Source organism: Panulirus ornatus, chromosome 1, assembly GCF_036320965.1.
Source record: "Panulirus ornatus isolate Po-2019 chromosome 1, ASM3632096v1, whole genome shotgun sequence".
NCBI lineage: Eukaryota > Metazoa > Arthropoda > Malacostraca > Decapoda > Palinuridae > Panulirus > Panulirus ornatus.
Genome location: NC_092224.1, coordinates 86,072,759 through 86,216,937, shown reverse-complemented (window position 1 = coordinate 86,216,937; position 144,179 = coordinate 86,072,759). Strand labels below are relative to the sequence as shown.

General features: G+C 38.9%; 1 protein-coding gene and 1 long non-coding RNA gene across 3 annotated transcripts; both read left to right on the top strand.

Annotated features, from left to right (window-relative positions):
* Nucleotides 1-3,481: 3,481 nt before the first annotated feature.
* On the top strand, nucleotides 3,482-5,803 carry LOC139750466 (uncharacterized). Its single transcript, XR_011713161.1, has 2 exons — nucleotides 3,482-3,645; nucleotides 3,849-5,803. It is a non-coding gene; the product is annotated as an uncharacterized lncRNA (long non-coding RNA).
* A 32,948-nt stretch (nucleotides 5,804-38,751) lies between these two features.
* LOC139750434 (PX domain-containing protein kinase-like protein) lies at nucleotides 38,752-126,375 on the top strand. 2 transcript variants are annotated; one of them, XM_071665247.1, is made up of 13 exons: nucleotides 38,752-38,997; nucleotides 41,647-41,838; nucleotides 48,447-48,543; nucleotides 52,565-52,791; nucleotides 58,007-58,084; nucleotides 71,618-71,780; nucleotides 77,300-77,542; nucleotides 83,514-83,605; nucleotides 88,734-88,847; nucleotides 89,010-89,084; nucleotides 89,722-89,797; nucleotides 108,161-108,188; nucleotides 122,717-126,375. In XM_071665247.1, exons 1-13 carry the CDS (start codon nucleotides 38,896-38,898, stop codon nucleotides 122,718-122,720), a joined length of 1,491 nt encoding a protein of 496 aa, XP_071521348.1. In that variant the 5' UTR covers nucleotides 38,752-38,895; the 3' UTR covers nucleotides 122,721-126,375. The 2 variants fall into 2 exon arrangements, with proteins under 2 accessions (XP_071521348.1, XP_071521339.1); XM_071665238.1 differs by lacking the exon at nucleotides 108,161-108,188 and having other exon boundaries at nucleotides 122,717-124,740.
* The last annotated feature ends 17,804 nt before the right edge of the window (nucleotides 126,376-144,179 follow it).

Below are 144,179 nucleotides of genomic sequence, written 5' to 3'. Positions count from 1 at the left end.
TCAGTGTATACATACATATACAGACACGTATATATACATGTACATATTCATACTTGCTGCCTTCATCCATTCCCTTCACCACCCCACCACACATGAAATGGCAGCCCCCCCTCTGCGTGCGTGCAAGGTAGCTCCAGGAAAAAACAACAAAAGCCACATTCGTTCACACTCAGCCTCCAGCTGTCATGTGTAATGCACCGAAACCACAGCTCCCTTTCCACATCCAGGCCCCACAAAACTTTCCATGGTTTACCCCATACTTTTCACATGCCCCGGTTCAATCCATTGACAGTATGTTGACCCCGGTATACCACATCGTTCCAATTCACTCTATTCCTTGCACACCTTTCCCCCTCCTGTATGTTCAGGCCCCGATCGCTCAAAATCTTTTTCACTCCGTCCTTCCACCTCCAATTTGGTCTCCCACTTCTCATTCCCTCCAACTTTGACACACATATCCTCTTTGTCAATCTTTCCTCGCTCATTCTCTCCATGTGACCAAACCATTTTAATACACCCTCTCCCGCTCTCTCAACCACTCTCCCTGTCACCACACACCTCTCTCCCCCTTTCATTATTAACTCAATCAAACCACCCCACACCACATAATGTCCTCAAACATCTCATTTCCAACACATCCACCCTCCTCCACTCAACCCTATCCATAGTCCATGCCTCGTAACCATATAACATTATTGGAACCACTATTCCTTCAAACATACCCATTTATGCTTTCCGAGATAACGTTCTCGCCTTCCACACATTCTTCAATGCACCCAGAACCTTTGCTCCCTTCCCCATCCTATGACTCACTTCCGCTTCCATGGTTCCATCTGCCACTAAATCCCTTCCCAGTTATCTAAAACACTTCACTTCGTCCAGTTTTTCTTCATTCAAACTTACCTCCCAGTTAACTTGTCCCTTAACCCTACTGAACCTAATAACCTTGCTCTTATTCACATTTACTCACAGCTTTCTTCTTTCACTTACTTTACCAAACTCAGTCACCAACTTCTGCAGTTTGTCACCCAAATCAGCTACCAGCACTGTATCATCAGCAAACAACAACTGACTCACTTCCCAAGCCCTTTCATCTGCAACAGACTGCATACTTGTCCCTCTCTCCAACCTCTTGCATTCACCTCCCTAACAACCCTGTCCATAAACAAATTAAACAACCATGGAGACATTACGCACCCCTGCCGCAAACCGACATTCACTGGAAACCAATCACTTCCCTCTTTTCCTACTCTTACACAATCCTTACATTCTTGTTAATATCTTTTCACTGCTTCTAGCAACTTACCTCCCACACCATATACTCTTAATACCTTCCACGAAGCATCTGTATCAACTCTTACCATAAGCCTTCTCCAGATCCATAAATGCTACATACATTTCCATTTCTTTTTCTAAGTATTTCTCACATACATTCGTCAAAGCAAACACCTGATCCACACATCCTCCACCACTTCTGAAACCACACTGTTCCTCCCCAATCTGATGCTTTGTACATGCCTTTGCCCTCTCAATCGATACCCTCCCAATAATTTCCCAGGAATACTCAACAAACTTATACCCCTATAATTTGAACACCCAACTTTATCCACTTTGCCTTTGTACAATGGCACTATGCATGCATTCCTTCAATCCTCGGGCACTTCACCACAAACCACACACACATTGAATATCCTCACCAATCAGTCAACAACACAGTCACCCGTTTTTTGATAAATTCCACGTCATTACGATCCAAACCCACCGTCTTGCCGTATTTCATCTTCCGCAAAGCTTTCGCTACCTCTCCTCTGTTTACCAAACCATTCTCTCTGATTCTCTCACTTTGCACAGCACCTCTACCAAAACACCCTACATCTGCCATTCTATCATCAAACACATTCAACAGATCTTCAAAATACTCACTCCATCTCCTTCTCACTTCACCACTTCTTGTTATTACCTCCCCATTAGCCCCCTTCACTGATGTTCCCGTTTGTTCTGTTGTCTGATGCACTTTATTTACCTCCTTCCAAAACATCTTTATATTCTCCCTAAAATTTAATGATACTCTCTCACCCCAACTCTCATTTGCCCTCTTTTTCACCTCTTGCACCCCTCTCATGACCTCGTGCCTCTTTCCTTTATACATCTCCCACTCATTCGCCCTACTTCTCTGCAAAAATCGTCCAAATGCCTCTCTCTTCATTTTCACTAACAATCCTACTTCTTCATCCCACCACTCGCTACCCTTTCTAATCTGCCGACCTCCCACCTTTCTCATGCCTCAAGCATCTTTTGTGCAAGCCATCACTGCTTCCCTAAATGCATCCCATTCCTCCCTCACCCCCCTGCATCATTCACTCCCACCTCCTTCCACTCCGCACTCAATCTTTCCTGGTAGTTCCTCACACATGTCTCCTTTCGAAGCTCACTCACTCTCACCGCTCTCTTCACCCCAACATTGTCTCTTCTATTGAGAACCTCTACAAATCTTCACCTTTGCCTCCACAAGATGATTATTATTCTTATTATTATATATTTATTTATTTATACATGATTACCGTTTCTTGTGTCAGCGAGGTAATGCCTGGAAACAGTCGAAGAAAGAATTGCCCATCCACTCATACACACATATACATACAGAAATGCCTATACATGCACATAGACATATACATATCAGCATATACGTACATATACATCCACATACATAGACATATACATATATACACATGTACATATTCATACTTGCTTGTCTTCATCCACTATTATTATTATTAGTATTATCATTATTATTATTATTATTATTATTATTATTATTATTATTATTATTATTATTGTATTATTTGTATAACTCCAAGGACCCCTCTTCCAGGGGACTCCTGCAGCTTCAAGGCTTTGCTACAGTCTGTAGCAGGGAAAGGATGGACTCCTTTAGAGTGAGAAGTTTTTCAAAAATATTGTACTCTGATGATATAATCTGATTAAAGGTGACTTCTTGTGCATGGCACAACAACAAACAGGCATAGTCTGGCAGTGCCATATGATATTATTTGCCAGCATATATGATGCCTGTTCCTCAATGCAGAGATAAGTTTGATGCACTTGCTTAGGAAATATTACCATACTTTATGAAAACTGGATGTTTCTCAAGGAATTTTAGTTGTGCACACACATATGCTGTTTTGTTTTATGAATTGAATGGAGTCACAACAGCTTCATTGTATAAAGTTTGCTAGTTAGGAACATAGAATCATTAGTTTCTTAACTGAGGTCTTAAGGGTGACTGGCAAATCTTTTATTTAAGGCAAAAACATCTGGCATGATTATGCCTGTATCAGGATATAAACCTTGTCCTAGGATCATGAACTGCACAGGTTACTATGCTATCTAAAAAAGTCTTTTGAGGTGTTATATGAAACACATTTTAGATAACCTGTTTTAAAAAATACCTTAATATTGCATTGTATTTCTTTTCTTGCAGAAATGGGTGCGTACAGATGGTGATCGGTTAATAATGGCAGAAGGGCTCAGCTTATGCATAGATAGTGCAAGGGAGAGATTAGTTGGTTTAACAGTAGAAAACTGTGATAAGACAATACTTACTCAGCGATGGTCTTTCATTGTAAATAAAACTTAATGATAGAGGTGAGTAGTTTGTGTAGGTCTGGTCTGACTTCTGATTTTATATGAAATGTATTAAGATATTTCTTTTAAAGACACAATTTAAGGTTTAGTTTTCTTTTATGCTTATATATAGTTTTTTTTTTAAAGGCAATTTAGATTACAAATATTTTCAAATAATCATTTGATACTAGAACATACCATTATAAAATTCTTATGTTTTTCAGCTTGTAATTTATAAGGAAAGACTACACAGAGCAATCTAAAGATGAAGAGAAACTCTTGAAGAACTGTTCATTACCATACTGTACAATAATTATTTACCTCGTATGGACATGCACATCAGTCTCCAAGTAACTCCCCACTTTTTTCATCATTATATTTTTTCAGTCCCCCTATTTTTTTAGAGAGAGAAACATGATTATATTTGAAAATAAGACCAATTGTGGCAAGACTTGTCAGCACAATTGTGCCTGAAGCCTCTTAAACAATGGTTAAGCATCTATAAGTGATAATATGGTTTGAAAAGAAAAGTCCAGTGATATTCAGTTGTACTGCATAAAGTGAAGTGAATACTGTGCTTTTCATTTTGGGGAGTTGCTGTGTACTTATGGAAAATGACAACTTGTAAATAGCATTTCTGTGTGTTTCTTGGAAAGTCTAAAATTAGCAATGTGCTGTATTTGGGGTACCCTATGTATACCCTGATCAAGTGTGGAGATACGTTTATTTTTTACTATTGTGTGTTGTAGGCAGTGAGAAATCAGTGTATCTGTATAGACTTTTTTTTTTTTTTTTTTTGCTTCTTAAAGGAAGTGCTCTGCAGGTTTGATTCCACTTTATGTTCACAATGTATTATTTTTTCATATTTGGTCATCAACAGAAGTACAATCAATGATACACATTCAGCTCAGGTGCGTACCCAGGATTTGGTCAAGGGAAAGAAAATCATGGATTCACCAAGATAATGATGGAAAGCTCAGAACTAGAGTGTTATGTAAGAATGTATTACTTCAAAATATTTAGAAATTCCCATATACTGTGGTTGTTTCTTATTGTGGTCTCTCCAGCATCATTGTATTCCAAAGGATTTAACCAATTTTTGAGTTACTGTATTTGGATATTTAAGTAATTCACTGATATTGGTCAAATTCTCATAAAACTGAATACAGCTGTTGTACAGAAGTGTTTATTATGAGACCAGTGACCATTCTTGAATAAATATAGATTTATGATATTTAATGACAAACCAGCTGATAGCAGTGATAAGAGTTTTGTTCACTGAAACATATTATTATTCTTTTTCAGATTGATAAGATTTGATTGATATATGTTTCACACTGTTTCAGAGAGGTGGTGAAATGAACATGGTTTTCTTTGGTCACTGGTGTGAATATCCAAAACAATACTTTTATTTTTCCTTTCAAGGAACTAAGATGGTTAGAATGATTGTATAAATGTATAAATAATTTTTGTTGAATAGATTTATTGTATATTCTGTAGCTATAGCTCAAGGGAGGGGAGGCAATCACCCCATCAACCTCCACTCCCCCCTATGGTACGCTCCTGATTTAGTTAAGACTAAACTTGTTATTACAGCTACTTACAGTCTTTACAGTATTTCACTATTTCCTTCATTGTTTTCCTGAGGCAGTTCTCCTGATAGACAACAGACATGTAGATGTTTAAAGATTTGAACTTACATTATTTTCTTTTGGCATTTATTATTGGTACAACAGATCTTTATACAGTATATCCTTAGAATCACTTGATATATTCTGAATAAGAAAGTATTCTCATTCTTTTTGTATTTTACATCAGCTGCTAGTGCAAATTCTTTCATTGCAAATAATTACAGATGCTTAAACAATCAAGGAAGAAAAGGAACTTTATGATTTTAGATGAGGTATACCTTAGATATATCACAGTTCTTTCTCGTATGATTATAGACCATGCAGTTTGTTCTTGAAGTATTATAATTTTTTTCTCATTTAGGATGGAGAAACAAAGAATTGAGAAGAACTTGTTAAAATGATTTATATTTTTGTCTGAATTATGATGTATAATTTATTTCCATTTTATGCTTTAATATCTAATTATTAAAATTTTAGTTTGTTATGATCTCTTAGATATCATTTTAATGTCTCTGTTAGTTGTGAATGATGAAATTTAAATTATATCATTTTAGCTTTTCACTCCAACATTCCTTTGAAATATTTAGAAAATAAGAAATATAAACATTTATTATTTTTATTTATATATTTCTGTCACTGATGATATATTGATTAATACGGTAAGTGTCAGGTCTTGAAAATACGTGCACTCGAGTATCACAGATGCAAAAGTACACTTCCTGAAATGTTCAACTTTCCAGAACATTTTGCACATTCAAAACTCCCTCAAAATTCTTTGGTTAAGTGCATCACTCTCTGACCCCTAAAAGATAGTAAGCCTTGCATGAGATGTTTTTTTTTACTGACGTTCATTTCTTTAGTAGCATATGTGGTATGGGCAATTGATTGCCCTGATTATGATAATCTCATATACAGTACGCACACAGATCCAGCTCACACACTCCACTCACCTTGAATGGACATTCTCTCCCACTTTCACCATTTTAAGTGACACATACAACAAACAGATGACATTCACTCTCCATACCAATGATATCAACATAAAAGAGGGAATTTTCACTCTGCCATTTCCCGCGTTAGCGAGGTAGCGTTAAGCACAGAGGACTGAGCCTTTGAGGGAATATCCTTTTTTTGGCCCCTTCTCTGTTCCTCTTTTGGAAAATTTAAAAAAACGAGAGGGAAGGATTTCCAGCCCCCCGTTCCCTCCCATTTTAGTCGCCTTCTACGACACGCTGGGAAAACGTGGGAAGCTTTCTTTCTCCCCTATCCCCAGGGATAAAAGAGGGAATAGAAGCATTTATCCTGTCTTCCTCCAAGATGACCTTTTCATCAAGTCCATGGTTCAGTTGTTCCTTCCTCCCATTCCTATTCATGATTCATCACTGCCCATAATCATGGCAAAGCGTTCCTTTATTCAAAAGAAGTTGATAATCTCTCTTCATCATCCACTGATGCGTCTTTCTGGTCATTAGCTAAGGGCATTGCTAACTACTTTTGTTACTTGGGACAAGACCTGCATAGGTTCAAATCCTGGTTGCAGCAGCTGGTCCACGCTACCCAGCTGTTCATCCCCCTCCTGGTGCTGCTCGGTAGAATGGGTGTTTGGGATGAGCTAATTGTGTGTGTGTGTGTTTATGCATGTTTGTGAATACATACATTGGAGTAAATACGTGGTATACATATGCTTGGTTAAGAAGACGGGAACATGAGTGAAAACTCTCTCCCTATGAAATGCAGATTGTAATCACACTCTCATACACAATCCTGGCAAAGGCTAGGGGGTGTGTGTGTTAAGACAAGGTACATATACACGAGGTCAAGAAACAAGGCAACACAATTGTAAAATCTTCTCCCCATAACACAAGAATTCTAATCACTCGGGGTGTGTGACTACAGGTTTTGGACACAGTGAAAGAAGGCATCAGTGAGTGTATTACATAATAGAAAGTAACTCACAGGAATCTATATGTAAAAGGGACTGGGGAAATCTGGCAAATGTTTGAGTAACTGGCAATGCATGATGGGGTGGGTATCTGTCTGCTTTTCAGGAGGCAGTATTAATTGCAGCACATGGCAAACATATGAGAATGAAATGTACTGAAAACTGATTTGTGAACAAAACATTGTGAGTGTAAAAGAATGGTAAAATCAAATTTATTTGCAGACTTAATGTGTACTTCAATATGTAGTATATTAAAAACATCTGATGCAATTTATTATATGGATTTCTTGAATAGATTTATTGATTTTTGAAATTATTGACATTCTGAAGTCATCTTGATCCCAAGCATTTAGGATCTGTGATATTCGAGTGTGTTACTATGCTATATCTTTAGTTACTTAAACATGAAGGCTATGATATTCAAGTGGGAACTTTTTTTTTTTTTTTTTTTTTTTTTTTTATACTTTGTCGCTGTCTCCCGCGTTTGCGAGGTAGCGCAAGGAAACAGACGAAAGAAATGGCCCAACCCCCCCCCCCCCATACACATGTACATACACACGTCCACACACGCAAATATACATACCTACACAGCTTTCCATGGTTTACCCCAGACGCTTCACATGCCTTCTTGCTTCAATCCACTGACAGCACGTCAACCCCTGTATACCACATGACTCCAATTCACTCTATTTCTTGCCCTCCTTTCACCCTCCTGCATGTTCAGGCCCCGATCACACAAAATCTTTTTCACTCCATCTTTCCACCTCCAATTTGGTCTCCCTCTTCTCCTCGTTCCCTCCACCTCCGACACATATATCCTCTTGGTCAATCTCTCCTCACTCATTCTCTCCATGTGTCCAAACCATTTCAAAACACCCTCTTCTGCTCTCTCAACCACGCTCTTTTTATTTCCACACATCTCTCTTACCCTTACGTTACTTACTCGATCAAACCACCTCACACCACACATTGTCCTCAAACATCTCATTTCCAGCACATCCATCCTCCTGCGCACATCTCTATCCATAGCCCACGCCTCGCAACCATACAGCATTGTTGGAACCACTATTCCCTCAAACATACCCATTTTTGCTTTCCGAGATAATGTTCTCGACTTCCACACATTTTTCAAGGCTCCCAAAATTTTCGCCCCCTCCCCCACCCTATGATCCACTTCCGCTTCCATGGTTCCATCCGCTGACAGATCCACTCCCAGATATCTAAAACACTTCACTTCCTCCAGTTTTTCTCCATTCAAACTCACCTCCCAATTGACTTGACCCTCACCCCTACTGTACCTAATAACCTTGCTCTTATTCACATTTACTCTCAACTTTCTTCTTCCACACACTTTACCAAACTCAGTCACCAGCTTCTGCAGTTTCTCACATGAATCAGCCACCAGCGCTGTATCATCAGCGAACAACAATTGACTCACTTCCCAAGCTCTCTCATCCCCAACAGACCAGGAACTATACCATTGTAAAACATCTGATTATAGATGTTTATCCATCCAGGTTCAAGTCATAAAATTGAGTAAACTCATGTCTTCTTGTACACTTTAGATCTTCACAGTTCTTTATGATGTTTCATAACAAAATAAAGAGAAATTTGATTTAATGTTAGCTTTAGTTTAAAAGTATGTTTGTAATGTGTGTCAGGCATATGTAAAGCACAACAGTGTCTCAGAAACACAAAGTGAGAAAAATGTATATTATTCTTATGACTTTGGTTGTTAAGTATTATTGTTAATGTGACAAGGAAATGTGATGATGCTTGGGATACAGTCCTTTTGATAATGCTGTCATTGTGATTGTTGAAAAAAAAATTGTAAAATCAAGTAACTCAGATTTGTTATGATAATTTATAGCTTTTTGACAATTTAACAAAAATTTAGTTTGTTTGTCTGTATCCTATATATAGGAATCTAAGTAAATATGAAGAATAGTTTTAATTTGCATATGTGGTACATGCATAAGGTGCTTTCTAGGTAAACCCAGTACTAGTAAGTCTCATAACTGGTCTACTAATGCTAAAAGGCTAACTTAGATAGATAACTTGAACTCATATAAAATGGTTTGTATTATATTTAGAGGCAACTTTATTTTCTGGATAGTGAATACTGGTACATAACCTTTTAAGAGTTGGTATGTTTTATCTGTCTGTGTCAGCCACATAGATGGAGAAGTTAGGGAAAGCCCAGAACAAAGTGCTCAGTAGAAATATACAGTATATTTGAGATATAACTTTTCAGTGATAAGTTGAAATAATGAAAGAGAGGTATCCATAATTAGGAGCATAAAGGGATTGTTGATAAGGCATTTGTTTTGGAGAGATTATGATTTTCTATTTTTGCTTGTATTGACCAAATGATTGATTTCTTTTAAAAATCAACCCTGAAGTAAGAGTTCCATACAGAACTAATGGATACATTGTTTCAGGCAGTGAAACTTTGCCAAATTAGTATTTTAATCTCTGTTTTGTGATACCAAAATTATGTAGCCCTAAACCACTTGTCATTAAGGAATTATCAACATCCAGTTAATTGTGATTTTAAGTATGCATTGTTTTTTATGAACACTGTTTTATATGTTTGCACTTGTTACAAGTATTGTATTGATTATTTATAAAATATTTATTTTAAAATAAGTAAAAAACTATTTGTATCACTGATTGCAATGAGAAGGTTGTACGTAATTCTTAATATTATTTGTTCATTGATATTATCATCAATTGCTATGTTGATAACTAGACTAAGAGCTTGTGTGTACTCTGTATACTTCTGCTGTTGCAGATTCTTTCTCTTGCAAAGTTAGAATATAAAAAGTTCCATGAAGAAAATGAGGCCATGGCAGAGAGCACATGGGGCATATGCTATTCAGAAGCAAGAGCACTGTATTTGTATTTTGGTCAGATCCAAATAGTGTTATATTAAACCCTTTCACTGTAGTACACTCTTTGTGTGTGGAATATTTTCAGATATTCTGAAAAGACATCACCTAAGTTTGTTATGCTTAATGAGGAGGGGGGCATTGCTGCCCTGGGGCTTGAGGTCCATTGAGGAGCCTGGGCCCGAACTCCTCTTTTTCTTAATCCCAGTTAATCCTATTTTCAGCAGTAAAGCAAAATCCCTCATCATCACTTCCTTCTCAATATATGATACATTACATGCATTTCACCTGGGAAAAAAATTGCTATTGAAATTATCCAAGATATGAATCCGACAGCAGAGACTTTTTTGTACCTAAATGGCATTCAGACGTACATGAATTTGTGAGTGTATCCTCATTGCTTTCACTTGGCTTAAAGTCTTCATAGGAATCAAATGCAGAAATGGGCAAGATGTTTTACTTTGGATTTAGGCATTGTGAGTATAAAAAGCCTACTTGAGGACCTCAAACATTTAAGAGAGTTGGGGTGCTGTTTGGCTGAGATTAAGCTTGTTGCTGAGAGCTTTGGTGTGGTAGCTTCATTGATGTTGCCAGAGGAAAGGTGCAGAGGGAAGGATAGGTCAGGAGAAGAGGTAATAGATTCCAATCCAGATGATTGTTTCAGGGGTCAATATTTCTTTGCTCTCACACCTACATTGCCATTGCTTCCTTCCTCCATCCAAACCACCACAGCTCCCTTCCTCCATCCACACTACCACCACTCCCATCCTTCAGTCACACTCCCAGAGCTCCCTTCCTCTCCCACCCACACCACTGCTGTTCCCTCCCTCTCTCACCCTACAACCCCCTCCTTATCCCTACCGCACCACCACTGCTCCCTTTCCTCCCCTGTCCTTGCCACTGTTGCTCCTTTCCTTATCCACACATAATACAGCTTCCATCCTTCCCAACCCACACTATGTCAGGTCTCTTCCTTGCCAACATCACCATTTCTTCCCCTTCAACCACACCACTACTGTTCTCTTCCTTGCCCATATCATTGTAGCTCCTGTGCTCTTTCATAATGTTCATTCTGTGACATTTACAATACAGTATTTTGTTATAAGATTTTCATTAGTGTATGCATGAAACTTAATTCATACCTCTTTCATACATGTTTGCCATTTCCTGCATTAGAGAGGTAGCACCAGGAACAGGTAAAGAAATAGTCTCACATACTGACATCCACTTTCTAGATGGAAACCTTCTCCTCCTTGTATTTCAATTTCTGTTACTGGCTGGGAATAGAGCCTCCCTTTTACTATAGAAACATGTGTTTGCTTGTACTGATCTTTTCTTGGAATGCAACCCTTGATATAAGGGAGAGAAACCAGTAGCTGTGTGAATTAGTTTAGAAAGTGCAGGAAACAGGGTAGAATATAAAAGATCCATCTCCCTAAAGTCTAAAATTTCCAAAATCTGTAGTTCAGCATATTGAAGATTACCACCAGCACCCTCCTCATACATTTTCATAGTTGACTACTCTGTTTATAGTGCACTGATGTAGCCAACAGCACTTTTTGCATTTTTTGAACATGTGGCCATAAAGCACTATCCTTTTCATAGCTACATGTATGATATTTCATAAATTTTAACTATATAATGGTGTTCAAAAAGTGCACATGTGATAGTGCTGGGTGAAAAGGAAGAATTTTGTGCTGATAATAATGCAAAGAATGGAAGTCCTACAAAAATAGGTATGGGTACATCAGTGCACCACTTGGGTAAGTTTCATGTTGTTGGTAATATGACCATATATGATATAAGATAGGTTGATTGTATGTCTTAATAGAATATATTTATTTATATTGCTAACAAAAACCTACATTAGGTATGCTCTACAAAATACTCTGTTAAAGATGTAATACATTCAGATTATAATTTACTGCCCATATTTCTAAAATTTGTAAATATCCAAAGTCTTGAGGTATTTGATATTCTACCTGTAGCTTCACATTTTTATAGTTCTGAGGTTGATGATGTGCATAGATTCTGCCCAAATATTGAGGACTAATTTTTCATTCCCTGAGTTTAGAATCATAAAACTAAATCTTTCTATTATATGAAAAAGACAGTATGTTCCATTTAGGGTTCTTTAGGGATTTTTATGTGTTACAGATGCCACAAGATTACTTCTCATATCACAATCAGAGCAATTTTCAAACCCGTACAGAGCTCTTAAGAGTTGCAAGCTTAACACATTGCACAAACTTCTCAAGCAATTGTTTCCACTTTAAAGCAACAGTGAAGTTTTTATTTCAGTTTAGAGCATGAAACCTATATCACAGAAGATCTAAGATATAGCTCACCCTTGCACAGGAGATTGATTATGCATGATCTCTGTTCCTTGAAACTATTTTACCTCTTAGTCAAAGAGTTCCTCCTTTGCAAGTAGTCATCCACTTGCTTTCCAATTATCTTTCCCTGCATTTTACAAATCATGATTATTAGTGAGAATAGCCTTTAGTTCAGTACAATTTTCTGATTACCATATATAAAAAATGGCACAGCATTTGCCATTTTACACATCTTTGGAAATACTGGTTTTGCTAGTGAGTTACTGAAGAGTACTTCAAGCGAAGAGGAGGTAATGCTGGCACCAGCATGTATGTCAAGGTGAGCTAGATACCAGGCCAATTCAGCTGAACCATATGGGAGTTACCTCAGCTAACCCACATGGAAGTCTCCTTCCACAGAGCTTTCTTAGTTATCTCTTGCAGTCTCCCACCCTGGGGACTGCTTTATGATGAAATTGAATTAGTTTGTTGGTATCTCCCAGCTGTTTAGAATATGTCTTTTCAGTTGCAGAGGCCCAAGTCATACCAGTTTAGATCCACTTGTATTAGGCACTTGCTAATCTTTCACAAGGACCCCTGTTCAGTTGGAGTAAGGTAAGGTAAATTACCACTTTGCCAAGTGTGCACCGGTAAGTATATATATGCTTTATGAGATCCTTCATTGGAACCATCATCATAATGGGACATTAGAGCGCAGTGATGTGCATCATGTTCCGTTAATTTCTACCATAAAACCAACATTATGCAAGTAGGATACAAGTACTGTGGATGAGGACTTTGGCTTATTCTAAGAATAGTTGAGATTATGATTAGGAATTACATTCCAGGTATGGGGATGGATAGATCTGCTTACTCCAAAGCAAGTGTCTCTCCCATTGACATTCCAAAGTAAAAGAAAAAAAAAATATAGTCAACTGACTCCGCTGCATCCAGCAAAGGTTAAGCACAAAGCATTCAGTTTGTGTTGGTAGGGGATAGCTGAGTGTATCAAAGATAGATTTGTGTGCTGGTCATTGGTACCTCTGTGAGTTATACTTCATTTTGCTTAGCTAGATTATATTTCTAAATAGTACAGAAAAAAATTGTACTTCTTGGCTGTCATATGGGGACTTTCATGTGAAACTTTCACATATCTTTATCCATGTTCATGTCATGTATATCCTTTACTGTTGTGGGGCAGCAATGATTATTTTTTTACATTAAATAGATCTTATAAATCTTGCTAATGCATATTTTATTTGCTTTAGAATTTGGTGTTAGGAGACAATTTCTTTTCAGTATATTTTTACCCTGTATTAGAGCAGCACTGAATGTTGTGATTAGCATGTTTTTGATTTCATGTTAAACACAGGTGTAAATGAAGGTTTATTTCCTGGAGAATAATTTTGATTTCTTGTTATGTGGTTAAACAATCCTTTTAACATATTTATAGTATCTCTTGATAATTGCTTGATAGCTCATCAAGTTATCATGAATGTCTAATTTTCAGTTGAATATTTTGTTTCCTCAGTATTCCCCATATTGTTTCCTGTGAAATTGATGATACAACAGCTGCTCCTAAAAGCTAGCTATTTCTGCAGCCAAAGCTTGTTAATGATAAGCTGTATATTCATATACAGTATTTTACAGCAGAGTATTTTTCATAATTTTTTCAACTTCCCCTTTCATACAAATTTTAGGTATGAATGGGAAGATCCCCTTTGCTGGGTTATATTAACAAGTGTTGAATTGTAATTACTTAGACACTCTCCTTGACTGAAAATGTTTCAGTCTTGTTTTATTTAATCCCTCTTTCTTGAAAGAGAGAGATATTATTGTGGTGATCTGCTAAAGAGTTTTGTGTCTCCTTAAAACACACTCAGTTGCATTTGTTAAGTAATGAGGTCAATGGAGAATAGCACTTTTAATGAAATAATACTTCTCATGTGTTGTGACAGTTTATCAGTAACCAGAAAGAGAAATGCCCCCTTTCATTCCCTCAGTTATTATTATCCGATTAGAATGACAAATGTGGTCTACCTCAGAGATTGTGCATATGCAGTGGGCTTGCTGTGATGGTGTGCATTTAATGTTATAACCTTATATTTGAAAATTTCTACTGCAGTTATACTGTATTGTGCAAGTCACATTGGACACAAAAAAGCTCATGGTTTTGTTATAAAAAAATGGCTTGATGAAAAATGAAGCCTTTGTTCATCGAAACATTTTTTTGTATATGAAATGTTTACTTTAACCATGGTACACAGTTAACAGGCATGCTTATTGATAAAAATTAAGTGATTCTAAACTTTTTAGAGGCTTAGAATTATAATCTCTGTTGTTCATTGCGAAATTTTATATTTAGCAAATATAAGAGTATTATTCAAATAATTGAAATCAGCGATCAACGTTTTTAAGGCTGATAAGGAACTCCCCATATTTGTTGATTTTGTTGCATGAATGTGCATATTTTGATGTGTATGTGTGTTTGTTTGTGTATGTATTTTGTTTCTATTTTCTGATGTCAGTTGCATTTTTTATGTTGCAAGGTACTGTATGCAGTATTTACTAAAGGGTTTGCAATAAGACTGGCCCTAGAAAGTGGATTTTTTAAGAAATGAACTTCAGAGGAGTTATCAGTGTATCATTAGTTGATCATTACAAGTTCATTGTGACTTCATGTCCTCCACTGCCACTGAGGAACTTAATTATTTTCTTCAGTTTATATGCAATACATATGGCAGAAATTTACAACTGAAACTTTGATGTGCAGTGGTTGGACAAAAGGTTATTTGTAAGCCAAATAATCTTATTTAATGATGGGTTTAGTTGAAGTTTGGTATGATTCAGCACTGAAAACAAGGTTAGATGAAGGTAACTACTGTACAGGTTAGTTCTATAGCTTTGCAAGGTCTCATTCACTTTATGGAGAACATTTCTTACTAATGATGAATAATTGCAGATGAAAAAAATTGTCTGACATGTGTCATGTTTGTTAGAATGTTACACAATACTGTTATATCTTATTAATTTGATTCTTAAAGGTGCAGTTTTAATGTGTTTGGATTTATAGTTAATTGCTTTATCCCTGTGTCCTGATTATGATAAAAAAAATTTAAACTTGGTGACATTTAAGTCGGTTCTGGTGCATATGTTGTTAACTTGTTACTGCATGCATGTTCCAGTTGTTTAAGAATTGTAGCATAATGCAGCTTTGGCTGTTGCTGTGAAAGGTGCAGGCATGTTTGGAGATCAAGCTTCTCAAAGAAGACTCTTCATGCCATTCTTCTGAAAATTTAGAAAATGCTCTAATGAGAAAGGAGTTGATATTGGATGAAAGTGATTTACTTGTGATATGCATGTTTTTCATATTTACATTTATCCATAATAAAGCATGCAAAGATTTAATGCTCAAATAATGTATAAAAACAGAGAAATAATTTTTTTTTCTTTGTCAAAGTTTGTCAAAGGCTAGGTGTTTGTATGAAATGAACTGAATCAGCCATATTTATATTATTTTACCAATGCATACTTTATTTTAAATGATTCATCATCTGATGTAAGTAGTATTATGGCTTCTATCATGTGCTTCTTCAAAACCTACTGAATTTATGCTAGTATTATTGCATATTTAGACATAAAAGCTAGGAAGAGTTGCTGTGACATCAACACAAATGTAGGAATGTAAACTGGCTTTGTTATGTGTCATTTATTTTATTAAGTAATTGAATTTTTGATATTTTGATGATACTATAGAACAGGCACAATTGCTAGCATATCGTTAGTTAATCTCATTCCACAGGGTAGTGAAAAAGATATGTTGATGGTTTTTATATATGAGTGTTAGATTAGGTACTGTTGTCACTCTTGTGATGCTTAAAGCACCAACAAGGTTATAACTAATGGTATACTACCAACCATTCCTCATAACGCAGGCAAGATTGCTTTAACGGCAAGAATAAATCATAGGCAGCCCATCATTCCAATTGCTAATTAAGTCATGTATTATTAATTGTAAATTGTATGTTGATGTAAGTGATGAATCAACAAAATTTCAGTTTTATATAAACTGTCAGACAGTCATGCATATTTTATGTATTCAACAGCTCAAGAAAGACACCATCTTGACACACCTGTCCAATGAAGGTTACTTGACCATTAAAAAGATCTACAAACTATCCCAACAAAGTCTTCATTCATCCACCAGGGAATTACTTTATGTATGCTGGTCATTCACTATCCAAAAATTTTTTAACAAATACAGCCCTGGAATGCTCTCTACCAAGGATTTGTACAGCATGTGTCCTGTGCACCTGTGACTTTCAGATAATTCTTGTTTATAGGCACAGCAAACTGAGTAAAGAGAGGCATTTTAGCAAAATTCAAATTGGTTATAATGATTCTTTTGAATTTAAAAGTGTTTTGGAATAAGGTGATGCAATTTTTGTAGGGAGCATTGTGTATGCTCATTTCACTGCATAGACTATTTGCTTTCTAAAGGAAGCTTTGTGAAAGTAAATTGAGTAAAGTCACATTTTGTAGAGATGGCTAAAGACATTAGTGTGGATGATTTGAAACAGTTTAAAAACATAATGTCTAACTTTGATGTGACTCATGATTTGGGTCATGCATCATGACAGCATCAATAAGGTAGTATAGATATTCTGATCCAGATGAAACAAAATTATCATGTGTTCAGTTTCTCGATAACTAGGTGTCCTCAACAAGTTAACATAAAAGAATAAACTAATCAGTCTGAGCAACCACTTAGAATACAGCCTATCAAGTGTTTTATCTGCCTGAATGAAGAATACTATAAACTTCCTAAGAGCTTGCAGGATCCAAGAATTGGTGGTTTAAAGCAAATTTAGAGAGAGGTTTGTTGGCATTTATCAAATCAAACGTGATGAGGATCTTCAAGGTGATTTCTGCAGCATTTTTTTTTAGGTGTTGTGTCATGGTCAGAGACATTCATTTGTCAAAGAATTTTCCTGGCTAAATACAGAAAATCCAATTTTCTGTTGTGGCTAACATTGGCTAGTTAGGTCTAAGTAGTAGATTTGGTATCATTATGTACTCAAAATAAGGATGATTTTATTCATATGTATGTATTATCATTGTAGAATATACGTAGAGTATCTGCTAGCAAATTAGGCAGGTCGAGATGAGACAGAAACTTGAGCAAACTACATTAAGGCTTTTCTTATATGATTTTTGGGATTGTTTTAGTGATGTGACATTTTTTCTCATATCAGCACATGACATTTTACTAATTATCTTGAAATTTGCATTCTTCTTGACAGAGAAGAGTTTGTTGTGGTCCTACATAGGGCCCATGACCCTAATGCAAAAACCAGAATTTCTACATGAGTACTGATGATTTAAAGAAAAAAGAAATCTTTGTTGAGACTAACCTTTTTCACTGTTTGCTTACACTTTATTCACCCTCAGCCTCAACTGAGCCAGGTGCCAACCAAAGCACTTCAGATTTTATGAGTATGAAATCACTTATCACTACCTCAGTCTACATTTGACATTTTGGGGTCAGAAATGAGGTTAAATTTTTGATGAGTACCTTGTGTCACTACTGTTATACTGTTCAGAATTTATATATAAGTACATATTTCGAGATACAAAACTCTGCCAGTGAAGTTATGATTAATTCTATCTGCTGTTAGATCCTCCTTGGTAGTATTAGTGGTTATGATTTATTCCATCTGTAACCAGATTCTCCTTGGCAGTATTAGTTCACTTTATCCAGCAAATTTTGAAATCCAACTACTGCTCAGCCCCAAGGTTGCCAGATTTGAGACAGTGTATCAGTTATGAATTATAATTATTTTTGTCCCAGATAATTCTAGAGAGAAAGTTAAAAATGATGTACGAACGAGTGCTCAGGTGAGTGCTAATTAAACTGCTTTTAGTTGCAAAGTTCCATATCATATGAAGAGAATTATCAAGATGGAACAGGGTGAAAGGAGGCCCAAATATGACTATAACCTTGCACAAAACTAACTGAATATAGACATATGAAAAGGATTCTGGGATGACATATTATGTACTTTATTACGAAGACACCACAGTGGAAGTAAGCAAGTTATATATTTCATCTATTTTGTTATTACCTTCATTGTTATTTTTGTTTATATGGGATAGATCAAGTGCATACTACCATGGATATCTGTGAAAGTTGATATTACAGAAGTAGGTTCTCAACCTTAATGCTGCGGGCTGGCAGAGGGTAGGTATTCCCAATGCCTTTTGGGTAAACCTACAACTTTGCCAGATTATGTGTTGCCTTTTATTGAAATTACATATAAGTGCATTCATCAGGAAATCCTTAGTAAGATGATTATAGCATGCCTCAGCTATAGATTAAACTGTACATATCATCTTTGGTCACCTGCATGAAAAAGATGAGAATGTAATGGAACTCCAGAGAAGAGTAGCAAAGATACTGCCTCATATAAGAGAGTTGAATTGCAAGGAGAGGTTAGCAGCTATGAAATTTGCCCATTTTGGAAAGAACAGAATCAGTCTTTATGAAAAAGTAAAATAAAAAGATTGTAGCATGAATCATAGCAAGAAACAAATCTGAAAAGGTGAGATTATGTAGATCTGCTATAATAGAATGATGGATGAATGGAAGAAGCTGAGTGTTGAAACCATGACCATATGATACAAAGAAATTTTAAAGGTTGAATGATAACAAAGAAAGTTCAAGAGATGATGTTTATTGGATACCATCCTGACTATCTACAAATAGGTATTCAAATATTGATAAAAATATAACTGTCTTCATTTCAATAAAAAAAAATCTCAGTGGTCAAAGGTAGGAGACAGTGTGGTGTACTTTGTCTAAAGCTACTTACTTAGTTATTCTCCCTTTGCAGATTATTTTGATCTGTCATCTGAGAGCTGCTTCTTGATCTTCTTAACCACAGTTTCTTTGTACAGGATATCTGTTTGTTCCATATTAAGTCCTTTGTATACAGTGGCCTTAATGTTATCTTTGCATGAAATTATTGGTCTTCCAAGTAGTCTTCTCTTTAGGGATCAGTCAAAAAAAGATTTTCAAAATGCTTGGTTGATGCCATCCTCTTATATGTCTATCACCAAAACTTGTTTTTTCTTCATAGAGTAAACCCTCGATTGGATGGAATTATAGGGGGTAAGGAGTGTCCATTAATGAAGAAAGTCTGTTAAATCAAATGTAACCTAGTTGAAGAAAAGTTTTTGGTAAATGAGAAAAGAGAGGCATTTGGGTGGTACTTATAAGGAAGGAGTGTAAATGATTGGGAAATGTATAAGAGAAAGTGGCAGGAGTTCAAGAGGAAGGTGCAGGGGTTGAAAAAGAGGGCTGAGAAAGTGTCACTTAACGTTAGGGAGGATATAAAGATGTTTTAGGAGGTCAAATGAGAGTTGGGCTGAGAAAGTATCACTTAACTTTAGGGAGGATATAAAGATGTTTTAGGAGGTAAATGATTTTTTGAAATTATCATTTATTAATGTATTGTATTATTAATTGTCCAGTCACTTAAATCCAAAATCTGTTATGTCGGGGTGCATTACTTCGAGGGTTTACTGTATGTAGTTATAAAGACATGACATATAATTGTATCCCCATCTTTTTATCACAATTCCCATTTCATATTGCTATTATCAAACTGAGGCAAAGAACTCATCTCTCATACCTCAAACTCTGCATTAATACCCACGTCTCTCTATCATAAAACTAAGTCACGAGGTGGTTTTATATACACTTGTATTCATTCAAAATATTTTAAGAGTGGACTGACTTTTCATCAGTACTTTAAATGCTCCAGTGTTTTTACTGTATTTAGAGATTATACAATACACTTTCATTTCTATTCTCTTTTACAATTATCAAGAATTAGTTAAGGAAAGAGAGAGATAGTGTTAGCATTGGTAGAGAATTAGATATCACAAAACTCTGTTTTCAATGAGATTTTTCTCTCACCCATCACAGATTGATGAATTCAAAACAGGTACTTATGGCTTTAAAACTTCAATCTGACAATCTATTTATTAGGATATCAAAACTCTCTAACAGCTTTTATGAATGATTTTCATATTGGTGTTACAGTACTTGTTTCCTTATTCCTCTTAACCAAGGATTGATTTTCCTCTTGAAATATTTGTGTTTTTATTTGGTCTGTCTCTTTGACTTTAATTTTGTCATGAAGCCAAAGAAAGTTTCATATCACAAAGATTTCTTCTTTAGCAATGTTTTAACCATGAACAGTAAGAGAGGTGGGACCTTGTAGGATTTTTAATCATTTTGGATGTATGGAAGCTTTTGATTTGTCATTGAAGAAGTCTCAACTGCAACTAGATTTAGGAACCAAAATTTTTAGAGGCAGTAGTCATCTCTGCTTAGTAAACTTGTATTCATCCTTTCAGGCAAAATAGAATTAAGGACGAACCATTTTTACTTGATGAAAATACATTACCAGAAAGACAGTTAGTCTCAAATTAGAAATGCCAGGTTTGGTACCTTCTTTTCGTGTAGGCACTTATAGCTGACATATCTAGCAAAGTCTATGAATGATCACATAATTCAGTTTCTATTGGACTCACTGGTTTTGATAGATCAGGAATTGTGACTTTTTCTTTGGCTGGAGATAACATTCTTGAGCCATTTGTGTCAATAAAGCCCAAGTTCCAAAAGTTCTCTGATGGTGTATTCTATAAGATAAGGCTTGTGGTTGTCTTCTGCTCTACTTAGTGAGACATATTTAAGATCACTTTAGGAAAATGATATTTTGATTCTGAAACTGAGGTACTGAAATGGCTTTTTAGCAGTTTGCCTCATTGTTAGATCAGTCACTGCAAGTGCTTCTTGACACTAATCACCTTGGCATTCCTGAAATAATGGAGGTCACTAAAGAATCCCAAACTCATTGATCTTTTTCAACAGATTTTATTCTAGGACCAAAGTCATGTCAACCAACCATAATTTTTGAAACTTTAAAAGCTTACAAGAACAGATACTTCAAGCAGGACCAACTTCTACAGAAATGAGACTCAGGCATCAGAAGCTCCTGATGATTAAAAAATGCTGGAAATCTTTCAAGTTAATCTGTTCGCAAGCAAGGACAGATGTCAAGTGTCTTGATTTTCACATCTGGTAGCATTTGCAATGATATACTGTTGCTGGCATGAAATCAGTGAAATTTTGCCTATCTTTCATTTCCTCTTTCTCTCTTATCAATATTCATTTCCAGACTTCTTTAGTACAAAGAAACAGAATGTTGATAGCTCTACTTGCCAATCATATGTGGTTTATACTATTCCTTTAGGATGAAAAGATTACTGTCTTGATATGCTTAGTAAGGTAGGAGGTCAAGCTGAATTTATAGGTTCATGTTTGCATTCTTTCAGTTATTTTCTGAGGAAATGGCATTTTCCTATTATCTTACCCTTAAAAGAGTTTGATTCAACCTTTTGTGTAGAAGTGTTATTTTTTCATGTCATCAATAGTAAAATATCTGTTTTGCCATTCATATATTTAAGTTGTTGCAGTTATTAACAGCTTATACTAACAAAATGCAAAGCAGTCTTTGTAGTTGTAATGAAATTGTATTTTTTATATTTATTTAACCTCTTTCTCAAAAGAGGGATAGATTTAGTTTCAGTTGTTTTATGAATGTTTGGCATTTTCTTAGTTCCTTACCGGAAGAATTCATATTGAAACTCGAAATTCATTCCAGAGTTTCTGATATTTGCAAGAGCAGTACTTTTTCCCCGTGTGCATATGACATAAACACAATGTGTCATAGATGTATATTCAAATTACCAGCGATCTGTCAGATGAAGTGCATCATGCATGACATAATTTCACAGCCACTTTTTCAGTGTTCTGTGTTATGACAATAGAGATGAACTGTCCTTTTAGATGATGTATTGCATTCTTTGGTAATTTATTCAGGACCAGTTTCTCTAGCTATGAGCACCATATGCAGTACAGCAGGACAACTTTTGACAGTAATCCCTTTGAATGTGATTCTGGTTATCTGATGTATTAGAAAATTACTTTTTGTCAGTTCGTCAGTTATAAGTTCCATGTTTTCTGCAAGGAGGGCAGTGCCTTCCTATTCAGAGATATTCAGTTTTTTTTTTTTAGTCTGTGGTGGGTAAGGATCAACCATCCTTTTGCTGTAGCATATGGATGAAGTTGCAAGTTTTACTTGTTAAAAAATGTACAAAAGCATTCTTATGATACAATAGCTAAGAGTCTTTGTCCTCTTATGTGCAGTTTCACCATTTCATTATGCATGTGTCATTGAGCCTTTCTTGAATGCAAAAAGTGACTAATTTCCATACCTAAACTGGGTATAAAAGACTTAAACCTTCCTCTTGGCTCTACATTGGCAATTTCTTCTCTGGCCATTAAGTGATTGTGTAGGACACAAGCTGCAATGACCCTTTCAATTCCTTCACTGGCTATGATTACCTAACCCCCAGTAAACTTTCTTTTGAATAAAGTGGATTCTTTGTAAGGATGGTGCACCTTTCTGTCATGTCCAGCTGCCTTAACTGGAACTGACCTTCATGTATGTATCTTCCAAGCTACTCTTGTCAGAATGCAGAAATTGGTCTCTACACAAAACTTATTTTCATATAAGATGATTTCCTATGTCTTTCAAGTTTCACTGATCATATTAGAAAGAAACAATTTAGTTTTCATTTACTGTTACATCATTTTATACTGAAATACACATTTTTTTTTTTTTTAGTAGTGTTTATCTAGCATTGAAATACATTGAAGAATAAAAAATATGATAGATTTATATCATACTTAGCACAATTCAGAAATCTCATTAATCATCAGACTGTATTAGAAATTTTTGCTTGAAAGGATACTTCTACTTTTTGGCATTGTCAAACAGAATTGTAGTGCATTAAAGACCAGAGCATGTTGTATTAGAAAACAAATGTGCATGATTTCATTTAAGATGCACTGTTGCATCACACTGCATTTCTCTACAAAAAAAAATTATATGTGATAAGGATGTAATATGCTGCATGAAGTGAACTTATGAAATTAATTTTAAATCTTTGTTTTGAACTACCTGAGCCATGTTAGAATGGAAGAACATTATAAAAATGCTTTATTGTAGTTTTGTAACCTTTTCAAAGACTACTATCTAATGTAAAATGTACCCTTTGGTAATCTGAGTCAAAGTTCTCAAAATGGCAGAGAAATTGAAAGTGTATTACATTATAGTGAATCAATTATCCTGGCATTATCACAGGTCTTGTAGGTTTTGAAAAACTGTTAAAAGATTAGGTTCATGATAATGAATTGATAGTGTATGTAAGTAATGTTACATATAATGCTCTTAATCATTTAATGTACCCATTATAAGCGAATGAAAATTGCATATTTCATCTCAGATGACCACAATGATGGCCCCCTCCAAAGTAGGGCATTAAGTCTTTTGAACCACACTGCCGTCCTCTTGTATTATTAGTCTTCAAAATTATTGCTACTTTTATAGTTAGAGGGTATAGTTTGGTGTTTTTATTAGATATAGAAAATATATGTTTATACTGATTAATCCAAGCCTTGCAGAACCAAAACATCACAGAAAACACCCAGTATGTTGCTGCAAATTGCATATTTCATTTTTTGAACTTTATAGGCTTAAATCACAGTAAACATGACATTATGAATAATCATATTGAAAGACAATCTACATTACACCCAATGGATTTTGAAAGGACTTCTATTGTATATTTTAATTAATGCCTGGAGTTATTTTGTAAATTTGATAATTTACTATGCTTTAAACTTTACAAACTGAAGTTCTTCTCACAAAGTTTAGATATCAAAAAATGTAACTAGATTTCATATTTGTAGGCTAATAGTATCACTATTTCCATGTTAAAGTGGACTTAATGAATCTTGGGTTTTGCATTGGAGACCAAAAATTAGAAAAGAAATTCTGATATGTTTTTAGTGATTCTTTGAAATCTTTCACATTTGCCTAGTAATATAGGATATGCATTACTCATCATTCTTGAATTTGGAGGCACAGTCCATAAAACAAGTCATAATTATTTGCATATGAAGAATGGATTGCGAGAAGGTAGATGTGTTTATTCTTGCATATGGTACAGTCTGAAACATACTATTCATTGTTTTTAAACCTAACCTAGTCATTACATGCTAATATTGTGGTAGAAGATAAAAAAATAAGATTTTGCATTGTATATTCAGATGTTTATATATTTTGCCTGGAGTAATTCATGTTTACATGTCTTAATCTACTATTATGTAATGTTTCCTGTATAATCTGTGGATGATTAACAAAATATGGTACATCTCACCACTTTGGTTGATGTACTATCTGTGTTTGTACAACTGTCTCATGAACAGTTCAAATAACTTCTCTAACTCACTATCCTACCAGCCATCTGTATTTTTATCTGCATCAAATTCCGTGTTTTACAGTATACAGATTGAAATTTGACTTTGTAGCTCTTGATGTTTGAAGATTCAAAAGATTCAGTCCAGGCCAGGCTTTTAGAAACATGTCTGAAATATAATGTAGTGTTGCAAGAGTAGTAACTATGAAATCTGGGGGGTTCCATTTGAAGATAATTTAAAAAATGTCATTGTGACCCCATGCAAAAGTTGTATTTACTGCTCTTCTTTATGTAAGTAAAGGCTTGAAAGTCAGCTTGTATGATTTCTGCCATGTGCTAAAAATAAAAGTGTCTTCCATAGTAAATGTAGTATTTACTGACAATCCTTAAAAGAAAATATATAACATTGAGGACAACTGTATTAGTGATATGGGCTAAAACAGTAAATGAAGTTTAGTCATATGATTTGGACCACTGTGAAAAGAGGTGAGTTAAAAAATTCAATTGATAAACTCTGCAGTGTGAATCATAAAGAATGTGAAATAAGGAATCTGTATGAAACCAATTGAAGAATACCCTACTTTTGTGATTTTAAGTAAATCATGAGAAAAAATAATCTTTTTATAGCATGCAGTTTTTAATTTCTGTGAATGTTAATGAGTGTGCAGTGAGGTTGTACTTAACACAACTTGTAATCCAACCACAGGCCAGAGCACATTAGGAGATATTCTATTTCAGGTTACAGTTCCATGTAAGTAGTTTAGGGTAGTGTCATGTGCAATGCTTCTACCTCTCTGCCCCCCTCCCCCCCAACCACCCCCACCACTTTATGTGGTTTTCATGTCTTCATGTACACTGATCTGAACCTGTCACCTGGTGATAATACTATTCAGCAATTTTCCAGCTTAGTAATGGGACTTTTGAGCTTAAGAAAATTACTGGAATTTGATTAAACCCTTATTCACAACATGTCCATGTGACTTAAAACAGACATGGATTGCCTTGTCTTTTGAGGGACACAACTCCAACATTCATGAGGAGTTATACAACCTGCATGTTTCAAACATATATCCTATATATCACTGGTATGACTGATTGTTGTAAAATGTTCCCTAACTCATCCATAATAAGGAAATTATCTTACAGAACCTATAGCCTACTTTCAGTGTTTAACTAAGAGTAGTTTGAGATGTGTGATAATTAAATTAATATTTCTAATTCAGTCTTTATATTTACTTCCAACTAAATCCTTTCAAACACTCTTCCAAAATTAGTCACCAGCTTCTGCAGTTCTCACTTGAATATGTCACTAGTGCTGTATGTATCTTCAGCAAACAACTGACTCATTTCTCAGGTCCCCATCATCCCTTACAGACTACATACTCACTCCTCTCTCCAAGACTTGCATTCTCCTTCCTCATCATCCCATCCATAAACAAATTGATCAGCCATAGTGACATCAGACACCCCTGCTGCAGACCTGACTTCACTTGGAGCCACTCACCCTCCTCTCTTCCTACTCGTACGCATGCCTTACACCTTTGATAAAATGTTCTCATTTTTTTTATAGCAGCTTTCCTTTCACACTATAAATCCTTAAGACCTTCCACAAGGCATCTGTATCAACCATATCATATGCTATCTCCAATATATAAACGTCACATAAAATTACATGTTTCTCTAAATATTTCTCCACACATCCTCTACCGCTTCTGAAACCACACCATTCCTCTCTAATCTGATGCTGTGTACGTACCTTCATCTGCTCATTTACTACTCTTTCAAACAAAATTACCAGATACACTCAACAAACTCATACATCTGTAGTTTGAACATTTACCTTTATCCCTCTTGTCTTTATTTAATGGCATTATACATGCATTCCAGCAATCCTCAGGCCCCATACATTGAAAGTCCTAATTAACCAATCAACAACCCAGTCACTCCCTACCTAAAGAAATTCAGCTGCCTTGTCACATTTCTTGTATGTAAGGCTTTCACACCTCTTCACAAAACCAATCTCCGTGATTCTCTTTCTTCGCATATAATCCCAACCTAAACACCCTACATCTGCCTTCCAATCAATTATGATTATCAACCACATTCAACAGTCCTGCAAAATACTCACTCTATCTCCTTTCCACTCTATTCCTTCTTCCCATTTCACCCCCTTCATCGATGTTCCTATTTGTTCTCGTTTTTCACACATTATTAACCTCCTTCTGAGACATCTTATTATCCTCATATTTAACTAATACCAACCCCAACTCTCATTCACCCTCCTTTTCAACCCTTGCAGCTACCTCTTGACTTCCTGCCACTTTAACTTATACATCTTTCAGTCATATGCTCTCCTTCCCTGTAAGTATCATAAATACACCATTTTTTCTTTTCACTGGTAACTTCACTTCTTTATCCCACCACTCAATAAACTTTCTGCCTACCTAACACTTTTCACATGCCACATGCATCTCTCACACATGCAAGCACCGATTCCCTAAATACCTTCCATTCCTCACTCACACACCTCGCTTCATTTATTCTGACCTTTTGCCATTCTGCACTCAGTCTCTCATTGTATTTCTTCCCACAAATATCTTTTCCAAGCTCACTTACTCTCACCACTCTTGTCTCATCCATAATGTTTCCACTTTTCCATAAACCTCTAATGTTCACCCTAGCCCCCCACATAGTAGTAAACAAACATCCCACTAGTTGCCCCTCTCAGCATATTCACATCCAAAAGTCTCTCCTTTACAAACCTATCAATCATTTGTAATTCAGTAACGCAGGCTGACCATCTCTCCTTCTCATGTACGTGTACTTGTGTTTGCCCCCCTTTTTAAACCAGGTACTCCCAATCACCAGTCCTTTTTCAGCACAGAACTCCACAAGCTGTTCACCATTTTCATTTACTGTACTGAATACCCCATGTACACCAATTATACCCTCAAATGTCACATGAATTCAAATCACTCATCATTGATACCCAGTCTCTTGCATCAAAACTGCTGACACACTTACTCATCTGCTCACAGAATACTTACTTCTCATGCTCTTTCTTCTAATGGCCAGTACATATGCAATGATAATCACCTATCTCCCACTATCTGCTGGCATTTTTAGACCTGTCAGTTTGGAATGCAATTATGATAACACACTCCCACTAAAGGTAGACAATGGATGTGAGGGGATGCGGTTTTCTTCGTCTGTTCCTGGTGTTAGCTAGCTAACACAGAATGATGAAACTGCAGAAGCTAGTGAATGAGGAAAAGTGTGTGAGGGGGAGAAAATTGAGAGCAAATGTGAATAAGAGCAAGGTTATTCGGTTCAGCAGGGTTGCTGGACGAGTTAGTTGGGATGTAAGTTTGATTGGAGAAAAGTTGGAGGAAGTGAAGTGTTTTAGATATCTGGGAGTGGACTTAGCAGTGAATGGAACCATGGATGTGGAAGTGAGTCACAGGGTGTGGGAGGGGGTGAAGGTTCTGGGAGCGGTGAAGAATGTGTCGAAGGAGAGAACGTTATCTCAGAGAGGAAAAAATGGATATGTATGAAGGAATAGTAGTTCCAACAATGTTGTATGGTTGCAAGGCATGGGCTGTAGATAGGGTTGTACAGAGGAGGGTGGATGTGTTAGAGAAGAAATGTTTGAGGTTAATGCATGGGGTGAGGTGGTTTGATTTACTAAGTAATGAAAGGGTAAGAGAGATGTGTGGAAATAAAAAGAGTGTGGTTGAGAGAGCAGAAAAGAGTGTTGAAATGATCTGGATATATGGAGAGAATGAGTGAGGAAAGATTGACAAAGAGGATATATGTGTCACAGGTGGAGGGAACAAGGAGAAGCGGAAGACCAAATAGGAGGTGGAAGGGTGGAGCAAAAAAGATTTTGAGCAATCAAGGCCTGAACATACAGGAGAGTGAGAGGTGTGCAAGGAATAGAGTGAATTGGAACGATGTGGTATACCGGGGTTGAAGGTTGATGTGCTGTCAATGACTCTACCAGGGCATATGAAGCATCTGGGGTAAACCATGGAAAGGTTTGTGGGGCCTGGATGTGGACAGGGAGCTATGGTTTCAGTGCATTGCACATGACAGCTAGAGACTGAGTTTGAACGAATGTGGCCTTTTTGTCTGTTTTCCTGGCCTGGCAGTACCTTGCTGAAGCGGGGAGTAACGATGCTGCTTCCTGTGAGGTGGGGTAGCGACAGAAATGGATGAAGGCAACCAAGTATGAATATATACTTGAGTATTTATGTATATGTCTGTGTATATGTATGCATAAGTTGATATGTATATTTATGTATATGTGAGTGTGTGGGTTTATGTATACATGTGTGTATGAGTGGATGGGCCATTCTTTTTCTGTTTCCTGGCACTACCTTGCTGATGCAGGAAACAGCGATAAAGTATAATGTTAATGTGCTGAGAGGTGCAACTGGGGGATGTCTGATCATTATCTTGTGGAGGTGAAGGTGAAGATTTGTAGAGGTTTTCAGAAAAGAAGAGAGAATGTTGGGGTGAAGAGAGTGGTGAGAGTAAGTGAGCTTGGGAAGGAGACATGTGAGGAAGTACCAGGGGAGACTGAGTGCAGAATGGAAAAAGGTTAGAGCTCTACAAAGGATGTAATGAGAGTGGGGGAGGAATGGGATGTATTTAGGGAAGCAGTGATGGCTTGTGCAAAAGATGCTTGTGGCATGAGAAGTGTGGAAGGTGGGCAGATTAGAAAGAGTAGTGAGTGGTGGGATGAAGAAGAAGATTATCAGTGAAAGAGGAGAGAGGCATTTGATAATTTTTGCAGGGAAATAGTGCAAATGAGTGGGAGATGTATAAAAGAAGGAGGTAGGAGGTCAAGAGAAAGGTGCAAGAGGTGAAAAAGAGGTCAAATGAGAGTTGGGGTGAGAGAGTATCATTAAATTTTAGGGGGAATAAAAAGATGTTTTGGAAGGAGGTAAATAAAGTGCATAAGACAAGAGAACAGATGGGAACATTGGTGAAGGGGGCTAATGGGGAGGTAATAACAAGTAGTGGTGATGTGAGAAGGAGATGGAGTGAGTATTTTGAAGGTTTGTTGAATGTGTTAGATGATAGAGTGGCAGATATAGGGTATTTTGGTCGAGGTGATGTGCGAAGTGAGAGGGTAAGGGAGAATGATTTGGTAAACAGAGAAGAGGTAGTAAAAGCTTTGTGGAAGATGAAAGCCAGCAAGGCAGCAGGTTTGGATGGTACTGCAGTGGAATTTATTAAAAAAGGGGGCGACTGTGTTGTTGACTGGTTGGTAAGGACATTTAATGTATGTATGACTCATGGTGAGGTGCCTGAGGATTGGCAGAGTGCATGCATAGTGCCATTGTACAAAGGCAAAGGGGATAAAGGTGAGTGCTCAAATTATGGAGGTATAAGTTTATTGAGTATTCCTGAGAAATTATATGGGAGGGTATTGATTGAGAGGGTGAGAGCATGTACAGAGCATCAGACTGGGGAAGAGCAGTGTGGTTTCAGAAGTGGGAGGATGTGTGGATCAGGTTTTTGCTTTGAAGAATGTATGTGAGAAATACTTAGAAAAGCAAATGGATTTGTATGTAGCATTTATGGATCTGGAGAAGGCACATGATAGAGTTGATAGAGATGCTCTTTGGAAGGTATTAAGAACATATGGTGTGGGAGGCTAGTTGTTAGAAGCAGTGAAAAGTTTTTATCGAGGAAGTAAGGCATGTGTATGTGGAGGAAGAGAGGAAAGTGATTGGTCCTCAGTGAATGTCGGATTGCGGCAGGAGTGCATGATATCTCCATCGTTTTTTAATTTGTTTATGGATGGAGTTGTTAGGGAGGTGAATGCAAGAGTTTTGGAGAGAGGGGCAAGTATGCAGTCTGTTGTGGATGAGAGGGCTTGGGAAGTGAGTCAGTTGTTGTTCGCTGATGATACAGAGCTGGTGGCTGATTCATGTGAGAAACTGCAGAAGCTGGTGACTGAGTTTGGTAAAGTGTGTGAAAGTGTGTGGGAGGTAAGTTTGAATGGAGAAAAACTGGAGGAAGTGGTGTTTTAGATATCTGGGAGTGGATTTGGCAGCAGATGGAACCAAGGAAATGGAAGTAAGTCATAGGGTGGGGTAGGGGGCGAAAGTTCTGGGAGCGTTGAAAAATGTGTGGAAGGTGAGAAGATTATCTCGGAAAACAAAAATGGGTATGTTTGAAGGAATAGTGATTCCAAAAATGCTATATGGCTGCGAGGCATGGGCTATAGATAGAGTTGTGTAGAGGAGGGTGGATGTGTTGGAAATGAGATGTTTGAGGACAATATGTGGTGTGAGGTGGTTTGATAGAGTAAGTAATGAAAGAGGAAGAGAGATGTGTGATAATAAAAAAAAGTGTGGTTGAGAGAGCAGAAGAGGGTGTTTTGAAATGGTTTGGTCACATGGAGAGAATGAGTAAGGAAAGATTGACAAAGAGGACATATGTGTCAGAGGTGGAGGGAACAAGAAGTGGGAGACCAAATTGGAGGGGGAAGGATGGAGTGAAAAAGATTTTGAGCGATTGGGGACTGAACATGCAGGAGGGCTAAAGGCATGCAAGGAATAGAGTGAATTGGAACGACGTGGTATACCGGGGTCGACGTGCTGTCAATTGATTGAACCAGGGCATGTAAAGCATCTGGGGGTAAACCATGGAAAGTTTTGTGGGGCCTGGATGTGGAAAGGGAGCTGTGGTTTTGGTGCATTATACATGACGGCTAGAGACTGAGTGTTAACGAATGTGGCCTTTGTTGTCTTTTCCTATCGCTACCTCGCGCACATGCGGGGGAAGGGGGTTTTAATTTCATGTGTGGCGGGGTGGCGACGAGAATGAATAAGGGTTGTATGTACAATATTCCCTGTAAAGAGAGTGATCAGTTTCTAATCTACAAAGGTCAAACTTGGAATGTTCATAGGGTTAAACAGCATAAAGATAGTGTTAGGTATGGTGAAGAATTTAATGCAATATTTGTTCACCTTAGAGATTTTGATAAGTATTGTTAGAGATTTGGCAAAGGTTTCTTTTTTTTTTTCAAACTATACGCCATTTCCCGCGTTAGCGAGGTAGCGTTAAGAACAGAGGACTGGGCCTTTGAGGGAATATCCTCACCTGGCCCCCTTCTCTGTTCCTTCTTTTGGAAAATAAAAAAAAAAAAAAAACGAGAGGGGAGGATTTCCAGCCCCCCGCTCCCTCCCCTTTTAGTCGCCTTCTATGACACGCAGGGAATACGTGGGAAGTATTCTTCCTCCCCTATCCCCAAGGAAAGGAATTGTATTTAATTTTTTTCTAGCTCGATCTTTTATTTAGGATATTCCACTGTCTTCTTTTCGACCACTCTGTATTTACTTGACATAATGAATAACTATAAAAAAATCGAAGATTCGTGAAATTACCATTTAAAAATGTCTGAGAACCTAAGGTCGAAAAAAATACAAGATCTAGAGCAACAAACGCCAAAATAAGGTAACAAGTAAATTATGGTCTTCTACCAAAACCACATACAATATAATCCAGCATATCCATGATGCAAATAATATTTCTTATAATGAATTTATTGATCATAACGCTGTTGTGGAAAGGCCATGTTATTCCTAAGAACCGTGAGGACTGACTGATCGAGCCGGTGTCTGTTATCGAAGAGTGATAGTTTTTATACATGGTGTTTTGACAAGAAAATAGTGAAATTGGAGAAAAAATGTAGCTTAGACATTGAAGCTTATTGATACAGTGGTTAAATTGATGAGAACTGCTATTGACGTTTGTGTAAATAAATTATACATTTCCTTTTTCCATAGCCAGAGGTTGAACCATTATGTGACATTCATTTTTTCATTCATTTCAAGCTAGAAGTTTCAGTTTTCTAAATTGTTTCTTACATTTTTCATATATATATATATATATATATATATATATATATATATATATATATATATATATATATATATATATATATATACATACATACATATATATTCCTATTAATCCTCGGGGAAAATGAAACTCGATAAGTTGGTTCGATGGTCAAACTGCCGGCTATGACCTATAACAGCCATTTGAACCCCCACCCTCAGCTCAGGTATGACTACGGGTAAACACCAGCAGCAGTTGTAACCTGACTTACGTAAGGGTAAGACGTGGGTTGTCGTACACCCTGACGTGTGATGTATTCGTTAAAGTGATGTGATGGTAGTTAAACCAGAAGCCAATATTTATACGAATGTGATCATATGATTCACTCAAGACTTCTTTAAATTGCCTTGGGTTAGTGTTCTAACGAGAGGGTGTACACAGCAAGCTCTTGAGGAAATTATAATGCGAGTGATTTGAACAGAATCGACTAACGTTATCAGAAGGATTCAGACGCGTTCCAGAGGATACGAAAAAAATGTTTCTGAACAAAAACTTGTGACTGATTTGGGTTTATGAATTCATATTACCGGTGTAGGAAATGGCGAAGTTAAAGATGGAGTGCAAACTCCTCAAGCCAGAATGGTCATTTGTGCCGTGGTATAATGGACAACTACGGGAAAGCTGGTTGCCGTCACTCCTCTCCCAAGCAGTTAGTAGTGTCCCGTCACTCCTCTCCCAAGCAGTGAGTAGTGTCCCGTCACTCCTCTCCCAAGCAGTGAGAAGTGTACCATCACTCCTCTCCCAAGCAGTGAGTAGTGTCCCGTCACTCCTCTCCCAAGCAGTGAGTAGTGTACCATCACTCCTCTCCCAAGCAGTGAGTAGTGTCCCGTCACTCCTCTCCCAAGCAGTGAGTAGTGTACCATCACTCCTATCCCAAGCAGTGAGTAGTGTCCCGTCACTCCTATCCCAAGCAGTGAGTAGTGTCCCGTCACTCCTCTCCCAAGCAGTGAGTAGTGTACCATCACTCCTCTCCCAAGCAGTGAGTAGCGTCTCGAATGGAAACGAAAGAATCGCATGCTTGAACGGAAAGAATAGAAATCAGAACATTACATAAATAAGCGATATGGCAAAATAATTACGTCATGCAATGATTTGTGAACAGTATGGTCGATCCATTTATGTATTTATTCATATGAGAAATGTTTGGTAATAAAATGAGTGTGGTAGAGAGAGCTGAAGAGGGTTTTCTGGAGATGTTTGGCAATATGGAGAGAATGAGTGAGGAAAGGTTGACAAAGAGGATATATGTATCAGAGGTGGAGGGGACAAGGAGAACGGGGAGACTAGATTGGAGATGGAAGGACGGAGTGGAAAAAGATTTGGAGCGATTGGTCCCAGAACATCCAGGAGGATGAAAGGCATGGAAGGGATATAGTGAAATGGAACGATGTGGTATACCGGGGTTGACGTGCTGTCAGTGCCAGAGCCAGGGCATGTAAGGCGTCCTGTATAAATCAGGGAAAGGTATGTAGGGCTTGATTGTGGATAGGGAGCTGAGATTCAATACATTGCACATGACAGCGAGAGTATTCATGTGAACGGATGTGGCCTTTCTTTGCCTTTTCCTGAAAAAAACCTTTGCTAACGCGAGAAACGGCCATCAAGTATGAAAAAATAACGAAATCTTAATGAGTATATTTCCTTTTTAATGAAACTTATTGGTGCTTTTCATCATTAATGTACTTATCTAGCTGTTGATTAAAGTTATTTATAGTATTCATATCTACAACTTTGCTCCTAAAGATTCTCTTATTAGGTCAGTATTGTACCTACTTCCTTTTGATTTTATACCATTTTATGATTTGAATCTACAGCGAATGTGAAATGTTTTTCTTGTATTGTGCTGTCGGAGTATTCCGAAAATTTGATACATCTTTCAAAATGAAAATAGTTTATAGATCTCTCAGACCTTTTTGGCAAGGCTTATTCCAGAGGCCTAGTGCATTTAGTTTATTATCTTTGTATCCATTTGAGTTTTTCTTCATCTTTCATGAAGTCGGATGAACAGCGTATTATGAGGTCTGAGTAAAGATTATGTTATCCTCTTTGTGGTTTATGTAACTGTGACACTCAACATTTTTTTTGTGTGTGTGTGCGTTATCATGTGTACCTTGATATTAACATGTTTACGGTCATTACTGATTATCACTTAATATAATTTTCCCCTTACATTTCTAGTAATGGCTTACCAAGCATCATATATTTGTAAATGATATTTTTCAGACCGACCTGCATCACATTGCATTTCTCTACTCTGAAGACCATTGACCATGTCACTGACCATTTTATTAATTTGCCTGAAATACGATAGAATCCCATGCAGTCGTCTTTTGACTGAGCTTTATTCCTTGTATCCGTGTTGTTGGTAAATTTTGAAATTCTAGTTATGAACCATTTTTCAAATCACCTCTGTAGGTAATGAGGTGTACGAATCCTAGTATTATATAGGTAATGAGATGTACGGATCCTAGGATTATATAGGTAATGAGATTTACGGATCCGAGGATTATATAGGTAATGAGATGTACGGATCCGAGGATTATATAGGTAATTACTTTATAGAGGTAATTAATAGGTAATTACTTTATAGAGCCTCCCGCTATCCATGCTGGGATTTCATTTCTATGCGTGAGCTTAAATCTTATTTAAGATCTTTCCAATGTCGAAATCTTTTTGTAAGTCTGAGTTTTGATGCATTTATAGAGGTTTTGATAGCATTTATAGAGGCCCAGTTTGTATATGGATGATTAAAGAATTTTCTTCGATTCTTTAAGCACTGTTTTTTATCAGGAAAACCAAGATGATTATCGGTTATTAGTTTATCATTTGAAAATAAGTAGATTTTTTCCGTTAATTATTTTTCCTGACATTCTATCGAGAGCAAAGATAAGACTGGTAGGACGGTACTTTGAAGTGCATTTCCCGCTTCCCTCTTTCCAAAATTAATTTAGAATGTAGTAAAAGTATTGCAAGATAACATCTAAAGTGATTGTTTAACAATATAACATATGAAAACTCACGGCCAATGAGAAGAGGGTGCAGGGGTCCAAAAGGGGATCCGCGAATTTCCCGGAATTTCAGAAAATTCATATATTGAAGACTAACCTTCACATTTTGTGTGAGCCAACGTAGTCAAAATATTCTTAAAGCACATGACATAAAGCCGTAGTAGATTAAAACAGGATGATAAATGGAGAAGGGAAGCGAACCCGAAAGAAACTTTGTACCCCCTGATGAAATTCGTCTCGGAGGCCGTGTGAAACTAGGAGTCTAATTTAGATGTCGATTTTTTTTTTTTTTTTTTGAACAATCACTCCGTTTAAACGAAGGATTGATTCGTCCTTGTAGGGAGAGCTGCTTTTAACATCTGGGGTGGTGCTAGCTCTGCATCCTAACTTGACCAAGTTGAAAGCGATCCAACTTATAAACTCTTCTAGGCTAAGTTCAAAACTTAATACGCTCTTCATTAAGTAGTACTGTGGTTGTTTGCTTATACTCGACCACCACAAGTTCCACCACGGAATACTCGGCAAGCTGCCGCATCACATAACTACTGTGTGACCATTGACAACTCAAGGGTGGGCCGTTTTGAGAACTGTTTCTTTCCCTACACTTCAAAGCTTTGGAACTCTCTTCCAAATCGTGTATTTCCCAATAACTATGACCTTGCACATACAGAATTTTTTTTTCTATTTCCTCCAAAATTTGTAATTACTGTTTAACTAGACTGATACCCATCGAATAGAGACTGCAACATTGGTGGAAAGTCTGGATTAATCGACATATCGATGAGACTGGATTTCATACCATGTTCGAACTCTTGTAAAGATATTCAAGTATAGCGGTAGGGGGAAAAAAATCAAGAAAATAATTATGTGCTGCGTATGGAAGACTCCAGGTTTTACCATTTTGATCTAAAAAAAAAAAAATGTAAATGCTGATATCACTGGGAGATTCAGAATGCAGTATAATCTCTAAGCATCAAGGTAGGACATGATTCCCCAGGAGAGTAAAGCTTCATCCTCACATCCAAAAATAGGATAACAAATTAGTAGACATAAACGCACATCATACTTGGTCCCGTGGTATCAAACACCCGTGGACGTGTGCACACGGTCAGGATACGGGTGCACAGAAACAGACATGCGTGGACCCATACACGCATGAAAAGACGCACGCGGAGTCATACATGAAAAGACGCACGTGGAGTCACACACGTGCAGGTACACACACGAACACAAAATTGCACAACGGTACACACATGCGCAAGCGGGACTGAGAGTTCCTTTTTTTTGTCTTACTGTTTTCTTATTGATAATGCATTTACTGTTTTGCTACCGACTATTCTCATTGGATCACTGCAAAAATAGAAAATTTCAGGCTTTTGTGTAGTTTCTCGTTGCTTCCGATTTATCATATATGAAACCATTCACTCTCCCTTTTTACACAAGCCTTACACCCTTGATAAAAACTTCTCACAGCTTCTAGCAGCTTTTCTCCCACACCGTATAATCTTAAGACCTTCCACAAAGCATCTCTAACAAACCTATCGTATACTCTCTCCAAATCCACAAATGAAACATACAAATTCAGCTATTTTCTAAATGGTGGGGGCACACATGCCACCAGCTTCTGGAGCAAACACCACAGTAATTGCGCATATGAGGGAAAGTGAACCTGCATTACAGCGTCGGGCAAATTGATCAAGTTTCGACGTTATCCTTGGAGAATTTATAATTCGGACCACTTTTGACCCAAATCTGTCAAGTAAGGATGTAGAGCTAGAACTTCCCGAGATGTGAGAGCAGTTCTTCATACAAGGTCGAATCAATCCTTGGTTAAAACGGAACAACTGTTGTTTGAAAGAAAAGAAATTTGACATCAAAACAGGACTCTCAGGTTCATAGGGGTAGACTTAGCTATTTCCGTAATGTGGAGTTTGCAAGATGGCGTAAGTGTTACAGTAATATAAAGTATGTACATCGAGTCAAAAAGTGGATTTACTGGAGAGTCGGAGAGTCAAAGTCGAAAGGAAAGTTGAGGAATATTCCATAGAGAAATGTTTAGAGACTAGGTCCTGAGGGTATTAAACTTGTAAAGAATTCGTCTAACCCACTGAGATATCCTGTCAGAGTTTATGATTAATTTGTGTCGAGAGGAGATGCAGATCGAGTAAGAGTATAAGGAGCAGAATTAAGGATGTGGAGGAATGCATTGTTCATTCATCAGCGTATGAGTGCATTTGATCATTTTTAAAAAATACAAATTGTTGATAAAAAGAAGGAAAATTGTAAGAGACAAGTCAGAAACTCGAGGGACATCGTTGTTGATAGAGAAAGGGGGAAAGGCCGATCCATCAACAGTCACAGAGATAGATCACTCAGGAAGAAAGCTCAGATATAAAGGAGCAAATCGAGGAAGGGAGGCCAAAAGAGAGGAGCTTATAGAGGAAACTCCGATGCAACGCCTTGTCATAAGCTTTGGATATGTCAAGGGCAACTACATAAGATTAGGACAATGACGAGACATTATTAAGATAGGAAAAAATACCAGTAGATCTCGTTTTACGGAAGCCCAATCGATTATCAGAGAGGAAACTGAAATTCAAGATGTCTAAGATGGGATTTACATCAGCGAATGCTTCAAAGAGGTAGTTATGTGATTCGTAGATTAGGGATCGTGTGGTAACCCCAGGACCTTTACTAAAAACGTATATATATATATATATATATATATATATATATATATATATATATATATATATATATATATATATTGCCGGTAGATTAGTTCGCTCCTTTTGTGGTAATCTGTGAGACTAGCAAATACAATGATGACACCTGTTTGTTTACCTTTAACATTCGCTTTAGGTGAAAGCTTCATAACGTGATATTGTTAATCTGAATAAATTGATATTGTCATTCTGATATGAAATAAAGAAAAAAAATATTTCTATTTTTTTTTTTTTTGTATTGTATAGAGATTAAGCCTTTCAACGATGGTGAACAATAGTCTCTCGTTTGACACTTGGTGGGTGTTTACCATAATCAGCTGATGCGAAGTGATTACCAAGATACACGACATAGTCCTGTGGAGATTTGCGTCATGAGCTAGAATCTGGTGTAAATATTTTTCCGATAATCTTCAGTCTACCCAAGAACAAGCTAGATTCCAGAATGTCCGTATTTGAGAAGAAAAAAGACGATAGATTATGGACAGATGACTCGAAACCATTAGTATGTAATATTACAGACGCCCAAAATAGCGACGGACACATAGTAAGTTATTTTTCCAAACATATTGTGTACAGACTTGCAGAAAACTGTCCCCATTAATGTGCCAGCTAACCATATTGATACATCAGAAATTTTCACGATATACTCGTAACGTAGATACTCAGTTCCACTAATGTGAAATTACCAGAGATATTACAGAATTTGTGATATTAGTAGCTCAAAGAACTACTAAACTTAGAAGGACTCAGAGGGAAGTAGGGGTTAAAGCACGTAGAATATATATATGCTTACAAGATATATCGAGACTCAAAGAACTCCGCTTACTATTGGTCAATAATTTATCTACAAAAGGAAAATCTGATAATTTTGGGGTGTTAAAGCATGTAAAGGTAAAATTAGCTTAATAGATGCATGGAAACACAAGGTCCTCCACAAACAAAAGATCCATTGTTTATTCAAAATAAGGAAAATCTGATAATTTTGCAATTTTTGAATACTTGTGATTTAGTTTGGGACCTGGTCCTACCCTTAGGAAATGATTACTGGGTATGGAAATAAGGATTTAAGCGTTTTATTTAGATTATTGTTGTGTATCATCTGATGGCATGTACCAGTTCTGAGGCACCACAGAAATAAATAAAAAACAGATCAATAGACACCATATGTGTAGTTAAAATGATGTATCCCAGAGGAGCGTGATTTGATAAATTATTTTATTCCTCAGTGAAAAGTGGTTTAAGGGCTTTAATGATTCGGTAAAATGTGAGGCACATGTAAGTGAAACAGTATTATAGACCAACAAAACTGATCAAACTCTTGCCAGATCTCATGTTGGGCTGAAATTTACCTTAATGCTTATTAACATGCTCAAAATATACCAAACTTGCTGTCATTCTCCTTCTTCAGTGTTAATAACCTATTTGTACTGAATGGGGAGGGAGTTTTACATTCATAGGGCCCCACCTTTGGGACATTATCTACTGTCGTTTAACCTTTTAAACTTATATATGCTGTCCTTGATTACCATGTCTTTTCCAATTTATTCCTTTCATTCATGATCCTTATAATGTAAAACTACTCTACATCTCTTATTAACAAGATTCATGCTTAATTTTGTGTTAAGTTCTTTGGTTTTTCTGTCCTTATATCTTTTGAAGAATTGTTTTTAAAAACTTAAAAGTGGTGTTGAGATCACCCATCACTCTTCTCTCTTACATGTTGGCAAATTTTAAGGCGTATAGCCCAAAAACTGTGAATGAAGATAAAAAACTTAATTTATGGCTGTGGAATAGATTGGAAAACTCACCTTATGGCTATGTTAATAGATGGAACCTTATTTAAACTAATGCACAAATGAAGACACAAAACTGCTCCCTGTAGAGATAGCACCAGATGTCATTTTCTTTATGCCATGAGTTTCAAAATGCTCACAGTAGTGCATGATTCTCAACCTTGGCAGCAGTGACTAACAATTCACATTCATACATTATTTGTAGGAAAAGAAAGGAGACACATCTAATCTTTCGCAGTTTCTCAAGGGATAAGGAACAGTAAGATTACTTGTTGATGCAAAATAGACAGTAATTATGATAAAACAAGCTGGATATGCTGTAATGATACTTCTTTTAATGTTGCCTACTGTCTGATATTGTTATAACCTTTTCATTAGTGCTGTGTTCATTTGCATGTCTGTTACACAAATGTGTTCTATTTTCCATCTTGTAAGTGAGTATAAGAGAATAGTCTAATTATCTTGAAACATAATGTTAGATATTTTAACGTCATTGATTATTCAGGTGTTAGATTTGTATTCCAGCATGTTGCTGCTTTTAGTGCCTGTTATGGTGTGTTTTGAATTAAAGAATTAGAGCAGATGTTATAATCTTGTATGTTGTTTGCAGTTTTTAATGCCTGCTATGACTACATTAGCTATTGTAGAAAAATTTAAAGTTTTTAGAGATGCTTCATACCAGAACTGGATGACTTGATTTGTTTAAAGTGTCAGTTTTGAATGCTGATTCATAATTGACACTGTTTGCCCAGTATCCTTTAACTGTGAGCTTAGCACATAGATTTAGTGTGGGCTCTGTATGTTGACATTTACATCTCTCTACAAAAAATCCATAATGACCATGTCTTGTGCTGTGCTGTCACTTGAATATTATATTATTCCTGACTTCTCTGAGTTTGTTTGAATCATCCTGTGAATCCATGACTTGCTTGATACATCATATTTGGACAGATTCAGACTAGCATGATCCACCTAACTCGGTTTCGAATGACTCAAGTCTCATTTTTCTCCGGCAAGCAAATTGTTGATTAATATATTTTTGTCATCACTAGATGCATTATCACCCACAGAGTACTTTGCAGCTTGAATTGTGGCTGTGTATATAGTTTTATGTGGATTTTATGAACATTTTAAAAATTTGCCACTAAACAGAAGATTCATAAGTTTTACTGGAAAGCATTTCATGGTGCTTTTTGCTGTACTGTGAACAGTGTATAGTGGCTGCCCATTCTATACAGTGTCAGCAGAGTAAGTGTTTGTGCCATTTGGACAACTCATATTGCATTATTAATTAACTATGTTTTTGATGAAGTTGAAGTATGGTAATACACAGGTAAATCTCTAGAAGTTGTCATGATATGCTTCTGATACATATCTTTTAAAGGTTTTTACATCCACAGGAATATTTGCTTGAGGTTTGGCGAATCCCAGATATAGAGACTAGATGGTCTGTGAGCCACAGATATTCAGACTTTGCACAGCTCCATGCATCTCTGAAAGTAGGGAATGCTGTGTTGCCACAACTTCCTCCCAAGAAAGTGTTTGGAAATACTGACAGGGATTTTATTAATGAGAGAAAGGTAGCTTTACAGGTAAGGAAATTTTTCTTCATTGTCATCTTTTTAAGTTAGTTCATTATATAAAACCCTTGATGATATTGTTCATGTTATGGCTCATGCATTTCATACTAATCATATGGGGTTACTAGATTCTACTTGATAATCAATCACTGGATTTTAGTTGAAAGTATTGATTCACTTAAGATTGAAAGTGGCAGAGGTGTAATAATTTCTTATTTTATTTTTTTTATGTACTCAAAGATAGTTAGTTATGTGGGACTCCCTCATCCATGTGAGAGCAGGGTGTACTGAGCTTCCTCTGGAAGGGATGGGCCTTAGTGATAATGTATTTCTTTCCATCAGCTGATATTGATTTATCTTCAAAGGTGACCTCCTGCTTGGAGTGTTACCATTTGTTGGTGGGGTTTGTGGACATTTGTGTGTGTATATATTCATATTTAAGTATACTTATTATACTTAACCGCCGTGTCCCACGTTAGCAAGGTAGCGCAGGGAAATGGATGAGGAATGGCCCAACCCATCCACATACACATGTATATACATAAACGCCCACACACGTACATATACATACATATACATTACAATGTTGACATACATATATATATATACACTTACATATGCATATGTACACATGTAAATGTCCATACTTGTTGCAATCATCCATTCCCATCACCTCCCCGCCACACGCGAAATAGCATTCCCCAGTGAGGCAGCACTGTTTCCTGGATTAGTGAGGTAGCACCAGGAAGTAGACAAAGAAAGATCCATCCATTCATATACACACACATATACTCCTACAAGTCCACGAGGAAAGGAAACATAATAAGTTCCCAGGTGCACTTTCGTGTAATAATCACATCATCAGGGGAGATAGAAATATAAGTCAGTTAATATACAACAAAGAGACATAGCTAGGATGTCCTAGCTACATCCCGTCATTGTATATCAACTGACTTATATTTTTATCTTGTATCTCACCTGATGATGTGATTATTACATGAAAGTGCACTTGGGAACTTATCATGTTTTATTTCCCTGTGGACTCATAGGACTATAGGTGATCACACACTAAATTGTGATCCTTTCCAACACATATATACATACATGCCCATACACATGCTATTTATTATACTTTGTTGCTGTCTTCCGCATTAGCGAGGTAGCGCAGGGAAACAGATGAAAGAATGGCCCAACCCACCCTCATACACATGTATATACATACACGTCCACACATGCACATATACATACCTTCACATTCCAACGTATACATACACAGACATATACTTATATACACATGTACATAATTCATGGTTGCTGCCTTTATTCATTCCCGTAACGGGCCATTCTTTCATCTGTTTCCTTGTGCTGCCTCGCTAGCACAGGAGACAGCAATTAAGTTTAAGTGTGATAGATAAATGGTTTGGTTACATGGAGAGAATGAGTGAGGAAAGATTGACAAAGAGGTTATATGTGTCAGAGGTGGAGGGAACGAGGAGAAGTGGGAGACCAAATTGGAGGTGGAAGGATGGAGTGAAAAAGATTTTGAGTGATTGGGGCCTGAACATGCAGGAGGGTGAAAGGCGTGCAAGGAATAGAGTGGATTGGAACGATGTGGTATACCGGGGTCGACGTGCTGTCCGTGGATTGAACCAGGGTGTGTAAAGAGTCTGGGGTAAACCATGGAAAGTTGTGTGGGGCCTGGATGTGGAAAGGGAGCTGTGGTTTCGGTGCATTATACATGACAGCTAGAGAGTGACTGTGAAGAAATGTGGCCTTTGTTGATGTATAAAAGAAAGAGGCAGGAGGACAAGAGAAAGGTGCAAGAGGTGAAAAAGAGGGCAAATGAGAGTTGGGGTGAGAGAGTATCATTAAATTTTAGGGAGAATAGAAAGATGTTTTGGAAGGAGGTAAATAAAGTGCGTAATACAAGGGAACAGATGGGAACTTCAGTGAAGAGGGCTAATGGGGAGGTGATAACAAGTTATAACAATAACAAGTGCATTATACATGACAGCTAGAGACTGAGTGTGAACGAATGTGGCCTTTGTTGTCTTTTCCTAGCACTACCTCGCGCACATGTGGGGGGAGGGGGTTGTCATTTCATGTGTGGTGGGGTGGCGATGGGAATGAATAAGGGCAGACAGTATGAATTATGTGTGTATATATGTGTATGTCTGTGTGTATATATATGTATATATTGAGATGTATAGGTACGTATATGTGCTGTGTGTGGACGTGTATGTATATACGTGTGTATGTGGGTGGGTTGGGCCATGCTTTCTTCTGTTTCCTTGCGCTACCTCGCTAACGCAGGAGACAGTGACAAAGTGTAATAATCATAATGATAATAATGATAGTAATAATAATAATGATAATAATAATAATGATAATGATAATAATAATGATAATGATAATAATGATAATAATAATAATAAATATTCCTAAAAGTCCACGGGGAAAATGAAACATGATGAGTTCCCAAGTGCACTTTTGTGTAATAATCACATCATCAGTGGAGACAAGAGAGAAATATAACAGTCAGTTGATATACAACAAAGAGATGTAGCTAGGACGCCACACATGAAATGACACCTCCCTCCCTCAACGGGTGCGTGAGGTAGCGCTAGGAAAGGACAGCGAAGGCTACATTCTTCCACATTCAGACTTTACCTCTCATGTGTAGTGCACCAAAACCACAGCTCCCTTTCCACATCCAGGACCCACAAAACTTTCCATGGTTTACCCCAGATGCTTCACATGCCCTGGTTTAATCCTCAGTCCTATGTTCTTAACACTACCTTCCTAATGCGGAAAATGGCAAATATGTATGGAAATATTTATATATATACATATATGTGTATGAGTGGATGGGCCATTGTTCTTCTGTTTCCTGACACTACCTCGCTGACATGGGAGTATGTGATAGAGTGGAAGAAAGTAAATTCTCGATTGATGTGGGTAAAGCTGAAAGTGGATGGAGAGAGATTGGTGATTATTGATGCTTATGCACTTGGTCATGAGAAGAAACATCATGAGAGGCAAGTGTTTTGGGAGCAGCTGTGTGAGTATGTCAGCAGCTTTGATGCCCGAGACTGGGTTTTAGTGATGGGTGATTTAAATGCGAAGGTGACTAATGTGGCAGTAGAGGGTATGATTAGTGTATATGGGGTATTCAGTGTTGTAAATGGAATGTTGAAGAGCTTGTGGATTTGTGTACTGAAAAGGGGCTGATGATTGGGAATGCCTGGTTTAAAAAGATATACATAAGTATGTGTATGTGAGTAGGAGAGATGGTCAGAGGGCATTATTAGATTGTGTGTTAATTGATAGGCATGTAAAAGAGAGATTTTTGGAAGTTAATGTGCTGAGAGGGGCAGCTGAAGTGGTGTCTCATCACTGTGTGGAGTGAAGGTGAAGATTTTTAGAGGTTTTCAAAAAGGAAGAATGTTGGGGAGAAGAGAGTGGTGAGAGTAAGTGAGATTGGAAAGTAGACTTGTGTGAAGAAGTATCAGGAGAGATTGAGTGTAGAATGGCAAAAGGTGAGAGCAAATGATGTGAAGGGAGTGGGTGCAGAATGGGATGCATTTAGGGAAGCTTGTGCAAAAGATGCATGTGGCTTGAGAAAGGTGAGGTGGGGAGATTAGAAAGGGTAGTGAGTGGTGGGATGAAGAAGTAAAGTTGTTATTGAAAGAGAAAAGAGAGGCCTGTGGACAATACTCGCAAGGAAGGAGTGCAAATAACTGGGAGATGTATAAAAGAAAGCAGCAGGAGGTCGAGAAATGTGCAAGGGTTGAGAAAGAGGGCAAATGAGAGTTGGGGTGAAAGAGTATCATTAAACTTTAGGGAGAATAAAAGTTGTTTTGGAAGGAGGTAAATAACGTGAATAAGACAAGAGAACAAATGGGAACATTGGTGAAGGGGGCAAGTGGGGAAGTATTAACAGGTAGTGAGAAGGAGATGGACTAAGTATTTTGAAGGTTTCTTGTATGTGTTTGATGATAGAGTGGCAGATATAGGGTGTTTTGGTTGGGGTGGTGTGCAAAGTGAGAGGGTCAGGTAGATTGGTTTGGTTAAGAGAGAAGAGGTACTGAAAGCTTTGAGGAAAATGAAATCTGGCAAAGTGGCAGTTTTGGATGTTACTGCAGTAAAATGTATTAGAAAAGGGGGTGACTGTGATGTTGATTGTTTGGTAAAGATATTTAATGTATGTATGGATCATGGTGAAGTGCCTGAGGATTGGCAGAATGCATGCATAGTGCCATTGTACAAAGGCATTGGGGATTAAGGTGATTGTTCAAACTACAGATGTGTAAGTTTGTTTAGTATTCCTGGGAAATTTTATGGGATGGTATTGATTAAGAGATTGAAGGCATGCACAGAGCATCAGATTGGGGAAGAGCAGTGTGGTTTCAGAAGTGGTAGAGCATGTGTGGATCAGGGGTTTGCTTTGAAGAATATGTGTGAGAAATACTTAGAAAAACAAATGGATTTATATGTAGCATTTATGGATCTGGAGAAGGCTTATGATAAGAGTTAATAGAGATGCTTTGTCGAAGGTCTTAAGAGTATATGGTGTGGGAGGAAAGTTGCTAGAAGCAGTGAAAAGTTTTTGATAAGGATGTAAAGGCATGTGTACAAGTAGGAAGAGAGGAGAGTGATTGGTTCCTAGTATATGTCAGTCTGCAGCAGGGGTGCGTGATGTCTCCATAGTTGTTTGATGTTTATGGATGGGTTGGTTAGGGAGGTAAATGCAAGTGCTTTGGAGAGAGGGGCAAATATGTTGTGGTTGAGAGGGCCTAGGAAGTGAGTCAATTTTTGTTTGCCATTGATACAGCTCTAGTAGCTGATTCAAGTGAGAAACTGCAGAAGTTCATGACTGAGTTTGGGAAAGTGTGTGAAAGGAGAAAGTTGACGAGAAAGTTGAGAGTGAATGTGAATAAGAGCAAGGTTATTAGGTTCAGTAGGGTTGAAGGATGTGATTGGGATGTAAGATTGAATGGAGAAAAATTGGAGGAACTAAAGTGTTTTAGATATGTGGGAGTGGACTTAGCAGTGATTGAACCATGGAAGCAGAAGCGAGTAACAGGATGGGGAAGGGGGCAAAGGTTCTGGGAGCACTGAAGAGTGTGGAAGGAGAGAATATTATCTTGGAGAGGAAAAATGGTTATGTTTGAAGGAATAGTAGTTCCAACAATGTAATATGGTTGTGAGGCATGGGCTATAGATAGGGTTGTATCTAGAAGAGTGGATGTGTTGGAAATGAAATGTTTGAGGACAATGAGTGGTGTGAGATGGTTTGATTGAGTAAGTAATGAAAGGGTAAGAGAGATGTGTGGAAATAAAGAATATAGTTGAGAGAGCAGAAGAGGGTGTGTTGAAATGATTTGGTCACATGGAGAGAATGAGTGAGGAAAGATTGACAATGAGGATATATGTGTCAGAGGTGGAGGGAACAAGGAGAAGCGGGAGACCAAGTTGGAGGTGAAAGTTGGAGTGAAAAAGATTTTGAGCGATCAGGGCCTGAACATACAGGAGGATGAGAAGCATGCAAGGAATAGAGTGAACTGGAATTATGTGGTATACTGGGGTCGACGTGCTGTCAGTGGACTGACCCAGGGTATGTGAAACATCTGGGGTAAACCATGGAAAGGTCTGTGGGGCCTGCATGCAGATAGGGAGCTGTGGTTTCGGTGCATTTTTTTTTCCCATACATATTCGACGTTTTCCTTGCCAGCAAGGTTGCGTTAAGAACAGAGGACTGAGCTATAGAATGAAAATGTATATGTGTGGATAGCCCATTCTTTGTCTGTTTCTTGGCGTTACCTTGCTGACGTAATAATAATAATGATAATGATATTATACTGGGGTCGATGTGATGTCAGTGGACTTAGCCAGGGCATGTGAAGCATCTGGGGTAAACCTTGGAAAGTTTTGTGGGGCCTGGATGTGCAAAGAGAGCTGTGGTTTTGGTGCATTACACATGACAGCTAGACACTGAGGGTGAACAAATGTGGCCTTTGTTGTCTTTTCCTAGTGCTACCTCGCACACATGAGGGGGTAGGGGGTTGTTATTTCATGTGTGGCGGGGTGGTGATGGGAATGAATAAAGGCAGACAGTATGAATTATGTACATGTGTATATATGTATATGTCTGTGTGTGTATATATATGTATATGTTGAGATGTATAGATATGTATATTTGTGTGTGTGGACGTGTATGTATATACATGTGTGGGTAGGTTGGGCCATTCTTTCGTCTGTTTCCTTGCGCTACCTCGCTAACGCGGGAGACAGTGACAAAGCAAAATAAATAAATGAAATAAAGTATTATTATTATTGTTATTATTAATATTATTCATTATTATTGACAGAGAAGGTACTCCAATGAGGATATATTTCTCTAAGGCTTAGTAATCTGATCTTGACACTACCTCACTAATGTGGAAAATATTGAACATGTATGAAAAAATTTGCATAATTGTCATTAGCTCAGTAGTTAGAATGTCTGTTTCTTGAATAGTTAGAACACATTATAGCCATTCACATAATGTACTTCATATAAAAGCTGTGTGGTGTTTTTACTTTCCCTTCAGCTGTCATGATAAGTTTTGTTTTTTCAGATATACCTTGAAAGCATCCTTTCCAATCCCTTACAAGCTGCTTCATTGCCAGTAAAAAGGTTTCTTGATCCAAAGAATTATGCAAGAAATTTTCAAGGTAGGTGCACTAATTTTTGAGTACTCGTGTAGTTTGCAAAGTATGCCAGAAGAAAATTTTGAATGGGAAGTGGTAACAGGCAAGAAAAGAGAAGAGGAGATGGCATAAATACTTTGAAGGATTGCTGAATATGGTAGATCTTGGGTAACTGATGTAGAGTGTTCAGAACATAAGAGATATTTGAGGCAAGAGTCATGGCAAGTGGTTTGGTGAAAAGATTATGAGATAGTGAATGCCTTGTGTACGATGAACTGTGGCAAAGCTGCTGGAGTGGATGGAGTTGCAGTTGTATTTCTCATGAAAGGGGATGGTAGCTTTGTTGATTGGTTAGTTAAGATTTTCAGTGTATATTTGGCTCAGGGTGATGTACCTGAGGTGTGGCAAAATATCTGTATAGTGCCATTGTTTAAAGGCAAGAACAAAACTGAATAATCGAATTACAATGACATAAGTTTGTTGAGTGTACTCGGTAAGTTGTATATGAGAGTGAATGCACAGAGCTTCAGATTGGGAAGGAACAATTTGGCTTCAGGAGTGGAAGATCTGTGGATCATTTGTTTGGTTTAAAGAATTTATTTGAGAAATACTTAGAGAAAGAGAAAGATTTGTATGTGTTATTTCTGGATATAGAGAAAGCATATGATAAAGCTGATAGTACTACTTTGTGGAAGGTATTACTTTGTGGAAGGTATTGCAAGTATATGTTGTGGGAGAAAACTTATCAGAAACAGTACGTTTTATCAAGTGAGTAAGGGGTGTGTGTAAGTAGAAATAGAGTGGATGAGGGGATTTAGGTGAAGATGGTAGTGTGGCTGGTAGTATGATGTCACCATGACTCATCAGTTTTTGGTTGGGAGGTGAAGGTGAGGATCATAAAGGGAGGGGCAGGTTTGCAGTCTTATGGGGTTGAGGGATGGGGGGCCTCATGGGGTGACAGTTGTTGTTTGCTGTTGACATGGTTCTGATGACATTCAAATGAGAAACTGTGGCAGCTGATTTCTGCACACATATCTTCTGCCACTCCTGAAGCCACAGTTTCCTTCCGTAATCTGATGCACTGTGCTGGCAGCAACCTTCTCAGTTGCCACTTCCCCTCACAATTTACCAGATAAAATAAAAAAAAAGTTTATAGATCTTAAATTTGAACATTCACATTTGTCCCCTTTGCTTCACATAGTGACAAAAGAAGGAGCCAAGCGGGAAGTGCTCATCCTCCTTGAAGGCTCAGATTGGGGTGTCTGAATGTGTGTGGATATAACCAAGATGAGAAGAAAGGAGAGATGGGTAATTTGTTTGAGGAAAGAAATGTGGATGTTCTGGCACTGAGGGAAACGATGCTCAAGGGTAAATGGGAAGAGTGGTTTGGGAAAGTCTTAGGAGTAAAGTCAGGGGTTGGTGAAACGACAAGAGTGAAGAAAGTAGTAGTAGTACTCCTGAAGCAGTAGTTGTGGGAATAGATGATAGAGTGTAAGAAAGTAAATTCTAGATTGTTGTGGGTAAAACTGAAAGTGGATGGAGAGAGATAGGTCATTATTGGTGCCTATGCACCTGGTCATGAGAAGAAAGATAATGAGAGGCAAGTGTTTTGGGAGCAGCTGAGTGAGTGTATTAGCAGCTTTGGTGCACGAGACTTGGTTATAGTGATGGGTGATTCAAATGTGAAGGTGAATAATGTGGCAGGTGAGGGTATAATTGGTGTGCATGGTGTGTTCAGTGTTGTAAATGGAAATGGTGAAGAGCTTGTGGATTTGTTTGCTGAGAAAAGACTGGTGATTGGGAATACCTGCTTAAAATATATTATCTCTGGGGATAGGGGAGAAAGAATACTTCCCACTTATTCCCTGCGTGTCGTAGAAGGCGACTAAAAGGGAAGGGAGCGGGGGGCTGGAAATCCTCCCCTCTCATTTTTTTATTTTAATTTTCCAAAAGAAGGAACAGAGAAGGGGGCCAGGTGAGGGTATTCCCTCAAAGGCCCAGTCCTCTGTTCTTAACGCTACCTTGCTATCGCGGGAAATGGCGAATAGTATGAAAAAAAATATATATATATATATATATATATATATATATATATATATATATATATATATATATATATATTTTTTTTTTTTTTTTTTTTTTTCAAACTATCCGCCATTTCCCGCGTTAGCGAGGTAGCGTTAAGAACAGAGAACTGGGACTTGGAGGGAATATCCTCGCCTGGCCCCCTTCTCTGTTCCTTCTTTTGGAAAATTGAAAAAAAATTATATATATATATATATATATATATATATATATATTATCCCTGGGGATTGGGGAGAAAGAATACTTCCCACGTATTCCCTGCGTGTCGTAGAAGGCGACTAAAAGGGGAGGGAGCCGGGGGCTGGAAATCCTCCCCTCTCACTTTTTTTTTAATTTTCCAAAAGAGAAGGGGAACAGAGAAGGGGCCCAGGTGAGGATATTCCCTCAAGGGCCCAGTCCTCTGTTCTCAACGCTACCTCGCTAATGCGGGAAATGGCGAATAGTATGAAAGAAAGATATATATATATATATATATATATGCAGTTGAGTGGGAGATGTATAAAAGAAAGAGACAGGAGGTCAAGAGAAAGGTGCAAGAGGTGAAAAAAAGGGCAAATGAGAGTTGGGGTGAGAGAGTATCATTAAATTTTAGGGAGAATAAAAAGATGTTCTGGAAGGAGGTAAATAAAGTGCGTAAGACAAGGAAGCAAATGGGAACTTCAGTGAAGGGCGCAAATGGGGAGGTGATAACAAGTAGTGGTGATGTGAGAAGGAGATGGAGTGAGTATTTTGAAGGTTTGTTGAATGTGTTTGATGATAGAGTGGCAGATATAGGGTGTTTTGGTCGAGGTGGTGTGCAAAGTGAGAGGGTTAGGGAAAATGATTTGGTAAACAGAGAAGAGGTAGTGAAAGCTTTGCGGAAGATGAAAGCCAGCAAGGCAGCAGGTTTGGATGGTATTGCAGTGGAATTTATTAAAAAAGGGGGTGACTGTATTGTTGACTGGTTGGTAAGGTTATTTAATGTATGTATGACTCATGGTGAGGTGCCTGAGGATTGGCGGAATGCGTGCATAGTGCCATTGTACAAAGGTAAAGGGGATAAGAGTGAGTGCTCAAATTACAGAGGTATAAGTTTGTTGAGTATTCCTGGTAAATTATATGGGAGGGTATTGATTGAGAGGGTGAAGGCATGTACAGAGCATCAGATTGGGGAAGAGCAGTGTGGTTTCAGAAGTGGTAGAGGATGTGTGGATCAGGTGTTTGCTTTGAAGAATGTATGTGAGAAATACTTAGAAAAGCAAATGGATTTGTATGTAGTATTTATGGATCTGGAGAAGGCATATGATAGAGTTGATAGAGATGCTCTGTGGAAGGTATTAAGAATATATGGTGTGGGAGGCAAGTTGTTAGAAGCGGTGAAAAGTTTTTATCGAGGATGTAAGGCATGTGTACGTGTAGGAAGAGAGGAAAGTGATTGGTTCTCAGTGAATGTAGGTTTGCGGCAGGGGTGTGTGATGTCTCCATGGTTGTTTAATTTGTTTATGGATGGGGTTGTTAGGGAGGTGAATGCAAGAGTTTTGGAAAGAGGGGCAAGTATGAAGTCTGTTGGGGATGAGAGAGCTTGGGAAGTGAGTCAGTTGTTGTTCGCTGATGATACGGCGCTGGTGGCTGATTCATGTGAGAAACTGCAGAAGCTGGTGACTGAGTTTGGTAAAGTGTGTGAAAGAAGAAAGTTAAGAGTAAATGTGAATATATATATATATATATATATATATATATATGTGTGTGTGTGTGTATATGGGCCATTCTCTCTTTATTTCCTGGCCCTACCTTGCTGACGCAGGAAGCAGCGATTAAATATAATGAATAAACAAATGGATATTGATCTCTTTTATCTCTCTTGCATGTGGATTCATGTACCATTGAAGCTAAAGTAATTGCAACGCCCCATTTAGATTTATGTTGATTGTAAATACTCATATATTCAGTATATTATATAAGTTTATTTTTGAACTTCCAGAAGAAGCACGACAGAATGTTCATATCGTCTTAAGATCTGGAGGCAGTCATGAAGTTACTGAAGCCTTATCAAACTGTGGTACTCGCGTGTATAAGGAATACTTTTTAGCAAACCCTCTAGCAGATGCCAAAACTCAGCATGTGTTGTGGTGGGCTCCATTTGGTCCTGATAGGGCTATGAACCTTCGTGATACCCATGCAACGCTTACAGCTCTAGTGCAGTGTCAGGTAGATATCAATGTCTGTGTGTTGGAAGTGTGTTATGATTTAAATTTCTTTATATTTTCAGCTTACTGGAAGTTAGTAGCAGCAGTTATATGGATTATGTAAATGCCATTAGGAAAAAACGTAGTGATTTTATTGTTGTGTTCACAGAGGAAACACTTATTCTTAGTTAGTGCTTGGTGGAGATAGCTATGTATATGATATGTAATGAATTATTCATTATTAAGGAAAAAAGACCCTATCCATCATTTTGAATCATGCCCTGATTCAATCCATTGACCGCATGTTGACCTCGGTATACCACATCATTCCAATTCACTCTATTCCTTGCACGCCTTTCACCCTCTTGCATGTTCAGGCCCTGTTCGCTCAAAATCTTTTTCACTCCATCCTTCCACCTCCAATCTGGTCTCCCACTTCTCCTCGTTCCCTCCACCTCTAACACATATATGCTCTGTCAATTTTTCCTCACTCATTCCCTCCATATGTCCAAATCATTTCAACACAAACCCTATTCTGCTTTCTCAACCACACTTTTTATTTCCAGGCATCTCTCTTACCCTTTCATTATTTACTTGATCAATCCCCTCACACCACATATTATCCTCAGACATTTCATTTCCAACACATTCACCCTCCTCCATACAACCCTATCTATAGCCCATTCTTTGCAACCATATTACATTGTTTGAACTACCATTCCTTCAAACATAACCATGTTTGCTCTCTGAGTTAACTTTCTCTCCCCTAACACATTCTTCATTGCTACCAGAACCTTCACCTTTTCCCCCACCCTGTGACTCACTTCCTCTTCCATGGTTCCATTTGCTGCTAAGTCCACTCCCAGATATCTAAAACACTTCACTTTCTCCAATTTTTCTCCATTCAAACTTACATCCCAATTAACTTGTCCTTAAACCTTACTGAACCTAATACCTTACTCTTATTCATATTCACTCTCAACTTTCTCATGTGTATGTATATGTATGTTTATGTGTATATGTTGATATGTATTTGTATGTGTATGTCCATGTCTATATATATATGTGTATATGAGTAGATGGGTCTTTCTTTGTCTGTTTCCAGGTGCTATCTCGCTGACCTGGTAAACGATGATCAAGCATTAGAAATAAAGTATATATGTATAAATTGTCTATGAGATGGCCTTGGTTAGGGCTTTAGTTGCCCGGGACTTTCTCTGCATGAAAATAGCAATGATTGTGTAGTTGCTTATGAAGAGTGTTAGTAGCTTTCTTTTTTGTTGTATTTTTTTTTTTTTTTTATACTTCGTCGCTGTCTCCCGCGTTTGCGAGGTAGCGCAAGGAAACAAACGAAAGAAATGGCCCAACCCCCCCCCATACACATGTATATACATACGTCCACACACGCAAATATACATACCTACACAGATTTCCATGGTTTACCCCAGACGCTTCACATGCCTTGATTCAATCCACTGACAGCACGTCAACCCCGGTATACCACATCGCTCCAATTCACTCTATTCCTTGCCCTCCTTTCACCCTCCTGCATGTTCAGGCCCCGATCACACAAAATCTTTTTCACTCCATCTTTCCACCTCCAATTTGGTCTCCCTCTTCTCCTCGTTCCCTCCACCTCCGACACATATATCCTCTTGGTCAATCTTTCCTCACTCATCCTCTCCATGTGCCCAAACCACTTCAAAACACCCTCTTCTGCTCTCTCAACCACGCTCTTTTTATTTCCACACATCTCTCTTACCCTTACGTTACTCACTCGATCAAACCACCTCACACCACACATTGTCCTCAAACATCTCATTTCCAGCACATCCATCCTCCTGCGCACAACTCTATCCATAGCCCACGCCTCGCAACCATACAACATTGTTGGAACCACTATTCCTTCAAACATACCCATTTTTGCTTTCCGAGATAATGTTCTCGACTTCCACACATTCTTCAAGGCCCCCAGAATTTTTGCCCCCTCCCCCACCCTATGATCCACTTCCGCTTCCATGGTTCCATCCGCTGCCAGATCCACTCTCAGATATCTAAAACACTTCACTTCCTCCAGTTTTTCTCCATTCAAACTCACCTCCCAATTGACTTGACCCTCAACCCTACTGTACCTAATAACCTTGCTCTTATTCACATTTACTCTTAACTTTCTTCTTCCACACACTTTACCAAACTCAGTCACCAGCTTCTGCAGTTTCTCACATGAATCAGCCACCAGCGCTGTATCATCAGCGAACAACAACTGACTCACTTCCCAAGCTCTCTCATCCCCAACAGACTTCATACTTGCCCCTCTTTCCAGAACTCTTGCATTTACCTCCCTAACAACCCCATCCATAAACAAATTAAACAACCATGGAGACATCACACACCCCTGCCGCAAACCTACATTCACTGAGAACCAATCACTTTCCTCTCTTCCTACACGTACACATGCCTTACATCCTCGATTAAAACTTTTCACTGCTTCTAACAACTTTCCTCCCACTCCATATATTCTAAATACCTTCCACAGAGCATCTCTATCAACTCTATCATATGCCTTCTCCAGATCCATAAATGCTACATACAAATCCATTTGCTTTTCTAAGTATTTCTCACATACATTCTTCAAAGCAAACACCTGACCCACACATCCTCTACCACTTCTGAAACCACACTGCTCTTCCCCAATCTGATGCTCTGTACATGCCTTCACCCTCTCAATCAATACCCTCCCATATATGTATTTTTTTTTTTTTAATGGTCTTGTTGCCTGAACAGATTTCTTTTTTGTTGAATGATCTGTTTTGTACTTAACTCGGCCTTTAAATCATCATCTCCCTTGCTAGGGAATCTCGACATCTCTCTGGGCCTGATGTCATTGAGCATATGGTAAATGAGGACATTAAAAGAGCAGATGTGAGACAGAAAATAAAGAGGAGATATAATCATGGAAACTACACAAACCTCAATGATCTCTGTGATGATATAGATTGGGAAATGGAATTCAGTAGCCAGGAACCAGGGAATTTTGTTGAGAGGTTCTATGAAATTCACAGTGAAGGAGTAAAGGCATAGGTACTTCAGGCCTCAAATACAGTGTGAATGATAAGAAAGACAAAGGAATGGTTAAATAAAATATGTCATAAAGCAAATGAGCTTTGAGACCTGGAGTGGCAAAGATATATACAGCACTCTTGCTAGGTAGTGGTGGCAAGGTATAAGAGAGCATGGAACAAGTATAGCAGGATACGAGAAAAGGAACAGAGAAACTTTGAAAAGAATATCGTGGACAAGACAATTGAAACTCCAAAATGATTCTATGAATTATTGGGAACCAGTTTTCTGTTAAGGAGTAGCTAATCAGGGTAAGGGATTCAGAGGGAAATATTGTAAAGTATGATGTAAGGATGTGTGAGGAACTGAATAGCAAGTTCAAAAGTGTTTGCACAGTGAAGACACTGTAGCCTCCACCAGTGAGATGGAATTGGGAGGAGGTTTTGGAAATTGAGATATTCAAAATAGATATTAACAATATTAAAAGGACTTGATCCATACAAGGATCATGGTCCTGATGAACTTTCATCATATGTGCTGAAGAGGTCCACTTGAATTAGTCCCCTTGAATTACTGTTAAGATGTCACTGAAGAGAGGTGTAGTGCCAAAAGAATGGAAAAGAACCAACTCATTCATATATATAAGAAAGGAACCAGGACAGGCACTGAACTAGAGACCAGTCTCACAAACAAGTCTGTTGTATAAGGTTCTGGATGAGATTATTGGAAAGCAAGTGGTTGCCTTTCTGCTAAGGAGAAATTTCCTAAGTGCGAGATAACATGATTTTAGGGGAAAGAGGTCATGTGTAACTAACCTTTGAGAGTTTTACAAGAAAATGAACTCAGTCCTGGACAAAAGGGAAGGCTGGATGGACTGTCTGTATCTGGACTGCCAGAAGGCATTTGACATTGTTCCACATAGGAGGCTGATTATGAAACAATTACCAAGTAGGAAAAAGAGGGAAACTCCCTCGATGTGTACAAGTTTATCTTGGTGGGAGAGAACAAAGGACACATGTCAGAGGAGCCTTTACCAAATAGGTTCATTATCTTCATCAATGACTTGCCGGAAGGTATTGAATCCTACTTGATTACATTTGCAGATGATGCAAAAGTCATGAGGAGAGTGAAAAAGCAAAGAGGATTGCTTCACCTTGCAGTGGGACCTAAACAGACCCCAAAGTTGGTCTGAAATATGGTTGATGAAAGTCAGTCATCACAAATGTAAAGTAATGATGATGTGACAGAGTTAGATATGCCCTCAATATAATTGTTACCTAGCAGGAAATAAGCTTCAAGATTCTATGTGTGAAAGGGACAGTATTTTGAGAGATGTAGGGATAGAGGACCAGAGGGCATAACGTGATACTAAGAAACTTGTAAATGAGGATTTAAAGAAACTTTTTTATAGTACAAGAGTGGTGGATTATAGGAACAGATTGGCTGAGGACATGGTTAATGCAGGCAGCATACTTAAGTTCAAGAGTTTTATGATAGTTGAGAGTGTTCAAAAGATTGGGCCCACTGAGTGTAAAAATCCTTCCCCATATAGTACAAATAGGTAATTCTGTCTACCTCTGACACCTGTTTCCATCTGGAACTCCCTTAAGGGGGTGGCCATGGCAATAGTCTCCATGACTAGTGAACTCCAGTGCTGCTCCTTAACAGGCCACTGGCAAAGGGCAACTCAAGCATTGTTTGTAGAAGCAGTAGGTAATTAAAAGTATGAAAGAAATAAAGAAAGAAGGATGAATATTCATATGACTGGAGTAATTTCAGAGTACCAATGATTTTACAGAGGTTTTAGGTTTTTAAGGACATACAAAAAGGTAATTAGAAGACACTGATGAAGGCATTGCATGGTTTCCATCTCCATCAAAATCTTTTAGACATTCCATTACCTTCAAGCTTTGTCTGAAAATCAATAATATTGGTGAAAAGTTATTTTTCTTGATCTTTTCATTCAATAAGTGATTATTCTGAGACTTTTCTCTTACCAGCCACCATTTTCATTTGTCTCATGCAAGGTTTACATGACAGTGACTTTGAATGTAGCTCAGCTCAAGGGATAGCAGGTATGCATGCTATGTATTTGTTGAACATTTTGTATAAAATCAAAACTACCCACCAATTTGTAGTTAGTGTCTTGCCTAATGAGTAAATTTTTTTCTTGGCAGCATCCCTATATAGTACCATCAGTCAGCAGCATTGCAACTGAAGCTGGAGTATGTGTTGTACGGCCATGGTTTCCCCAGGTGAGATTGTAGTATAATTTTTTTTTTCATATATGTGCTATAACCCTTTGAATCCAAATTTTACATCAAATGAATCCACTTGCAGCTTACAGCAGAAGTTAGAAATGCATGTGCAACTACAAATCCATCATATATGGCCTTCATGATATATGCCTTATAATGTGACATTGCTGGGATTGCTTTAGAGCTTCCCAGGGCTGTCATGGATAATGGTTTTAATTAAGAGTCGCTGTTTGCCTGGTACATGAAGTGGGGGTTTATTTATTTTATATTTATTTATTATACTTGATCAGTTTCCTGCATCAACAAGGTAGCGCCAGGAAACAGACAAAGAAAGACCCATCCACTCATGTATACACATTTATACATATGTATCATATAATAAACAACACACAGAACCTCCATAACTCTTCACCAGCATCTCTCAATGTGCCTTGTGAGTTTTTGCTATATGTTTTAGTTACTTTATCTTGAGTTATATCTTTGTTTTCGGGTAGAGTAGTCTGATTGAAGGAAATGCTGGTTTAATCTAAATTTTTCACCTATCTGACTGAATTGGCCCAGAAGCAACAGGAATTAGTATATCTGAAGCATTGAATTTACTCCAAATTTCCAGCATTTGATGATGTATGGGCTACAGTTTATTTTCCTATCTCAAAATTTCTCCCCTGGGGATAGGGGAGAAAGAATACTTCCCACATATTCCCTGCATGTCGTAGAAGGCAACTAAAGGGGGCAGGGGGCTGGAAACCCCCTCCTTTTATTTGAATTTCTAATGAGGAGAACAGATACACCAGAGCATGTGAAGCATCTAGGGTAAAGCATGGAAAGGTCTGTGGGGCCTGGGTGTGGATAGGGAGCTGTGGTTTTCGTGCATTGCACTTGACAGCTAGAGACTGAGTGTGAATGAATGTGGCCTTTTTGTCTGTATTTCTGGCACTGCCTCACATAAGCAGGGGATAGCAATGCTGTTGTTCCTTAGGGGTGGGGTAGCAACAGGAATGGATTAAAGGCAAGCAAGTATGAATAGGCACATTTGTATGTATGTAGTGTCTGTGTATGTGTATGTATACGTGCTTATGTGGACGTTTATATGTATATGTATATATATGTATATAAGGGGAGTGGGGAAGGAATGGGATGTATTTAGGGAATCAGTGATGGATTGCGCAAAAGATGCTTGTGGCATGAGAAGAGTGGGAGATGGGTTGATTAGAAAGGGTAGTGAGTGGTGGGATGAAGAAGTAAGAGTATTAGTGAAAGAGAAGAGAGAGGCATTTGGACGATTTTTGCAGGGAAAAAATGCAATTGAGTGGGAGATGTATAAAAGAAAGAGACAGGAGGTCTAGAGAAAGGTGCAAGAGGTGAAAAAAAGGGCAAATGAGAGTTGGGGTGAGAGAGTATCATTAGATTTTAGGGAGAATAAAAAGATGTTCTGGAAGGAGGTAAATAAAGTGCGTAAGACAAGGGAGCAAATGGGAACTTCAGTGAAGGGCGCAAATGGGGAGGTGATAACAAGTAGTGGTGATGTGAGAAGGAGATGGAGTGAGTATTTTGAAGGTTTGTTGAATGTGTTTGATGATAGAGTGGCAGATATAGGGTGTTTTGGTCGAGGTGGTGTGCAAAGTGAGAGGGTTAGGGAAAATGATTTGGTAAACAGTGAGGAGGTAGTAAAAGCTTTGTGGAAGATGAAAGCTGGCAAGGCAGCAGGTTTGGATGGTATTGCAGTGGAATTTATTAAAAAAGGGGGTGACTGTATTGTTGACTGGTTGGTAAGGTTATTTAATGTATGTATGACTCATGGTGAGGTGCCTGAGGATTGGCGGAATGCATGCATAGTGCCATTGTACAAAGGTAAAGGGGATAAGAGTGAGTGCTCAAATTACAGAGGTATAAGTTTGTTGAGTATTCCTGGTAAATTATATGGGAGGAATATTGATTGAGAGGGTGAAGGCATGTACAGAGCATCAGATTGGGGAAGAACAGTGTGGTTTCAGAAGTGGTAGAGGATGTGTGGATCAGGTGTTTGCTTTGAAGAATGTATGTGAGAAATACTTAGAAAAGCAAATGGATTTGTATGTAGCATTTATGGATCTGGAGAAGGCATATGATAGAGTTGATAGAGATGCTCTGTGGAAGGTATTAAGAATATATGGTGTGGGAGGCAAGTTGTTAGAAGCAGTGAAAAGTTTTTATCGAGGATGTAAGGCATGTGTACGTGTAGGAAGAGAGGAAAGTGATTGGTTCTCAGTGAATGTAGGTTTGCGGCAGGGGTGTGTGATGTCTCCATGGCTGTTTAATTTGTTTAGGGATGGGGTTGTTAGGGAGGTGAATGCAAGAGTTTTGGAAAGAGGGGCAAGTATGAAGTCTGTTGGGGATGAGAGAGCTTGGGAAGTGAGTCAGTTGTTGTTCGCTGATGATACAGCGCTGGTGGCTGATTCATGTGAGAAACTGCAGAAGCTGGTGACTGAATTTGGTAAAGTGTGTGAAAGAAGAAAGTTAAGAGTAAATGTGAATAAGAGCAAGGTTATTAGGTACAGTAGGGTTGAGGGTCAAGTCAATTGGGAGGTGAGTTTGAATGGAGAAAAACTGGAGGAAGTGAAGTGTTTTAGATATCTGGGAGTGGATCTGGCAGCGGATGGAACCATGGAAGCGGAAGTGGATCATAGGGTGGGGGAGGGGGCGAAAATTCTGGGAGCCTTGAAGAATGTGTGGAAGTCAAGAACATTATCTCGGAAAGCAAAAATGGGTATGTTTGAAGGAATAGTGGTTCCAACAATGTTGTATGGTTGGGAGGCGTGGGCTATGGATAGAGTGGTGCGCAGGAGGATGGATGTGCTGGAAATGAGATGTTTGAGGACAATGTTCGGTGTGAGGTGGTTTGATCGAGTAAGTAACGTAAGGGTAAGAGAGATGTGTGGAAATAAAAAGAGCGTGGTTGAGAGAGCAGAAGAGGGTATTTTGAAATGGTTTGGGCACATGGAGAGAATGAGTGAGGAAAGATTGACCAAGAGGATATATGTGTCAGAGGTGGAGGGAACGAGGAGAAGAGGGAGACCAAATTGGAGGTGGAAAGATGGAGTGAAAAAGATTTTGTGTGATCAGGGCCTGAACATGCAGGAGGGTGAAAGGAGGGCAAGGAATAGAGTGAATTGGAGTGATGTGGTATACCGGGGTTGACATGCTGTCAGTGGATTGAATCAGGGCATGTGAAGCATCTGGGGTAAACCATGGAAAGCTGTGTAGGTATGTATATTTGCATGTGTGGACGTATGTATATACATGTGTATGGGGGTGGGTTGGGCCATTTCTTTCGTGTTTCCTTGCGCTACCTCGCAAACGCGGGAGACGGCGACAGAGCAAGGAAGAAAAGAAAAAAAAAAATATATATGTATGTATGTATATGTGTGTGTATATATATATATATATATATATATATATATATATATATATTTTTTTTTTTTTTTTTTTTTTTTTTTTTGCTTTGTCGCTGTCTCCCGCGTTTGCGAGGTAGCGCAAGGAAACAGACGAAAGAAATGGCCCAACCCACCCCATACACATGTATATACATACGTCCACACACGCAAATATACATACCTATACAGCTTTCCATGGTTTACCCCAGACGCTTCACATGCCTTGATTCAATCCACTGACAGCACGTCAACCCCGGTATACCACATCGCTCCAATTCACTCTATTCCTTGCCCTCCTTTCACCCTCCTGCATGTTCAGGCCCCGATCACACAAAATCTTTTTCACTCCATCTTTCCACCTCCAATTTGGTCTCCCTCTTCTCCTCGTTCCCTCCACCTCCGACACATATATCCTCTTGGTCAATCTTTCCTCACTTATTCTCTCCATGTGACCAAACCATTTCAAAACACCCTCTTCTGCTCTCTCAACCATGCTCTTTTTATTTCCACACATCTCTCTTACCCTTACGTTACTTACTCGATCAAACCACCTCACACCACACATTGTCCTCAAACATCTCATTTCCAGCACATCCATCCTCCTGCGCACAACTCTATCCATAGTCCACGTCTCGCAACCATACAACATTGTTGGAACCACTATTCCTTCAAACATACCCATTTTTGCTTTCCGAGATAATGTTCTCGACTTCCACACATTCTTCAAGGCTCCCAGAATTTTCGCCCCCTCCCCCACCCTATGATCCACTTCCACTTCCATGTTTCCATCCGCTGCCAGATCCACTCCCAGATATCTAAAACACTTCACTTCCTCCAGTTTTTCTCCATTCAAACTCACCTCCCAATTGACTTGACCCTCAACCCTACTGTACCTAATAACCTTGCTCTTATTCACATTTACTCTTAACTTTCTTCTTTCACACACTTTACCAAACTCAGTCACCAGCTTCTGCAGTTTCTCACATGAATCAGCCACCAGCGCTGTATCATCAGCGAACAACAACTGACTCACTTCCCAAGCTCTCTCATCCACAACAGACTTCATACTTGCCCCTCTTTCCAAAACTCTTGCATTCACCTCCCTAACAACCCCATCCATAAACAAATTAAACAACCATGGAAACATCGCACACCCCTGCCGCAAACCTACATTCACTGAGAACCAATCACTTTCCTCTCTTCCTACACGAACACATGCCTTACATCCTCGATAAAAACTTTTCACTGCTTCTATATATATATATATATATATATATATATATATATATATATATTTTTTTTTTTTTTTTAAACTATTCGCCATTTCCCGCGTTAGCGAGGTAGCATTAAGAACAGAGGACTGGGCCTTTGAGGGAATACCCTCACCTGGCCCAATTCTCTGTTCCTTCTTTTGGAAAATTAAAAAAAAACGAGAGGGGAGGATTTCCAGCCCCCCGCTCCCTCCCCTTTTAGTCGCCTTCTACGACACGCAGGGAATACGTGGGAAGTATTCTTAATCCCCTATCCCCAGGGATATATATATATATATATCTTTTCTTTCTTTCAAACTATTCGCCATTTCCCGCGTTAGCGAGGTAGCGTTAAGAACAGAGAACTGGGCCTTTGAGGGAATATCCTCACCTGGCCCCCTTCTCTGTTCCTTCTTTTGGAAAATTAAAAAAAAAATGAGAGGGGAGGATTTCCAGCCCCCCGCTCCCTCCCCTTTTAGTCGCCTTCTACGACACGCAGGGAATACGTGGGAAGTATTCTTAATCCCCTATCCCCAGGGATATATATATATATATATATATATATATATATATATATATATATATATATGTATATATGTATATATATATATATATGTATATATATATATATTTCCCTGGGGATAGGGGAGAAAGAATACTTCCCACGTATTTCCTGTGTGTCGTAGAAGGCGACTAAAAGGGAAGGGAGCGGGGGGCTGGAAATCCTCCCCTCTCGTTTTTTTTTTTTAATTTTCCAAAAGAAGGAACAGAGAAGAGGGCCAGGTGAGGATATTCCCTCAAAGGCCCAGTCCTCTGTTCTTAACGCTACCTCGCTATTGCGGGAAATGGCGAATAGTATGAAAAAAAAATATATATATATATATATATATATATATATATATATATATATATATATATATATATATATATATATATTTATTTATTTATTTATTTATTTATTTATTTATTTATTATACTTTGTCGCTGTCTCCCGCATTAGCGAGGTAGTGCAAGGAAACAGATGAAAGAATGGCCCAACCCACCCACATACACATGTATATACATACACGTCCACACATGCACATATACATACCTATACATCTCAGCATATACATATATACACACACACAGACATATACATATATACACATGTACATAATTCATACTGTCTGCCCTTATTCATTCCGGTCGCCACCCCGCCACACATGAAATGAAAACCCCCTCCCCCCGCATGTGCGAGAGGTAGCTCTAGGAAAGGACAACAAAGGCCACGTTCATTCACACTCAGTCTCTAGCTGTCATGTATAATGCACCAAAACTACAACTCCCTTTCCACGTCCAGGCCCCACAAAACTTTCCATGGTGTACGCCGGACACTTCACATGCCCTGGTTCAATCCATTGACAGCACGTCGACTCCAGTATACCACATCATTCCAATTCACCCTTTTCCTTGCACGCCTTTCACCCTCCTGCATGTTCAGGCCCCAATCATTCAAAATCTTTTTCACTCCATCTTTCCACCTCTAATTTGGTCTCCCACTTCTCCTTGTTCCCTCCACCTCTGACACATATATCCTCTTTGTCAATCTTTCCTCACTCATTCTCTCCATGTGATCAAACCATTTCAAAACACCGTCTTCTGCTCTCTCAACCACACTCTTTTTATTACCACACATCTCTCTTACCCTTTCATTACTTAATCAAACCACCTCACACCACATATTGTCCTCAAACATCTCATTTCCATCACATCCACCCTCCTGCGCACAACTCTATCTATAGCCCACGTCTTGCAACCACATAACATTGTTGGAACCACTATTCCTTCAAACATGCCCATTTTTGCTTTCCAAGATAACGTTCTCGACTTCCACACATTTTTCAATGCTCCCAGAACTATATATATGTGTTTGAAAGAACTGTAGAGTTATTTGAAGGGCATAGCTCATATAACTTTTACTGTATGTAAAAGGCTACAGCCAAGGACAAAAGTCCTCATTAAAGCCAGACTTTGAATGAAAAGTAAAGGGTAGGAATTGAGTGAAAAAGGAATTGAATAGTTTGAGATTCTGATGAGGGGAATAACAGCCTTTTAATAGAAGGGGAAGGTTGTAGTAGCACAGTGAGAGAACGGACATTACAATGGCCCACTGTCAGATTCATAGTGATACAAATGTATTCTAGTATGAATCTATTTTGTTGATTAAGTCATAAACACAGATCAAGAATAACAGCCCTAAGAGCAAGTTGTGTGGCATGTCACTGGTTACTCTTGTTCATTGGAAATCTTCGTCAGACATTCATTCTGTGTTTTCTTTCTGTAGATAATTTTCATTACACAGGAGTTTTACCCTTTTTATTCACATTTGTTTGCCATTTCCCATGCTACTGAGGTAGTGCCAGGAACAAAGAAATGGCCTCATTTACTCACTTCTTCTGTCATGTACAATATAATGCATCAAAACCAGAGCTCCCCATCCACCATCTGGTTTCCTCTGATTGTTTCGCATGGCATGGTTCAGCCCATTGATAGCACAGCATCCCTTGTAACGTACATCGCTCCAGTTTGGTGTGTCCCATTTACCCCTTATTCCTGTCTAAAGATTCAGCTTCTTTACAAATCTCTCCCGTGGAACAGTGTCAGATGCCCTTTAGCAGTCCCTGGACGCACAAGCCACCCATCCATCATTTATGTTTAAAAAAAAAAACTCACTTGTAAAAGAAGTCTTAAAGATATTTGTGGTTTTCCTTTGCCAGTAATCATCCTTTTATCTTCTGATTACAGTAATTGGTGCCTTGATTGTGATCATGTGAAGAAATTCACCTGTTTGTTAATTTAATTGTTTATGGTTTTGATGAAATAGTAGAAAAAGTGAAAGTTGTATTTGATTTAGTAGGGGACTTAATGTTTAAGGTGCTTGGTGGTTAAGGTACATCCATAAGGGCAAGTTGGAGGCTGCACAGTTCTCTTTTTGATTATCAGGGGAACTTACAGTTTGTCAGAGGAAAACAAGTTTCTCTTTTTTGTTTGTCCTAGAATAAGAGAATTAAAAAGTTGGTACATATCAGAAGAAAGAAAGCAAATGAGATCTTTTAAGAAACATTAACCTGAATGTAAACAAGAATTACAGACTATTTTTGTAGAAGTTGAATAAGAGTAGAAGATATATGTAAGGAGTGAAAGTGAATTATACAAGTCCAGGAGAATGCTAGTAACAAAAGGTGATGTTTGTTAGAGATGGAGAGATTATGTGAAAGAACTGCAGGTGCTTCCCATTGTTTCTATAAGAGGCTGGCCTTATGAGGATTGACCTAATTATTTTGATACTTCCTTTCCTTTAATAGCGAGGCTGCAGAATTTTCTTCCTTCATTTACCCTTCCCTTTACCTGTAACGTTTTCAGGTCTACAAACACTTGAGGAACTCTTATATACATCTTCATTTTCTTACGCTTTTTTTTTCTCATCTGCAATGGTCCTGATTGGGACATGTTTTTTTTTTTTTCATACTTTGTCGCTGTCTCCCGCGTTTGCGAGGTAGCGCAAGGAAACAGACGAAAGAAATGGCCCAACCCCCCCCCCCATACACATGTACATACGTCCACACACGCAAATATACATACCTACACAGCCTTCCATGGTTTACCCCAGACGCTTCACATGCCTTGATTCAATCCACTGACAGCACGTCAACCCCTGTATACCACATCGCTCCAATTCACTCTATTCCTTGCCCTCCTTTCACCCTCCTGCATGTTCAGGCCCCGATCACACAAAATCTTTTTCACTCCATCTTTCCACCTCCAATTTGGTCTCCCTCTTCTCCTCGTTCCCTCCACCTCCGACACATATATCCTCTTGGTCAATCTTTCCTCACTCATTCTCTCCATGTGCCCAAACCATTTCAAAACACCCTCTTCTGCTCTCTCAACCACGCTCTTTTTATTTCCACACATCTCTCTTACCCTTACGTTACTTACTCGATCAAACCACCTCACACCACACATTGTCCTCAAACATCTCATTTCCAGCACATCCATCCTCCTGCGCACATCTCTATCCATAGCCCACGCCTCGCAACCATACAACATTGTTGGAACCACTATTCCTTCAAACATACCCATTTTTGCTTTCCGAGATAATGTTCTCGACTTCCACACATTTTTCAAGGCTCCCAAAATTTTCGCCCCCTCCCCCACCCTATGATCCACTTCCGCTTCCATGGTTCCATCCGCTGCCAGATCCACTCCCAGATATCTAAAACACTTCACTTCCTCCAGTTTTTCTCCATTCAAACTCACCTCCCAATTGACTTGACCCTCACCCCTACTGTACCTAATAACCTTGCTCTTATTCACATTTACTCTTAACTTTCTTCTTCCACACACTTTACCAAACTCAGTCACCAGCTTCTGCAGTTTCTCACATGAATCAGCCACCAGCGCTGTATCATCAGCGAACAACAACTGACTCACTTCCCAAGCTCTCTCATCCCCAACAGACTTCATACTTGCCCCTCTTTCCAGGACTCTTGCATTTACCTCCCTAACAACCCCATCCATAAACAAATTAAACAACCATGGAGACATCACACACCCCTGCCGCAAACCTACATTCACTGAGAACCAATCACTTTCCTCTCTTCCTACACGTACACATGCCTTACATCCTCGATAAAAACTTTTCACTGCTTCTAACAACTTGCCTCCCACACCATATATTCTTAATACCTTCCACAGAGCATCTCTATCAACTCTATCATATGCCTTCTCCAGATCCATAAATGCTACATACAAATCCATTTGCTTTTCTAAGTATTTCTCACATACATTCTTCAAAGCAAACACCTGATCCACACATCCTCTACCACTTCTGAAACCGCACTGCTCTTCCCCAATCTGATGCTCTGTACATGCCTTCACCCTCTCAATCAATACCCTCCCATATAATTTACCAGGAATACTCAACAAACTTATACCTCTGTAATTTGAGCACTCACTCTTATCCCCTTTGCCTTTGTACAATGGCACTATGCACGCATTCCGCCAATCCTCAGGCACCTCACCATGAGTCATACATACATTAAATAACCTTACCAACCAGTCAACAATACAGTCACCCCCCTTTTTAATAAATTCCACTGCAATACCATCCAAACCTGCTGCCTTGCCGGCTTTCATCTTCCGCAAAGCTTTTACTACCTCTTCTCTGTTTACCAAATCATTTTCCCTAACCCTCTCACTTTGCACACCACCTCGACCAAAACACCCTATATCTGCCACTCTGTCATCAGACACATTCAACAAACCTTCAAAATACTCATTCCATCTCCTTCTCACATCACTGCTACTTGTTATCACCTCTCCATTTATGCCCTTCACTGAAGTTCCCATTTGCTCCCTTGTCTTACGCACCCTATTTACCTCCTTCCAGAACATCTTTTTATTCTCCCTAAAATTTACTGATAGTCTCTCACCCCAACTCTCATTTGCCCTTTTTTTCACCTCTTGCACCTTTCTCTTGACCTCCTGTCTCTTTCTTTTATACTTCTCCCACTCAATTGCATTTTTTCCCTGCAAAAATCGTCCAAAATGCCTCTCTCTTCTCTTTCACTAATACTCTTACTTCTTCATCCACCACTCACTACCCTTTCTAAACAGCCCACCTCCCACTCTTCTCATGCCACAAGCATCTTTTGCGCAATCCATCACTGATTCCCTAAATACATCCCATTCCTCCCCCACTCCCCTTACTTCCACTGTTCTCACCTTTTTCCATTCTATACACAGTCTCTCCTGGTACTTCCCCACACAGGTCTCCTTCCCAAGCTCACTCACTCTCACCACCTTCTTCACCCCAACATTCACTCCTCTTTTCTGAAAACCCATACTAATTTTCACCTTAGCCTCCACAAGATAATGATCAGACATCCCTCCAGTTGCACCTCTCAGCACATTAACATCCAAAAGTCTCTCTTTCGCACGCCTGTCAATTAACACGTAATCCAATAACGCTCTCTGGCCATCTCTCCTACTTACATAAGTATACTTATGTTTTTTTTTTTTTTTTTTTCTTTTTTTCATACTATTCGCCATTTCCCACGATAGCGAGGTAGCGCTAAGAACAGAGGACTGGGCCTTTGAGGGAATACCCCCCGCTCCCTTCCCTTTTAGTCGCCTTCTACGACATGCAGGGAATACGTGGGAAGTATTCTTTTTAAACCAGGTATTCCCAATCATCAGTCCTTTTTCAGCACATAAATCTACAAGCTCTTCACCATTTCCATTTACAACACTGAACACCCCATGCATACCAATTATTCCCTCAACTGCCACATTACTCACCTTTGCATTCAAATCACCCATCACTATAACCCGGTCTCGTGCATCAAAACCGCTAACACACTCATTCAGCTGCTCCCAAAACACTTGCCTCTCATGATCTTTCTTCTCATGCCCAGGTGCATATGCACCAATAATCACCCACCTCTCTCCATCAACTTTCAATTTTACCCATATTAATCGAGAATTTACTTTCTTACATTCTATCACATACTCCCACAACTCCTGTTTCAGGAGTATTTCTACTCCTTCCCTTGCTCTTGTCCTCTCACTAGCCCCTGACTTCACTCCCCAGACATTTCCAAACCACTCTTCCCCTTTACCCTTGAGCTTCGTTTCACTCAGAGCCAAAACATCCAGGTTCCTTTCCTCAAACATACTACCTATCTCTCCTTTTTTCACATCTTGGTTACATCCACACACATTTAGGCACCCCACTCTGAGCCTTCGAGGAGGATGATCACTCCCCGCGTGACTCCTTCTTCTGTTTCCCATTTTAGAAAGTTAATACAAGGAGGGGAGGATTTCCGGCCCCCCGCTTCCGTCCCCTCTAGTCGCTTTCTACGACACGCGAGGAATACGTGGGAAGTATTCTTTCACCCCTATCCCCAGGGATAATATACATATATATATACATATACACACACACACACATACACACACATACGCACATACACACACACACACACACATACATATATATACATATGAAAAATGTAAGAAACAATTTAGAAAACAAACTTTTAGATTGAAATGAATGAAAAAAAAGAATGTCACATAATGGTTCAACATGTTTTTGTATGTGCTATTTCTGTCACTATAAGAGAAACTAACTCATAATGATGGTAAAGCTTTTAGTGAGTAAAGGGAGAGAAATGGGTTTATGGGAAAAGGTGATGTCTCAAAGGAGGAAGTAAAAAGAGCAGTAAAGGTCTTAAAGAATGGAAATGGGATCAGAAATGAAGTGGTGAGCTAGTTGGTGGTGGTGAAAGTGCTGTGGAATGGGTCTGGAGAATGTGTAGGGAAATGTGGAAAAATGGTCAGGGGCTTGAGTTTTGGACAGAGGCAGTAATTGTCCTGCTCCAGCAAAGGAAAGTAGAGTAAAAGTGAATATAGAAATTATAGAGGAATAAGTCTCCTCAGCACAGTTGGTGATGTGTTTGATGGAATGGTGATTGATCATGTTGAAAGGATTATTGGACACATCATTGGAAAGGAACAGGGTCAGATTTTTGCACTTAGACTTGTTGTAGAGCAAGTTTTATATAGAGTGAGAAGGTGTATGTAGCATTAATGGATTTAGAAAATGCATATAGTATGGTTAATGAGAAGGCACTTTTGAAGTTTTGACTTTATTTAGTGTGCATGGAAGGTTGATGAATGCTAGTGAGAACTTGCACAGTGGAGGTAGTGCATTTATGAGAGTAAGTGGGGGTATGAATGAGTGGTTTGATGTAAACATGAGAGTGCATAAGGTTGTATGATGTCACTGTGACTGTTAGATATTTTTGTGAGTGGGGCGTTGCATGAGATGAGGGTGAGGTGTGGTGAAGTTCCTAACCAAGGAGAAACTAGCTAGAAGTTTCTGTAGCTGTTGTATGCTGAAGACACTCTGCTGTCATTGATGTGAGAGGAGGATTATGAAATTGAAAATTGATGGGGAAGGGAAGGAATATTGTAAAATCAGTTTGCATGGTGAAGACCTGGAAGTTGTGGGTGAGTTTAGCTTCACCATAACTATCCTTATTAAATTTCACTGTCAAGCACTTGATTATGTAAGGGAGAAAAACTGGAGGTGCACTGAAGGCTCTAGTGAATGAAAATGACTTTGAGGATAGTATTTGTGAGAAGCTTTCACAAGGGGGTACCCATCCCATTGCTGGTGTATGGATGTGAAACCTAAGTGTGCATGGGTCAGAAAAGTTTAAACGTAAAAGCAGTAGAGATGGATGATGATTTGCATAGTGTACTTGGAATTAGGAGAATGGATAGAATGAAGATGTAAGCAAATTATTTGGTGTGAAAAAGGCATATATAGACGAAAGTCTTAAAAAGTGTATGGCAGATGATAGGTTGATCAAGAGGATAAGTTGTAGTACAGTAGAACACACAAGGGAGAAGTAGATCCTTGAAGAGAATTTTGATTTGTGCTAAGGATAAGGATATATTAGATGAGGGTGTTAGGGGAATAACTGGGAATCAAACAATGTGAAGCACTTTGTAGATGAATTTGGTATGAATGAAGACCATAGTGTCTACTGGTAAATCACCTTGGTGAATAAACTGAAAAAGTAGGAAGCAGTTTTATTATTGTGGAAGTTTATGTTTCTTTTTACTACACTAGACATGGATTAATGTAAAGGAAACAAAAGAGGGATGAGTTGGGGTGTGGTGGCTCTTTATACCTGATCCTCATCATTAATTTGGGAATGGAGTGATGATAAAATGATTGACAGAATTCGAGTGGATGTCCTGATTTGAGTTGCATTTGAATAGATATCTCACATATCTCAAATTTATTTCAGGGTAGTCTGCGTGATATGATACATCAAGCAAAGCCCCGAGGAAGTTGTTTGGTTAAATACTCAAGTGATAAACTTTTTCCCATTCACCAAAAAGATTGTGCTGTTTATGGGAGGCAGATACTGGAGGCACTTCTGTTCTTGCATGAGAAAAGTTTAGGACATGGTAAGTTCTCTTTCACTTATTTCTGGTAGGTCCTAATAAGTGGCCTTTTTATCAAAGTTTGCATTGCTTACAGTATCTTGACTATAAATACAGAATTTGAAATATTTTTTATCTTTTGGTATTGCTCTTGGTAACATAATGATTGCCATGGTTTTGCTCCTTGGGTGAGTCATCCATATACATCTGAAACAAGTGCTGGCTCTTGAAATGAAATGGATCCTGTTTACACAAAGAACCCTGTACTGATGTCCTGGAGGCTGAAAAGGACACAGAAAGGCACTTAGGAGGCATTGATTATTACACAAAAGTGCACTTGAGAACTTATTGTGTTTCATTTTCCCCGTGGACTCATAGGAATATACTTGATCAAGCGCAAAATTGTTATCCTTTCCAATATATGTATATATATATATATATATATATATATATATATATATATTTATATTTTATATTTATTATACTTTGTCGCTGTCTCCCGCATTTGCGAGGTAGCGCAAGGAAACAGACGAAAGAATGGCCCAAACCACCCACATACACATGTATATACATACACGTCAACACATGCACATATACATACCTATACATCTCAACGTATACATATATATACACACTCAGACAGATACATATATACACATGTACATAATTTATACTGTCTGCCCTTATTCATTCCCGTCGCCACCCTGCCACACATGAAATGACAGCCCCCTCCCCCCTGCATGTGTGTGAGGTAGCACTAGGAAAAGACAACAAAGGCCTTATTCGTTCACACCCATCTCTAGCTGTCATGTATAATGCACCGAAACCACAGCTCCCTTTCCACATCCAGGCCCCACAAAACTTTCCATGGTTTACCCCAGACGCTTCACATGCCCTGGTTCAATCAATTGACAGCACGTCGACCCCAGTATACCACATCGTTCCAATTCACTCTATTTCTTGCATGCCTTTCACCCTCCTGTATGTTCAGGCCCCTGATCACTCAAAATCTTTTTCACTCCATCTTTCCACCTCCAATTTGGTCTCCCACTTTTCCTCGTTCCCTCCACTTCGGACACATATATCCTCTTGGTCAATCTTTCCTCACTCATTCTCTCCATGTGACCAAACCATTTCAAAACACCCTCTTCTGCTCTCTCAACCACACTCTTTTTATTACCACACATCTCTCTTACCCTATTATTACTTACTCGATCAAACCACCTCACATCATATTGTCCTCAAACATCTCATTTCCAGCACATCCACCCTCCTCCGCACAACTCTATCCATAGCCCACGCCTTGCAACCATATAACATTGTTGGAACCACTACTCCCTCAAACATAGCCATTTTTGCTTTCGGAGATAATGTTCTCGACTTCCACACATTCTTCAATGCTCCCGGAACTTCGCCTCCTCCCCCACCCTATGATTCACTTCTGCTTTCATGGTTCCATCCGCTGCCAAATCCACTCCCAGATATCTAAAACACTTCACTTCCTTCAGTTTTTCTCCATTCAAACTTACCTCCCAATTGACTTGACCCTCAACCCTAATAACCTTGTTCTCATTCACATTTACTCTTAGCTTTCTTCTTTCACACACTTTACCAAACTCAGTCACCAGCTTCTGCAGTTTCTCACATGAATCAGCCACCAGCGCTGTATCATCAGCGAACAACAACTGACTCACTTCCCAAGCTCTCTCGTCCACAACAGACTGCATACTTGCCCCTCTTTCCAAAACTCTTGCATTCACCTCCCTAACAACCCCATCCATAAACAAATTAAACAACCATGGAGACATCACACACCCCTGCCGCAAACCTACATTCACTGAGAACCAATTGCTTTCCTCTCTTCCTACATGTACACATGCCTTACATCCTCGATAAAAACTTTTCACTGCTTCTAACAACTTGCCTCCCACACCATATAGTCTTAATACCTTCCACAGAGCATCTCTATCAACTCTATCATATGCCTTCTCCAGATCCATAAATGCTACTTACAAATCCATTTGCTTTTGTAAGTATTTCTCGCATACATTCTTCAATGCAAACACCTTATCCACACATCCTCTACCACTTCTGAAACCACACTGCTCTTCCCCAATCTGATGCTCTGTACATGCCTTCACCCTCTCAATCAATACCCTCCCATATAATTTCCCAGGAATGCTCAACAGACTTATACCTCTGTAATTTGAGCACTCACTTTTATCCCCTTTGCCTTTGAACAATGGCACTATGCAAGCATTCCACCAATCCTCAGGCACCTCACCATGAGTCATTTTTTTTTTTTTTCATACTATTTGCCATTTCCCGCGTTAGCGAGGTAGCGTTAAGAACAGAGAACTGGGCCTTAGAGGGAATATCCTCACCTGACCCCCTTCTCTGTTCCTTCTTTTGGAAAATTAAAAAAAAACAAGAAAGGGGAGGATTTCCAGCCACCCGCTCCCTCCCCTTTTAGTCGCCTTTTACGACACGCAGGGAATACGTGGGAAGTATTCTTTCTCCCCTATCCCCAGGGATAACCATGAGTCATACATACATTAAATAACCTTACCAACCAGTCAACAATACAGTCACCCCCTTTTATAATATATTCCACTGCAATACCATCCAAACCCGCTGCCTTGCCAGCTTTCATCTTTCGCAAAGCTTTTGTTACGTCTTCTGTGTTTACCAAAGCATTTTCCCTAACCCTCTCACTTTGCACACCACCTCGACCAAAACACCCTACATCTGCCACTCTATCATCAAACACATTCAACAAACCTTCAAAATACTCACTCCATCTCCTTCTCACATCACCACTACTTGTTATCACCTCCCCATTAGCCCCCTTCACTGAAGTTCCCATTTGTTCCCTTGTCTTACGCACTTTATTTACCTCCTTCCAAAACATCTTTTTATTCTCCCTAAAATTTAATGATACTCTCTCACCCCAACTCTCATTTGCCCTTTTTTTCACCTCTTGCACCTTTCTCTTGACCTCCTGTCTCTTTCTTTTATACATCTCCCACTCATTTGCATTATTTCCCTGCAAAAATTGTCCAAATGCCTCTCTCTTCTGTTTCACTAATAATCTTACTTCTTCATCCCACCACTCACTACCCTTTCTTGTCTGCCCACCTCCCACACTTCTCATGCCACAAGCATCTTTTGCGCAAGCCATCGCAGCTTCCCTAAATACATCCCATTCCTCCCCCACTCCCCTTATGTCCTTTGTTCTCACCTTTTTCCATTCTGTACTCAGTCTCTCCTGGTACTTCCTCACACAAATCTCCTTCCCAAGCTCACTTCCTCTCACCACTCTTTTCACCCCAACATTCTCTCTTCTTTTCTGAAAACTCATACAAATCTTCACCTTCGCCTCCACAAGATAATGATCAGACATCCCTCCAGTTGCACCTCTCAGCACATTAACATCCAAAAGTCTCTCTTTTGCACGCCTATCAATTAACACGTAATCCAATAACGCTCTCTGGCCATCTCTCCTACTTACATACGTATACTTATGTATATCTCTCTTTTTAAACCAGGTATTCCCAATCACCAGTCCTTTTTCAGCACATAAATCTACAAGCTCTTCACCATTTCCATTTACAACCCTGAACACCCCATGTACACCAATTATTCCCTCAACTGCCACATTGCTCACCTTTGCATTGAAATCACCCATCAGTATAACCTGGTCTCGTGCATCAAAACTACTAACACACTCGCTCAGCTGCTCCCAAAACACTTGCCTCTCATGATCTTTCTTCTCGTGCCTAGGTGCATATGCACCATTAATCACCCATCTCTCTCCATCAACTTTCAGTTTTACCCATATCAATCTAGAGTTTATTTTATTAAACTCTATCACATACTCCCACCACTCCTGTTTCAGGAGTAGTGCTACTCCTTCCCTTGCTCTTGCCCTTTCACTAACCCCTGACTTTACTCCCAAGACATTCCCAAACCACTCTTCCCCTTTACCCTTGATCTTTGTTTCACTCAGAGCCAAAACATCCAGGCTCCTCTCCTCAAACATACTACCTATCTCTCCTTTTTTCTCATCTTGGTTACATCCACACACATTTAGACACCCCAATCTGAGCCTTCGAGGAGGATGAGCACTCCCCACATGAATCCTTCTGTTTCCCCTTTTAGAAAGTTGTTTATATTAATTTTTGCTTTGTCGCTGTCTCCCGCATTTGCGAGGTAGCGCAAGGAAACAGACGAAAGAAATGGCCAAACCCACCCCCATACACATGTATATACACACACATCCACACATGCAAATATACATACCTATACATCTCAATGTACACATATATATATACACACACAGACACATACATATATACCCATGCACACAATTTACACTGTCTGCCTTTATTCATTCCCATCGCCACCTCGCCACACATGGAATACCATCCCCCTCCCCCCTCATGTGTGTGGGGTAGCGCTGGGAAAAGACAACAAAGGCCACATTCGTTCACACTCAGACTCTAGCTGTCATGCAATAATGCCCGAAACCACAGCTCCCTTTCCACATCCAGGCCCCACACAGCTTTCCATGGTTTACCCCAGACGCTTCACATGCCCTGATTCAATCCACTGACAGCACGTCAACCCCGGTATACCACATCGATCCAATTCACTCTATTCCTTGCCCGCCTTTCACCCTCCTGCATGTTCAGGCCCCGATCACTCAAAATCTTTTTCACCCCATCTTTCCACCTCCAATTTGGTCTCCCACTTCTCCTCGTTCCCTCCACCTCCGACACATATATCCTCTTGGTCAATCTTTCCTCACTCATTCTCTTCATGTGCCCAAACCATTTCAAAACACCCTCTTATGCTCTCTCAACCACGCTCTTTTTATTTCCACACATCTCTCTTACCCTTACATTACTTACTCGATCAAACCACCTCACATCATATTGTCCTCAAACATCTCATTTCCAGCACATCCACCCTCCTGCGCACAACTCTATCCATAGCCCACGCCTCACAACCATACAACATTGTTGGAACCACTATTCCTTCAAACATAGCCATTTTTGCTTTCGGAGATAATGTTCCACACATTCTTCAAGGCTCCCAGGATTTTTGCCCCCTCCCCCACCCTATGATCCACTTCCGCTTCCATGGTTCCATCTGCTGCCAGATCCACTCCCAGATATCTAAAACACTTTACTTCCTCCATTTTTTCTCCATTCAAACTTACCTCCCAATTGACTTGACCCTCAACCCTACTGTACCTAATAACCTTGCTTTTATTCACATTTACTCTTAACTTTCTTCCTTCACACACTTTACCAAACTCAGTCACCAGCTTCTGTAGTTTCTCACATGAATCAGCCACCAGCGCTGTATCCATATATATATATATATATATATATGGATCTTTCTTCATCTGTTTCCTGGTGCTACATTTGCTAATGAGGGAAATGGCGATTAAGTATAATAAGTATGAATGAATAAGTGTGAGCTATTTCATGTAATTTGCATTACATTTTACTTTACTTTTTTCCATTTTCTTCCAGGGCATCTCCACACTGGAAATTTGGTCATAGATAACAATGTATGTCGACTGTTAGACCTTGAAAATCAAGTTGTTGGCCTCCCAAATCAGTTGAGATCACACATGATTTATCACCGGAAGATTAATTCAATAGAAGCAGTTGATGTCTACTGTTTTGGCCATGTGTTGTATGAAATGATATTTCAGAAACGTCTCACAACAAATACCTGCAATGAATTTCCTCCAGAATGCCCACCTCTGTCTAGTAAGTTTACTAGTGATTGATATATTTTTATGATACAGGTTGAACCTCTTTAATCTTGCAGCCTTGGGACCTGGCCATTACCAGACCCCCCAAAATACCAGAAAACAGAAATTGACTCCTGAGGGAACCTCCAATGCAAATATATTCCCCCTAACCTTACTAGCTCATTCCACATACATATTGCTGTATTATCAGAGGTAGAACAAAGCTTGAAATAAGAAATGATACAACCATTGAATCTTTCAAACAAGGTTTTTATTGTTACGTCAGTTCACATCAGAAGTATCCCTGGATGGAGACTCTTTAGAATCTTGGGCAAGGGTTCTTCATGACATATGATGCCAATACAGGGCAGATTCATTATCATTGTACATTTGTTCTGGGGCTGTTTTCTGCTGCCACAAACTGTGTAAATTCATCCACAGGCTTTGTCGCAACTTTGTGACAAGTAGTTTTGGTCGACTCTTGTTATTATTGTTGTTCTATTGTTATCGTCAAGGCAGCCAGCCCACACTGCGTCACTGCCAGCTAGGCAGCCAATTCATGCATTCTCTTTTGCCCTGTACATATTGCTGTTGGTTGTTTAATAGAGAATTGGAGTTTTTATCAATTCTTTTCATACGACCTTACACTACAAGCTTCCATGTCAGCACTATGCTTTTCTCCACACATACTCTGTGGTGAAATTCCATGTCTCCACTTAAATTTGTGTAACCATCCTTGCGAATATTCATGGTCATGGTCTAACTATAGTTCTCTATGAAAAACTTTTGCCTGCTTGATAAGTATCTCCTGGCACCTTTCAAAGTTTTCCAAAACTTTAAACTTTTTTGGCTTTCATTTTCAGCAAGAAACTGAATATAAGAAATTAAAAGGACTCTTTGATTAGCTCGGCTGCAGTGTAAACAGATTTTGCTATCTTAGTGCTGCTAACAGTGCCACCTTGGTGGCTGCAGATTCAAAGCATGCCAGACCACAGAGCGCTGATGAGAGAGGTACAGCCTGTATATGCATGTGTTGTTATGTACTGCCAATACATATTTGCATGTTTTTTTATGTACTGCCAATACACAGGGTTTGTTGGACATATCATCATCACTCTCCCATCCTTATCTGTATCTGCGTGTGTGTGTCTGTAATTATTTACTGTTTTGCACTGTATGGGGGAGGGAATTGTACACAAATGGAGCCCCCACCTCTTGAACGCTTTATACTATCATACAACTTCTTGAATTTATGTCTGCTATCATCAGTAAACATGTCAATTCATCCACTTATGCTATAAAAGTAGTAATTTATATCTTTTTTTTTTAACAAGTTTCAAGCCTAATTTTATGTTATGTTCTCTGGTTGCTCTATCCTTACATCTCTCAAGAATTGTTTATTGTCCATGTCATCAGTCTGTTATAAAAACTTAAATGTTGTGATGAGGTCCCCCTCACTCTTCTTTTCCAAGATCAGTAAATGGAAAGCCTTTAGCCTTTCTCAATAATTAGCTCTCTTAATTGTTACCATCTTTGTTTCCCTCTTGTGGATTTTATGTGTTAGCTCTTTGTGCTGCTCCAGGTGAGATGACAAGACTTGAGAAACATATTTCAGTTTTGGCCTTACATATGGTATGAACAGCTTGCTAAATATTTCCTTCTAATGTGAGACTCTGGTGATAAGTTAAGAAAGATGCTAACTCCCAATTCCTTCTTACACACAGAATCCCAGAGTCTATTTCCTGCCAGATAATAATCATTTTGAGGTTTTCTTTCACTTTGTTCCACCTTCATTACATTATATTTGCTTGGGTTGAATTTCATTCCCCACTTGTCTGTGGGCTCATTCTTGTTAAGACGTTAACTCAAGAACAATACATTGGAAGAAGTTCATATTTATCTCTGATGCCTGTTCCCTCTAGGAACTCCCATCAAAGGAGTGGCCATGTCCTTACTTGCCTCCTTCACATACACTCTTCCATGCATTCTTCCACCATTTCTCTTCCACTCAATTTCCCAGTGTCACAGATGGTCTTCCTCTCACACCAATCCCTATAATTGTACTTTCATACACTGTCCTTGTAAACTCCCTATCTTGCATTCTTTCCACATGCTCAAACCACTCAGAGTATTACATAACCTACTCTACCACTCCACATCTCATTTCCGTTGCATTCCCTTCCATACCAAATCTCCCTTACTTCCTCTCATTTCTTTATTCAGCCCATCTAGTCATACCACATGCTTCTCTCAAATAGCTCATTTCAGCAGCCCGGATTCTTGACCTCTGAATTATTACATTTTCATGTTTTGGCTGCATATTTCAAGGTCTGGAGTACTATGCTGTCCCTTAATCCTTTCTTCACGTCCACACTTACACCTCTACCCTTCACTTTTCTATTAAGGGACCGAGTCACTCTTCTCCTTTGTATTGCTTTCTCTGTTATCTCTTCTTCCATATTACCAATTTAACTAAGATAGCTCCCTGATTCTTAAATTCTGTCACCTCCTCTAATCTTTTTCCTCCCATGACTATAGCACAGTTTAGGGCATTGTTCTCTCACGCTATAGGGTTTTGCAAAATCTATATTTTCAACATTATTTTTTTGCTCATTTACCTTCAGTCACATATACTTACATACATTATAAAACACATTAACAACTATCTACGGTTCCTCCTCACTCTCATCAAAATGTGCTGTCTCATCCACAAACAGGCTTGTTGCTAACCACCATACCTAACCACAACATTCCATCTTTGCACCCTTTTTCCCCAGTTTGCTCTCATCTTTCTTGTTACTCCATCCATATATTTGTTCAAAAGCCATGGTGACATCACAAAGCCCAACCTCACACCCGCATGTATCCAAAAACTTTTGCTCAACTCTCCATCCTCTCTTACACATGCATTTGCTCCTCTGTAGAAGGCTTTCACACCATCCACTAGTTGTCCCCCTACCCCACATATCCTTAGCACATACCATAAAGCATTCCTCTCATCTCTGTCATACACTCTCCAGATTCACTAAAGCAGCATACAGCTCCTTACCTTTTGCTATATACTTTTCTACAGTCTTTCATGCTGTAAATATCTGATCCACAAATTTCGTACATTTCCCCTCAAAAAACTTTGCTCTTCAGTTATTGTGCATTCATTCTTTTTCATCACTGTCATTCAACACTCTTGCATACAATTTTCCTGGCATACTTAATAACTTACTGCCCTATGATTGCTACATACATCCTGAGTACCTTTTCCTTTGAATAAAGGAACAAAAATAGCTTTCACCCAATACGTAACAGACTTATTCCCATATAATTGCTACATACTTCTTTAGAACCTTTTCCTTTGAATAAAGGAACAATAATATCTGTCACTTAAACTTCAGATACAACATTGTGCTTCCATGCTTAATTTCATATCAAGGGCATAAATTGTATCACACTTTCTCCTCCATACCCAAACATGTAACCATTGCTTTTATCTTCTTCCACATACATCAGTTCTTCAGAATAATCATTCCCTATTCCTTTCACTTCCTCCTTTTGATTCAGCAGCTCTCCATCCTTACTTCTCACATTTACACTTCCACTCTTACATCCATGTCTTTCCTTTTTCACCTCCTAGAATTGCAATTTCATATTTTCCCCAAACTATTTATTCAGCTTTCTTCCAAAATCTTCATCTACTTTTCTTTGCTTTCCACTATCAGCTTCTTAACTTCTTATATTCTTCTCTCTTCATTTGCTGAACTTCCAATAATACATCCTTTTTAAGCAAGCTGCCATATGCCTTTTTCTTCTTTTCCACAGCTTTTCTAATTTCATCTGTCCATCATGTATTTTCCCTTGTATTTTCATATCTCACAACCTTGTATTGAACAACTAATTTTGCAGCCTTCAACAGTTTTCTCTATACATTTTACACACCTCATTCACACATGACTACATTTCTTCATTTACTGTACTTTCTTTGAAACTTTCTGTCACCCTTATTTTGTACTCCTCCTTGCATTCTCTTTGATTCATCTTTTCACTTGCCAACAGTTTTACTTCCCCATTCTTCTTTGTGCCATACCTCCACTTCTCCCTGATCCTCAACTCTACAAGAATTAAAAAAAAGTTCAGAATCTCCAGAGAATCCTCTCACAACTGTAGCATCTAGCACAACCTTTCCCAACTTTTCATCCTTTGCCAGGTAGTCAATCAAATGCATTTGTTCTTCTCTTCCATCATTTCTCATACACATATATTTGTGGATCTTGTGCTGAAAAAGGTGTTTGCAAAGAATAAGTGCCCATCATTACTGATATACACTGATAACTTCCATTCTCAATTACTCAAGGCACTCCCCATTTAACAAGCACCTCACCAGTTTCATCACATCCCACCTTCTCATTCACATTGCCCATTACATTCACCTTTCTTCCTTCTGAAAGCCATTCATGTATTCATTCCAATTTCACCATAAACACTTCATTTCATCCTTACCTAGCATAATCTTCATGTTCATAGGTGCAAATACTCATACCCATGCATACTTCACAGTTCCAGTCTTTCTTTTCACTCGCACTATTCGTGATCCATTCCATCTATGCAATTTAACACGTTCCTATACTCTAAGTGATAGCACCGTTGCATATCCTTCTTTCCCCCTTCCCTGATAATTTTCATTCATTTCTGTCCATACCACTCCTTCTTCTATGCCCTCACTCACACAACTTGCTTTCATAATATCCATTTAAACTCTGTAAACCTTGTCCACTGATATGGGGCTCCTCCAATCCCTGGCACATACAAACTAGAACTTTTACATTTCTCTGCATGCTCCCTCCTGGGTTGACATTGTGAGCATTGCTAAAGCATATAGGTTGTATTATGTTTTTTTTTAGATTCTTCTCTCTTTCTTAGTTGATCAAGTACATTTACATTTTGCCAAAAGTTAGACTTGACCTTTTTGTTTCCCCAAGTCACACTGAGAAATGGAGGGGGATACCCATTTCTTCTTGCAAAGGGTTAATTTTTTTTTCATACTCATTGTTTTACCTTTAATCAGGGATGGCCATGAATGGGGCTTGGTTTTGTCGATACCATGTTAGCTGTTATAAAAAAAGATGGATTCACTTTGCACATCCACTTTTATATTGCATACTTTTGTTTCCAGTCACTTTAATAGCTACTTTTTCTATTATGATTAACTTTATAGAGTAACTAATTTATTGATTGATCAGAATAACAAAAACGGAATGAAATTGTACTTCTGTATGTACAATTATGGAAAAAAGGCATGCTTCCTTGCTCTTATGGTAATATCTTACAGCAGACACCTGTAAATATAGGGCTTTGAGCAGTTAGTACACAGTACCTGTTTAGTAGGTTCTTCGCAAGTGATGATAAATGCCAAGAAGTTTTGGTCTGTAACAGCTGTGATTGTAGAACATTACCAGTGCATAACGTCAAGTGCATTCACAGGGTAATTCACTTTTTTTGCACTGTTAGGCTTTACCAGGCTTACCAGCTGTTTTAGATGCATCAAAGATATTCCTGTCTGCAGTCTTGATCTCTTCCTGTGATAAGAAGACAAGGGAGGGGAAGACATTGATATTGAAACTGTTTATATACATTTCCATTCACATAATAGACTCTGCCTGCTCAAGTTTATGCTCCAAATGAAAAGTCACCTTTGGTGAGGCTGTATCATTGAGAGTGAGTCAATTCAAAGAACTCATTACTTTAAAGGAACTTACTAGGGCTTATTCATGGAAATTGGTCCTGGGACTTTTGTGAATAGATAAATGTATTCACACATATCATTAGATTCATAGGCTTTACATTTGCTGCCTCTGTTTATGTGCTGTGTGAACAGCTGAGATTACTATATACTGAGAAAAATTAACAGATTTTCTGATAAGCCCCAGGTTATTATAATATATGAGTAGACAGTCTGTCAGAGAAAAAGTTAAAAGATTGTTATGTCTGGTTTTTAGGGTCAGTGCTGGAGAGCATACTAAGTGCAGAGGCATGTAAGAATGGGCTTCCAACTATTGCAGGACTTCTTACTCACCCTTTCTTCAATCAGGTACAGTACAAAAACAGTTTTATTAAACTTCATTTTATGATGTATATCAGTGAAGTAGGTGTATGCCAGTCATGAGACTAACAGATAATAAGTGCATGAGATATGCTTTTGGGAATCAGTTATGATTCCATATCTGATCACATACCTAATATTCAAAACCTTATCTCATGCACTTATACCAGTAAACTTCATAAATGTAGTGAAGAGGTTGCACTGAGATTGGGAGTGGTAGGAGAAGGGTGAATACTAGTTTCATGTGAAGAAGTATGTGTCTGTTGGAAAGAGGAATTTCTCTCTTTATATTTTCTTGCCTTTGGACAGAGTCCTCTGAGTATCTGAAAGAAACCTTGCATGCTGGGCAAGTAGAGCATTGTTTCTGTCCACTGTGGTTTGTCTTGTGGGCCTGAAATTTTCTCTCTATGAGTGTCAGAGTGAGGATCCTCTAATCTTCTCTGTGTCTGATGGGGAATGCTGGCTTTCCCCACCTATTGCTATGGTTCACAGGTGGCAAAAGGCTTGGTACAGTCCTTATGTAGGGGCACAAAGAACACCTACAACCCATTGAACATAAAAGACCCATATCAAGGCCAGAAAAAACACCTTCACCAAATGCAAAGCATTGGTTTTAGAATGGATTCTTAAACTTTCAAAGACTTGATATATCAGTTTGATATCTTTGCTTCACAATAAAAACTCAGCATGCAAGCTAGTTCATGAGACATTGACAATAGTCCCAGTGGCTGGTTCTTTGTCTTGGAACATTTCAGTATTCATTGCATGTACACACTTAGATGAAGAGGTAGACAGAACAGAGCAATGGGCAGACCTGCTTTGTTCTACACTGGACTACCTTTAAGGGGTTACTCTCATTTAATTGTAAAACTGCCATACCTATTTGTACTCTGATCTAGCGTGATGACTTGCTGTGTTGAGATGTACAGTTGGGTTCACTACAGGGTGCATCACCCGGTTAGATATTCCACAAAAGCTGGTTCTTGATGTATTGTACTAAATACACAACACCCTGCAATGTGTGCACCTTGTAAGACAGATGCAACAGACAAACTCAAGTAGTTTTGGCTGAAAATGGCAAAAGAGATTTCTGAGTACGTACAAGACAAGTGTCAAACATGTAACTTGCACAGGGATGCTCCCGAACTTATCTTGAGGTACCCTTTTGCAGCTGAACCCTGGGAATGAGTGTTCCTTGGCATTCTAACAGGTTTCATTCCTACGCACTGAGGGAACCAATATCTCTTGTTAATGATAGACACGTCCACATGTTATCATTATTTGGCTCACCTCGTGTATGAATTTGCCAAGACTATTGATAGTGCCTTTAAGCACTGAATCTTTGAGAAGTCACAGCACTTCTAAAGTAGTTGTTACTGATAATGGCAGTGTTCATCACTTGTTTATGGAGGAAATATATAAACTACGGCAATGATACCAAATTTTTTCAGTTGGGTGATGAATCCAGAGAGCCATTTAAGGAGATAGGAGTGTCATGAGGAATTTCAGGAAGAAATAGGAAGAACCCTACTGGTAATATCAGGGGAAGTTGAGGTGGCACCCAACCTTCCCACCCACTCTTTGTATTCTTCCCTTCGCAGACAACTTAATCTTACTCATGATGAGGTAGAGCAAATTGAATTAGTGCTGTTCTTTGATGGTACATTTGGATGCATGGGTAACTGGTGCTTACATCATTTTAGATTAGCCTGGAACTAGTAAATGTTAATTAATGGTTATTGCATAACTACCTTACACTCCCTGGCTAGTCTTTTCATATAATTGTGTGGTTCAGCACAGCATTTGATTAGGTTGTAAGAGCTCTTGTATATTCACCTCATTTTGTATAATTTATTTGACTTAGCATTTTTTGTTATTGATATTACTAAGTTGTGAATCTTCCTTGGCCTAATTGATCATTTATTTTTGAGTGAGAGATATGAACTTCGTAAGAGGCCAGTTATGTCGATGAAGCTGACTAATTCTTTCATTTTAGAAGAGTGCTTAAATGTATCATGATTTAATCACATACTTTTTGCACCCTACTACAACAGGTTTCATTAATTTTTTTTTAAGATACACTCCTATTAACTGTTCTCTATGCAGTGTTGCCAGATTAGTTTGCTTACAGCACACCTGCACACATTAAAAGAATTGATCTTGACTGTACATCACACACCCTTACTGCAGACCCAGCTTCATCCTGAACCAGTAACCCCTCCTTTCTTCCTACTTGCACAAAAGCTATACTCATTTGAGAAAATCTTGTTATTGCTTCTTATATCTTTTCTCCATCACTTTATATTTGTAACACCTGCAAAGCATCTATGTCAGTCATATAATGTGCTTTCTTGAGATCTTTATATGCCTCATGTAAATCCTGTTTCTCTAAGGATTTTTCATGCACAATCTTCAAAGCAAACTCTTGATCCACACATCCTCTGCCACTTCCGAAACAAAAATATTCCACCCCTTTCTGATCTGTGCATGCCACCACCCTCAGAATCACCATTCATTCTTACAACTTACCAGGTGCACTCAACAAACTTATACCTCTGTACTTTGAATGCTTACCTTTGTCCTCCTTGCTTATATACAGTGGCACTGTACCAGTATTCTGTCAGCCTTTAGGCACCTCACCATACACACATTGAAAATCTTTATTGATCTGTGAAACAACACAGTCATCCCCTTTTTGAAGAAAACCAGGTGCAGTACCATATATTCCTGCCTCCTTGCCATATTTCAGCCTAGGCAAAGGTTTTTACCAGCTCTTCTTTCCACCAAACTTTTGCCATGACTCCCATTTCACATACCTTCTAACCCTAACACCCTATATATGTCACCCTATCTTCAAACAAATTTAACATTTCTTCAAAGTAATCATTCCATCTCCTCTTCACTGAATTTTTGCATATTACCACTTCCCCATATGCCTCCTTCATCAGTGTTCCCATTTGTTCTCTTGTTTTATGACATCATTAAACTTCTAAAACATTGTTTTACTTTTCCTGAAATTTGCTGATACTTACTCATTCCAACTCTCATATGTCCTCTATTCCAGCCCCTACATCTTCCTTTTGACTTCTTGCTGCCTTCTCTTGTATATTTCTTAATCACTCATGGTCCTTTCCAGTAGCCAATTCCCATACACCTCCCTTTTTCCCTCTCATTAGTAATTTGATCTCATTATCCCACCACTCTACCCTTTCTCACGTGCCCAACTCCCACTTTCTGCATGCCACACACTTCTCTTGATGTGCTTGCACTTCTTGTATAAAACCCTTGTTTCTACTAAAAGCATCTCTCCCATATAATATCTTTCCTGAAAGCCACAACAATTCTTTACCCTTGCCTCTACCAGGCAATGATCAAACATCCCACCAGCTTTCCTCCTCTCAGCACATTTGCATCCAAGAGTGTTTTGGATGCCTCATAGTCTGTACATAATCCAGTAATGCCTACACACCTTTCCTGCTTCGTGGATAATTATGTATGCCCCACTTTTTAAACTAGGTATTCCCAGTCACCAGTCCATTTTCATTACACAACTCCACAAGCTGTTCACCATGTATATTCATTCACAGAATATCCTATGTCCTCCAATTATACCCACATCTGCCACATTTCCCACTTTAGCATTCAAATCACCCATCAATAATTTCTAGTCTCTCAAATCAAAACTGCTGACACACTCCCTAGGCTCCTCCCAAAACACTCATCCCTCTTCCTCTGTCTTCAAGTGGCCAGGTACATAAACACTAATAATCACTCACCTCATAACCCACTTTCATTTTTACCCACACCAGTCTGGGGTTCACTTCCATACACTCTCACACATTTCTAAAACAACTTTTTCAGCTGAAGCATTGCAGAATTTCCATGAAATACTCTGAATGTTGAACATATGCATACTTCCATGTGTCAGGCCTACAACCAGTGCCTGGAACATTTGCTTAAACCTTCTACTTGATGGTGTGGTTATCATGTATTTGAAATAGTTGCTTTGTTGCTGATGCTAAGAAAACAAGTTATGTGATAAGACTGATAGATGCCTCAGTGTTGGTAATGAGAAATGATGAAGCCTGCATAAAGAGATAGGCTTAAGTAGCAAGAAACAGTAAAAGCCAGAAAAGTAGAAATATAACAGTGTCTGAGACTGGAGTTGCTACAATGTGAATGTAGCCAAAGAATAGAGTCATCTTTGGAAGAAAGACCAAACTTTTAACTTCCCCCATTGTAGTACATTCATGGATGACTGAGGTTAGTCAGTCTGCTACTTATAAAACTAACATCATTTATGGTGTGTCTCACTTTGGGTGGGGTATTACTTTTGTAGGCAGGAAGGGTTTGTTTAGCCAAAGGTCTGTGGCATTTGAGTGTAATTCCAACAATAAACACATAACAGGTAATTCTCATCTACTCATTTTACTTGTGACTGACAGTTCACAGTGCTACCACTACACTAAAATGCCTCCTTTATTTGAGAATTAGTGGATTTATCCTCTGCATGAATAGAGAGTTTACTTTACATTTTCCAGGATGGTTTTTATTCCACTGTGATGCTCTATATTGGTTGATAGAATGGTTATAGAATGAAAATTCGCATAAGATTATTATGCTGATAGCTTAGGAACTTTAGACATCAGTAGAGAATGAGTTAGTGAGTGTTACCATCATGTGATGACCAGCTTGTTTAATTAAACATAATGAGCACCCTAGGCCCATTTTGCCTTGCTCCAAAAATAGGTTCTTACATGAGAAACACTACTCTGAGACTAGACAGGAATGAGCTTAGGGATAAAGCTTACTTCCCACCCATCCCTTAGTTTTCTTATTCACTGGATGTTGCAGTTATGAATTTTGGAGGGGTGAGGTGACCTGTAGTGGAGGAATGAAAGAATCACCATCTAGTGGTGTTACTGGGAATTGTGAGAGCAATTTGTTTATGCTTTTTATAATTACCAAACACCTGGTATGTGGTGTTAGGATATGTTAGTTGTCAGTTTATCATAATTTGGACTGTGTGATTGATATATAAAGTCATGTTTGATGAATTGACAGAGCACACTTACCAAAGCTTAAGAAAGTTGGTTCAAATCGTTTTTCTCTTTAGGTTCCACTTCACAGCTATGAAAAACCTAGCTTACGTCTTCCTTCATCTGTCAAGCAAGCTGTATCCCTCTCTCATGGAGCCATGTTTACCAGACTTGCAGCTGACCAAAAGAAGGTAAGAACAGTATTTTTGAATTTGTCAGATATCATTGTAGTTTTATGTTTGTGTTTAGAGATACAAATTATTCTTGAAGAAAGAATTACATTGATTTTTATTCAGAAGTCATGTTGTTGATGGATTACACCATAAATCTCATTGTCTTGGATTCTTTTTCAGGTACGACAGCAAAGAAAGCTGTCAAAGGCTGAAGCCTTTGTGTCACAACAGTCAACCAAGAGTAGATCAAAAAAGGTACGATAAAAGTTTAATCATCTGATATTGTGATTATTGTGAATCTTTAATTCATAATGTTAAGACATATAAGGGCTTTCATTAATATATTGATGTGAGAGGTAATTATATTGGTACTAAGAGCAGTGAGTAGCTAACGTTAACCTTTTTTGTAATTTCTAATCACTATTCTCTTTACTAATTATCTGAAACATATTGTGCTTCATTTAGAATAATTTAGTTTTATGTAAGTATGCAAGCTTTATGGTGGGTAAATGCTGTTTATGAAAAAGGGAAGTTACAATAGTGTGGAAGGATAGTTTTAGGGATTGATATTTGAGTATGGAAGATACAAAGAGATAGGCAATGATGTAGATGTTCATAGATAGATGTGCAGTAGTAACCCATTGTTGTGTTTGGGAAATCAGGTATCCTTATAGGTAGATGATGATTGTGTTTTAACTTGCAAGTCAAATGTTAAGGCTTACAAGTTGAAGTTGAACTTCAGCTGGGTCATTGGAAATTAAATTATATAAGTTTAGCATATTAAGTGTATGAGATAAGTCTTAGAAAAGTGGAAGCATAAGCAGTTGGAAGCAGAATTACAGTATTCAGTTAAGTGCAAATTATTAGAAAAATAATTGATGTCTGCTTTCAGCATTTGCACCTGGACACAAATGGCATAGCAGCAAAAAATATTCAAAGAACAGATGGAGATTCAGTCAATAGTCCAGGTATGAAGTCTGACTCATTCTTTGTATGTTCATTTTGTTTTATATGTTTTTAAGTTTCATAATGAAGCTTGATAGTACATTTGATTATTAAAGTTTTAACAATGATGTAGGAATTGTCGAGTGATTTATTTTAGATTTTGAGCTGTGTTGTTTTCTCACAACTAAAATAAATTTTTTGATAGGACATGCACCTGTTACTGTTTGAAGCATATGTTTCAGTATTATATTTAAAATTAATATTTCTTATCTCGAGCCTTCTGATCGTCCAAGAAGTACTAGACTAATAATTCATTAAAGGGAAATGCGAGGTGTCAGATTATGAAACAGTGTTATGATTCACTCTGATCATATTCTATCATTTGAATTTTAAGAATCAGCAGAAAAATTACAAATGTTTAATAGCTTTCCAGAGAGGTTGTCATCCTTTATGAATTGATTATTGAAATCATATATGATGATGATGAATGTGCTAGGGGTAGTTAAGTTGAATCTTAGTTTGAAAATGCAAAGGATATGCAGATGATTGTGTGAATTATATATTTCCAGCAATAGCTACTGCAGATTCATTAATTCAATGTGATATGTGCTATGAATGTAGCTTGAAAGCTAACGGAAAGAGTAGATATATACTTTGTGAGGGTTAGTGTAGATGTGTGAGGTGAACAGTTTAAAGATAATAGGTATTAGTCTGGAATGGAATGAACAGTATGAAATTAGATTTTTTGGAGTGCTATTATGGTTATATGAAAGAAAGTTCATGGTTTTACTAATGGAAAAGGCTGATATGAAATAATGCTTGATAATAAGTATGTGAGCTCAGACAAATTAGGGAGAACATTCATATTGGATAGGTTTTAAATATTTGGAGTAGTTGCTTGCATACCTAGAAACAACAGTATAGTTCAGGGGGAAAATGGGTATCCTTCCGATAAATGAAGCTAGCATACTTTGAAATATTAAAAGAATGTTGGAGCCATTCAGAAAACCTTTGACATTGAAAGAGCACAGTATAAACATTCATACCTTTTACACCTTAGCATAATGCTAGGCATTAAAATCAGCCACAGCAATTTTCAGAACCTAGTATTTACTCTTCAACCCAGTCATCCTTCGTGCTCTCTCCACAGTGCTCAGAGATTGAGTCATGTAATAAAGTATTATGAGCCTGTAAAGTAATAGGAGTGATGGAAAAAGACATAATTCATTATAAGAAAAATGACCAATTGAATTGTCTTGGCTACTGTGCAGTCATTTTAAATTTTGCTTGTGCTTTCATGTCAAGCCATGCAAGAAGGCAGGTTTGCTTGGCATGACAGTGTACAGAAGTTTACTACAGTTGCTTTAAACCACTTATATTGTACTATCTCATTTTCAAATATGCAGTCTATCTACAAATTTACATGATATTTATTTCCTTCACTAATATATTGCAATTTTTCAGTGTTATTCTCTCGGAAATTGTTTTAAAGGCAGATTTTTGTTGTCTTACTAATGTGGGATCATTATCATTTTCGAGACTGGGGAATTCTGTGGTGTAGCCCTTGATATATGGAAAGCTTGACTGTATATGCCATTTGGTTTGGATTTTATACTATTCTCTTTTGGCTTTCTGCTCTGTTCCCTCCTTTGTATGGCCACTCTGTAATTGTTGATGGATCATTCTTATCCACTTTCTTTGTCAACAGCAGTGTTTCTTAAGCTTCTGTCATGCTCTGCCTCCATTTTATCAACAGTTTCCTTTCTTTAACAGATAATCAAATGTCCTTATACCCTGTAGACTCTTTGTTGCATTACTCCACTTCTCTTACTTGAGCTACATTTCATTTTGTCTCTACTTTTTAAGCTCAGACCTGACAGGATTTCCAAATGATGCAGACATACCTTAGTTGTTATGCCTCCAAATCCATTTTTTGCCCATTTCTGCCTTTAGAATCCCTCAAAACTTTTTTAACTAATCCCAACACTCAATGTATTGAAAGTATTTGGTATCACTGTTACAGCTGATTAAACTTGAAAACTCTACATTACACAAATAGCTTAGTCTGCTTTTAAGAAAATTGAGAGCCTTTTTGTAATGACAAATTCTTTTCATCTGAAAAGTTTGCTCTATTTATGTAAAGCATTGTTTTATTCTAGTTTGGCATACTGCATTCTTATTTGGGGTTGTTCAAGCTCTACATACTTTCCAGAAAGAGTTGAGAGTCCAAGGCAGTTTAACATGTCAGCCCTCCAATCTGACCTCAAAACCTGATCCAGTTGCTCTATGCTGCATTGTTTACTTGCTCTCCATCCCATATGAATGTTCCTTTGGCTTCTTCATGTAAGGATTGGCTACCTATTTACCTTTAGCATTAGCTAGACCACATAATACTTGCAAACTGCTTCAACTCATGATGAAAAATCATGGCAGAGCAATTGTGTTGTCTTGTGTCATTCCTAAAAGCTATGATTGACTGACTCCTTTTTTTAAAGGTTGGTGTTCCATTTCCTCTAAAACTCTTAAACTCTTTTTCCTCTTCTTGACCAAATTGGAGGTGGAAGGATGGAGTGAAAAAGATTTAGAGCAATTGGGGCTTGAACATATAGGAGGGTGAAAGGCGTGCAAGGAATAGAATGAATTGGAACAATGTTCAACGTGCTGTCAGTGGATTGAACCAGGGCATGTGAAGCGTCTGGGTTAAACCATGGAAAGTTTTGTGGGGCTTGGATATGCAAAGGGAGCTGTGGTTTTGGTGCATTACACATGACAACTGGAGGCTGAGTGTGAATGAATGTGGCCTTTGCTGTTGTTTCCATGGTGCTTCCTCGTGCAAACGTGGGGGGATGGGGTTGTCATTTCATGTGTGGCAAGGTGGTGGCAGGAATGGATGAAGGCAGCAGGTATGAATATGTACATGTGTATATATGTATATGTCTGTGTATGTATATGGATGTATATGGTGAAATGTATAGGTATGTATATGTGCAGGTATGGGTGTTCATGTATATACATGTGTATTTGGGTGGGCTGGGCCATTCTTCCATATGTTTCCTTGCGCTTCCTTGCTAACGCGGGAGACAGTGTCAAGGCAGTGCAAGGCAGCAGGTTTGGATGGTATTGCAGTGGAAGTTATTAAAAAAGGGGGTGACTGTATTGTTGACTGGTTGGTAAGGTTATTTAATGTATGTATGATTCATGGTGAGGTGCCTGAGGATTGGCGGAATGCTTGCATAGTGCCGTTGTACAGAGGCAAAGGGGATGTGAGTGAGTGCTCAAATTACAGAGGTATAAGTTTGTTGAGTATTCCTGGTAAATTATATGGGAGGGTATTGATTGAGAGGGTCAAAGCATGTACAGAGCATCAGACTGGGGAAGGACAGTGTGGTTTCAGAAGTGGTAAAGGATGTGTGGATCAGGTGTTTGCTTTGAAGAATGTATGTGAGAAATACTTAGAAAAGCAAATGGATTTGTATGTAGCATTTATGGATGTGGAGAAGGCATATGATAGAGTTGATAGAGATGCTCTGTGAAAGTTACTAAGAATATATGGTGTGGGAGGCAAGTTGTTAGAAGCAGTGAAAAGTTTTTATCAAGGATGTAAGGCATGTGTACGTGTAGGAAGAGAGGAAAGGAATTGGTTCTCAGTGAATGTAGGTTTGCGGCAGGGGTGTGTGATGTCTCCATGGTTGTTTAATTTGTTTATGGATGGGGTTGTTAGGGAGGTGAATGCAAGAGTTTTGGAAAGAGGGGCAAGTATGCAGTCTGTTGTGGATGAGAGAGCTTGGGAAGTGAGTCAGTTGTTGTTCGCTGATGATACAGCGCTGGTGGCTGATTCATGTGAGAAACTGCAGAAGCTGGTGACTGAGTTTGGTAAAGTGTGTGAAAGAAGAAAGTTAAGAGTAAATGTGAATAAGAGCAAGGTTATTAGGTACAGTAGGGTTGAGGGTCAAGTCAATTGAGAGGTAAGTTTGAATGGGAGGTGGGTTGAATAGAAAGGGTAGTGAGTGGTGGGATGAAGAAGTAAGATTATTAGTGAAAGAGAAGAGAGAGGCATTTGGACGATTTTTGCAGGGAAAAAATGCAATTGAGTGGGAGATGTATAAAAGAAAGAGACAGGAGGTCAAGAGAAAGGTGCAAGAGGTGAAAAAGAGGGCAAATGAGAGTTGGGGTGAGAGAGTATCATTAAATTTTAGGGAGCATAAAAAGATGTTCTGGAAGGAGGTAAATAAAGTGGGTAAGACAAGGGAGCAAATGGGAACTTCAGTGAAGGGCACAAATGGGGAGGTGATAATAAGTAGTGGTGATGTGAGAAGGAGATGGAGTGAGTATTTTGAAGGTTTGTTGAATGTGTTTGATGATAGAGTGGCAGATATAGGGTGTTTTGGTCGAGGTGGTGTGCAAAGTGAGAGGGTTAGGGAAAATGATTTGGTAAACAGAGAAGAGGTAGTAAAAGCTTTGCGGAAGATGAAAGCCGGCAAGGCAGCAGGTTTGGATGGTATTGCAGTGAAATTTATTAAAAAAGGGGGTGACTGTATTGTTGACTGGTTGGTAAGGTTATTTAATGTATGTATGACTCATGGTGAGGTGCCTGAGGAATGGCGGAATGCGTGCATAGTGCCATTGTACAAAGGCAAAGGGGATAAGAGCGAGTGCTCAAATTACAGAGGTATAAGTTTGTTGAGTATTTCTGGTAAATTATATGGGAGGGTATTGATTGAGAGGGTGAAGGCATGTACAGAGCATCAGATTGGGGAAGAGCAGTGTGGTTTCAGAAGTGGTAGAGGATGTGTGGATCAGGTGTTTGCTTTGAAGAATGTATGTGAGAAATACTTAGAAAAGCAAATGGATTTGTATGTAGCATTTATGGATCTGGAGAAGGCATATGATAGAGTTGATAGAGATGCTCTGTGGAAGGTATTAAGAATATATGGTGCGGGAGGCAAGTTGTTAGAAGCAGTGAAAAGTTTTTATCGAGGATGTAAGGCATGTGTACGTGTAGGAAGAGAGGAAAGTGATTGGTTCTCAGTGAATGTAGGTTTGCGGCAGGGGTGTGTGATGTCTCCATGGTTGTTTAATTTGTTTGTGGATGGGGTTGTTAGGGAGGTGAATGCAAGAGTTTTGGAAAGAGGGGCAAGTATGAAGTCTGTTGGGGATGAGGGAGCTTGGGAAGTGAGTCAGTTGTAGTTCGCTGATGATACAGCGCTAGTGGCTGATTCATGTGAGAAACTGCAGAAGCTGGTGACTGAGTTTGGAAAAGTGTGTAGAAGAAGAAAGTTAAGAGTAAATGTGAATAAGAGCAAGGTTATTAGGTACAGTAGGGTTGAGGGTCAAGTCAATTGGGAGGTAAGTTTGAATGGAGAAAAACCGGAGGAAGTAAAGTGTTTTAGATATCTGGGAGTGGATCTGGCAGCTGATGGAACCATGGAAGCGGAAGTGGATCATAGGGTGGGGGAGGGGGCGAAAATTCTGGGAGCCTTGAAGAATGTGTGGAAGTCGAGAACATTATCTCTGAAAGCAATAATGGGTATGTTTGAAGGAATAGTGGTTCCAACAATGTTGTATGGTTGCGAGGCATGGGCTATGGATAGAGTTGTGCGCAGGAGGATGGATGTGCTGGAAATGAGATGTTTGAGGACAATGTGTGGTGTGAGGTGGTTTGATCGAGTAAGTAACGTAAGGGTAAGAGAGATGTGTGGAAATAAAAAGAGCGTGGTTGAGAGAGCAGAAGAGGGTGTTTTGAAATGGTTTGGGCACATGGAGAGAATGAGTGAGGAAAGATTGACCAAGAGGATATATGTGTCGGAGGTGGAGGGAACGAGGAGAAGTGGTAGACCAAATTGGAGGTGGAAAGATGGATTGAAAAAGATTTTGTGTGATTGGGGCCTGAACATGCAGGAGGGTGAAAGGAGGGCAAGGAATAGAGTGAATTGGATCGATGTGGTATACCGGGGTTGACATGCTGTCAGTGGATTGAAATCAGGGCATGTGAAGCGTCTGGGGTAAACCATGGAAAGCTGTGTAGGTATGTATATTTGTGTGTGTGGACGTATGTATATGCATGTGTATGGGGGTGGGTTGGGCCATTTCTTTCGTCTGTTTCCTTGCGCTACCTCGCAAATGCGGGAGACAGCGACAAAGCAAGAAAAAAAAAAAAAAGTTTGAATGGAGAAAAACTGGAGGAAGTAAAGTGTTTTAGATATCTGGGAGTGGATCTGGCAGCGGATGGAACCATGGAAGCGGAAGTGAATCATAGGTTGGGGGTGGGGGTGAAAATCCTGGGAGCCTTGAAGAATGTTTGGAAGTCGAGAACATTATCTCGGAAAGCAAAAATGGGTATGTTTGAAGAAATAGTGTTTCCAACAATGTTGTATGATTGCGAGGCGTGGGCTGTGGATAGAGTTGTGCGCAGGAGGGTGGATGTGCTGGAAATGAGATGTTTGAGGACAGTATGTGGTGTGAGGTGGTTTGATCGAGTAAGTAATGTAAGGGTAAGAGAGATGTGTGGAAATAAAAAGAGCGTGGTTGAGAGAGCAGAAGAGGGTGTTTTGAAATGGTTTGGGCACATGGAGAGAATGAGTGAGGAAAGATTGACCAAGAGGATATATGTGTCAAGAGGTGGAGGGAACGAGGAGAAGTGTGAGACCAAATTGGAGGTGGAAAGATGGAGTGAAAAAGATTTTGAGTGATCGGGGCCTGAACATGCAGGAGGGTGAAAGGCGGGCAAGGAATAGAGTGTATTGGATCGATGTAGTATACCGGGGTCGACGTGCTGTCAATGGATTGAATCAGGGCATGTGAAGCGTCTGGGGTAAACCATGGAAAGTTCTGTGGGGCCTGGATGTGGAAAGGGATGTGTGGTTTCGGGCATTGTTACATGACAGCTAGAGACTGAGTGTGAATGAATGGGGCCTTTGTTGTCTTTTCCTAGTGCTACCTCGCACACATGAGGGGGGAGGGGGGAGGGGGAAGGTATTCCATGTGTGGCGAGGTGGCGATTGGAATAAATAAAGGCAGACAGTGTGAATTATGTACATGTGTATATGTGTGTATGTCTGTTTGTGTGTATATATATGTGTGCATTGAGATGTATAGGTGTGTATAATTGCATGTGTGGACATGTATGTATATACATGTGTATGGGGGTGGGTTGGGCCATTTCTTTCGTCTTTTTCCTTGCGCTACCTCGCAAACACAGGAGACAGCGACAAAGCAAAATAAATAAATATAAATAAATAGGTGTTTGCTTTGAAGAATGTATGTGAGAAATACTTAGAAAAGCAAATGGATTTGTATGTAGCATTTATGGATCTGGAGAAGGCATATGATAGAGTTGATAGAGATGCTCTGTGGAAGGTATTAAGAATATATGGTGTGGGAGGCAAGTTGTTAGAAGCAGTGAAAAGTTTTTATCGAGGATGTAAGGCATGTGTACGTGTAGGAAGAGAGGAAAGTGATTGGTTCTCAGTGAATGTAGGTTTGCGGCAGGGGTGTGTGATGTCTCCATGGTTGTTTAATTTGTTTATGGATGGGGTTGTTAGGGAGGTAAATGCAAGAGTTTTGGAAAGAGGGGCAAGTATGAAGTCTGTTGGGGATGAGAGAGCTTGGGAAGTGAGTCAGTTGTTGTTCGCTGATGATACAGCGCTGGTGGCGGATTCATGTGAGAAACTGCAGAAGCTGGTGACGGAGTTTGGTAAAGTGTGTGGAAGAAGAAAGTTAAGAGTAAATGTCAATAAGAGCAAGGTTATTAGGTACAGTAGGGTTGAGGGTCAAGTCAATTGGGAGGTGAGTTTGAATGGTGAGAGGCTGGAGGAAGTGAAGTGTTTTAGATATCTGGGAGTGGATCTGTCAGCGGATGGAACCATGGAAGCGGAAGTGGATCATAGGGTGGGGGGAGGGGGCGAAAATTTTGGGAGCCTTGAAAAATGTGTGGAAGTCGAGAACATTATCCCGGAAAGCAAAAATGGGTATGTTTGAAGGAATAGTAGTTCCAACAATGTTGTATGGTTGCGAGGCGTGGGCTGTGGATAGAGTTGTGCGCAGGAGGATGGATGTGCTGGAAATGAGATGTTTGAGGACAATGTGTGGTGTGAGGTGGTTTGATCGAGTAAGTAACGTAAGGGTAAGAGAGATGTGTGGAAATAAAAAGAGCGTGGTTGAGAGAGCAGAAGAGGGTGTTTTGAAATGGTTTGGGCACATGGAGAGAATGAGTGAGGAAAGATTGACCAAGAGGATATATGTGTCGGAGGTGGAGGGAACGAGGAGAAGAGTGAGACCAAATTGGAGGTGGAAAGATGGAGTGAAAAAGATTTTGAGTGATCGGGGCCTGAACATGCAGGAGGGTGAAAGGCGGGCAAGGAATAGAGTGTATTGGATCGATGTAGTATACCGGGGTCGACGTTGCTAGTCAATGGATTGAATCAGGGCATGTGAAGCGTCTGGGGTAAACCATGGAAAGTTCTGTGGGGCCTGGATGTGGAAAGGGATGTGTGGTTTCGGGCATTGTTACATGACAGCTAGAGACTGAGTGTGAATGAATGGGGCCTTTGTTGTCTTTTCCTAGTGCTACCTCGCACACATGAGGGGGGAGGGGGGAGGGGGAAGGTATTCCATGTGTGGCGAGGTGGCGATTGGAATAAATAAAGGCAGACAGTGTGAATTATGTACATGTGTATATGTGTGTATGTCTGTTTGTGTGTATATATATGTGTGCATTGAGATGTATAGGTGTGTATAATTGCATGTGTGGACATGTATGTATATACATGTGTATGGGGGTGGGTTGGGCCATTTCTTTCGTCTTTTTCCTTGCGCTACCTCGCAAACACAGGAGACAGCGACAAAGCAAAATAAATAAATATAAATAAATAGGTGTTTGCTTTGAAGAATGTATGTGAGAAATACTTAGAAAAGCAAATGGATTTGTATGTAGCATTTATGGATCTGGAGAAGGCATATGATAGAGTTGATAGAGATGCTCTGTGGAAGGTATTAAGAATATATGGTGTGGGAGGCAAGTTGTTAGAAGCAGTGAAAAGTTTTTATCGAGGATGTAAGGCATGTGTACGTGTAGGAAGAGAGGAAAGTGATTGGTTCTCAGTGAATGTAGGTTTGCGGCAGGGTGTGTGATGTCTCCATGGTTGTTTAATTTGTTTATGGATGGGGTTGTTAGGGAGGTGAATGCAAGAGTTTTGGAAAGAGGGGCAAGTATGAAGTCTGTTGGGGATGAGAGAGCTTGGGAAGTGAGTCAGTTGTTGTTCGCTGATGATACAGCGCTGGTGGCTGATTCATGTGAGAACTGCAGAAGCTGGTGACTGAGTTTGGTAAAGTGTGTGGAAGAAGAAAGTTAAGAGTAAATGTGAATAAGAGCAAGGTTATTAGGTACAGTAGGGTTGAGGGTCAAGTCAATTGAGAGGTAAGTTTGAATGGAGAAAAACTGGAGGAAGTAAAGTGTTTTAGATATCTGGGAGTGGATCTGGCAGCGGATGGAACCATGGAAGCGGAAGTGGATCATAGGGTGGGGGAGGGGGCGAAAATTCTGGAGCCTTGAAGAATGTGTGGAAGTCGAGAACATTATCTCTGAAAGCAATAATGGGTATGTTTGAAGGAATAGTAGTTCCAACAATTAAAAATGTGGCTTGGGGAAAATGGAAATGTGTGGGTTTAATTTTTTGTGTGGACGTATGTATATCATGTGTTTGGGGGTGGGTTGGGGCCCTTTCTTTCGTCTTTTTCCTTTCGCTACCCCGCAAACGGGGGACAGCGACAAAGCAAAAAAAAAAAAAAAAAAAAAAATAGATATTATTTTTTTATTTATTATACTTTTGTTGCTATCTCCTGCATTAGCAAGGTTTGTGCAAAGGGAAAAAGATGAAAGAATGGCCCAACCCCCCCCACATTTCACATGTATATACCCTACACGTCCCCACAGCACATAAACATACCTTTTACATTTAAACATATACATATACATACATACACATAAGTATGGAAGGTATTGCTGTGGAAAATTTATTAAAAAAAAGGGGGGTGACTGTATTGTTGACTGGTTGGTTGGGGTTTTTTAATGTTGTATGATTCATGGTGAGGTGCCTGAGGTTGGCGGAATGCTTGCATAGTGCCATTGTACAAAGGCAAAGGGGATAAGAGCGAGTGCTCAAATTACAGAGGTATAAGTTTGTTGAGTATTTCTGGTAAATTATATGGGAGGGTATTGATTGAGAGGGTGAAGGCATGTACAGAGCATCAGATTGGGGAAGAGCAGTGTGGTTTCAGAAGTGGTAGAGGATGTGTGGATCAGGTGTTTGCTTTGAAGAATGTATGTGAGAAATACTTAGAAAAGCAAATGGATTTGTATGTAGCATTTATGGATCTGGAGAAGGCATATGATAGAGTTGATAGAGATGCTCTGTGGAAGGTATTAAGAATATATGGTGCGGGAGGCAAGTTGTTAGAAGCAGTGAAAAGTTTTTATCGAGGATGTAAGGCATGTGTACGTGTAGGAAGAGAGGAAAGTGATTGGTTCTCAGTGAATGTAGGTTTGCGGCAGGGGTGTGTGATGTCTCCATGGTTGTTTAATTTGTTTGTGGATGGGGTTGTTAGGGAGGTGAATGCAAGAGTTTTGGAAAGAGGGGCAAGTATGAAGTCTGTTGGGGATGAGGGAGCTTGGGAAGTGAGTCAGTTGTAGTTCGCTGATGATACAGCGCTAGTGGCTGATTCATGTGAGAAACTGCAGAAGCTGGTGACTGAGTTTGGAAAAGTGTGTGGAAGAAGAAAGTTAAGAGTAAATGTGAATAAGAGCAAGGTTATTAGGTACAGTAGGGTTGAGGGTCAAGTCAATTGGGAGGTAAGTTTGAATGGAGAAAAACCGGAGGAAGTAAAGTGTTTTAGATATCTGGGAGTGGATCTGGCAGCTGATGGAACCATGGAAGCGGAAGTGGATCATAGGGTGGGGGAGGGGGCGAAAATTCTGGGAGCCTTGAAGAATGTGTGGAAGTCGAGAACATTATCTCTGAAAGCAATAATGGGTATGTTTGAAGGAATAGTGGTTCCAACAATGTTGTATGGTTGCGAGGCATGGGCTATGGATAGAGTTGTGCGCAGGAGGATGGATGTGCTGGAAATGAGATGTTTGAGGACAATGTGTGGTGTGAGGTGGTTTGATCGAGTAAGTAACGTAAGGGTAAGAGAGATGTGTGGAAATAAAAAGAGCGTGGTTGAGAGAGCAGAAGAGGGTGTTTTTAAATGGTTTGGGCACATGGAGAGAATGAGTGAGGAAAGATTGACCAAGAGGATATATGTGTCGGAGGTGGAGGGAACGAGGAGAAGTGGTAGACCAAATTGGAGGTGGAAAGATGGAGTGAAAAAGATTTTGTGTGATCGGGGCCTGAACATGCAGGAGGGTGAAAGGAGGGCAAGGAATAAAGTGAATTGGATCGATGTGGTTTACCGGGGTTGACATGCTGTCAGTGGATTGAAATCAGGGCATGTGAAGCGTCTGGGGTAAACCATGGAAAGCTGTGTAGGTATGTATATTTGTGTGTGTGGACGTATGTATATGCATGTGTATGGGGGTGGGTTGGGCCATTTCTTTCGTCTGTTTCCTTGCGCTACCTCGCAAATGCGGGAGACAGCGACAAAGCAAGAAAAAAAAAAAAAGTTTGAATGGAGAAAAACTGGAGGAAGTAAAGTGTTTTAGATATCTGGGAGTGGATCTGGCAGCGGATGGAACCATGGAAGCGGAAGTGAATCATAGGTTGGGGGTGGGGGTGAAAATCCTGGGAGCCTTGAAGAATGTTTGGAAGTCGAGAACATTATCTCGGAAAGCAAAAATGGGTATGTTTGAAGAAATAGTGTTTCCAACAATGTTGTATGATTGCGAGGCGTGGGCTGTGGATAGAGTTGTGCGCAGGAGGGTGGATGTGCTGGAAATGAGATGTTTGAGGACAGTATGTGGTGTGAGGTGGTTTGATCGAGTAAGTAATGTAAGGGTAAGAGAGATGTGTGGAAATAAAAAGAGCGTGGTTGAGAGAGCAGAAGAGGGTGTTTTGAAATGGTTTGGGCACATGGAGAGAATGAGTGAGGAAAGATTGACCAAGAGGATATATGTGTCAAGAGGTGGAGGGAACGAGGAGAAGTGTGAGACCAAATTGGAGGTGGAAAGATGGAGTGAAAAAGATTTTGAGTGATCGGGGCCTGAACATGCAGGAGGGTGAAAGGCGGGCAAGGAATAGAGTGTATTGGATCGATGTAGTATACCGGGGTTGACGTGCTGTCAATGGATTGAATCAGGGCATGTGAAGCGTCTGGGGTAAACCATGGAAAGTTCTGTGGGGCCTGGATGTGGAAAGGGATGTGTGGTTTCGGGCATTGTTACATGACAGCTAGAGACTGAGTGTGAATGAATGGGGCCTTTGTTGTCTTTTCCTAGTGCTACCTCGCACACATGAGGGGGGAGGGGGGAGGGGGAAGGTATTCCATGTGTGGCGAGGTGGCGATTGGAATAAATAAAGGCAGACAGTGTGAATTATGTACATGTGTATATGTGTGTATGTCTGTTTGTGTGTATATATATGTGTGCATTGAGATGTATAGGTGTGTATAATTGCGTGTGTGGACATGTATGTATGTACATGTGTATGGGGGGGGTTGGGCCATTTCTTTCGTCTGTTTCCTTGCGCTACCTCGCAAACACGGGAGACAGCGACAAAGCAAAAAAAAAAAAAAAAAAAAAAATAGATATTATTTTTTTATTTATTATACTCTGTTGCTATCTCCTGCATTAGCAAGGTAGTGCAAGGAAACAGATGAAAGAATGGCCCAACCCACCCACATACACATGTATATACATACACGTCCACACATGCACATAAACATACCTATACATTTAAACATATACATATACATACATACACATATGTATGGATGGTATTGCTGTGGAATTTATTAAAAAGGGAGGTGACTGTATTGTTGACTGGTTGGTAAGGTTATTTAATGTATGTATGATTCATGGTGAGGTGCCTGAGGATTGTCGGAATGCTTGCATAGTGCCATTGTACAAAGGCGAAGGGGATAAGAGTGAGTGCTCAAATTACAGAGGTATAAGTTTGTTGAGTATTCCTGGTAAATTATATGGGAGGGTATTGATTGAGAGGGTGAAGGCATGTACAGAGCATCAGATTGGGGAAGAGCATTGTGGTTTCAGAAGTGGTAGAGGATGTGTGGATCAGGTGTTTGCTTTGAAGAATGTATGTGAGAAATACTTAGAAAAGCAAATGGATTTGTATGTAGCATTTATGGCTCTGGAGAAGGCATATGATAGAGTTGATAGAGATGCTCTGTAGAAGGTACTCTCATATATCCTCTTTGTTAATCTTTCCTCACTCATTCTCTCCATGTGACCAAACCATTTCAAAACACTCTCTTCTGCTCTCACAACCACACTTTTTATTTCCACATATCCCCCTTACCCTTTCATTACTTAGTCGATCAAACCACCTCACACTACATATTGTCATCAAGCATCTCATTTCCAACACATCAGCCCTCCTCCGCACAACTCAATCTATAGCCCACGCCTCACAACCATATAACATTGTTGGAACCACTATTTCATCCAACATACCCGTGTTTGCTTTCTGAGATAATGTTCTCGCCTTCCACACATTTTTCAACGCTTCCAGAACTTTCGCCCCCTCCCCCACCCTGTGACTCACTTCTGCTTCCATGGTTCCATCCACTGCCAAATCCACTCCCAGATATCTAAAACACTTCACTTCCTCCAGTTTTTCTCCATTCAAACTTACCTCCCAATGGACTTGTCCCTCAACCCAACTGTGCCTAATAACATTACTCTTATTCACATTTACTGTCAGCTTTCTTCTTTCACACACTTTACCAAACTCAGTCACCAGCCTCTGCAGTTTCTCACTCGAATCAGCCACCAGCGCTGTATCATCAGCGAACTACAACTGACTCACTTCCTAAGCTCTCTCATCCACAACAGGCTGCATACTTGCCCCTCTTTCCAAAACTCTTGCATTCACCTCCCTAACAACCCCATCCATAAAACAAATTACACGACCATGGAGACATCCCACACCCCTGCCGCAAACTGACATTCACTGAGAACCAATCACTTTCCTATCATCCTGCTCATACATATGCCTTACATCCTTGATAAAAACTTTTCACTGCTTTTAACAACTTGCCTCACACCCCATGTATTCTGAATACCTTCCACAGAGCATCTCTATCATATGCCTTCTCCAGATCCATAAATGCTACATACAAATCCATTTGCTTTTCTAAGTATTTCTCACATACATTCTTCAAAGCAAACACCTGATCCACACATCCTCTACCACTTCTGAAACCACACTGCTCTTCCCCAGTCTGATGCTCTGTACATGCCTTGACCCTCTCAATCAATACCATCCCATATAATTTCTCAGGAATACTCAGCAAACTTATACCTCTGTAATTTGAGCACTCACTTTTATCCCCTTTGCCTTTGTACAGTGGCACTATGCATGCATTCCGCCTATCCTAAGGCACCTCACCATGAGTCATACATACATTTAATATCCTTACCAACCAGTCAAAAACACAGTCACCCCCTTATTTGATAGATTCTACTGCAATACCTTCCAAACCCGCTGCCTTGCCAGCTTTCATCTTTCGCAAAGCTTCTACTACCTCTTCTCTGTTTACCAAATCATTCTCCCTAACCCTCTCACTTCGCACACCACCTCGACCAAAGCACCCTATATCTGCCACTCTATCATCTAACACATTCAACAAACCTTCAAAATACTCACTCCATCTCCTTCTCACATCACCACTACTTGTTATTAGCCCCCTTCACCAGTGTTCCCATTTGTTCTCTTGTCTTACACAGTTTATTTACCTCCTTCCAAAAAATCTTTTTATTCTCCTATTCACCACTTGCACCTTTCTCTTGACCTCTGCCTCCTTCTTTTATACATCTCCCAGTCATTTGCACTATTTCCCTGCAGAAATCTTCCAAATGCCTCTCTCCTCTTTCACTACTTCTTTCCCACCTCTCACTACCATTTCTGATCTGCCCACCACCCATGCTTCTCATGCCACAAGCATCACTGCTTCCTTAAATACATCCCATTCCTCCTCCCACTCCTCTTACGTCCCTTGCTCTCACCTTTTTCCATTCTGCACTCAGTCTCTCCTGGTACTTCCTCACATAAGTCTCCTTCCCAAGCTCACTTACTCTCACTACTCTCTTCACCCTAACATTCTCTCTTCTTTTCTGAAAACCCATACAAATCTTCACTTTCACTTCCACAAGATAATGATCAGACATCCCTTCAATTGCACCTCTCAGCACATTAACATCCAAAAGTCTCTCTTTTGCGCGCCTATCAATTAACACGTAATCCAATAATGCTCTCTGGCCATCTCTCCTACTTACATAAGTATACTTATGTATATCTCTTTTTAAACCAAGTATTCCCAATCACCAGTCCTTTTTCAGCACACAAATCTACAAGCTCTTCATCATTTCCATGTACACCAATTATTCCCTTAACTGCCACATTACTCACCTTTGCATTCAAATCGCCCATCACTGTAACCCGGTCTCGTGCATCAAAACTACTAACACACTCACACCCTCCTTCCCTCTAGTTTCTTCAATGATGTGCAACTCTTCAGCTATTTGATTTTGTGCCTCAAAGCATTGCTTTTTTCATATCCACATGCAGAACTTTATGTTGAGGATTTCAATGTATAGCACAAGGACTGGGTAGGCTTTTCCCCAGACAATCTTTATGGAGCCAAGGCCCTTTTGTGTTCCCTACTTAATTTTCTGAACATGTAATTAAATACCCAACATGAGTTCCTGAATGGTATGACTACTCTTTCAACACTCAACCTCTATATTTCTGCTCCTGTAGGTCGTCTGAACACAATTCTATCTATAACATCCTACAGGTCTCACCCTCCATTTGTGCCTCCCTTGGAATGCCTGGTTTGGTACTTTGAGAGAGAGTTGATTGGTCATCCCTGCATGGCTTCTTTACAGACTTTAATGGACCGTATAATAGAGGTTTTCTTGGGTGGAATTCAGTCCTACACCCCTTCTTTAATCAGATCTTTCATCCACTTATGGTTTGATTGCTTTTCACTGATGCCTGTCACATCAGAGAAAAAGCTTCTTAAACCATGAAACTCTTCCCTTCCTGGAATCTCACTCATTTCATTTCTGCTCAGCATCACTGCAAAGCTTTTCTTTGTAAAGCGCAGTACACCATCATAAAAAGAAATTGCACTGATTTGATTTCTTGTACTGAAAAGTGTCTCCGGTCCTTAACCAGAAGTATATCAGATAACATATATAATTCATTCTTTCCTCCTCTCTTTACACATAACTAATTTACAGTTAGCTCTCCAACTGATAAAGCTACTCTTTTTGATGCCTTAATTTCCTCTAAATCAACTTTGGATGATATTTCAACTAATCCTTCTCTTCTATGACCTTTCACTGAATCTGTGCTGTCTCTATTTTCCGTGTGGGAGTCTTTTGAGTACTTTCTCAGCTCTTAGTGGGCAAGGGATATTGGCCCAGTTCCTAACCTTCTCAGACCATAAGGGAGTATGCATCTGAAATGTCTCTGATTCTTGCTTATTTATTATTAGTCTTTCTAAAACTCCTGACTTTACCGTCTTGAAAGCATGTCATGATGTAGCACATTTTAAAGAAAGGAGACCATTCTAACCCTTTCAGCTATTGCTAAATTACTCTCACTTCTGCTGCCTCCAAAGTCTAAAACTCCCCTTAACTCTCACATTCTGAAACACTTAAAATCCCATTGCCACATTTTTGATTAACAAACACAGCTTTAGCAGGCTATAGGTCTGCAACAAACACAGCTTTAGCAGGCTATAGGTCTGCTGGTGAATCTTCTCTCTTTGTAAATTGCTACTGGGTTCTTCTCTTTCAGGGATATTGGTGATATTTTTGTCTCGCTCTTGACATTTCCAAAGCATTTAACTGGTTCTGGCACAGGTTTTTAATTTCTAAACTTCCTTCCTTTGAGTTATCTGCTTTTCTTTGTTCTCTAATGTATAACTTTCTCTCTGACTGATCCATTGTATTAGCTATTAATGGAGTGACTGTCTCTCTTGATTCTATCAACAATGATGTCCCTCTGGGGCTTTCCCTGTTTCATATTCTCTCTTCTCTCATTATTAATCCCTCTTTATACTCATTTTCCTTTTCATATTGAACATATCTCTTCCAGTATGGGACTCTGTAACATCTGGGAATGAAGAAGCATTATCATGGTTGAATTTAATAGTTTTTAGGCAATTTATCTCTGTATCTCTTTTTATGTTGTCACATGTTTCCTCCGTTTAATTTAGAAAATCACAAATCAAATCAGTAATAGCATAAAAATGTTTGACATAACCATATCCTCCTTTTTATCCTGGAAGCTCATAATCACCATCATAAAATTTGCTTCCTGGAAGCTGGTAGTGTTGTATAAGTACTTGAATGATTTTTATTGTGATCAGCTATTTCATATATATAGGGGTTTTATTTGTCCTAGTATGAAGCACTGCTCACACATCTTGGGTTGTTGTTTGAACACCTTTCTTAATTAGTGAGATGTGAAGCCTTCTGTTTCATTTATTCTCCAGGTATCACCTTTATTCATCTATCCCTTTCTGTCCTCTATTATGTTCCTGCATACTTCATGTTCTTTAGATGTTATTTTGGCCACAGCTTCCATAAGCTGCGATTATTATTTGTCTGTTATAGGAAGACAGTTGTACACTCATGTTGGCCTGTCTCTTAACCATGTATATGTACCATGCCTTCCCTCTTATGTATATATACACATACTTTTACACACCCTACCTTGAGCTAGATACCTATTTATTAATCATCCATGAGGGTAGTTTGAACACCTGGGTTGGATGCGAGCTGAATGCATGCCTAGGATTCGAATGCAGAGGCCCAGCGCGTGATTCTTGATCAGTAACGCTAACCAATACACCAATGCTTGTGCCCCAGCTACTTAGACTTGGACCTGTTTCATGCATCAGAAACACTGCTACATTTTTTTACCTTTTTAACAGAATATTGAAAGTGACAGAAAAAGATGTAGTGAAAATATGCTAGAAATTCATGTATTGTCCTTTGTGTACTCTGGGCTAAAGATGGTGTCAGAACAATTTTTTAATTATGTTTTTGTTGATAAGTATCATATTGATAGAATATGTTATCTTTTGTATATAATTTATTTGAATTCATAAAGTTATTGAAAAGATTAATTTTGTCACATGATTAACAATTGATCTTACTTTTGTCACATGATTAACAATTGATCTTATTTTCTTCATAGCAACACAGCAGGACATGAGCTGCAGACGGTCAGTATGATCCAGTTACTTGAACTGTGCATGAGTTAACTTTAGTTTAAATGTTGCTTTAATTTAGAAGGGTTTCAATATATATATTGCATAATAGCTTTGATGTGCTTTTTTTAGGCTTTTAGATGTAGAAATTCACTTTTTGCTTTTCTATGCAGATTCTTAGCAGATGCTGTAAGTTGTTTATGAACAATCTCCATGTCTGTCTGTCTCTCTTTCTAATCATGGGTATTCATATCTGCCTAGTTACTTTCTAGAATAAACCATGAATTACAAATGAATACCACACTGAAGAGAACTGAAGGATTCATGGAAGCATAGTGAATGCACATAAAATTAAAAGTGAGTGCCTTATGTGAGTGAAGTGCGAATAATTGAAAAATATAGTTAAGGCTGATAACTGAAGAGCATATTTATTAGACTGGCTGAACAACTGATGTACACTGTGCTCTTAACTACTTTGTTATAGTAGAAAACATTCGTGCAGCAATACTACTGGATATTATTAAATGTAGAAAATTAAGTTAATGTGACCCAAAAGAATAAGATTGGTAGAAAAGTAATCAAGTAATTCAAGTTTCAAAAACTAAGATGGCTGCCAGTTGATGTTTGCAGACTGGTTGCTTGATATGAATTATCGCAGAAGGCAGAATCAACTGTTGATACTGAAGTAAACTGAAAGCAGTAAGTTAGTTTGAAAAATAAAGTTAGTAATCAAATGATTTTAACAGTGTCTGAAGGAATGATACTACAGTAATTTGAGAATTTGCAGACGCATGAGGAAGAACCAAATTGTCATTTCAAGTTTAAGGGTTGCCTCTAAGTATGGAAATAATGGTGGACTACAAGCTTGAAGAGATCTAATTAGAAAAAAAGAGAATTGACATTGGAAATGATAAGGTATAAGCAGTATCTTAGGTGTTTGATATTAAAACAGAGAAATATTATTGAGGCTATAATTGACACAGCTTTACAATCTACTGATCTCTATCTAATCTCTGATGCACCTTCCCCCTAGAAACTCCCTCTCAGGGGTGGCCACAGCAAAAGAGCCTCTTTAGCTGGTGAACTCCAGTGCTGCTTCTTATCCTTTGGTGCCTCACCTTTAACAGGCCACTGGCAGAGGGCAACTCTAGTGAAGGGTTTTTATTGGCTTTGCTTAATGTTCCAACCAACTACTTCTGCCTAATGTGTCAACCTAATGCTTCTGCCTAAAATTCCAATCTACTACTTTTCCAGCCATAATCATGATAATGCTAGTATTATGATACTACCAAAATCCATTGCAAATGACCTCAAAGAATTATTCACAACAACTGAAGTTATATTGGAGGAATTGGAGAAGCTAAATTCAGTGAGTATGTGGACAGGTGACATTAACTTGTATTTTATTGAATGACAGGAAATGAGAAAAAATTATAGGTGTAGGTAAAGATACAAGGAAAGGATTAATGGATCAGCAGATGATAGAAAACAGTTCCCAGATCTAAAGAGTCTGTGGAAATCAATTCCTTTAAGTTTTTAGCTCAAAATGAAACAAGAAATTAATTGATGAGCTATATAACCAACTTGATGAAAATTTAGTCACAGATATTGACATATCAAAAGCTAATATAATCAGCTGAGATAAAAATTCATCTCCAGGACCAGATAGAACCCCTGCCATCTTCCTCAAGAAAGCAAAAAGAAGCATTAGGGCAACCAGTAATGTTATTAATGAGGCAAAGTCTAGACTAAAGCAAAAGTACTGACATTCACAGAATAGCATAAGTAACATCAATACACAAAGGACTCATACTAGAAAATATGATAATGAACAACTACATAAGCAATTGCCAATATGGATATGTGCTGTGGAAGGGTATTCAATTATTAGCACATTACAATTATGTATATGAAAGTCAGATGTAAGAAAAGAAAATTCTCAGTTTTGCAGTGGCATTTGACAGAATAAACCTCAGAATTTTCATCACCTGAAGAGTTAACCCCTTCCCCTTCAGCCAACATTTTTCATGGCTAAGTTCGACTAGGTTAGATTGGCTTTGTACCCTAAACTAGCTAAACCAAACTCTAAAATTTCATGTAATGTATCCTTTGAATTTTTTTGAGGGGAAGAATATTCAAGTGATCCTGGAATTTTACCAGGGAAAGTATCTAAACTTAACATTAAGGGTAAGATAGGTATATGGCTAAGAGTTTTTAAGTAACAGAAAGTTCAAAGTAGGAAATGGAATCTGGTGTACTGCAAGGAATGATGTTCTCAGTTTTCTATGATAATATCAAACATAGATGGAGATGTAAAAGAAAGCTTAATGAATGAGATGCTCTGACGATGACACCAGAGTAAGCAGAGTGACTGTATCAAAAGCTGATTCATTGGAGATGCGGAGAGACTTAAACACAATTTACAAATGGCTAGAAGTGAACCTGATGGAATTTAACAAAGATTGATTTGAGCAAATATGCTCACGAACAGCGAAAGTGATAAGAAGTGAAACAAATGTAAAAGATATGGTTGTTGTCAAAAATATAGAACTAGAATTCATAGAACTTAATGAGATGATAGAAAATAAGGTGGTGCGTAGTATAATTTTTGAAAATTTTTACCACAAAACAGAAAATTATTGATGAAATTATTTAAAGTTTATGTTAGAAGCAAAACTGAATACAGTATGACTGTGTCAAGCACAGAAATATAACTATAAGAAAATGTAGCAGCGGGACATGACCTAAAAAATTTAGATTTAGATGAGGAGCTGACAGAGTTAGACAAGGAGCTGACAGAAGAGGGCTCCACAGGAGGCCTACAGTCAGAAGAGGATCTGTGTGTATCTGCGAGTGTCATAAGATCAACAGTGAAATAAATGAATTAGAGAGAGTTCAGAAGCATTTCATGAGCAGAATGGAGGGGATGTAACATATCAAGAAAGGCTGAAAGAACTGGAACTACATAACAGAAAATAAAGAAGAGAAAGATATTTGATAATTTATGTGTGCTAAATTGGAATGATGTGGTATACTTGGGTCAACATGCTGTCAGTGGACTGAACCGGAGCATGTGAAGCATTTAGGGTATAGCATGGAAAGGTCTGTGGGGTCTGGTTATGGATAGGGAGCTATATGAAAGAAAGAAAGAAAGAAAAGAAAGATAAATATGTATAAAACTAGAATAACTGGGAGTACCATGATTGTAATTCGTTTTTTAAATTTTTACGGACATGCAAATCTGATGACAATACAAGCAGGATTGTACTTTCATTTTATTTAGTATTTTATTGGTTTAGATGTAACTACAGAGAAAAGAATAATAAATTGGCAGATAAAGGAGGACAGTTCGACTCACTGATCTCTGTGAAACATTTACCCTTGTGCAGGCAAACCATGAACGGATGAAAGGGAACAGTATGATAATATTTTCATGAATCTCATGCCACTGTTTCCAGATGTATAAGAGGGTGATGCAAGTCTGTCAGCTTATAATGTGGAAAAGATGAATTGATATGAATGTGATACAGCAACAGAGGATGACAGAAGGTTGAGTGATGAATTTTAACCATGACAAACAGATTGGATAGAGGTCATTGAAAGGATTTTCAGCAGAAATTAGAATGAAACCCTGATACAATAACCTATTAAACGACACTGAAACCTACTATGAGAGACTTTTTAATTGTTTTTTTTTTTTTTTGTATATGATTACTTCAGGACCAGTTTTTAAGAAAAGTCATGGTGTTACCCAGGATTGCTTTCTAGAGGCTCCTGCAGCCGAAGTCAAGAACAGGAAAACATAAACTTCTTTGGAGTGAGAAGTTCTTTGATGAGACTGTACTTCCAGTGATACAGCCTTGCCAAAGATGACTTTTTGTCTGCATTTTAACCTTGAGCAGATGGAGTCCTGTTATACCATATGATAGACTAGGATTTCTAATCACTGAGTTGTTACCAAAGAATCAGAATGCAAAATGAAAAACTCCAAGGGATTTAAGATAGTGGTTTGATATAAGAGAATGGAAAAAAAAGAAAAGGATAGCAGTAAAAGAGAGAAGAGTAAAAATGTTGGATGAAAAACTAAGAATGCAGATGTAGAAATAATGAGATTCCTCAGATGAGGACAGGGAGTTATATAGAACATAGATGGAAACCCAAAGTTACTATTCACGCACATGAACAAAGCAGAAAACAATAAATCATGGACTCTTTAAGGTGGGAGAGGAATGAAAATAACCCTCAGGAGATTTCCAGGATTTTACTGAACAATGCAAATTGGATTTCATCTGAAAATGCAAGAAAGTGTGTGTTGAAATGTTTAATAAACATGATGAAAATACAATCATGGATATTGAGATACTGGAAGATGATATGATCAGGGCAATTAACCATTTTAGAGAAAGTTCAGCTCTGGGACCTGATCAAAATTCAGCTATATTCCTCAAGAAGATAAAGACAGCAACAGTGAAGCCAAAAGTTCATTCTCTGTACAACACCAGTACACACATGATGATTCATGCAAGTGCCTAAATAGTACAGACCAGTTTGTTTGACTTCCCATGTAATAGAATTCTTTGAAAGAGCGATGAAAAAATATATGGTAGAACATCTGATCCTATACAGCAGATTGATAAAGTCCACTTTGTAGTTGTACCTGGAAAAGTATTCATGTCCAATTGTATGCTCATTACAATGGAAGATATAATTTATTTAAGTTGGAGGCTCCAGTCAAGGAGAGGTTAATGAAAGGAAAAAAAGACAAAAGAAAGTATTTATGGTATAGGGAGGAAGTTAAAAGATTATTTTTTAAAAAGTGCCAGGTCATAGTTATTAGGAAAGACATGAAAGTGTAGAAAGTTCATGAGCTTTGAGGTGTAGGGAAAGAAACAGTTATAGATTTGGCCTATCCTTGAGTTGCCAGTAGCCACACAGTAATCATGTGACACAGCAGCTTGCTGAGCATAGTATGGTCTAGCTAGTGGTGAGGGCACATAGACAGCAAGCTCTTGAGATCAAAATCCAAAGTGATACTTAAAGAAGAGGGAAAACAAACTAACATTGCATCAAGTGTTGAAGTCAGCAGGGAGAGGTGATAAGTTGGACCACTTTTGACTCAACTCTGTTGTGTAAAGTTGCAGAGCTAGAACCACCCCCGTTGTGAGAGCAGTACTCTGTACAATGATGGATCAGTCCTTTGCATAAACAGAGCTGCTATTCAGAAGAAAAAAATATTTTGACACCTAAACAGGACTCCCAAGTTCTTAGAGGCAGACGTAGCAATTTTCAAACTGTGGGGCTTCCAAGATAGAGTGGATGTTGTTACTTATTAATACCAAGTATGTTCATTTAGTTAAGAGGTGGAATTACAGAACCATCAAAAGAGTTAGGAAATTTGTAATTTTCAGAAGAGATGGGCAGACACTGGGTTCTTGAAGATATTATACTTAACCAGATTTCGCATACCTCACTGAGGTCCAAATCTCACTTTATTGAGGAAGTTGTGTGCAGACAAGAAGCAGATTGAGAGGAGTAGAATTGAAGGATGTCGAGGAATATAGTTTTTTCATCAGCATATGAGTGCATTTGGGTATTTGTAGAAGAAAGGAAGTAGTTGGTAAAAAGAATAAGTTTAGGATACAGGACAGAATCTTGAAGGATAACATTGTTGAAGAAAGGGAGAGAGGCTGATCCATCAACAACCATGGAGATAGGTCAGCCAGAGAGGAAGCTAGATGTAAGGATGCAAAGCTTTGGTTATATCAAGGGCAACTACATAGCATTGCCCAAAATCTTTATAGATTGATGACTAGGCATACGTAAAATAGGAAAGAATATTTCATGTGGATCTTGCCTAACAGAATCTGTACTGGTGTGCAGAGAGGAAATGCAAACTGATTTAGACAGTCTATAGATGGGCAAAGGTAAACCTAATGGAATTCACTGAAGGTAGATTTAAGCAGATAAGTTATGGAACAAGCAAGAGTACAATGTTAACACCATCAAAGGGCCCAGTGGAGAAAGTAGAAAATTAAACAGTTTTAAAAGATTTGGGTACCATTGGAGATGAGAAACTAGAATTTAGAAAACACATGGAGAAAATAGCACTACTGAGCTAACTGATTAGTGGTATGTTTCTGAGAACTATCACTACAAGGCCTGAAAACTATTGAAGAAAATTTTTAATGTATATAAAAGGATAACTGAAATTTCAGCATTCTTTGGTAATCAACTAAACAAATGAAAATAAACAGATTAGAGTTCAGAAGCACTTCATGAACACAATTGGGGAATGGAACATATGAACAAACATAAGCTACCTTGAACTGGGTAGCCTAGAAAGAAGAAGAGAAAGGTATATGATAATCTGTGCATGACAACAAATTGAATGCATTAAGAAAATGTATATTAATTCTGAAAGCTTCTCAACAAGGAATGCACAAAGTTATTAAATCTCCAAGAATACCATTGAACATACTGATAATAAAACAGACAGACATGTATGAAATCCCAGTCTGGAAGGTAGAAATAAAAGACATGCGTGGAGTGATTATAGAAACATTGAAAAGAAGATTTGACGTATGGTTAAAATCAATCCCAGATTTCCCTAGAAATGTGAAGTTGCAGGTGGCAGCAAAAAAGAATAGTCTTATTCTTCACGCAAGACAAGTGATGATGAATGCTTTATGCTAGCCATACCATCATGACACAATGTCATCATACATACTCAACCATCGATACTCTTTCTCTCACTTTCTTACTTTTCCCCTCTTTCGTGTGTATTGCTGAGAGGCTGGTGAATAATTTTCAGTCTTCTGTTGTATAGCATTACGTTCAATTATCTGGTAAGTACTTTGCCTGAAGAACATGCTTGCAGCTTTTACCAAAATGAGGTTTACATGGGTATATTCAGCTTAGTACAGTAGTATATTGAAAGTAGCATATCTAAAGGTGGTTATGAGGTAAAATGTAGACTCATCTTATTTTTAAGTAATTCATCATACTCCATTACTTCAACTTTTCACAGTCACTTTTTTCAGTAGTCCTGTTGAAATGTTGTATTGAAAAAGTCAGAGTATAACGTCAGTGTTTATATTCAGTGTTCGTCTTATAGGCAAGTTCAGTGAAGGTAAGATTATTTAGTTGTCTTGCTTGTTATGGAGCTTTCATTTTGTTTTATTGTTATAAAACATAGATATTCTTTGTTGTTGGTTTAGATTATCATAAAAGTGGCATTTTATATTCATTTTTTTTCATTAAGACTTCACTTTGTATGGATTAACAGGAAAAATGTTCAGTCATCAGTATGAAAGACATAGGTGATCTTAACTGATCTACGTGAAAGTCAGTAGATGCACACACATCACAACTAAAGGTGTGTGTTATAAAGAAAAAAATATGTTTTCTGTAAAAGACTTGTTGCCTATTGGTTTCAGGGTGGTTGAAACAGGAACGCTGCATCAATGCTTTTGTCACTGTAAGCACTTCATGAACACAACCTTGATCATATATGAAGTGTCTGATTAATAATGATAAATGCTTTTTTTTTTTTTTTTTTCCCCAGCTAACATTCTGTAAGAAAGTATTGAGCTGTAATCTTTAAGTCAGACCATCTTTTATATGGGAAACCCTGTTACTAGACAGATTAATGTCAAGATGCCTATATCCAACCAGTTTTCAGCATTTACATAGTTATGAATCATGTAAACAGATTACAACAGAAATTGCAAAGCTCATCACTAAATTGTGGAGCTTTTGACACATGACTTTATAGCTCACGAGTTGATATTATCAGTCTATCCACACATCCACACACATTAGCTATATGTTCTCTATAGTAAGGTTATGAAGGCAGGAAAAACTTGCTCCAAAAACTTTACATTGCTACAGTTGTTTGGGATTCCAGATTGTTTTTGTAGTAAGTAGGTAGTAGTTCGTGGGTAGCCAGTGACCACGGAGTTATATTACCAGTACTACCCACCTGGGTATTGAGAGGGTTAGTAATGGCTGTGCAATGAGCCAGCGCTTAAGTTGTTGCCAAGTTGCACCCCTCTGACCCAGGTGGTTGTTCTTTCTGCCTCACCCACACATGGACTACTGGTGGTCTTTCCAAAAACATGCATTCCCTGCTTGATATGCATAACACTTGATAACACCTAACTTGGATAGCTCATTCTTCAGAACTCTAGATTTGCCTGCAGTGAGCACTGTGTGCTAGCCTGGCCTTTTGGCTAAATGGCTTGAACAGTAGGTAGAAGTAGGTAGGATCGTTTAAGCAGGAGTAATAAGTAGAAAAATTTGGTAGATGTAGTTGGTAGGAATATTAGGCATTAGTTGGTAGGTAGCCAAATACCAAGGAGGCATATTACCAGTACTACCTGCCTGGGTAACAGGAGGGTTGGTGACAACCGCGTAGTGAGCCAGCACTTCATTAGTTGTCATGTTGCACTCCCCTGACCTAGAATGCTGTCTTTTCTTTCTGCCTCACTCACATGTGGACATTGGCATTCAGTCTACAGATGCAACACTTGAAAATCCTCATCTTAGACAGCTCATTCTTTGTAAGTGTATTTTCCTGTGGTAAGTGCTAAATGCTAGCCCTACCTTTTGACAAAATGGTAGGAACAATGGATAGAAGTTGTAGGCTGGAACATTAGGTAGAAACATTTGTTGGAAGTAGTCGGTGTGAACATTAGGGAGGAGCATAAGGCAGAAGTAGTCAGTAGGAACATTAGGAACTGCACTATACTCGCCCTCTGCCAGTGCCGTCAAGAGTGAGGCATAACGGCTAAGAACACCATCGGAGTTCTCGATTGCGGTGGCCACCCCCTTGAGGGAGTTCCAGAAAGGAACAGGCATCAGAGATATAAATAGACAGATAGATAGATTAGGTAGTAGTTAGTAGGAACATTAGGAAGGAGCCTCTGCAAACACTGCGGTAGAGTTGCCCTCTGTCAGTGGCCTGTTAAGGGTGAGGCACAAAAGGCCAAGAAGCAGCACTGGAGTTCACTTGTTATGGAGACTTCATTGCGGCAGCCACCCCCATGAGTTAGCTCCAGTTCAGAACAGGCATCAGAGATATAGATAGATTGATAGATAGATAGAAGTATAGGATTTGAAAAATTTCATTTGATATGGGTATCTCAAAAGTCTCAGTCAAGGCTTAGCTAAGCATCTAAGTTAGTTAACTTGTAGTACTAATTACCTCTTTTGGATCTAACTTTTGATCAATAATTTTCTGGTATTGATATCTTATATTCCATTCTCACCTTAAAAAATGTCGTTCAGATTCACCTTGTCATCAGAAATGATATAACTGAAGCCCCTTCAGATGAAAGTATTGTACTTTCTCCATTGATGAAGAGAAAATTGCCTGTCATCATGGTAAACAGAATTTTTGTGAGGATATTATTTTGCTGAATTTTGTCCTTCTGCACTATTCAGTCTAGGACTTGGTTTCATCTGAGAAACACACTTTTTAAAAATACAATTATTGTTATTTTTTTTTTAATGTGATGGATATTGAAAGATATTAATCCATCAAATATATATTATAAGCTCCCATACTTTCATAAGGTTATGTCCCTAGTTATCATGAAAACTGTCCTTACTTTAATGTTGAAAAGTATTATTATACCAAAAAACAAAGAAGAACTAGTTTTACCCATTTTACCCAATAGATTTATCAGTTACACAGTATGTTTTACATTCAGTAGTTCTGCATGAAGAATAGCTAATCATAGTAAGAAAAAACAGATAAGTGCCATAGCTTGAATAGCTGTTCTTTAACCAAAAGTTTATTTCCAGTGAACTTATGGGAAGTGTAGATTGTCTTTTGCTTTGTCCACTGCTTTATTTTCAAAATTCCTTTATTGTAGATGCAGAACCTTGTATAGTACTGTTCTGTATTCTTATTGTAGAAGAATGCATGTATAGTGCCATTTTATAAAGGCAAGGAGCATAAAGGTGAATTTCGAACTACTTATATATAAGTTTGTTGAGTATATATGTTATGTTGTGTGAGAGAATGGTGATTGAGAGGGTGAAGGCATTTCTTCAGCCTTTGATTAGGGAGAAACTATGTGGTTTCAAGAGTGGTAGAGGATGTATGGATTAGGTGTTTGTTTGCTTTTAAGTATGTGTGTGATGAGTACTCAAGTTTCACAGTACCACATACTTGTATTAGGTTTGTGGAATATAAGGTATAAGTTCCTTTCACACACAGATTCATGTAGTTTATTTTCTGCAGGATTATAGTCACATTGAGGCCTTCTTTCACTGTGTACCATCTTCATTACTCTGGGTTGAATTTCATCAGTCATGTGTCAAACCAACTTCAGAGCTTTTCCAAGTCCCTATTTGTATTAGGTTTTTGGAAGGCAAAGTATAAGTTTTTCACAATAGATGTAGCTTACTTTCTGCCAGATTATAGTTGCAATAAGCTCTTCTTTCATTATGTCTCATCTTTTATCCTATTTTTATTACTTTGGGTTGTTTCCTCAATCATGGGTCAGACCAACTTCAGAGCTTGTGTAAATCCCTTTGTAAGATAATGCAAACCTCTTCATTACTTACCTCACTCATGACCTTAGCATTATTTTGAAAGGCTTTTTCTTGAGTCTGGACAGTAAAGGTTTCAGAGCAAAGACTCTCATAGTTTGTGAGTGATTATGCGGGCTGGCAGTGTGGCACCACCACATAATGTGGTAGACCTAGGAGGGTTGCTGCATGGTTGATGTGTTTTCATGAATTAGCATCAGCTGGCTCCATAGGCATTGTTATGGTAGTAGAGAGTGAATCCTCATAAATGCATTGTTTTGAGGGATGAAACTTTACTTTAACTTCCTCTTAGTAAGAGCTCTGTCAGATGCTCCTGGGTCTATTACTGTTTTTTATACTTACAAAATATACATTTTTCACTGGCATGAGAATGTAAATATTTTCAATTACATATAATTTCAGCTTAATAAGTAAAGGAGAGAAGTCATACCAGTGTTAATGCTATCCATTTGCAATCCATGAGACAAGTTCAGACCTATAATCCAAGCTGGGTTAAAAAGGCATTACACGTACTTGCAGTGGTGTGTGTGTAGTGCCAGCTACCTAGACAAGGTAGTCTTTTTTACTTCGGAGGTTACCACCCAGCAAAAGTAGGGGCTTACAAAAAAGAATGTTATTGTGTTTTAACTTTGTAGAATGTACAGATACCTCTTGAATGATGCCATTTTCAGGATAACACACACAGTCCATTTACACCTCTTTTTAATTCACACAGGCTTAAATTTGGAATAACCTGGTTGTCATTGTGGTGGTGTGCATTGCCAGGGCTGTGAGAAGCACAAGTATGCATGGTGTAGATGCAGTCTGTAGTCATGGAATACTACACTATTTTTTGCTGCAGTATACCGTATGTTGCATGTATTTTGCCCCGTGTATAGTGCCACAAAAGCAGCGCATAAGTTCTGGTACTAGTGGTTTTAAGAAGCAGAAGTCCATCAGCACTGATGTTAAGGTGGATGTCCTCAAATGTTTTGAGAGAGGTGAATGAACAGGTGATATTAAGTGTGCCCTTGGAATTAATGAATTGACTTTATGGATGATTCATGTTAGTGCACAGATCTGGGAGAGTGCCAAGAGTGGAACATTAATCACTGCATCTAAGACCTAGTATTCTTGAAGTTTGATTGAGAGTGTGGAACGAAGGTTGAGCATATGGATGGAAGACCAAGTGCATGAAAATGTTATCGTCAGCATGTTTATGACACAAGCAAAGGCCTAGAGTGTAGATGATGACTTGGTAGCAGATGAAAGAGCAGCAAAGACATTTCAAGCAAGTCCTGGTTGGTTCGCAAATTTTAGGAAATGGTACAATTGCCATAATACCAAGATGACTGGTGAGCTGCTTCTGCTGTATCATTGCTGCTGAAAACTTCCTTGGAACCCTCAAGATCATTGTCAAGGAAGTAGTTTGTTCTCTTAAGCAGATTTTTATGGTTGATTAGATTGAATAATTGGGGAGAAAATGCCTTGGAGAATGTACATTTTCCATGAAGAGAAGACTGTACTAGAATTCAAAGTTTGTTGTTTTCTTTTATTATTAATAGAATTCATTGTACAGTATATGTATTATAGTATTTTTTATTTCTAGGTATATGTAAACTTGTTCTCTGGTATGATATTTGGTACAGTAAACCCTCGATGTAATGGACTAATGGGGGGTAAGGGGTGTCCATTAATGTCAGAAGTCCGTTAAATTGAATGTAACCTTATTTTATTATACTTTGTCGCTGTCTCCCGCGTTTGCGAGGTAGCGCAAGGAAACAGACGAAAGAAATGGCCCAACCCCCCCCCCCCATACACATGTATATACATACGTCCACACACGCAAATATACATACCTACACAGCTTTCCATGGTTTACCCCAGATGCTTCACATGCCCTGATTCAATCCACGGACAGCACGTCAACCCCGGTATACCACATCGCTCCAATTCACTCTATTCCTTCCCCTCCTTTCACCCTCCTGCATGTTCAGGCCCCGATCACACAAAATCTTTTTCACTCCATCTTTCCACCTCCAATTTGGTCTCCCTCTTCTCCTTGTTCCCTCCACCTCCGACACATATATCCTCTTGGTCAATCTTTCCTCACTCATCCTCTCCATGTGCCCAAACCACTTCAAAACACCCTCTTCTGCTCTCTCAACCACGCTCTTTTTATTTCCACACATCTCTCTTACCCTTACGTTACTCACTCAATCAAACCACCTCACACCACACATTGTCCTCAAACATCTCATTTCCAGCACATCCATCCTCCTGCGCACAACTCTATCCATAGCCCACGCCTCGCAACCATACAACATTGTTGGAACCACTATTCCTTCAAACATACCCATTTTTGCTTTCCGAGATAATGTTCTCGACTTCCACACATTCTTCAAGGCCCCCAGGATTTTCGCCCCCTCCCCCACCCTATGATCCACTTCCGCTTCCATGGTTCCATCCGCTGACAGATCCACTCCCAGATATCTAAAACACTTCACTTCCTCCAGTTTTTCTCCATTCAAACTCACCTCCCAATTGACTTGACCCTCAACCCTACTGTACCTAATAACCTTGCTCTTATTCACATTTACTCTTAACTTTCTTCTTCCACACACTTTTCCAAACTCAGTCACCAGCTTCTGCAGTTTCTCACATGAATCAGCCACCAGCGCTGTATCATCAGCGAACAACAACTGACTCACTTCCCAAGCTCTCTCATCCCCAACAGACTTCATACTTGCCCCTCTTTCCAAAACTCTTGCATTTACCTCCCTAACAACCCCATCCATAAACAAATTAAACAACCATGGAGACATCACACATCCCTGCCGCAAACCTACATTCACTGAGAACCAATCACTTTCCTCTCTTCCTACACGTACACATGCCTTACATCCTCGATAAAAACTTTTCACTGCTTCTAACAACTTTCCTCCCACACCATATATTCTTAATACCTTCCACAGAGCATCTCTATCAACTCTATCATATGCCTTCTCCAGATCCATAAATGCTACATACAAATCCATTTGCTTTTCTAAGTATTTCTCACATACATTCTTCAAAGCAAACACCTGATCCACACATCCTCTACCACTTCTGAAACCACACTGCTCTTCCCCAATCTGATGCTCTGTACATGCCTTCACCCTCTCAATCAATACCCTCCCATATAATTTACTAGGAATACTCAACAAACTTATACCTCTGTAATTTGAGCACTCACTCTTATCCCCTTTGCCTTTTATATATTCATTAATTAATTTATTATTATTTACCCAGTCCATTAAATCCGAAATCCGTTATATCGGGGTTCATTAAATTGAGGGTTTACTGTATTGTCTTACTAAATATGAAACTCCCTATTCTCCATTAGTTACATTATTTGATTTATATGGCCATTTTAAGAATGTAACTATTGCATAAATTGCGAGGTACCTGTAATCCATTTTTGCAGGTTATGTGTGTGGCTACTCTGCATAGAATGTTATCTTGTCTCAACTTTGTAGGACGTTACCCATTTTTGTATATTACATGTGGTGCAACACTGCATATTATAGTATGCTATTTTTATTTTGCTGTAGAGGGTATCTCACTACAAAGGTAGGAAGCAGCTTAAAGGCTATTGACTTTTTAAGTTTTTTATAATTTGATTCTTCGATATTTCAAAATTTCCTTTAGCTTCTTTGTTTACATACCTAATCCCTGAAATAGGTGTTACCAGACTCCACCTGCATGAGGCTACATTGCAAAAGGAGACGCCATCTATGAGGTTGTATCATCATCATTGGATGAAAAGGAGCACAGTCTCATCTGGGATCCTCTAACCACAAAGGAGTCCATCATTTTGCTGCTGCTTATAGGATATCCTTGTAGCTTCAGGAGCCCCATAAAAGGGGTCTTGGAGTCACACAGTGATAATCATAATAGTAAGATCTGTTAATGTTATTGTTTGGTGAGGGTAAATGATAATTCTGTATTAACTTCCTTTACAGGTAATAATCCATATCCTGATGATGAAGGGCAGTTGAGTCCTGCTCCATCATCCCCAGAATCACCACTTCCACCACCACCACCTCCACCACCTACTCCAGTTACATCCATACCTCCTTCTATAGCCTCTTTCCCTACTGATGCTGATCTCAGTAAAGCTGTGGACATAGGAGAAGAGAGAACAGCACTTCTGTCTGCAATCAATGGATTTAAGAAACATAAGCTGAAGAAGACAGAAACAAATGACCGGAGTGCACCTGTTATGTAGAATTTCGAAGTAATAGCGTTGAGTGATATTGTTAATTTTTTCCTTATATTGAAGCAACAGTGATGGGTTGTACTGTTACTGGTGTTTTTGAATCCATTCCCATTTAGAGTGGAGTGATCAATTAATACAGACAAGCACTTTCAGTAGATTTTGATTTTGAAGACATGGGATCCCTAATCCCATCCTGGAAGGCTTGCAAAAGGCAGGAATGCTCATTTCTTTAGAGTAGACTGACTAGGCTGCTACCCTTTACCTTTTGTTTGATTCTGACTTCAGAGCAGTATCCCTTAAGGAAGTTAAGATGCTGATGTTTTATGAGATGTTACAGTTTGGTTAAGCTAGTCTTTTTTGTCATCAGAAATCTCTAAAAGAGCATTAATGATTAACCCAGGCTCCTATGAATTAATTTGTCCCCAAAGCATTGTGAGACTTAAACTCAAGTTTTATTGAGAATTGAATCATTTTTTCCCCATGATTTCATTGTTAAAACATGGAAATATTAATGATGTCACATAAACGTATGTAAGATGGTGCACATTTAAGATGATCTTTATTGTTATTTAGGTTTACCCATGCTGTTTAGTTTATTCAGGATATGAAAATCAGTGTTACATGATCATTAGATTTGCTATACCAACACTTGTACACAGTATTTACACACACGCACTCACACACAGAAACAAATACACACACACATACACACACACACACACACACACACACACACACACACACACACACACACACACACATACACACACAAGCGCACACACTTTTTTTCATACATATTCCCTAATTCGCACGTTAGTGAGATAGCATTAAGAACAGATGACTGAGCCTTTAAAAGAAAAGCCCTCACTTAGCCCCCTAATCTGTTTCTTCTTTTAAAAAAGTAAAACAGAAGGGGAGGATTTCCAGCTCCTCACTCCTACAACATGCAGGGAATAACACACACATTTGTATACAGATGCTCCCCAGCTTACAACCATCTGTACATACAACTGGAAAAATATATGAATTGAAAAATATGTGTAAATATAAAAGTTAGTTTTGGTAATATATCTGTCAGTGCTCATGGCTGCGTGCATACAATAGTGAATGTCAAACGATACCGGCATTGTGTACATCGCAGCATTTTTCTCAGTTACCATTCAGTAAGCACACTTTATTCAAGTGAATCTAATGAATGTTCGTGCTGAATTAAACCATTTTTTTTATTAAACCCCATAGAAGATGTTGATAGATTTGGCAAGAAGCTAAGGAAGATGCCCAATTTGGAATTCAAAATGAAGGTAATCACCCAAAATGGAGGAAAAAAGTTTATGTGATTGAACATGGTCTACAGTTGTACCATTTGACAGTCTCCACAATTTAAATGGACAAAGAAAAAATACGTAAAGCAGTGAAAAGTTCAGGAAGTATAAAGTCTGTGATAATAACAAAGGGCCCATTCACGAAATGGAAAAGTTGTTGATGCTGTGGATGGAGGATTAATTTCAAAAACATGTACCACTAAGCTTAATAACAATTCAGCCGAAGGCTTGAAGTCTTTTTGAGACTTTGAAGGATTGAGCGGAAGAGGATTACATGGAGACCCTCACAGCAAGTCATAGTTGGTTCAATAGATTTAAAAGAAGATAAAGTTTGCACAATGTTTGAGTCACAGGTGAGGCAGCAAGTGCTGATGAAGGAGCTGCCGAAAAGTTTGGATGAATTTATTTATGAACCAGAGAATCTTAAATAAAAGGTAAAAAGAAACTACAGAATCATATGATAAAGCTGGTTAAGGAAAAAACAGATGATCATGATAGCAATTGAGTAGGATAAAAGAATGCTTTACAGCTATACAAATTCTACTTGCCATGCTGACACAGGTCCAACTTATGTCCATTTTGAGATCCAACAGGTCGGGCAGAACAGAACTCGGACATGTGTTGTGGAGCATCTGTATATATGCAAAAAAACACAGGAAAATGAAACACGATAAGTTCCCAAGTGCACTTTCGTGTAATGCTCACATCGTCAGGGGAGATACAAGAATGAGATAGAAGACGTAGAACAGTCATTTAATATACACGGAAAAGATGTAGCCAAGATGCCTTTGGTAAACAAGCTTGTTTGCCAATGGCGCTGGTGGAGGGGTTGGGGGTGATACTATTTTCCGCTTTAGCGAGGTAGCTTTAAGAACAGAGGACTGACCCTTATAAGGAATATTCTCACTTGGCCCCCTTCTCTGTTCCTTCTTTTGGAAAATTGAAAAATAGAAGGGGAGGATTTCCAGCCCTCTGCTCCCTTTCCTTTCAGTCGCCTATTATGACACGCTGGGAATCTGTGGGAGGTATTCTTTCTCCATAAAGGAGACCTCAAGCTTTTGAACTTGGACCTCATTTCAGAGATGTATGGAATTAAAAGGGGATTATAGTGTTATGCTCTGAGTCAGTCATTGTCAGATTAGAGCTTTTTATCTTTCAACACTTTTCCTGGGAAGTTGTCACCCCATTGAGAGTTGGTATGTAGATGATATCTATACACACATCTTTAAAAATTCTTTTTCTGTTAAGATAGTCTGCATATTTACTAATTGGTACAACAAAATCAGAATACTGGGTTATTCACCATGATTAAATTAGACAAAAATAAGTGCATTGAAATTGCTGTATAACTCTCTAAGGCTACAGGACAGCACACTACTGTGTTAAGGAGATTTGATGAAGACTGAATGGAGTGAGTATGCACTGCAATTCATAGAGATTCAGGTAAGACCTCTGGGCTAATTAGATGTAAACTTCAGTGGCTCATGAACATTGTGATCCCATTCAGGAATTGAAATGAATGAATATATGAAAAGTGCATCACATTCGTCTCTTTTAGACATCCCATTAATATTTGATAAAACCACCAAAAGCCCATTTGCACTCTGAAGAGTTTGTATCACAGTTTTTGTAATGAATCATCAGCTCTTTAGTGAACAATAACCTTCCAAAAATAACTGATGATTATTATAGGGCATTATCCTTTTAGTATTGGGCTCTTCTGCAATGAACAGATTAGATTAGAAATGATTAGAGCCTTTTTCCATTTAACTCCTTCCTTGGAAAGTTGTCACCCAATTGAGTGAGAGTTGGTGTGTAGGTATTAACTTTACTTACATCTTTGAAAATTGACTGAATTGGACAAAAATGACTATATTAGAATTAGTGTATGACTCTAAGCCTACAGGACAGCACACTACAGTTCAGATTTGCTGAGAAGTGAATGGAGTGACAGTTGGGTCACTGACCATGCATTGCAATTTGTATATTTTTAGATAAGGCTCTTGGGGCAGTTTAATGTAAACCTCAGTGGCTCATGAACATTGTGATCCCATTCAAAATTAAACTGAATACCTACATCAGAAAGTATGTCACATTCATACGTTTTAGACATCCCATCAAAATTTGATGAAACCACCAAATGCACATTTGCATTTTGGAGAGTTTGTATCACAGATCTCATTATGAATGATCAGCTATAGAGTGGAAAATTATTTTCCAGTAAACTTACAAAAAGAACTGATGATCACTATAGGACACTTTCCACTTAATATTGGGCTATTCTATGATAAACATTACAGGTGAGTTAGAATATTGGGCTATTCTGCAATATACATTACAGGTAAGTCAGAGTAAACAAATGGATTAAATGATGGACTAACATTTTTGCATTCACTGAATTTGATTGTTGCAGAGGTTGAAATTAGGGTGAGTAAAGAAAAAGATTCTTTTTATCTGTCTTATTATACTGAACTTAACATTTATATCTATTGCTAAACATTTATGTATCTTGTCTGTCACTGAAACTGTGCAGAAATTTAAAAACAGGATTTATTGGTACCCTTGGGTACCTGACTAGGCTCACTGAAGGTGAGCTTAACTTCCCCCTCCTGTAGGATGGGTCATGTGATATTGTGGGTGTCCTTAGCTCACTGCCAGGAATATATGCCAGAGGCACTCTGCTAATCATACCTGTAGGACAGGTAGACAGTTAGTGTACTCTTAAGGTTTCCATAAATATGTCCAGTCACTGAAATTAATTTTGCCACAAACTGAGTATAAACCATGTGGATATTTTTAGGGTTCAGTGGTCTTGAGGACTAGATCGAATACTTGCTTATCAGACCTTGATGGATTTGATTGTTGAATAGTAACAGTAGCATATATAGTGTGAGAGCTACTACTGAAGAAGCCGGCTTGTTGGGTTACATGACTCGCATTCTTTTCTACTGTAATTTTTGATACATAACCTATACATCATTAAAGTATGCACATCTCTACAATTTTGTTTCCCATCTGACCACTGTCATATCATCATCCTTGAGGGATTTTGGTAAATCCTGTGGCTGATCTATTTTCATGATTGTTGATGAATCAACTTCTACCCCTTTCCCTATCAACATTGGTTTCCCTCAGGTTCTGTTCCATTTCCTACGTTCGTCTTTGTATCAGCAATATTCTTTCTGTTTGTCTTTCTATCCATATATATCTGATGCCTATTCCTACCTGGAACTTACTCAGGGGGGTGGCCACAGCAATAGCCTTCATAACTAGTGAACTGTAGCCCTGCTTCTTAGCCTTTAGTGCCTCTCCCTTAACATGTCACTGGCAGAGGGCAACTCCAGTGCAGTGCTTAGAGAGGCTCCTTCCTAATGTTGCTACTTAATGCTCCAGCCTTATGATATTCCTACCCTACTACTACCTAGTGTTTATACCTAATGATCCTGCCTAAATGTTCCTGCCTTCAACTTTCATCTGTTGCTCTTACCATTATGCCAAAATGCAGGGCTAGCACATAGTTCTCATCACAGGAAAATTAGATTTAAGAAGAATGAGCTGTGTGAGTTAAGTGTTGTCAGGTGTTATGTATGACAAGAAGAGGATGTATAATTGTGGACAGAATGCTAGTAGTCCATGTTTGGGTAAGACAGAAAGAAAAGGCTGCTACCTGGGTCAGAGGAGTGCAACTTGACAACCACTGAAATGCTGGCTCATTTAGCCGCCATTATTAATCCTCCTGACATCCATAAAGTTAGTACTGGTAATATACCTCCCTGGTTGTTATTTTTTTTTGATAGGTAACCAAATGCACTGATCTGATTTCCCCTGGTCATAACTTCCTCCATAAACTCGGACTTAGGATTTTTCATTGGGGTATATGTATTGTGATTAAGTTTAATATCATTAAAACGTAATTTCTTCCCATTTTTTACACAAAAGCTCACCACAACTTTTCCATCCCTTTCGATGCATCTGTCACTTCACCATTCAGCATAAACACTCATGGTATTACATTTATCTTGGAATCCCACATTATACAAATAGCTAGGAAACTGGGATCCCTAATAAGGTGTCATAAATTATTTTCTTTTGGAACGTTTTCTGTGATTATATGAAATGTTGATCTGTGCTGTTCAAACCTATGAGACATAGCCAAGTCTATACCAGTTTGACTTATCAACTCTTCTAGTCTGACCTCATAACTTGACCCACTTGCCATATGCTGCATTGTTACTTCACTTTCCCATCTATTTTAGATATTCTGTCTTTAGGAGGCTCCTTCAGCATTCAGGGAACTGGCTGTGTCTGCAGGGGCCACAGGTCTTAGTGATGTGTTTGTGTTTGTGTGTGTGCAGTATGCAGAGAAATTGAATAGTAAGTGTTTAGTGTCTTCTCTGTTGAAGTAGCATCATGGGCATGAAGGGTCTTGGGAAATGTGAAGATGATGATTGTAGTGATGAATGATCTTCAAACGATAAACACAATAGTGTGACTTGAGTTTAACTGGGAAGTGTGGTTTCTGATGAGTGTATGTCTTCTGAGTTGGAGTTTAAAAGTGAGTTGGGAAGTTAGTTGTTTAGTGCTTGTTGGGTTATATCAGGGTCTTTTTGTTTTGTTGTTGTATTTGTTGGGATGGTAGGATCTATATCTTTGAGTAGAGATTACTGAAGTGTGAATGTGTGAGGGATTCTGATGGTTTAACAAAGCTTAAATTCCAGATATGGAACCTAAATATGTGTGCACTCGTCTAATTCACACCACTCATATACTGCGGGGGCCCCATTTGTTCTGAAAAATGTTAATGGAGGTGAAATCACTTTAAACAAAGCCAACTTTACCAAAGATTTGATTTTATAAAATGGGGACATGTTTCCAAGAAATATTTCTGGACACATTTTGTTACATATGTTGTTCTGTACGTTACTTACTGTTGAATGGCTTTACTGATTTTGATAGGGCATCATCACTATCATATCGTTTATCTCATCACTGTCATCAACATTTTTATCACACTAACACATTCACAACCACTTCACTAGATGCATAGAATTTCTTCCATATATTAGGAATACTTCCAATTATAAATATGTGTTAAAAGTTCAACTTTTTAAATTACGTAGTGCAAACATTAAAGTGATCACATAGCACTCATCTGTCCATGCATTGAGTTGGTATTTAGGAGTTAAAGGAAATGCAGTGGAATATGATTCATGTGGATGATTTACATAAATACTGTAAGGTATTTCATAGATATTGTAAGTCTTTCTGTGATTAATTAATGATGTAGAAAGGTAACTGAGTGTCTTGTTTTCAGTTTTTCTGGCTGCTTGGGTAACTTCTTTGAGATGAAAAATGAAAAGCAATATTAATATTGGCAGTCTTAGTGAACAAGATTCATTGAAGTAAACTTAGCAGTAATAACACTTAAAGAAGAATTTTTAAAATTCATCCATGCAGTGTAACTATTTCAGAGATGGGCTTTTTTTTTTTAGTACTCACCCACCAAGCTTTACGTTGAAGGTACTATTAAAGATGGCCACATGAGTACCAGTCACATTACTCCCATGTGTACTGTTAGGTATGAAACTGATGTGCTCAAATCATGGTGCTTTAGGGATTCCAGATTCTTCATGTCATTAAATATATCATCCATTGTGGCAGTAAATGTTGGGACATTGATAACTGTACTGAAGAAATTGTTGTTATTGTGACAAATTGAGGGGTTTGCAAAGAGGTCCTTCCATTTAGTAGCAGAGGAGGGTGTCTAAGCATAAAAAAGGAGCTTAGGGTGTCTGAGCATAAGAAAGGAGCTTTTGTGGTTCACACACACACAGAATCTTCTCAAGGTTGAATCTTGGCATTTTGTGGGTTGAAGTTAGAGATGATGACATGTTATGCTAAAGATGATGTTGATTGTAGATTCCTCTTGGATGTTTAATCTGAACCATCTTCACAAATTTCTCGGTGGATTTCAGGCTGAGTTTGGAGGGTGTATGTATGGGGTCAACAATCTGTTGGACCTCTTGGCCAGCTAGTAAATTGATTTGGAAATCTGCCATGTGATTGGTCTAAATAGATTGTTATATTTTTAGGTCTTGACATTGCTGTATGCATAAGTGAGAGAATGTTTTCCAGTGACTTTGTGATAATGGAGTCCATTGCATCTTGCTTTGGTAGTACAGTACTTAAGTTCGCAGATGGGTTTAGCATTGAAAACAGAATTCTTTTCTTTGATATTCTCATCATTCATGAAGACACCTTTTTTGCTTCAGTTTATAAAAAGCCTGCTGATGTTGACTGGTGCCAGAATGTAGCCAAAAAGTTATTATTAGAATGCCTTTCATTAGAGTAGCCTTTGAGAACTGCTCAAGCCAGGAATCCTTCTATCAGATGCAGCAGATACTGGTTATTGTTATTTATATTTTGCCCAAGGATCTCTTCCCCAGCATTGCATGCAGTGCAGCTTCAAGGCTGTTTGACAATCAGTAGCAGGAAAAGGAAGAATTCTTTTGGAGAGTAAAGTTTTTTGACAAGATTGTACTCTGACGATACAACCTTGTCAAAGGAGACTTTTAACATGTGGGATAAATACAAACAGGCAGAATGCAGTGATGCCACAGATTCTGTTTATTATCAATATACATATCGACAATGACGTAAGCTGAGATAATGAAGCACTTAGACACAGCTTTGAATAACTCAAAGTTCCAACACCTGTGATGACGCTACAGTTAAACTGTATTTGCACAACTGGTGATACCCTCTTACAAAACTGTAGAGCAGGTACTTTATCCTATTATCAGCGAGAATGTCGCATTCAACATTGAATATAGAGTGAAGTGAATCATCTGTTATAAGAACACCAAAATAAGCAAGTGGAATATGAAAAATAACATGACCCGGGACCTCTGGCTGTTCAATAGTGCCAGTGTGATCTATAAATATTCATGCCTAGATGAAGATTGCAGGCCTCTCCACTTGTATTACAGTGGTACCATCACCCTTCACAATCCAGGGAACTACCAATGGACCTAAGAGAGAGAGTGCTCCTAGGCAGCTTTTACTCCTGTAGCATTCAAGAAATTTAACAGACATAACCTGACAAACAACACTAAAATTAAAGGTCCAGTAATGACTAAAGGTAGGTAATGACCTCGAAAGCCATATGGTCAAGCATTTAAGCAATTGATATGTACTTAAAGGTTGTGTATTAACTTCATGGTTGTTTGATGGCACATTACTTAGAATCAGCAACTGTTATGATTTTCAGTTGGCACTTTCTTAACAGTTCACCTAATGCCCTTCAGCTCATATTTAACCTTGCCAGTTTTTACCAGAATGATGTCCTCTTCATTAAAAGAAAAACTTAAACCTAGTTATCCCCAGGGTATTTCCTAATGATGATTTGTTTAGAAATGTACCAGTCCTATTTTATTCTTAGTTATCCATAAGTGTTTTCTAATAACCATGATTAGTTTAGAAATGTTCTAGTTGAAACTTAATGAGTTGATATACTTCTCAAAGCAGATTTTTTTTCATCCTGATGTCTTCCTTATTCCAGTCAGGATGTTACTTTGCTTGGATTAGATTATGTAACCAGACAAGTTCTCTCTATCTTTTGGGGATCACACACTTGGACTATGAATATGCTGTAACAAGCAGTTCACTGGATAGGTCTCTATGGTGATTATAGCACCTTTTAGGATGAGTCTCTGGTGCATCTTAACGTAAGGTCATGGTGGAACTGCAGGCCAAAAGTGATATGGGCTAATAAGCCTCTCCATTCCCTGTTTTCAGGATATTCAGGCTTCTCTCCAGGGTTCAGGATTTTTCCCAGGGTCTTGTGCATGTGATAGTTCCTTTTATATTCATGATTGAACTGGTTGCTTCAAAAGAATGGGCTTTCATTTCACAGTTCATGAAATTCAGATTTTTTATGGAAGTGAAAAAAGTCCTTGCATGTTAACATGAGGTAGCTGTGGGTTCTTCAAGTTTCCATCTCCTTAAAGATTTTGGTTCCTGGATGTGGGACTCTTTTCTTGATGGCACAGCCAGTGAGAGGTTGGGGGGGTTCATCACACCTGGGCCCTGGGGGTCCAAAATGGGGCCCAGGAATTTCTTGGGATTTCAGAAAGTGTTTGCATGTATTGAAGACTAGCATTCCACCACTCTCTCATCTTTCATATCTTTTTTGGCCTAACAGCTCATGACATTAAACTAATTTATTATTTATGTAGTATACTTGATCGCCGTCTCCCGTGTCAGCGAGGTAGCACAAGGAAACAGACAAGGAATGGCCCAACCCACTCACATACACATTTATGTATTTAAATGTCCCCACATACACATATACATACATATACATTTCAATGTATACATACTTATACATACACAGACATAAACATATATACATATTTACACACCCACACTTGCTGCCTTCATCCATTCCTGTCACCACCCCACTGCACATGACATAGCATAGCATCCCCCCTTCCAGTGAGGTAGCGACAGAAAAGGCCACATTCGCTCACATTCAGTCTCTAGCTGTCCTGTGTAATGCACCGAAATCACAGGTCCTTTCCACATCCAGGCCCCACAGACCTTTCCATGGTTTACCCTAGATGCTTCACATGCCCTGGTTCAATCTATTGACCGCATGTCAACCTCGGTATACCACACTGTTCCAATTCATTCTATTCCTGTATGTTCAGGCCCCGTTCTCTCAAATTCTTTATCCACATAAAACTCTAGTGGATGAAAACAGGATGACTAATGGAGAAGACCCAAAAGAAAATTTGTATCCATTAAAATTCCTGTCAGAGGCCCTGCCTTATGGATAATGTAGAATCTAATGAGTAAGACCAGCTGCTTTGAAAAAAAAAAAAAAAAGGCTGCATAATGGTCATAGGAAGAGAGATGATCAAACATTCACCTCATTATTGCTAACTCTTTTGTTTTGGCATAAAGAAAACTTTCCAGAGCAGTATCCCATAAGCATGTTCTTGATGGTATTTCCCACTCTTTCGAAAAACCTCTTCCAAACTGATGGTAACCAACAATGGGTTGATATCTGTGTTCCGAGAATGAAGTCTTAGGACAACTATGTCATTCCTGAGTGGAGTTTTAATTGGTCAGAGGGCAACCTGAGCCAAGCCACACCATTAACTTCTTGGCAAGTTAGTGCTTTGCAGCTCAAGCATTTCCTGCTTTTGGGAAAGTCTCCATACACTTAAGAAGTAAGAATACTGACTGGTTGACCCATGGCCTCTTGTAGAAAATTTTCATCCATTAAACTAAATCCAAAGGTAAAGCTGGAGCAACTTGTTCGCAGGTTACATTGAGACCATCTAGATCAGAACAAAGAAGGAAAACATCTAGTGGTGGGCTCACAAACTTTAATGTTTGGCTAGTAAATATGCTCCTCCAAACAGGACCTTTAGTGAATATTATAATGGATACCTGGACTTTCTGGACACTATATGTCAGTATGCTGTTTTTATGAATAGGGTTATACAATGACTCATTTTCAAAAAGCTGATTGGTAAAATGGAAGTGTGTCTATACCAAAACTCTTTAAATACTATTTAATGTATGGTCCCCCTCCCCTTGCCCATAAGGATGCCTTCTACTCAGCTGTCGAACATAATGACACTTCATAAATAGGAAGACAGTATGTAGTACTTGCTCTATTAATCAGACAACCCCAAGACCTCATATATAGGGGTCTTTGAGCTTTGCAGTTGCACTCAAGTCAGAGCAGAGAAATGAATGGCTCCTTTGGAATGAAAAGTTCCTTGATGTGACTAATCCTTTTCATCCATTGATGATAATACCTTGCCAAAGGTGACTTCTCTCTTGCACACTTTTATTTCAGTAGCTTCTGAGCTTTTGTAATCCTAAATCAGAATTAGTCATCTAAACATTTACATGTGTAATTCATCACTCATCCATATAATTTAATAAGATACATTTCAGTTATTTTATTCTCATATTAGTAATGTTAAGAATTGGAATAAAGATTAAGAAATATGGTATCTTGAGCAAAAATCTAAGTTTATTATGTTCAAAAGATTTATAAGTAAATATCAAATGGCTGTGATAGATTGTTACTTTATTTTTAAGATCTGGTTGATGCTATATTTATTGGTTGAGTACTTGTGAATAAAATTGTAACAATGTTTGAGTTGCAGAATTATAAAACAACTCAAATCACCTTTACAATGAAAATATTGCAACCTTACATTCCACTGTTTACGTATACAGGTGGGGAAAGTGAGGTTCCACAGAGGAAAATACCTGATCCTTTAAAGGTAAATACCAATTTTCTCCAAATGTACTGTAGATGTTTCTTTAACAAATTACACAATTTGTTACATTATTAGTCCTGTTGAGAACACAATGTTCCAACAACTTTAATACATAAGAAATATTATAATCAGGTACAAAGTTTCATATAGCAGAAATGTGAGGATGTATTTTAGGAAAACATTTTTCAGCTTCATAAAATGTATATATTATTGAGAGCTGAACATATGTATATTTTGTAAATGATACCTTTCAGATTAATAACAGCGATTCTATGAAGACTTCTGTCTCCCAACACAAAATTCAGTAACAAGGCTACTACAGGTGACCTTGATAAAATTATGCATGGTCAAGAGTTTATGTAATATGGTATTGTGTATGATAAAATTTAGCTCTTTGCTAGTCAGCCTGCTCTTAAAAATTGGAGTTATTTCTTACTACTTTATTTTGTAATTACAGTTTTCTTCATCACGGCATTATGCATCATTAATAAGCATTGAGCATCATCGGATGATTCAAACAGTCATAACAACTGTAACATTGTGAGCACAGCCATTACACAATGTACCTTTTGTTGTTTCTTATTAAAACAAGAAACTTGCAAAATGTTTGGCACAGAGCAGTTGATGTAAATTAGGTAGTATGGTAATTGATATGCCTTTATCTTATCATAAGTCAGAAACATGCAACTTGAAATGCAAAAAACTGTGTAATCCTTATTTGTATGTATATCTGGTGTAAGCTTCTATGCATGGTATAATACTGAATAAATATTATTATTATATTATTTTGCTTTGTCGCTGTCTCCCGCGTTAGCGAGGTAGCACAAGGAAACAGACGAAAGAATGGCCCAACCCACCCACATACACATGTATGTACATACATGTCCACACACAGCACATATACAGACCTATACATCTCAATGTACACATATATATACACACACAGACATATACATATATACCCATGTACATAATTCATAGTCTGCCTTTGTTCATTCCCATCGCCACCCCACCACACATGGAATAACAACACCCTCCCCCCTCATGTGTGTGAGGTAGTGCTAGGAAAAGACAACAAAGGCCCCATTTGTTCACACTCAGTCTCTAGCTGTCATGTAATAATGCACCGAAACCACAGCTCCCTTTCCACATCCAGGCCCCACAGAACTTTTCATGGTTTACCCCAGACGCTTCACATGCCCTGGTTCAATCCATTGACAGCACGTCGACCCCGGTATACCACATCGTTCCAGTTCACTCTATTCCTTGCACGCCTTTCACCCTCCTGCATGTTCAGGCCCCGATCACTCAAAATCTTTTTCACTCCATCTTTCCACCTCCAATTTGGTCTCCCACTTCTCCTCATTCCCTCCACCTCTGACACATATATCCTCTTGGTCAATCTTTCCTCACTCATTCTCTCCATGTGACCAAGCCATTTAAAAACACCCTCTTCTGCTCTCTCAACCACACTCTTTTTATTACCACGTATCTTGATTACCCTATGATTACTTACTTGATCAAACCACCTCACACCACATATTGTCCTCAAACATCTCATTTCCAGCACATCCACCCTCCTGTGCACTACTCTATCCATAGCCCACACCTCGCAACCATACAACATTGTTGGAACCACTATTCCTTCAAACATACCCATTTTTGCTTTCCGAGATAATGTTCTCGACTTCCACACATTCTTCAAGGCTCCCAGAATTTTCGCCCCCTCCCTACCCTATGATTCACTTCCGCTTCCATGGTTCCATCTGCTGCGAAATCCACTCCCAGATATCTAAAACACTTCACTTCCTCCAGTTTTTCTCCATTCAAACTTACCTCCCAATTTACTTGACCCTCATCCCTACTGTACCTAATAACCTTACTCTTATTCAGTGAAGGGGGCTAATGGGGAGGTGATAACAAGTAGTGGTGATGTGAGAAGGAGATGGAGTAAGTATTTTGAAGGTTTGTTGAATGTGTTTGATGATAGAGTGGCAGATATAGGGTGTTTTGGTCGAGGTGGTGTGCAAAGTGAGAGGGTTAGGGAAAATGAGAAAACAGAGAAGAGGTAGTAAAAGCTTTGTGGAAGATGAAAGCCGGCAAGGCAGCAGGTCTGGATGGCATTGCAGTGGAATTTATTAAAAAAAAAAAGGGGGTCACTGTATTGTTGACTGGTTGGTAAAGTTATTTAATCTATGTATGATTCATGGTGAGGTGCCTGAGGATTGGCGGAATGCTGGCATAATGCCATTGTACAAAGGCAAAGGGGATAAGAGTGAGTGCTCAAATTACAGAGGTATAAGTTTGTTCAGTATTCCTGGTAAATTATATGGGAGGGTATTGACTGAGAGGGTGAAGGCATGTACAGAGCATCAGATCGGGGAAGAGCAGTGTGGTTTCAGAAGTGGTAGAGGATGTGTGGATCAGGTGTTTGCTTTGAAGAATGTATGTGAGAAGTACTTAGAAAAGCAAATAGATTTGTATGTAGCATTTATGGATCTGGAGAAGGCATATGATAGAGTTGATAGAGATGCTCTGTGGAAGGTATTAAGAATATATGGTGTGGGAGGCAAGTTGTTAGAAGCAATGAAAAGATTTTATCGAGGATGTAAGGCATGTGTACGTGTAGGAAGAGAGGAAAGTGATTGGTTCTCAGTGAATGTAGGTTTGCGGCAGGGGTGTGTGATGTCTCCATGGTTGTTTAATTTGTTTATGGATGGGGTTGTTAGGGAGGTGAATGCAAGAGTTTTGGAAAGAGGGGCAAGTATGAAGTCTGTTGGGGATGAGAGAGCTTGGGAAGTGAGTCAGTTGTTGTTCGCTGATGATACAGCGCTGGTGGCTGATTCATGTGAGAAACTGCAGAAGCTGGTGACTGAGTTTGGTAAAGTGTGTGAAAGAAGAAAGTTAAGAGTAAATGTGAATAAGAGCAAGGTTATTAGGTACAGTAGGGTTGAGGGTCAAGTCAATTGGGAGGTAAGTCTGAATGGAGCAAAACTGGAGGAAGTAAAGTGTTTTAGATATCTGGGAGTGGATCTGGCAGCGGATGGAACCATGGAAGCGGAAGTGGATCGTAGGGTGGGGGAGGGGGCGAAAATCCTGGGAGCCTTGAAGAATGTGTGGAAGTCGAGAACATTATCTCGGAAAGCAAAAATGGGTATGTTTGAAGGAATAGTGGTTCCAACAATGTTGTATGGTTGCGAGGCGTGGGCTATGGATAGAGTTGTGCGCAGGAGGATGGATGTGCTGGAAATGAGATGTTTGAGGACAATGTGTGGTGTGAGGTGGTTTGATCGAGTAAGTAACGTAAGGGTAAGAGAGATGTGTGGAAATAAAGAGAGTATGGATGAGAGAGCAGAAGAGGGTGTTTTGAAATGGTTTGGGCACATGGAGAGAATGAGTGAGGAAAATGAGTGAGGAAAGATTGACCAAGAGGATATATGTGTCGGAGGTGGAGGGAACGAGGAGAAGTGGGAGACCAAATTGGAGGTGGAAAGATGGAGTGAAAAAGATTTTGTGTGATCGGGGCCTGAACATGCAGGAGGGTGAAAGGAGGGCAAGGAATAGAGTGAATTGGATCGATGTGGTATACCGGAGTTGACGTGCTGTCAGTGGATTGAATCAGGGCATGTGAAGCGTCTGGGGTAAACCATGGAAAGCTGTGTAGGTATGTATATTTGCGTGTGTGGACGTATGTATATACATGTGTATGGGGGTGGGTTGGGCCATTTCTTTCGTCTGTTTCCTTGCGCTACCTCGCAAATGCGGGAGACAGCGACAAAGCAAAAAAAAAAACAATATATATATATATATATATATATATATATATATATATATATATTTAATATTTTTTTTTATTTTGCTTTGTCACTGTCTCCCGCGTTAGTGAGGTAGTGCAAGGAAACAGACGAAAGAAATGGCCCAACCCACCCACATACAGATGTATATACATACACGTCCACCCATGCAAATATACATACCTATACATCTCAGTGTACACATATATATACACACACAGACATATACATATATACACATGTACATAATTCATACTGTCTGCCTTTATTCATTCCCATCGCCACCTCGTCACACATGGAATAACAACCCCCCTCCCCCCTCATGTGTGCGAGTTAGCGCTAGGAAAAGACAACAAAGGCCCCATTTGTTCACACTCAGTCTCTAGCTGTCATGTAATAATGCACCAAAACCACAGCTCCATCACTGATTCCCTAAATACATCCCATTCCTCCCCCACTCCCCTTACTTCCATTGTTCTCACCTTTTTCCATTCTGTACTCAGTCTCTCCTGGTACCTCACACAAGTCTCCTTCCCAAGCTCACTTACTCTCACCACCCTCTTCACCCCAACATTCACTCTTCTTTTCTGAAAACCCATACAAATCTTCACCTTAGCCTCCACAAGATAATGATCAGACATCCCTCCAGTTGCACCTCTCAGCACATTAACATCCAAAAGTCTCTCTTTCACGCGCCTGTCAATTAACACGTAATCCAATAACGCTCTCTGGCCATCTCTCCTACTTACATATGTATACTTATGTATATCTCACTTTTTAAACCAGGTATTCCCAATCACCAGTCCTTTTTCAGCACATAAATCTACAAACTCTTCACCATTTCCATTTACAACACTGAACACCCCATGTATACCAATTATTCCCTCAACTGCCACATTACTCACCTTTGCATTCAAATCACCCATCACTATAACCCAGTCTTGTGCATCAAAACCACTAACACACTCATTCAGCTGCTCCCAAAACACTTGCCTCTCATGATCTTTCTTCTCATGCCCAGGTGCATATGCACCAATAATCACCCATCTCTCTCCATCAACTTTCAGTTTTACCCATATTAATCGAGAATTTACTTTCTTACATTCTATCACATACTCCCACAACTCCTGTTTTAGGAGTACTTCTACTCCTTCCCTTGCTCTTGTCCTCTCACTAACCCCTGACTTTACTCCCAAGACATTCCCAAACCACTCTTCCCCTTTACCCTTGAGCTTCGTTTCACTCAGAGCCAAAACATCCAGGTTCCTTTCCTCAAACATACTACCTATCTCTCCTTTTTTCACATCTTGGTTACATCCACACACATTTAGACACCCCAGTCTGAGCCTTCGAGGAGGATGAGCACTCCCTGCGTGACTCCTTCTTCTGTTTCCCATTTTAGAAAGTTAAAAAAAATACAAGGAGGGGAGGATTTCTGGCCCCCCGCTCCTGTCCCCTCTAGTCACCTTCTACGACATGCGAGGAATGCGTGGGAAGTATTCTTTCACCCCTATCCCCAGGGATAATATATATATATTATATTTTTTTTATTTTTTTTATTATACTTTGTCGCTGTCTCCCGCGTTTGCGAGGTAGCGCAAGGAAACAGACGAAAGAAATGGCCCAACACACCCCCATACACATGTATATACATACGTCCACACACACAAATATACATACCTGCACAGCTTTCCATGGTTTACCCCAGACGCTTCACATGCCTTGATTCAATCCACTGACAGCACGTCAACCCCGGTATACCACATCGCTCCAATTCACTCTACTCCTTGCCCTCCTTTCACCCTCCTGCATGTTCAGGCCCCGATCACACAAAATCTTTTTCACTACATCTTTCCACCTCCAATTTGGTCTCCCTCTTCTCCTCTTTCCCTCCACCTCCGACACATATATCCTCTTGGTCAATCTTTCCTCACTCATCCTCTCCATGTGCCCAAACCACTTCAAAACACCCTCTTCTGCTCTCTCAACCACGCTCTTTTTATTTCCACACATCTCTCTTACCCTTACGTTACTCACTCGATCAAACCACCTCACACCACACATTGTCCTCAAACATCTCATTTCCAGCACATCCATCCTCCTGCGCACCACTCTATCCATAGCCCACGCCTCGCAACCATACAACATTGTTGGAACCACTATTCCTTCAAACATACCCATTTTTGCTTTCCGAGATAATGTTCTCGACTTCCACACATTCTTCAAGGCCCCCAGAATTTTCGCCCCCTCCCCCACCCTATGATCCACTTCCGCTTCCATGGTTCCATCCGCTGCCAGATCCACTCCCAGATATCTAAAACACTTCACTTCCTCCAGTTTTTCTCCATTCAAACTCACCTCCCAATTGACTTGACCCTCAACCCTACTGTACCTAATAACCTTGCTCTTATTCACATTTACTCTTAACTTTCTTCTTCCACACACTTTACCAAACTCAGTCACCAGCTTCTGCAGTTTCTCACATGAATCAGCCACCAGCGCTGTATCATCAGCGAACAACAACTGACTCACTTCCCAAGCTCTTTCATCCCCAACAGACTTCATACTTGCCCCTCTTTCCAAAACTCTTGCATTTACCTCCCTAACAACCCCATCCATAAACAAATTAAACAACCATGGAGACATCACACACCCCTGCCGCAAACCTACATTCACATATGCACATATACACACACACACACACACATATACACATATATACATATGAAAAATGTAAGAAACAATTTAGAAAACTGAAACTTCTAGCTTGAAAAGAAATGAAAAAATGAATGTCACATAATGGTTCAACCTCTGGCTATGGAAAAGGGAGACAATATGGCCGCCGTAGTCAGCCTCGTGTGGATTGGGAACAATGGAACCAGAATGACCAATTCTTCCATCTGCCAAGAACAGTAACAATGTGCACCCGCTGGGTCAGCAGCTGGACGACAAGAGCAACCAGTGGTTCGGCGCCACCGTGAGGATCTCAGGCCAGGACGGTATTGTCGTGGATTCGAACCTGTACGCTCGACCCTGGGCGGCCTGTGAACGTGTGGCGGTGAGGAAGGCTAACCACTACACCATGTTCCGTCTGAAGCGTCGCGTCATGGGGAGAACCATCATAATGGAGTTGCATGGACTGTGATCCTTGCTGTGTTTACAAGAATGTTTTACCGCCCACCAGTGATGCTACTATGTTTGTGAATCAAGAACCATTGCAACACAAACCTCGCCAGGTGGTATAGTGTCCTGCAGTGTGTCGAGACAGACTTCCCCAGAACTTTTTTAAAGGGGAAGTAAATGCTTATAGTTGTGTTACTGGAGTGATAGTTTTCATACATGGTGCTTTGACAAGAAAATAGTGAAATTGGAAAAAATGTAGCTTAGACATTGAAGCTTATTGATACAGTGGTTAAATTGATGAGAACTGCTATTGACGTTTGTGTAAATATATATATATATATATTTATTGAGAGGGTGAAGGCATGTACAGAGCATCAGATTGGGGAAGAGCAGTGTGGTTTCAGAAGTGGTAGAGGATGTGTGGATCAGGTGTTTGCTTTGAAGAATGTATGTGAGAAATACTTAGAAAAGCAAATGGATTTGTATGTAGCATTTATGGATCTGGAGAAGGCATATGATAGAGTTGATAGAGATGCTCTGTGGAAGGTATTAAAAATATATGGTGTGGGAGGCAAGTTGTTAGAAGCAGTGAAAAGTTTTTATCGAGAATGTAAGGCATGTGTACGTGTAGGAAGAGAGGAAAGTGATTGGTTCTCAGTGAATGTAGGTTTGCGGCAGGGGTGTGTGATGTCTCCATGGTTGTTTAATTTGTTTATGGATGGGGTTGTTAGGGAGGTGAATGCAAGAGTTTTGGAAAGAGGGGCAAGTATGAAGTCTGTTGGGGATGAAAGAGCTTGGGAAGTGAGTCAGTTGTTGTTCGCTGATGATACAGCACTGGTGGCTGATTCATGTGAGAAACTGCAGAAGCTGGTGACTGAGTTTGGTAAAGTGTGTGAAAGAAGAAAGTTAAGAGTAAATGTGAATAAGAGCAAGGTTATTAGGTACAGTAGGGTTGAGGGTCAAGTCAATTGGGAGGTGAGTTTGAATGGAGAAAAACTGGAGGAAGTAAAGTGTTTTAGATATCTGGGAGTGGATCTGGCAGGGGATGGAACCATGGAAGCGGAAGTGGATCATAGGATGGGGGAGGGGGCGAAAATTCTGGGAGCCTTGAAGAATGTGTGGAAGTCGAGAACATTATCTCGGAAAGCAAAAATGGGTATGTTTGAAGGAATAGTGGTTCCAACAATGTTGTATGGTTGCGAGGCGTGGGCTATGGATAGAGTGGTGCGCAGGAGGATGGATGTGCTGGAAATGAGATGTTTGAGGACAATGTGTGGTGTGAGGTGGTTTGATCGAGTAAGTAATGTAAGGGTAAGAGAGATGTATGGAAATAAAAAGTCGAGTAAGTAACGTAAGGGTAAGAGAGATGTATGGAAATAAAAAGAGCGTGGTTGAGAGAGCAGAAGAGGGTGTTTTGAAATGGTTTGGGCACATGGAGAGAATGAGTGAGGAAAGATTGACCAAGAGGATATATGTGTCGGAGGTGGAGGGAACGAGGAGAAGAGGGAGACCAAATTGGAGGTGGAAAGATGGAGTGAAAAAGATTTTGTGTGATCGGGGCCTGAACATGCAGGAGGGTGAAAGGAGGGCAAGGAATAGAGTGAATTGGAGCGATGTGGTATACCGGGGTTGACGTGCTGTCAGTGGATTGAATCAGGGCATGTGAAGCGTCTGGGGTAAACCATGGAAAGCTGTGTAGGTATGTATATTTGTGTGTGTGGACGTATGTATATACATGTGTATGGGGGTGGGTTGGGCCATTTCTTTCGTCTGTTTCCTTGCGCTACCTCGCAAACGCTGGAAAAAAAAAAAAAAAAAATATATATATATATATATATATATATATATATATATATATATATATATATATATTTTCTTTCTTTTAAACTATTTGCCATTTCCCGCGTTAGCGAGGTAGCGTTAAGAACAGAGGACTGGGCCTTTTTTGGAATATCCTCACCTGGCCCCCCTCTGTTCCTTCTTTTGGAAAATTAAAAAAAAAGAGGGGAGGATTTCCAGCCCCCCGCTCCCTCCCCTTTTAGTCGCCTTGTACGACACGTAGGGAATACGTGGGAAGTATTCTTAATCCCCTATCCCCAGGGATAATATATATATATATATATATATATATATATATATATATATATATATATATATATATATATATATGGGGAGGTGATAACAAGTAGTGGTGATGTGAGAAGGAGATGGAGTGAGTATTTTGAAGGTTTGTTGAATGTGTTTGATGATAGAGTGGCAGATATAGGGTGTTTTGGTCGAGGTGGTGTGCAAAGTGAGAGGGTTAGGGAAAATGATTTGGTAAACAGAGAAGAGGTAGTAAAAGCTTTGCAGAAGATGAAAGCCGGCAAGGCAGCAGGTTTAGATGGTATTGCAGTGGAATTTATTAAAAAAGGGGGTGACTGTATTGTTGACTGGTTGGTAAGGTTATTTAATGTATGTATGACTCATGGTGAGGTGCCTGAGGATTGGCAGAATGCGTGCATTGTACAAAGGCAAAGGGGATAAGAGTGAGTGCTCAAATTACAGAGGTATAAGTTTGTTGAGTATTCCTGGTAAATTATATGGGAGGGTATTGATTGAGAGGGTGAAGGCATGTACAGAGCATCAGATTGGGGAAGAGCAGTGTGGTTTCAGAAGTG

Excerpts from the sequence above, each read along its gene's own strand:
- LOC139750434 (XM_071665238.1), top strand. The coding sequence starts at position 38,896 with ATGTCCGTATTTGAGAAGAAAAAAGACGATAGATTATGGACAGATGAC. Across the intron at positions 52,792-58,006 it reads CAGCTCTAGTGCAGTGTCAG|CATCCCTATATAGTACCATC; the intron begins GTAGATATCAAT and ends TTTTCTTGGCAG. Across the intron at positions 71,781-77,299 it reads TGAGAAAAGTTTAGGACATG|GGCATCTCCACACTGGAAAT; the intron begins GTAAGTTCTCTT and ends ATTTTCTTCCAG.